General features: G+C 44.6%; 1 protein-coding gene across 6 annotated transcripts; it reads left to right on the forward strand.

The window, feature by feature from the left end:
* The first annotated feature begins 15,160 nt into the window (after positions 1–15,160).
* PDGFA (platelet derived growth factor subunit A) lies at positions 15,161–79,007 on the forward strand. 6 transcript variants are annotated; one of them, XM_083413799.1, is made up of 7 exons: positions 15,295–17,003; positions 19,339–19,435; positions 55,274–55,378; positions 56,846–57,033; positions 74,031–74,157; positions 76,241–76,317; positions 78,130–79,007. In XM_083413799.1, exons 1-6 carry the CDS (start codon positions 16,941–16,943, stop codon positions 76,294–76,296), a joined length of 636 nt encoding a protein of 211 aa, XP_083269925.1. In that variant the 5' UTR covers positions 15,295–16,940; the 3' UTR covers positions 76,297–76,317; positions 78,130–79,007. The 6 variants fall into 6 exon arrangements, 4 of the variants coding, with proteins under 4 accessions (XP_083269926.1, XP_083269925.1, XP_083269923.1 ...); XM_083413797.1 differs by lacking the exon at positions 15,295–17,003 and adding an exon at positions 17,046–18,787; XM_083413800.1 differs by lacking the exon at positions 76,241–76,317 and having other exon boundaries at positions 15,161–17,003.
* Positions 79,008–144,179: the final 65,172 nt, after the last annotated feature.

Below are 144,179 nucleotides of genomic sequence, written 5' to 3' on the forward strand. Positions count from 1 at the left end.
CCACTGTAGTTGTTTTTCTCTTTGACATCTGGTGGGAGGGCGTTCCACAGGGCGGGTGCCACTACTGTGAAGGCCCTCTGCCTGGTTCCCTGTAACTTGGCTTCTCACAGCGAGGGAACCACCAGAAGGCCCTTGGCACTGGACCTCAGTGTCCAGGCAGAATGATGGGGGTGGAGATGCTCCTTCAGGTATACTGGACCGAGGCCGTTTAGGGCTTTTGCATGGGTGGCAGATTGCTGTTCAACCAACCGATAGTAAGGGAGAAAAGGAAGAGGCCAGGAGACAGGCTGGCAACGCTTGCTCGGAAACTTTGTACAATTGCATCAACGCAGAGCATCAGCAGAGAAGCAACAGGCAGCATCCTTTGAGAGAGAGTCAATCTGCTATTCATCAGGAGAATGGTGAATGATCTGATGCAGAAGAATCGTCTACGCCACAGCCGAGGCTGATGAGAAGGGAGGCAAAATCTAGAACAGTAGCTCATGCAGAGGGGCAATGGGTACCCTCCTCCACCATGGATGGTGTTTGTGGCTCACTGGAGCCCTTAAATGAATTTATTTCTCATGGCATAGCTTGGGATCGCCTGCTCTACCAGCTTGCTATTCCTCATAATAGATCCCTTCATGGCCTTTACTCCAACGCTGCCCGGAGCTGGCGTTAAACTACTTTTTCTTCCTTCTTTCTGGCCTTTTCAATTACTTTGTGTTTGCTTGATCTGCTACCAGAATATACCCTGCGGTTCCCCTGTTTTAGCCTCTGCTAAACCCTTCAGTCCGCGTCCTCTCTGATGACAAAAAGTATGTGGAATTGGCTAAAACGGGGAAATTCCTGTTCTCACAATACTTGGAAAGAATGAAAAATCTTTTCTCCTCTTTTTTCTTCTTCAGAAAGTGAAAAGAAATAACAGAAGAGCACATCCAGTACTTTACGAATGTTTGTGGTGGCTTTGCCCAGAGGGTTCCCTAAAGGGACAGGATGAGGAATGGTCGCAGCCTCTCTTTGATCTGACTGCGGCTTTTTGAAACATGTCCACAACACGACCCCAAGGTCCACTGAGAGAAAACACATGCATTGGAAGGAAAACTGAGAACTGAGTACACATCATCCATTTAAAGCGCAGTTAATTCATGTGGTCCCCCCCCCCAAAAAAAGAATCATGGGAACCGTAGTTTGTTAAGGGTGTTGGGAATTGTAGTTCTGTGGGCGGTAAACTACAGTTGCTAGGATTCTTGTGCGGAAGCCATGTGCTTAGAAACAGCTGGTGTCTGGGACAGCTGTTCCCAGTCCAAACAGACAATACAGGGCTAGAGGTGAGTGAAAGGCAGGTTCTTCTCGTCCCAGCTGAAAGGCCGAATTATGCACAGACAAAATATTCCCGGTGGAAGCTGGCCAGGGTGGTGGCAGCTCCACAGCAGAGCAAATTCTCTCACCTTTGGGGTGTGCTCAACCGCAGGCCCTGCTGAACTTCCTCATCCACAGCATCAATCTGGGAAGACCACCTGCTGCTCCTTGTAGACATTTCTGCCGCTCCTCTTTCTTCTCTTCCCTTCGTTTTCGCTGCCAAAGCAAGTGTTGTGGTGGCAGCAGGGTTTTCTCCAAAAGAGAAAAGGAACCAAAAGAGTCTTAAGCAGAGACCAGAGGAAGATCCTGCGCTGCCGAATCCAGGGCGCCCCAAACGCCGCAATTTATGCCATTATAAAGTGGCCCCTTAGGGAAAGTATTACTGTATTGTATTGTAGTCAATGTTATCCCTGCTCAAAGTAAACTTATTGAAATTAATGGCCATCGGCATGTTAGGTCCAGTAATTTCAATGGGTCTACTCTGAGTATAATGGGAGTTAGAGACAACCATAATCAATAACACTATGAACCTCACTTGGTTGAGCTTGGTCCAGTCACTGCCTCTCACAGACTGGTCTACCTCAGAAGGTTGTTGAGAGGATAAAAGGGGGGAGAGAAGAACCACCTAGAGGTCCTTGGAGGAAACTGTATATTGACATGAGTTTGTGGGTACCAGACCCCTATAATCCTTTTAAGTGTTAAAAGCTAAATAAGCAAGGCTAGCTTCCTGGGTGATGGGCCATTAAGATAACAAAGGAAAGGGGATTCTGTGCCAGATAAAAATGGGTGGGGCCCCTCTTAGATACTTGGGAGGACAAAGCCAGAGTTTGAGAGCAGGCGTTTGCTGTGATGTGTCCTGGAGAAAAAACCTCCATGATGGAAAGGCAGAGAGAGAGAGAGAGAGAGAGCGCATCATGGCTGATTTATGCTTGAATCTAAGGCTATGGCTATGGGAGAAACCAGCCTTTTCTGGGATGTTAATGCTGGGAGCTCCTCCATTGTAGGCTCAGGTGGTATATACAGTGGTACCTTGGTTTAAGAACAGTCCGGTTTAAGAAAGATTTGCTTTACAAACTCTGCAAAACCGGAAATAGTGTCTTGGTTTGAGAACTTTACCTTGGTCTAAGAACGGAATCCAAACAGCGGAAGGGCACCGGCGGCGGGAGGCCTCATCAGGGAAAGCGCACCTTGGTTTAAGAATGGTTTTGGTTTAAGAATGGACTTCCGGAAGAGATTAAGTTCATAAACTGAGGTACCACTGTATGTGAAAATAAACCATATATCCTAAAGACACAACATTCTCCACTGTGCCTCATTCCCAAAAGGAAAACCAAACCCTAGCTGAAGACCTGGAACTCCTGGAATCTCGCACCTCTCAGAGTTTAGGGGTGGCATGCAACAATATAAATGCAACAAATAAATAAGCCTATTACTGTTATTATTTTGCATTAACATCTCAAGGTACAAAACTCTCTGCAGACCGTAATTTTGAAGTAAATGTGATTTACAGCCAGTTCTTTCCCCCTTTTTCTTTTGCGTTGTGAAAGAGAAAAGCATTATAAAACATGACACCACAAAGCGAAATGTTATCTGGGTGACACTTCAACAGAACTGCGTGTGCTTTGTGACTGCCGCCCCCATCCATTCTGTACCATGGAAACCCAAAATCTACACTCTGAATTAAGGTATACAAATACGAACCCTTGCCAACTTTGCATAATTTATTCTGCTAGCTACAGGAAGGGACAAGGTGCATGAAAAACCTTGCGTCCTGGAAATTAGGAATTCTTTACTGAGCATCTCTCTGATTCCTCGTTCTACCTGGACACTGAGGTCCAGCACCGAGGGCCTTCTGGTGGTTTCCTCACTGCAAGAAGCCAAGTTACAGGGAACCAGGCAGAGGGCCTTCTCGGTAGTGGCACCCGCCCTGTGGAACGCCCTCCCACCAGATGTCAAAGAGAACAACAACTACCAGACTTTTAGAAGACATCTGAAGGCAGCCCTGTTTAGGGAAGCTTTTAATGTATGATGTATTACAGTATTTTAATTTTTATTTTTTTTGGAAGCCGCCCAGAGTGGCTGGGGAAGCCCAGCCAGATGGGCGGGGTATAAATAATAAATTATTATTATTATTATTATTATTATTATTATTATTATTATTATTATTATTTCATCAGACATTTGAGGTTCTCTCCGCAATCATGAGGGTTAGAAACCTCCCCGCCCCCCAATACTTCTTTAAATTGAAGACTGGGATTAAAAAAGCAAAGTTGGTTTCAGCTGCATGTTATTTTAATAGAAACCACCACTTTCCCCCTGCAACTACCACCTTCTTGTTTGGTTTCCAGCAAACTTCATTTATAGATAAGCCCCTGCCAATGAACTAGTGTGGGGGAAGAATCATTGTTCCATGAGATTCCTATTATGAAAATGGTCAAGGTCTTGTTTGAAGGAGTGCCTGTTGTTGTTATTGCTATGACAACCCTAATCATAATTTTTTTTGGGGGGGGGGACGGGACCGTTTAACCCTGGAGAACTATTGCAGTTGGTCAGACATCTTAAACATTAATCATTTTTTTGCTGGCTGGGTGATGTCATCTGTTTCCTTTTGGTGGGAGAGAAAGGTGATAACTGCCCGTCTGTCTGGCAATGTTCCATCAAAGCGTTCCTCTTCCGCCAGCAAGAGTTATCGAACTTAATTGATACGGACGGCAAAACGGACGGCATATGGGAATGCAGGGAGCAGCCTTGGTACTGGGTCAAATTAAGTTATACTCAGAGCAGACCTGCCGAAATCAACTGGCTGAATTTAGTCATGTTCATCAGTTTCAGTGGTCAGATGCCAGCCACGGATTGAAATTGGGACCCTCTGCATACAAACCAGATACTCCGCCACTGACCCAGGACCCTTCCCCACACACAATACCATATTTACTAAAAATGCTTCTCATTAGGTGCCAGAGGCCAAAGCTTCAGTGCCCTGATGCTCCTCTTTCCACCCCTCTCTCTGCCCCGTAACTAGTTAAAAAGCCCATTTCCTCAATTTATGCAGGGCGCATATTTTTGCTCTTAGAGTCACAGAATTGTAAAGTTGGAAGAGACCCTGAGGGTCATCTAGTCCAACCCCCTGCAATGCAGGAATGTGCAGCTGTCCCGTATGGGGATTGAACCTGTGACCTTGGGGTCGTCAACACCATGCTCTAACCAACTGAGCTAAGCTGCATTCTTATTCTATTTTTCAGCAAGGTACAGCCCTCCCCATATGCTTTCTGCTCATTTACTACTTTTTATATTGTGATTTTATGTTCTGTGATCTACAGGTATAGGGGGGGCATACAAATTTAATTAATAAAGTGATAAATAAATAAATAAATTGATGATGATGATGATGATGATGATGATGATATCACAGTTTTGCCAGGTAGCTCAAGGCCAGCGGCTGTGGTATAGACCAGCCCAGACCTTGGCCACATTCACACCATATATTTACAATTCTACTAAAGTGGTACCTCGGGTTAAGTACTTAATTTGTTTCGGAGGTCCATTCTTAACCTGAAACCGTTCTTAACCTGAAGCACCACTTTAGCTAATGGGGCCTCCCGCTACCACCGTACCGTTGCTGCACAATTTCTGTTCTCAACCTGAAGCAAAGTCCTTAACCCGAGGTACTATTTATGGGTTAGCGGAGTCTATAACCTGAAGCGTACGTAACATGAAGCGTACATAACCCAAGGCACTACTGTATAGGGAAGGATTTTTTTTAAAAAGTTTAATGTTTTATTATGTTTTTATATATGTTGGAAGCTGCCCACAGTGGCTGGGGCAACCCAGTAAGATGTGGGGTATGTGTGTAAGTAGTAATCTTATCATTATGGAATGGGACGTCCCTATTTCCATCGGAGAAATGTTGGAGGGTGTGGAATGCGTTGTGTGAATGCGGCCCTGCTGAGCTTCATCAAGCTTCAGGTCGTGCCCCGGAACCTCAAGGATTTCGCTGTCAAAATTGCAAGAGGCAACAGCTCTCTGCAAAGCCTTCTCCCACCCCAAATGTAAAACCCCGCTTGGAAACACTTGGAGGCTGGCGACTTGTCCTTTTAAGACCCGAGGCTTCAGCATCCTCCTTGCTTCTTCCCCAAGACCACCCTGTAAGGCTGGATGACATCATGGGGCACTTGAAAAGACCACTTGTGTTTTGGTGGGAATTTGCAAAGTGGCCCATTAAAAGCACACTTTTTTTAAAAAAAGGGGGGAGGGAGGGAGAGCAAGGGAGAACATGTCTAAGCATTGCAAGCTTTCAAACTGGCGAGCCCCATTTGAGAACTCCCTCACCCCCCCTTTTCCTAACATACTGGTGCAAAGCTGCTGTAGATGAAAGCTCTGGGTTGTGCATTTTACAGTCAATTGTCTCGCCCAAAGGCTAGTTATCACTCCCCGGTTGTGTTATTGCAGTTAATCCAGTTAAATGCCTTTGGGATTGTCAGACCCGCAGCTGAATTCCTTGCTCCTTCTATTAACATGCTTTGTTTAGAAAGAGAAAAGGCCTGTTGTTTAAAAAACCCACTGGGAGCTCAGCGAGACGGCGGCGTGGGTGGGGAGGGTACATAGCTGCGGTGCTTAATTTCTACAGTAAAAGAGAGGTGCCGGGGCTTATGTCAGCCTGGCCTGAGATACTCTTTGCCCTCCCCAGGATTATGTTCTGTATGTATTCATGCGGTGCTTAAAGGCTCGAAGTCACTTCCACGTAGGTTAAACCACAGAGCCTAGGACTTGCCGATCAGAAGGTCGGTGGTTCAAATCCCCGCGACGGGGTGAGCTCCCGTTGCTCGGTCCCTGCTCCTGCCAACCTAGCAGTTCAAAAGCACGTCAAAGTGCAATCAGATAAATAGGTACTGCTCTGGCGGGAAGGTAAACGGCGTTTCTGTGCACTGCTCTGGTTTGCCAGAAGCGGCTTAGTCATGCTGGCCACATGACCCAGAAGCTGTATGCTGGCTCCCTCGGCCAAGAAAGCAAGAAGAGCACCGCAACCCCAGAGTCAGCCACGACTGGACCTAATGGTCAGGGGTCCCTTAACCTTTATAGTATATTGCAGTTGGGCAGTGAGGACTGAGAAAGGAGCTTGCTAAGGACGCAAACTGAGTTCAGTTCTGAGGTGAGATGTACAATGCCATCTCATGTGCACTTTCCATTGAACTTAATGGGAATAACTTCCAAATGAACATGCGTAATGCACTGTACTATTAACCAGAGATGCTCCCAGCGCAGTTCTTTTAACTATTTTGGTGCAGCTGCTCCTTAGAAACCACCATCCCCTTGCAAACTGGTTTTCATTAAACACTCCCCAACAAGTCTCTAGTCCTCAAGCCTGTGGAGAAACTGTCTGAAACGTGTGTGATAAATGTGGGATGTAATCCACTGGGAGCAGTCAAATACAACATTCCATGTTTTCCTAGAGGGGACATGCAAGGGGATGTTTGGTCCAGCCAGTCAAACACTTCCTGTTTCCTCCTGGGCTGGAGCATCCTTCCTTTTGCATGTGACTACAGTCCAGGACTTCCTCCGTTGTTGGAGCAGCTTTTAGAAACTGGGATTATCCACATATGGGATAGCTCCACATGTATATACTTTGTAACTAAGTCTGCCTTCAGGGATCCAACTGTGAACTGAATGTGAGTAAACTGCTTTTATATACTTTACACAAGATTGTGGAGTGTTGATTCTTTTAAGAGGGATATAAGGGAACCTACCAGGAACCTACTAGTGAGAGGCTTACACAAGCAACCAGCTACCCACCGTGTGTTTAAAAGGGGAATGTGAAACTCTGCTAAGTAAAGGAACTTGCTAGCGCAAGTTAGGAAGGATATTAATAAACAATATATCCTCTCCTGCCTCCCTGAACATTCCCACAATAAATAGCAAAATCTCAGGAGATCAGGAAGGGAGTGGGAAGCAGAGAGCAGGATTATCACTGATTCAGACTATCTTGCTGTCCATGGACTTAGCAGATGCAGCAGGAGAAAGGATGTTCAATCAAGCAAATGTATGAGACGCTGCCTGGCTTGCGTTGCATAATTGATGCCGACTGCAGAATCCAGCTTTTCTCAGCTGCTCTGCAGGGTCATGTTGTGCAGAGATCTTACCCCACCCCGACACCCGAGATTGACACATGCCAAACGTATACGTTACCGTCAAGCTATTTATATCGCCCTATGCAATCTTTGCTCTGGACCTAAAGACTTTGCCTGTGTATTCACATTTGACATTTTGTGATCTGAAATCCAGGCGAATACCACATATTGAAAAATGCACGGACTTTTGGGGAATCCAGAGGCGGGGGGGAATGTGTGTGCTGCCTCGATGGAAAAGCAGAGCAAAATACCAGATGACAACAGCATACCGTTAAAGATCAGGGTTGCAAATCTGCACTGATTAATCTGTTAGGTCAGGGTTGTATTTTAAGGTTTTCAGTGCTGGGCTGGTTGCCATAGGAGACCAAGAATGCTATGCTGGCAACTAAGTGTAATAATAATAATAATAATAATAATAATAATAATAATACACCCAACCACTCTGGGTGTCTTCCAGCAAAATATAAAAAACACAATAAAACCTCAAACATTAAAAACTGGCCTTCAAATGTCTTCTAAAATTCAAATACTTGTTTTCTCCTTGACATCTGATGGGAGGGCATTCCACAGGGTGGGTACCACTACTGAGAAGGCCCTCTGCCTGGTTCCCTGTAGCTTCACGTCCCGCAGTGAGGGAGCCACCAGAAGGCCTTCGGAGCTGGATCTTAGTGCCACTGTATTCTGCTCTGGTCAGACCTCACCTGGAGTACTGTGTCCAGTTCTGGGCACCACAGTTCAAGAAGGACATTGACAAACTGGAACGTGTCCAGAGGAGGGCAACCAAAATGGTCAAAGGCCTGGAAATGATGCCTTATGAGGAATGGCTAAGGGAGCTGGGCATGTTTAGCCTGGAGAAGAGGAGGTTAAGGGGTGATATGATAGCCATGTTCAAATATATAAAAGGATGTCACATAGAGGAGGGAGAAAGGTTGTTTTCTGCTGCTCCAGAGAAGCGGACACGGAGCAATGGATCCAAACTACAAGAAAGAAGATTCCACCTAAACATTAGGAAGAACTTCCTGACAGTAAGAGCTGTTTGACAGTGGAATTTGCTGCCAAGGAGTGTGGTGGAGTCTCCTTCTTTGGAGGTCTTTAAGCAGAGGCTTGACAACCATATGTCAGGAGTGCTCTGATGGTGTTTCCTGCTTGGCAGGGGGTTGGACTCGATGGCCCTTGTGGTCTCTTCCAACTCTATGATTCTAGTGTCCAAGCTGAACGATAGGGGTGGAGACACACAATGAAATGCAGGAGAAGCTTCCCATCCTTCTCACACTGTAGTGCAAAAGTGTGCAATTATATTTTTTGCCCTTCCTCCTTGCCTTGCCCTCACTCTGAAGACTTTGAGTACTTGAGTAAATGTAATAATTTCTAATGTGGCTATTGCGATAAAATTACTCCTTTGCTGACCCCTGGTTTAGACATTGTGAAGCTAGATGGACCAGTGTTTTGACTCAGGCAGGGTAAGGCAGCTTCCCATGTCCCCCACGCAGGAGGTAATATTCTAAGATGGTGCCTTCTGCTCCAACATGTATTTGGAACATATTTTCTTTAAGCAGGCACCCCCTTCCAAAACACTTCATCATATATTATGCAGATTTACAGCCCACTCCTATACATGTTTAATTGGAACACAGGGCGATGCCCAAGCAACTCATTCCATCATTGCAAGGATTTCTGCTTGTGCAATGTAACCTCCCTCTCTTCTCCCCCCGTGTGCCCCCTAAAGATTTCCCCAACCCTCCAGTGAATAGGGGAGGGGGCAATGTGTGTACAAGCGTGAATTCCCCCATGAAAGTGGAAATCTTTGTAGTGATGGACTATGCTAGTTGGATACCAACCCAAGACCCACTACATTCAGCGAATAAATCATTTAGTCAGATTTAAACTGATTAAAACTCATTGGATTTTATTAATCAGCCAATTATTTTTTTAAAAAAAACAGGTAATATAGTGTTACTAACAATAAAACACATGTACCAATTTTCTTTTTTTTATACTCTTTATTGGTTTTTCAGTTACATACTCCACATACACATATTGTATTGCCTTTTACATTTATATTTGCTCCTAAGAGCTGGCTTCCCTCCTTCCTTCTTCTGGCTTTTTTATATTGCATCTAAATTTTTCGCATTGTCTCCATCCATTTTGTATATCGTTCTTCTTCTTCCATATTTGTCCATAGAATATCTATAAACAAATAAATCCTTCTATATATATATACAATTCTTGTTGTCTGTCTATATTCATTTACAGCTACTATCAGTTACATTAGTCACATTATGCTTTTGTTTTTATTATCCAGTAAATTTCTTTATATTTCACATTATGAGGTTTGTTTCAGTTCTACTGGTTTCACTATTTCACCTTATCTTTCCTATGTACGACATAAAATTTTCCCATTCTTTTTGAAATGTTTCATCGCCCTGTTGTCGAATTTCCCCCGTTAATTTAGCTATTTCAGCGTATTCCATTACCTTCTGTCGCCATTCTTCTACTGTTGGCAATTGCTGTTGTTTCCAAACCTGGGCTAATAATAACCTCGCCAACGTTGTTGCATATAAGAACAATTTCTGATCTGTACCAATTTTCATTTCGCAACATGATATACCGTATTTTTCGCTCTATAAGACGCACCAGACCACAAGACACACCTAGTTTTTGGAGGAGGAAAACAAGAAAAAAAATATTCTGAATCTCAGAAGCCAGAACAGCAAGAGGGATCGCTGCGCAGTGAAAGCAGCAATCCCTCTTGCTGTCTGGCTTCTGGGATAGCTGTGCAGCCTGCATTCGCTCCATAAGACGCACACACATTTCCCCTTACTTTTTAGGAGGGAAAAAGTGAGTCTTATAGAGCAAAAAATACGGTACAGTGGTGCCTCGCAAGACGAAAAGAATCCCTTCCGGGAGTCTTTTCGTCTTGCGGTTTTTTCGTCTTGCAAAGCAAGCCCATTGACGGAGTAGCGCTATTAGCGCTATTGGCTAAAAAAGGGCTAAAAACGGCTTTTTTTGGGGGGGGGATTAGCGGTTTTGCTGCTAAAATGCTTTCGTCATTTTTCGTCTTGCGAAGCAAGCCCATAGGGAAATTCGTCTTGCGAAGCACCTCTGCAGACGGAAAACCCTTTCGTCTTGCGGGTTTTCCGTCTTGCGAGGCATTCGTCTTGCGGGGCACCACTGTATTTATTCCTGCGGTTATTCATCAGTAACGCCAATGTGTGAGTTAGCGCTTGTGCATGAGACGAAGGAATCGGAAATGTATATCTCATCCCTGGCAGGAAGCAGAGCATGGAAAGCACCTCTTGCTTCTAGAGAAAGTGAGTAAACGTTAATCTTTAACAGGGTTGCATGGAAGTCAATTGGACAGCTGTACCAGTTCGGTTGCGTAAACCCCGACTGGGTTCTTGGCCAAGGAGGGGCTGAATCAATAGGAGATGGGTTTAATGTGTAACTCAAAGGCTGTGATGTTGACTTTGAACTTCTCCTGGCCCTGCCTCAAATATACCCTGGAAGACGGAAACCCAGGCAGCTCTAGCAGTGGCTAGCAAAGTCTCCCTGTCCGCGAAACTCCACCCTACTTCCATGGCCGCAACTTAAGTCAAGAAATGTCAAACAATTTAATCACCTGGCTTTATCTCAGCTGTGTAAATGTAATGCTTCTGAATTGGGAAGCGACATTTCCTTTGTTTCTAGAAGGTGCACACAGGTCTGGAGACAGGCACTAACTTGAAAGAAGTGTTTGCCCTGTCTATGAGAGGCAGGGTGGAAGCTGAAGGGACCCTGGAGAAAGAGAAAACTCATCCCCAAAAGAGAGGGCAAGAGGGCAGAGATTTGTACAAAATTTGCCAGGTGTGTATGCATAGAGAAGGGCACATGGTAAGGGCAAACACTTCTTTTAGACCAGTGGTGTCCAAACTTTTTTCAAGGAGGGCCAGATTTGATGAAGTGAAGGGCTGTGGGGGCCGACCAAAGTTGTTGACTTTTTTTTAAAAAAAGATTGAAGCATAGCTGTCAACTTTTCCCTTTTGTTAAGGGAAATTCCCTTATTCCGAATAGGATTCCTTGCAAGAACAGGGAAAGGTTGACAGCTGTGGGTTGAAGTTGTTCTTTAATGATTTTAGCCCAAAGTTGTTGAGCTTTTTTTAGGGAAATAAAAAATAAACTGGATTAAACTGACTGGCGGGCCGGATTGCACCCCCAAAACGGACTTTGGATATTCCGGTTTTATTCCATTCTCCCGACATTTCCTGACCTGATAATTTCTGCCTTTTAATGGGATCTTTCACACAACTTTAAGAGGTGTCATTTCCATCTGATTCTTTTTTTAAAATAATAAAAAACAACTATTTGCAATCTTGTTAATTTAGAAAATCGCAGGAATGTTGCACTGTGTTTTCATGGGAGAAATTTGGGGCGGTATCCTGGAACACAGTTCTTTCCCACTGTTTAAAAAGCCACTGTTCCATAATGCAACAGGTGCTGCTGCTGCTGCTGCTGCAGTGCAAAAGGGAATGTTTGAAATTGGGACAGAAGTGCGAGGATTATAACCAGGAAAACTAACGCAATAAACCCCAGGTCTGAATGCAGCCATAAAATGGCACTTGCGATCTCCTGTTTGCATAAACACTTGTGTTAAAAATGCAAAGCAGGAATCTATTTTGGTGCTGAAAATTAATAATAATAATAATAATAATAATAATAATAGGAGAGGGGAATCATCTGCTTGCTTAATCCAAGCATTGACTATAAACTTTCTAACCAATTACTCTGAGGAGTAATTCAATAGTAGTCATTAAGTCTCATCCATAGGATGGAAATGGCTGCTTTCATTTGGCTTTTCACCTGTTGTTGGCCTGTTTGTTGGTTGGGGACCATTTGACTGTTTTATGGAAGTGAGGTTGGACTGGATGGTGTGATCAGGAGGCTATAAGGAGAGTGAGGTGGTTCCTGAATTCCTGATTTGCATTATTACATGTGAGGCTCTACTTTTTCTTCTTTTTAAAGATACAGTGGTACCTCAGGTTAAGTACTTAATTCGTTCCGGAGGTCCGTGCTTAACCTGAAACTGTTCTTAACCTGAAGCACCACTTTAGCTAATGGGGCCTCTGCTGCTGCCGCGCCGCCAGAGCCCGATTTCTGTTCTCATCCTGAAGCAAAGTTCTTAACCTGAAGCACTATTTCTGGGTTAGCGGAGTGTGTAACCTGAAGTGTATGTAACATGAAGTGTATGTAACTGGAGGTACCACTGTACATATTTTCATGGTGTTGTATTCTGATGTTGTATCTTCATGCATTTTTAAAAATACGATTCGCTTAAGTTTTTTCCTTTATTTTATGTACATTGTTTTGAGAGGTGGATTGTTTAATTATGTTACATAAAATGAGGTTTTTTAAAATTATGATTGTGTTATTTATTTGTTGCATTTATATACCACTTTTTCCGCCAGGGAGGCTAGGCCAAGATGATGACTTGCTGAAGGTCGTCAAGCAGGGATGTGAATTCTGGTTTCCCAAGTCCTACCTAATCTGACACTCTGGCTCTCAGCAGTAGCTGCACTGGGTGTGGAATCTGTATTTTTACATCTTTTTTTGTTGTTGAAATATGTAAACCACATACAGAAATACACACACACACATATCTATCTATCTCCAAGTTAGTAATAATAATAATAAATTTTTATTTATACCCTGCCCTTCCTGGTTTAAAAACCCCGGTCTCAGGGCGGCTAACAGCAAATATAAAACATTGATTCGAATGCGACTTAAAAACAGCATAAGCAGCATAAAATACAATACAAAATGCAGCATCAATATCAATAAAATTCAAAAATTCAGGGGGCATTGGGGGGGGGGGGAAGGGTTTCTTCATGGAAGAGGAAAGGGGAAAAGGGAAAAGAGGATCAGGCTAGTTCAGATTGAAGGCCAGGCAGAATAGCTCTCTTACAGGCCCTACAGGAGGAGATCAATAGATACAACTAAGCCAGGTCTATGCATGGCTAGACCCATACTTTTCTCCCCCATTTATTAATTGATATTTATTGGGGGGGGGGAATCAAATGTAAAGCAGTAAAGTGACACAAAAGGAAGAAAAAGGGGGAAAGAACAAAACACAGAACTGTGTAAAGCCGGGGAGGGGGGAAGGAAACATTATATGAATATATACAAAAAATACCCTAACCCATACATTCTTTTGTAAATTTGATATCATTATCCTAATCCTAATAGGAATCCTAATACTAATAGGAATATTAATAGTCTACTACGTTTTGTATAGATTTGTTCCTAATATTGTCATATTTATCCGAGCAGAGTCTACGTTTGTAAGCAGTCTGCTCGTAGGTTGCAAGTGTTATCATATTATCAAAACAATGGGCTTGGCCCATACTTTGCCACTGGAGAGCAGGACATAACAGGCCTTAACCCCAAACCGTGTCCTTAATACCAAGAAGGGTTTATAAAAAAGTGGTTATGTACACAACCATACAATTAAAGCACCCACTCTCAATAACTTGGGGACTGTAGTTTATCCCTCACAGAGCCAAAGTTCCCAGCACCCTTCGCAAACTACAGTTCCCGGGATTCTGACAATGGGGTGGGAAGAATGGGCTTTCAATGGACAGGATGTACATTGCAACCAGGACAATTCTGTGAATTGGATGACTTTTTGGTCCCTGAGGCAAAAACTCCAGCTGCCAGCCCAAGGGGGAGAGCCGCCATCTTTTCCTTCCCCTCAGGCAGCAAAATGGGAGCCATTTGTAAAACTGTCACTGAAATAAGAGGAGCTATCCACACTTCCTGGAGGTCAAGGTGAGATAGAAATGCTTTAAATTTTTTATTTTTTGATTTCGCTAAGAAGACAGGATTGTTTCTGTTAAGTCACTTCGAGTTGTAGTCCAGCAACACCTGGAAGCCACCAAGCTGGCGAACGCTGCAGGTAAGCAAAACAAGTCACCCTATCCGAGGCATAGCTGGATAGCTCTGTCGGTAAAGCATGAGATTCCTAATCTCAGGGCCGTGGGTTCAAGCTGCGTGTTGGGCAAAAGATCCCTGCATTGCAGGAGGGTTGGACTGGATGACCCTCAGGGTCCCTTTATACAGTTCTATGATTTTTAGCTAGGCCTGGGGACACCAGAGCTCAAATCCTCACCCAAGCTCGCTGGGTGAACTTGGGCCAGCCGCAGACTCTCAGCCTGCCCTACCTCACAGGGTTGTTGTGAGGATAAAAACAGCGTGGGGGGGGGGGGAGAGCCATGTTTGCCACATTGAGCACCTTGGGAGAAAGGCAGACTATGAATGTGTCATAATAATAATGATAACGATGCAAACTTCTGACTTGGTGAGACCAACGTGGAAATGCGATCTTTAAAGGCTGAACTCCTCCTCCCTGTTTATCTGGCAGTAAGTCCCGTTGAGCTCAGTGGGATCCCCTTTGGCACAGACACGTGTAAGGTCTGGGCTGTTTTGCAGGCAAAACTAAAATGAGGAGAGCAACCCTTTCCTCTCCTTTGCAGCTCAAAGCAATTCAAGTACGTTTGAGTACATAATTATATGTAATGTAAGAGTGTGTGTGTATGTATATATACGGTATATATAAATCTACATATCTGTATCTATTTCTATGCATGCTCCCATACAATCCTCGCCTCTGAACCCGGCTGCTGGGAGGGAGAGGGCGTGCTTTTGCTTAATCATGGCGATTCCCTTTCGCCTTATAAATAAAGTACAAGGTGGATTCCTTAAGGTTACAACGGGGGATCTGCGCAGAAGCCTCGTCGGCTGTTGATCCCTCCTTCCCCCTCTCTCCTTCCTTCCCTCCCTCCTCCCTCCCCAGTGCCGCAGAGAAACCCGGGGCGAGGTGACAAGGCAGCGCTGGAGGCGGCGGCGGCGGCAGGAGGAGAAACAGGGACCCCCCCCCAGACCATTGATATTATAAAGCAATGCCGGAGAGTTGCGGGGCGCTTGCCAGAAGATCGCCCTCTTCCCGCCCAGCCCTCGGGCTCCGATCTCCAATCCCTTTGCTCCTTCCACCTCCGCCTCTTTTATTTTTATATATATTTGGGGGTGGGGGGCGCGAGGTGGCGCGGACGCCGGTGCGGCGTGGTGCAGCTTGGGGCTGGCAGTGCGGTACGCCGGGCGCCCTAGACTCTCCCTCTCGCCTCGGAAGCGGCAGACCTACACGAGTCTAGGGCCGCCTGCCGGGAGCCGACCACGGTGTAGGGCGGAGGTTTGGGGGGGGGGGGAGAGGAGGAGCTGGTGCCTGGGCAGGGACACAGGGAGGGGACCCCGCACCGCGCCGCCTGGGGAACATTTTGGAGACTCCGAAAAGGGACGCCGGCTGCAAAGAGCCGTCCCTTCCCTCGGAGTCCGTGCGCCCTCATGTCTCCGCCTGATCAACCCTGCTGGATTTTTTGCTTTTTAAATTAAAAACCACAGTGACTATTTTATATATATATATATTTGCAAAGAATCCGTGCCCAAAGTGGCTCCGTTTCCTCTAGCAAATCTTCCGGTCCTTTTAATATTTTGGTCTTTTCCTCTCCCCCCGAAAAAGCAAACGAGCAAGAAGATCCCTGTTTCCCTCGCGGAAGAAGGGTGCACACTTGCAGAAAGGACGTTGATCCTTTATTATTTCTTTCCCCCCACCCCTCCTCCCGCTCCCAACAGAAGTACAGTATATACATGCGAATCTAATATTATCAAAGGGGCGTGGATGCGCCTTGCAGAGAAGGGTGCATTTGCAAAAGATCAGCTAGCGATCTTTCCCCTCTCTCCTTTTCCCATCTCGCTGCGGGGTGGGTGGGTATTTAGAAAGCGGGTTGGGGTGAGCGGGGGGGGGGCGGGTGGAGAGAGAGGAAGAGCGATTGAGAAGGAGGGACTGGTAACACTCCGCATGTCTGGAAGGGGGCGAGCTGTCTCCAGACACAGGTGATGGGCGTTTCGGCGGCCTGCTAGGGTTTCACTTCGCTGCGATCTAAGCAAATATGCAGAAGTACCGGCTGGTTTAGTCCTGCGAAAGCCAAGGGAGGCAACGCGCAGGAGAAGCGAGCGAGCGAGAGGAGCCACAGCGATCAGCTGCAAAGCCCCCTTTTCCCCCACTACCACCACCCGCGTTTTTTATTTTTTATTTTTTGGAGAGCGAAGCGGGGTGGGGTGGTGGTGGGGAAACCAAGAACCGCCACCCCCTTGTAAGCCTCTTCTTCCTTCCTTCTCCCCGTGGCGCCTCTACCCGAGGAGAGAAACCCCGCGCGCAAAAGGAGACCCCGATCGATCCTCTGTGAAATCAATAAATCCAAAGAGAGCCGCCCCCCCCATCCTCCCCGCCGCCACCCCGATCAGCGCCCAAGCCGGAGAGAACTCCACACCGGTGTGGCGATCCCTCTGAGGGATGGTTGTTATTTTCCCAGCCCAGGGAGGCGGGCTGGTGCTCCTCCTTCGCAGCCCCGTTGAATTGTATTCCTGGCTACAGTGCATGAGACCGCGATGAGGACCTGGGCAGGATTTTGGCTCATAGGCTTGTGCTACCTGGCCCTCGTGCTGGCGGAGGTAGGTGCTTCGCCGTTGGAAATCGGGGGTTTGGAGGTGGGGGGGGGGGAGAGATCCGGGCGGCGGCGGCAGTAGCAGCAGGCTCAACATCCCTGTATTTTATTTTTCTTAAGCTTGAACTATTTCTATAGTTTTGCATGACAAGTGTAATTCTTCCTTCTTCCCCTTTGCTTCTTAATGTTTTGCATGAGAGAGGCTGATCTCTCCAAACCGCCCCCCCTCCCCAGCCCAAGTCGGAAGACCTACTATGTTTGCAATACCATGGATGGCTTTAGCTTCGCCCTGGATGAAGGAGGGAGGGGAAAAGGAGAGAGAGAGAGAGAGACTCGCTTCTAAAATCTTGCAAAAGATCAAGTAGTGAGGGAGTGGTGGTGGTGGTGGTGGAGAGCCGCTTGTCACGTTAAGGTGCATGGCTGCGATCCGAATTAAGATCGTGCAGCACGCTGGTTTCCCCGGGGCTGGCATGGAGGCGGGGGGCTGCACTGCTTGCCGTGTGTGCCCTTACACGCGTGTAAAACGTGCGAGCGTTCGAACGCGCGTTGCAAGTCCCCTGGAACGGTTTGCAAACGGCGCCCTGGGTCGGCGCGAGTGCCGCCTGGCGAGCGGGGTGGGGAGGCGAGTTGGGAAGAGGGATTTTAATAGCGCGGTTTCCTGTTAATGAGAAGCTAGCATGAATCTGCTAAAATAGAATAATAATGAAGCAATTAGGCTAGTGGGTTTCTAATTGATGTAGTAGAGCCTTGCTTTGGCATTCCAGAGGGAGCGGCGCGTTACCTCCATCCACCTTAGGAATTCACTTTATAAGGTCAGAAGAGATAAAATCATAGCGTGTTTACTTGGAAGTGTATCCCACTGAGTTCAGTGGGTCCACCTGCCCTGACCAAAGTAGCTGCACTGTTTAGGATTCCGGCTTTATCGGGGGGAAAAGGACGAGTTCCCTGTAAGCCTTCTTATTGCTCTTTATGGGCATATTTTGGATTTCCACGGGCATAGTTTTGGATTTGATAAAATCTCTCCCTCTCCTCTCCTCTTCCAATTTTGAGGATTATTACAGGTGGCCATTTCTGGGGGAAAGAGATGTGGGAATTAAATGACTTATAAGGAAGGACATCTCTTTTAAAAGCTACACTGGCTTGACCTTGCTTGTAAACACTGTGATGTGTAAAATTATAGCTCCCAAAGCAGCTTTTTTTGCAGTCTTCCGACGTGGGAAACCTGTAGGATTGTATTAGTTCTGGATCTATAATCTCCCCCTCCCTCTGTCTCTCTGTCTCCCCCTTCCTTCGCATTCCCAACCAGACAGATTTATTTTTTTTTTAAGTGAGGGGGAGTTAAGTACTAAGCTGACACCAATGCCAACCTAAAACTTTATTACTGTGCTAACTTTCCTGCTGCTGAAAAGATATGCATGGATAAATATCTCTTACGCTGCAAACCGAGTGTGTGTAATTAAGAAAGAGAGGCAATTTTCAAGCACATACGTAGGAGGAGGAGGAGGAGGAAAGTCCTTCCTGGTCTGATCCAACTCATGTTTGCAAAGCCCTGTCTGAGTTCAAGAGGACTTACTCCCCAGGGAGAGCTCATAGGATTGCCTTCTTGGAAAGGCTCCCAGGAGTTGGCTGGGTTACTGAGCTGTGCTGCCTTTAAACTTGATCTATCTCATGCTGTGGTTTTTTTTTAACGATGGTGCCCAGGGACACCCTTCTCCCCGCCCCAACAGCCCAATCCTAAACAGGGTTACTTGGGAATCAGTTCTATTCATTTTGCACAGGACTTACTCCCAAGTAAGTGTGTGTGAAATGGCAGCTGAGCAGCCTGTACCTGTATACGGTTACTAATTCCTGCAAAATTCAATAGGAAATAAGTGTGCTTGGGATGTGATTCAAAAACCAACCAGCCAGTGTTCCCCTTATTTATTTATTTTTTGCCTTTCAAACTTGCTGGGCTTCCTCCGAAATCAAGGAAGCGAAATTCCCTGGGTGAGAAACACAGTCTTTCTGACCCCCTCCTCACAATCAGGTGGGGCCTCAAACAGTTCCCAACCTCCTGGCGAACGCCGGCAAAATGTAGGCACCTGCCAGATAGCAGCAGAGTTTCATGGCAAGGATTTGTGTCGCTTGGTGCAATGCTGGATGCGGCTTCAAAATGATGATGATGATGATTTAAATTGCCCTTTAGCAGTTGGAGGAAGGGGGGGGGGAGTAATTAGAGAGCAGGCGAAGAGGCTTCAGTGGCCACAAGATGTAACCCTACAGGCTGTACTCAGAAAGTGTTTTTGGAGTGAGAGAAGAGAGAGCGATCAGCCTGTGTCTGTCTGTCTGTTTTTTTTTTTAAGGAAGCTGAGATCCCTCAAGAGGTGATCGAAAGGCTGGCTCACAGCGAGATCCACAGCATCCGTGACCTGCAGCGCCTCCTGGAGATTGACTCCGTAGGTAAATTATTTCCATGCTTTTCCCCCTTACTTTCTGCTTTTTTGAGACGATAAACGAATTGCCAGTTAAATCCATGTCATCTTACGAAACGGTCAGAGAGAAAAAGAGAGAGATACTGCTTTGGGGAGTGATGCGTTTTCCTTAAAAACCTCTGTGGGGAGTCATCGGCGGCTCTGCACATGGGACCGATGCTTTCCAAATGTCTTCTGTCCACTCTTAAATTCGCTCCTGCTTTGGGCAGGCAGATGGAACCCAAAGGTCAGCTTTCAGGGATGCAGGCTGAGTCAGGCATTTTTCCCAAGCCGCGGGAACATTTCGGCCTCAGGACAGAGAGTCACTGCTTCCAGCCTGGCCCAGTGTTGTATTTTGAGTTCTTGCACGTCTGTGTGTATAGGGGATGCATCTTAAAAAACACGGCAACCTTGCTGGATTGAAGGAAGGAGTGGTCTGGCTTGGTTTATTGTCTTTTCCTGGGTGCTTCTACAAGCAGGGTTTGAAGCAATCGCCTTCCCCGGAAGGTTAACCCCCAGGCAACCTGAATTCTGCAGAACAGAGCCTTTGGAGCTTGGCCCCCTGTTTTGCCATTATGGCTAGCAGCGCTTGTGTGTCTGATCAGTTGTGCTCATGCTTTTGAACTGTTGGTTGTGTGGCTGTGATTGTGTTCCATCCAGTGATGGAACTCCTGCTTTCAGTGGTCTACATGAGCAGGGAACTTCTTCTGCTGCTGCTGTTTTTATTTTTTATTTTTTGGCATTTGTGCCTTGCCTTTCTTCAAAGCAAGAATTGTGAAATTCTACTATGACTTTTCATTTATGTGGCACAAAATGTGGAAAATGTACTTAAATTCTTCATTGGGTTCACATGTGCAGTAATCTTAGTTTGTGTTGTGCGGGGTTTTTTTGTTTGTTAATATTCCATTTTTGCAGCAGGGAACTGAGGATGACAGCTAAGGCCTAACTAAGTTGGACTTTGAACTCACAGGTTGCACCCAATGTTTGTCCCACTCAGAATAGACCTGTTAAAATTAATCAACACAGTTCTCGTTGGCCCACTGATTTCAGTGGTGCAACTCTGAGTAGGACTTAGTTGGATGCACACATTCTGCCCATCTATAAAATCAAAATGTTCCCCTACTTTTGATTGGACAGATTTAGGATTGGTTCACCCATGCTTTTACCATCACGTGATTTTCCTCCATTCAGCAGGCAATCCTTTCCTGGGAGTAAGCCCCATTGTACTCGAGGAGGCCTACCTGTGAGTAGGCATGCAGAAGATTACCTGAGGGCTGCTGGCTTAATGTGTGAAGTTCCACCCAAAAGTATTGTGTTTGGATTGAGTCAATACGGAAGTTCTGTCTGCAGTGTTAGCTGATGTTGCAGCCATCAAGTGATGAATGTGTCTGGGTGAACCATAGAATTTCAGCTGCCACAGGCAAACTTCAGTGGAGGATCCTGTGCACGTGGTGGTTCTTTCCTAATGTAAAAATGGGATATTTATTTGTGTGTAGAGTTCCTAACTGGCCTGCTCTTGCAAGATATTATACCTGTGTGTCAGAACTCTATGCTTTGCATGATCAGCAATGCAGCTTCAATAGGTAAAGGTAAAGGTACCCCTGCCCGTACGGGCCAGTCTTGGCAGACTCTAGGGTTGTGCGCCCATCTCACTCAAAGAGGCCGGGGGCCAGCGCTGTCCGGAGACACTTCCGGGTCACGTGGCCAGCGTGACATCACTGCTCTGGTGAGCCAGAGCCGCACACGGAACGCCGTTTACCTTCCCGCTAGTAAGCGGTCCCTATTTATCTACTTGCACCCGGGAGTGCTTTCGAACTGCTAGGTTGGTAGGCGCTGGGACCGAACAACGGGAGTGCACCCCGCCGCGGGGATTCGAACCGCCGACCCTTCGATCGGCAAGCCCTAGGCGCTGAGGCTTTTACCCACAGTGCCAAGCTTCAATATAGCCTCATAATTTAAACCTCCCCACAACCCAGAAGTGTTGTAGGTGGCTGTGACTTTTATAGGTTCAGGATAATTTCTCCAGCCAGGAAGAACTCCCATCGCATTGCCTCTAATTCATGCCACTGTGTTGTTATCTTTAAGATCTATTGCCTTGGGTTCATTTGTAAAAAAAAAATTCCAAGTCGTGTTTATGAATGAAGTCATGTCTCTACAAGATGGTGGTGGCTGCTTTCTTCTTCTTCACCAGTGAAAGGAAAAATAAACTCCTTCCTTTTGACTTTAAACAGAAAGCCTGCTCCATTGAGCTTCCAAACAATCAGCATTCACATTTTTTATTTTTTATTAAATAGCCCAAGGTTATTTTCTGCATCATTAGATCTACAAATGCTTCGAAGGGCAAACGTGCAATTTGCTAATATTTCTGTACTGCAACAGACCCATCCTGCTATTAAATCTGATCTCTCACAGTTGTCATCGTCGAGTCCAAGCAGATTTCACGATTATGTACTATGCCGGGAGTGATTGCTTTGTTTATTGTGCAAAAAAATATGAAAGGGGAGGGGGGGGAAATGCTATTTATTTATTTATTCTTTTAAAGGCAAGGGAAGTCTCTACCAATCTTGTATCCTGAGTCAGGAATCTGGCATGTCGCTGCTTGTGTTCTTAATAGTGGAGCTGCTCCATTTAAACAAAGACTGCATAGTTGCTATGCTTTTTTTCCTTCCAAAAAATAAAATAAAATTGCAGGGGCCCTTTGAAAGTTCCTCCTGAGTTACTTCACAGATACATTCCTCCCCCCCACCCTCAGGAGGAGCGCTCTAATTTCAGTGGGCCTACTCTAGGGGACATAGCATCAAGTTTGCATCCAAAAGGCAGGATCCACAGGGAACAGTTTTCCTTGGCAAGTCTTACTTCCATAGAGCTGCAGAAGTTGCAACCAAAATGACCGTGTCTTTCCCTGCAAGGGCAGTTGAGGGCATTTGGTGGAGTTGGGCAGGAGGAAGACCACTAACAGCACAGTTGTAATATCTGCCCTGAGGTCAGCCCTGCTGGGTTCAATGGGAGTTGGTCCCAGCTAGGTGTGAAGCCCAGCGAAGAGTATGATAGAGCAGGAGTGGCCCACCTGTGGTCCTCAGCATGTTGTTGGATTGCAGCGCCCATCAGCCAAAGTCAGCATGGCCAGTTGTCAAGGGTGATGGGAGTTGTAGTCCCGGCAACGCAAAGGCGGCTTCCTTCCTTGCTGTAACACCTGCTTGACTCGATGGTTGTGAAATGGAAAACTTAATGAATCTGAATGTTAGAAAGTTTGGGTAAAACAAAGCAAGTCTTCACCCAACATCTAACGAATGTATCAAAACCACTGTCTTCAGGTCTTTAACAGGAGATCAGACAAATTTTGGGGGAAAGGGGTCTGTGACTGGTTGCTAGCCATGATAACTGCATAGCAGATGTAGGGAACTTTGGGGTCTCTCGATGTTGCTGAACTACAATTCCCATCAACCCCGGCAAGCGTGGTTGTTTTGTTGGCTGAGGATGATGGGAGTTGTAGTTTCACGGCACTTGGAAGGGCTAAAAGTCCCCCAGACTTGCTATATAGGGTTGTATTCCAATGTGAGTCATACTCAAGAGTAGACCCATTGAAATGAATGGGCCCAAGCAAGTTAAGGTCATTAATTTTAGTGGGTCTGCTTGGAGCATGATTAACGTTGGATCTAATCCAAGGAATTCTAATAGCTACATAGAACCTCCATGTTCAAGGGCAGTATACCACTGGGAGGTGAGAGATGGGCAACAGTCTTCATTGCCTTCATAGCCTCCTCTGGATTTCCTAGATGTGTCTGGTTAGGAAACAACATAGGATTCTAAAGGCCCACCTAATCCTAAGACCCTCAGAGATCCATCTAGTCCACCAACCTTCTTCTCAGAATTGTCATAAGAATGCAAGAAGAGTCTTGCTGGCTCAGTCCAGAGGTCATTCTTGTCCAGTGATCTGTTCCCAAGGATTCTATGGTTTTGAGAGACATATTCTACCCAGTAGTGAAGGTAGTGCTATCAGCTTTTAATACCAGGAGCTGAGACCTGGAGTAGGTGAAGCTGCTGCTAAGCCAATATGCAAAGTTCCCTCCCCATGCCCCTAAGTAACGCAGCATTTCCTCGCTTCAGTTAGGATTAAGAAGCAGGTGTAACATAGTGGCTGAAGGAACTGAGCCGAGAGCATCTCTGCTTTAACACTACAGTGTTATGTATGTTGGTGTGGAAGTAAGTCTCATAATGGAAAGTGCGCTTAGATTGCACATCTCACCTTGTCCTTGAACTCACTGAGTGTCCTTAGCAGGGTCTCCTGAAGCGCAAAAGAAGAACCCAGCTGGAACAGGACCAAAGGGCCGTTCAGTCCAGTACCCAGCTCTCCCAGCGATCAGTCAGAGGCATATGGGAAGCCCAAAAGCAGGACATGAGCACAATGTCCTTGGCCTTTCCTGCTCATGTTCCCCAGCATCCGATATTAGGGACTTACTGTCCCTGATACTGAAGGTCTTGGTCTGGTCAGTGTCTGGATGGGTGACCGCCTAGGAACTACATGTACGCTGCTTTGGGTTCCTTGTATGTAGGATGTAAGAACAAAATGCGGGGTGAGCTCCCATCGCTTCATCCCAGCTCCTGCCAACCTAGCAGTTCGAAAGCACACTAGTGCGAGTAGATAAATAGGTACCACTGCGGCGGGAAGGTGAACAGTGTTTCAATGTGCTCTGGTTTCCGTCACGGTGTTCCCTTGTGCCAGAAGCGCTTTAGTCATGCTGGCCACATGACCTGGAAAAGCTGTCTGTGGACGAACGCCGGTTCCCTCTGCCTGAAAGCGCCGAAACCCCATTATCACCTTTGACTGGACACCTTCCAGGGGTCCTTTAACTTTTACCTTTGTGGTTAGAGGCTGGGATTCAAATCTCCACTCAGTCATGAAACAAACTGAGTGATCTCCACTCGCTTCATTCATATTTTTACCTGTCCCCATCATGTCCCAAATAACTCTGTTGCTTAGAGCATGGTGCTGATAAGACCAAGGTTGCAGGCTCACAACAGCTGCATGTTCCTGCATTGCAGGGGGTTGGACTGGATGACCCTCAGGGTCCCTTCCAGCTCTACGATTCCATGTTCTGTGTCCTCTCCTATTTGCCTCTTTTATTTTGTTGTTAACCAAGAAGCCCCAAATGTTGCAAACTTTCCTTATGCGGGGGCTGGCCTCAGCCGCTTCACCACTGCGGCTGACAAAATATTTCCGGAAGTCTACAAGCGGGGTGTGAAGGTAACAGCCCTCAACTTTTGCATGCATAAGAACATAAAGGGAACTTGCTGGATCTGGCCAGTGGCCCCTTGAGTCCAGCATCCTGTTCTAGATGCCTGTGGCAAGCCCACAAGCAGATCCTGAGGGCAAGAGCAGTCTCCCCTCCTGTAGTTTTCGGCAATGGCATTTGGGAGCATTGCTGTCTGAAGCTGGAAGCAGTACATAGCCTTTGTGACTAGTAAAGGTAAAGGTACCCCTGCCCGTACGGGCCAGTCTTGACAGACTCTAGGGTTGTGCGCCCATCTCACTCAAGAGGCCGGGGGCCAGCGCTGTCCGGAGACACTTCCGGGTCACGTGGCCAGCGTGACATCGCTGCTTTGGCAAGCCAGAACTGCACACGGAAATGCCGTTTACCTTCCCGCTAGTAAGCGGTCCCTATTTATCTACTTGCACTTAAGGGTGCTTTTGAACTGCTAGGTTGGCAGGCGCTGCGACCGAACAACGGCAGCGCACCCCGCCGCGGGGATTCGAACCGCCGACCTTTCGATCGGCAAGCCCTAGGCACTGAGGCTTTTACCCACAGCGCCACCCGCGTCCCTTTTGTGACTAGCAGACATTGATATTCTTCTCCATGAATTTGCCCAATCTATTTTAAGCCATCCAAATTGGTGGCCATCACTGTTTCCCATGGGAGCAACTTCCATAGTTAACCTTGCTCTGTGCGAAGGAAGTACAGTGGTACCTCGGGTTACAGACGCTTCAGGTTACAGACTCCGCTAACTCAGAAATAGGACCTCAGGTTAAGAACTTTGCTTCAGGATGAGAACAGAAATCACGTGGCAGCAGCGGGAGGCCCCATTAGCTAAAGTGGTACCTCAGGTTAAGAACAGTTTCAGGTTAAGAATGGACCTCTGGGACGAATTAAGTTCTTAACCCAAGGTACCACTGTATTTTCTTTTACCTGTTTCCAGAAGTACTGAAATTGATGAGTCTTTGTCAAGCCTTCCTGATCTGACAGGGCTGTGATATCATCATGCTTGTGGGGCCTTAGCCTGACAGTGCAATCCTGTGGCACCATCCTACTGTCAGGGTTGGTAGGAATTGGCGCTGGAAATATTGTGTGGGCTGCTTTGAAGGAATTCTTGTGTAGGTTCTGCATGTTTATGGAAGGCATAAGGCATTCCTTGGACTGGGATGGTATTTTGGAACAAAGGATGCTATGCAAGCGGACAGCTTTGATTCATAATTTGTGAGAAGCCAGGAGTATTTTATTGTGCAGCTGTAGATCCGCACAAGAAGGCCCCGGTGTCGTCTTGAGTTGCCAAGATCTGTTTCTGCCCCCTGTGACATTTCTGTAGTTTTTGCTTGCGATCTGAGGAGCAAGCTCAGAAGCTTGGGAATGTCCAGAGAGTTTAGGTTTTTTACATCTCCCTTGTAAAACTGCATATCACAAAGTATCTACGCAGACACAAGTGTGTGTACAATTTTTTTTAAAAAATAAAAAACCCCACCTAAATGGCAAAGAACCTAGTCTGTCAATTACGTTGTGTTCTGTTGGGTTTGGGCTTCTGAACCTAGTCTCAGATTCTATAGACCTTGATGTGCCAGCCAGGTTGAATGCCCATCCCCACCACAAATTTCTTCATTAAATTTTCAGCACGACTGGACTCTTGTCAACTGAATGGTCCCTTTCATTTATTGGAGGTACTCATGTAAGGAAACACTGGTTTCTTAAGGAAGGATTTTAATATTGTGTTTTAATTGTTGTTACCTGCCCCTGGGACCATTGCATGAAGGATGGGTAATAAATGGTGGTGGTGGTGGTGATCCTGAATGGGGTAATTGTGCCCCTGAAAGACCAGGTGCGCAGCCTGGGAGTCATTTTGGACTCACAGCTGTCCAAAATGCAGGTCAGTTCTGTGTCCAGGGCAGCTGTCTACCAGCTCCATCTGGTAGGCAGGCTTAGACCCTACCTGCCCACGGATTGTCTTGCCAGAGTGGTGCATGCTCTAGTTATCGCCTGCTTGGACTACTGCAATGCGCTCTACGTGGGGCTACCTTTGAAGGTGACCTGGATACTGCAACTAATCCAGAATGTGGCAGCTAGATTGGTGACTGGGAGTGGCTGCCGAGACCACATAACACCGGTCCTGAAAGACCTACATTGGCTCCCAGTACATTTCCAAACACAGTTCAAAGTGTTAGTGCTGACCTTTAAATCTCTAAACGGCCTTGGCCCAGTATAGCCAAAGGAGCATCTCCACCCTCATTGTTCAGCCCAGACACCGAGGTCCAGCTCTGAGGGCATTGTGGTGGTTCCCTCACAGCGAAAAGTGAAGCTACAGGGAACCAGGCAAAGGGCGTTCTCGGTAGTGGTGCCCGCCCTGTGGAACGCCCTCCCATCAGATGTCAAGGAAATAAACAACTATCTGACTTTCTGAAGACATCTGAAGGCAGCCCTTTACAGGGAAGTTTTTAATGTTTGAAATTTTATTCTGTTTTTAGTCCTCTGTTGGGAGCCGCCCAGAGTGGCTGGGGAAACCCAGCCAGATAGGCGGGGTATAAATAATAAAATTATTATCATTATTATTATTGATTTGTTGGTGCCCTCTCATTCCCTGACTGTCCCAAGGATTCTCCTGTTCTTCAGAGTGTCTCCCTTTATGAAATTCAGGAAGGAGAATTGTGATTAAAAACAGCCCCTTTCTCTTTTGAGTTTTGTTGGGTGAAAGAGTTTTCTCTTGCTTTGCAACAGATTCTGATGCTGCATTTTAGAGGATGAACGGCTGATAATGCCTTCTCATAAAATTAGAAACCACACCCCCAGATCATCTGCCATCATGTTAAGAATAATCAGCATTCAGCAACACAGCGCTTTAATCAATCTTTCTGACTTTTTTTATTGCAAAAAGGCCAGATTGTTCTTTTACGGTCTGGTCTTGTAAAACAATGGAAATTCTCGTTGGAGTTTTAACAGGAAGATTTGGATTTGGGGAGACCCGGGTGGTGAGTTAGCTACTGTCTGATCCAGTAGAGCATTATGTGGGTAGTGTTCCGTTTGCTTAGAATGATTATTGTTTACCATTTTTTCAGGGTTCTGTTCCTCACTGTAGCTTCTGGTTAACCACTGTGTGAAACAGGATGCTGGATTTCTTGGGCATTTAGTCTGATTCAGCAGAGTTTTTTTCTTACCATCTGAAATCCCATCATGTCTAGGGAATTAAGAGTTCAAATTGAACAAGTGTTCCTCCCAACTTCTGAGCATGCTGCTGCCTAATGCTGGATTGCTCTTTACCGCCTCCTTTCTGTGACATAAGAGCAGCTAAGCCAATGGCAGCTGCCCAGGCTCACTGTGACATAAGAGCTGATTAGCCAATCACATCATCAAGAGAGGCAGGGCGATACGAGAACTAAGAGGTCAAGGAGGAATTTGGCAGAGTGAAGAGGTGAGAAGTGGAGGTGCGGAGGGGGCAGCTGGAGAAAGTAAATATATCTCCTTACAGTAAGCTGTCGCATATGGTGACTGCAACCTGGGCATTCACAATAGCAATGGACAGAGGAAGAGAAGGCAAGAAAGTTGTGCAGAAAGTAGCATTACACTTCTTGATGCGTTATAGCTTTCCAGAGTGCTGATTGATAAGAACAACTTGTTGCGCAGGATTCATCTGCATTTCAGGAGCAGGCAAACTCTTCAGCTCTGATGGCCACTATGAATCCTTGCCAACTCTCATAACTCATTCAAGCTATACTGCCTTTCGTGTGTGACCATTGCAAGGCTGCGTACAGAAATTACATTACAGCTTCCTTGCAGAATAGCAAGTAGAATCAAATAAGTAGCAAGAAATTAATGTAATGGCTCTACCAGTGTGGTGTAGTGGTTAAGAGCGGTGGACTCGTAATCTGGGGAACCGGGTTCGATTCCCCGCTCCTCCACATGCAGCTGCTGGATGACCTTGGGCCAGTCACACTTCTCTGAAGTCTCTCAGCCTCACTCACCTCACAGAGTGTTTGTTGTGGGGGAGGAAGGGAAAGGAAAGGAGATTGTTAGCCGCTTTGAGACTCCTTAGGGTAGTGATAAAGCAGGATATCAAACCCAAAGTTTTCTTCTTCTTGTACACATCTGGGACTCTTGTTGCCAGACAGGAACCAGAGGACCTACTTTATTGATCAATGCGGTGCACAAAGTGATGTACAGATTATGGACTTGTTTACGTCCGTTGTGTGGGCCAATTCTTCAAAGAAATAATTGAGAATGACTTCAAAAGAAGAATATGAAAATGCCATGAATTGGGCCGTCTTTCTTGCCGCCTCCTTGTTTTTCACTAGCTCCTTTTGCATTTCCTGCATTGCAGAGAGTTGGACTAGATGGCTTGTCAGGGTCCCTTCCCTCAGGTATTTCTCTGTTGTCACCTGAAGGCCACCAGCCTTGTGTGAAGGGATATTTGCAAGATAAAGGCAGAGCTATTGCACTGCAAATGTTCCATGGGTACTTGCAGGCATGTGTGGTGGTTCTGTATGGTCTACTTTTCATGTGGGCTGTTAGTAAAAAAACACACCTCTCGCCCACAAAAACAAAGATCGCATGCTATTACTATGACCTCTTTTAATCTTCAAAAAGTGTGCCTACTGTTCAGAGGTTAGCGGACAGTATTCCCAAGCTTCCCTCAGCCGGGCACAATCCTGATCTGACCCTGAAGCTACAGCAGCACCCTCCCCTTTGGTAGAGTAGTTGCTGCTGTTTCTGCTAACGTTGTTTATTTAGTTAGTTAAAAGAAAGGGAAGAAAAAAGATTCTTCAAGGTGACTTATGGAGGCAGTCCAGAATTCCATCCTCCTGGCTGTTTGCCGCCACCGGAGATGTAAAAACACAATTAATCGGTTTGCTTGGCATTCTCAGTAGTTCACTATTTTCTGGAAAAAGAAACAGTTGTTTTAAAAATAATGACAACTTGATTGTGCTCTGATGGTGGAGGCTTAACCCTCTCCAACAAAATCAGAAACCCAACCCAATATTGGCTACTTTCCTAGGGGGCACTCTGTACATGGCTTGTGGAAATAATAATAATAATAGGTTTTTGGAAACAAAGTTTGCAATTCTAATTTGGAACCTGGCTTTCTTGGAGCCCAGCTGCATGATTCTTGCTCTCACAAGAGATTTGCATGTGCAGCATGTGTGTGCGTGTTGATAGAGGGAGCATTTTCTGTTCTGCCCTCTGACTTAAGCTTGTTCATTCTTCATTGCTACTCTTGGGCATCTTGCTCACCCACAAAAATCAAAGAGTGTGCCTAATATTTTGGAAATCTAATCCATTGCAATCCTTTGCTGATTTAAACCTGAGTAGAGGGGTAGCAGAACAGGTAATTCCTCAAAGAGGTAATGTGTAAGAATGGTATGATAGCATCTCCTCATGAGCCACCTGGAAACTGTCAGTTTTTAGAACAAACCTCTGTATTTTTACTCCCTGCCTCCAGGCATAGTTAGGAATGCTTACATGCTATCATGGTATTCTTTCTGGTTAAGTCATTGACTGAATAACGCTAGATAGATGCAGCATACTTTTGCTATTGTGATATTATTATTATTATTATTAGATTATAGGTTCAATGCAATGGATCACTGAGTTAGGGGCGAGTTGGGTGCATTTCTTTAAAAATCTACAATGCCAACTCAGAGCGACATTCGAATAAAACAGACTGCTCTTACCCAAGGCTTTGTTGAGGGTATTTGTGGGAAATCCACTGGGCTCTGTTTGGCTGAATTCTTTGAAGGCAAAAGTCAAGAATTTCATAACATGAGCATGGCATCAAAGGACCCTCGAGGCTTTGCTTTTGCACACAAGTCCTCCACCTTGCAAGCCTTCCAATTGTTTGCTTTGACTAGGTACAGCAGCTATTGTCTCTTGTCTGCTGAATTTCTGCCTAAATAATGAAGCTTTCTTGGCAGCTGGGTTGCTTCCAGATGTTAGCAGTACCCCTTACACTGCAGCGGTTCTCAACCTGTGGATCCCCAGATGTTGTTGGACTCCAGCTCCCATCATCCCTGAGCTCTGGCCTTGCTAGTTAGGGATGATGGGAGTTGCAGTCCAACAACATCTGGGGACCCACAGGTTGAGAAAGTCTCCTTACAGTATTGCGGTTCGGCTTCAAGCAGCATGGCAACTGCTTCCAGAGCTCTGGAATCCAATTGACACTTTATGAGAGCCCCCTTTTCCCGAGCACAATTTTCTTTTTCGGACCAAGGCTCCGCTTCGAGGGGGATTCTGGTATCTGTGAATATTCGTTGAGTCCAAAGCAAGCAGTGAGATATGTCTGCCTAATGGATTTATTAATCGGATACACAGGCTGCATTCATCCCACATCTTTAAAGCATCATGATACTGCTTTGAATACACATGACATGGCTTCCCCCAAAGGATTCTGGGAGCTGTAGTTTGTTAAGTGTTAAGTTTGTTAGGAGACCCCGATTCCACAGAGCTACAGTTCCCAGAGTTCCTGTGAAGAGGGATTGTTTGGAAACTGTAGTTCTGGGCGGGGAAAAGGGATCTGCTAACAACCCTCAGCTCCCTAAAACAACAGCATGCATTTGTTGACCAAGAAAATGACGAGGGACTGAACTAGTTGGGTTGTTTCTGACAATTTGTGTTTGGGGCTATGCCCACTGCCCCTGTTGTAAGCCTAGAGGCCTAGTTATAAAGGCTAGGCCTAAATACAGGCCTCAAGTATTGCTATTACTCTTAGTAATAAATTTATTGCCTGCCTTTCACCAGCAGGTCCCGGGTTGGGTTACAACAAATTAAAGTCCAGTATTCAAAAAGTTAAAACAGATTACAGGCGCAGGAATAGGCTGGGTTCTCCAAACACACATGTCATATGTCAAAGAACCAGGGTAAAGAGGTGTGTTTTCAGTATTCGCCAAAATTTGTATGGTGAAGATGCCAGATGCAGAATCAAGAGTGCATGTGAGGGGCCCAGATCAAGGCTGTGGGTATCACTTGGCAATATTTTGGCACTTGTTAAGACCCTAGCTGCCTGGCAGGCCCACCACTAATGCCTGCCCTGAAGCCCCTCCTCAACTTTTTTTTTTAAAATCAATGACAGGAGACTAGGTCTAGCTGCCATTATAATCCCCCACAGCAGCACTTCATTATGGCATCTTCCTAATGGGAGTTTCTCTGAACCACTTTTGTATCTGCGGAGTGAAGATACAGTTTCGTTGCCCATGAAAATATACACACTCGTGACATCTTGAGTGTAAACGTTTATTTAGTGTCTGTTTTGAACGCTGCACTTAAAACGTTTTTTGGATTAGTCATCAGCCTTTGTGGAAGTGGATGACCTGGTTAGCTTTGGAGAATATGAAGGAAGTGTCTTGTAGTGAGATGTAGGAATCTAGGGTATATCGAAAGCCGTTGATCTGCCCAGCTCAGTAAAACTTGCAGTAGCATACCCTCCAACATTTCTCCAATGAAAATAGGGACGCCCTATTCAATAATAATAATAATAATAATAATACCCCACCCATCTGACTTGATTGCCCAAGTCACTCTGAGCAGTTTCATAATAAAACATTTTTAATTAAAAAACCACTTTATATGTCTTCTAAAGGTTGTATAGTTACTTATCTCCTTGGCTCAGGGGTCGCACAAGCTTGCCAGGATTTTGGGCAGCTGCCTTTCCCAGCCCTACCTAGAGATTCTGGGGCTCAAACCTGAGATTTTCCACCCTCTTTTGCCCTCCCTGAGCCAAACTATTGGTCTGTGTGGTCCAATACAGTTTACTCTGAAGTTGCAAAAGTGCAAGATGATGCGTTTGACTTGTTCTGTTAAAAAAAAAAAAAATCGCAGGCAGAGATTTCCCCCCTTAGCTCTCCTGTTTATAGGAGATCCTGCAGGAGGTTATAATAGAAAACTCATTGAATAGAATCCGTCCATGAAGCTGCTAGTGAAAGGTTTTGGGAATCAATAGAAGAATAACCTGTTCTACAGTTGCTCCCCGTTTGTGGAACTGTGGTTTAGCTGTGTTGTGTCTGGACCTGGCAGATGATGAAAGCAGTAAGTGGGGGAACTGTGGCCCTCCGTAGATTATTTGACTCTCAAACTCCTATTAGCCCTAGCTAGCAAGGCCAGCAGTCAGGGGCGATGGGAATTGTAGTCCAACAGTGTTTGTAGAGCCACAGGTTCCCCATCCTTGCATTAGTTAGATGGCCCCTGTCCACCTTGCTATCTGGCCACCCTAGAGAGAGAAGGAGAAGGTTGGTACAAAACAATGGGCCCTGTTTTCCCTGGTTGGAGTTAACAGTGGGTCTTTTGTCTGCCTTTTGTGGCCCTTAGCCCTGTGCATTGTCATAATGCCTCTTGTTGACTTGTCGTACAGCCAGTCTGTCTCATTTTCCTGTGTCAAATTGCTGCAGAGAGAAATAGAGAGGTAATGATGGCTCACTTCGCAAATTGACCTGTTTATTCAACGGGAGGCCTGCTCCCTGGGCCCTTTCCATTAGACTGAGGAGCAATTTCTCATTGGCACTGTATCCGAGAAAGCCTCTTCATCTATTTATGTATTAGCGAGTCAATGACATGATGGAGGAGCAACAAAAACAACAACAACCCCAGCCTGGCAGAAGAAGAAAGCAAAACGAAAAACAAATTTAGCTACATTAATGGACAAAGTAGGACAAATTGCTTGAGATGTGAGATCTTTCATAACAAAAATGTCAGAGATGAAAAAGAAAACTTGTTTTGTTAGCTAGCTGCTGGGGAAAAGCCATTAAAAAAAGAAAAGAAAGGCAATTGATTATTTATATATCTGTGAGCCACCTCGTAAAATAAATTCTCTAGGCGTTGTACAATATATATATATAGTACACACACGCACATCTATATAAAACATATATATTGTACAATATATATATATATATTTGTGTGTGTGTGTGTGTGTATATATATATATATATATATATATATATATATATAGTATAAAACCACATTATAATGAAGCCAAAATAAGATTAACAGGCTGCTAACATAAAACTCCAAATACAAAACCTTCACATTGAAAATACTATTTGCAGCCCAGAACTAAAACAGTCATAAAATACAAGCTTTAAAACTACACTAACTTAAAACCAGATCTTAAAAGGCCATGGAGAACTTAAAAGTCTCAACCTGGTGCCCAAATGGCAGCAGTTTGGGTACCAGGTGGGCTTCTCTAAGAAAAGCATCCCATAGCTAGGAGGTCCCACTTCTCTGCTTCCTCCCAAGATGTTCCAGGAGGTCCACTCTAGGAAGATTCTGGCACAGTATTGTCTACACTGACTTGGCAGCAGCTCTCCTATATGTGTTCTACTCTCAAGTAAGTTCAATAGGATTTACCTCCCTGATAAGTGTGTTTAGGATTGCAGCCGTTAAAAAATGGTTGATTTACTTTAGAAAAAATACTAAAGAAGGTAAAGTCACGTGCTTCATCAGGTAGCAGCAGATTAGAAAAGACGCATATTTTTTTAAATGCAAATATTTATTTAAAAATGGCAGATGGGAAGTATCATATTGGAAGATGCATTTACTTTTAAGACATAATTTCTCCTTTAAAACGTTTGCTACTCATCGGCAGAGGGCTAGCCTTCAAGTACGTTCTGAGGCACTGCACATTTAAGTGAAATCGCGTATATTGGGAACACCAGTGAAAAAAACCCTCAAACGCCTCAATAACTGCCCCCAAACTTCCTCGCTTAAACTCCAACTCTCTACAAGCCTCAAAGGTTGGTGCAAGGGCTCCCGGGATTGCATTTGCAAAGGCTCGTGAAATTGCTAGATGCTGTTTCTGTGCCATTTTCGCTGTTTTCAAGTTCTTTCAAGCCCCTTCTCATGCCACTTCCGGGTTTGCGGCGACATGTCTGTACGCAGTTGCACATGCCCAGAACGTGTGTAAATGAGGAGTTGTCTGTATTTGATACACGCTTCTAGAATTTGACGTATTTCTCTCATTCTAAACCCAGTTCCTACTATATTAACGTTCCCTGCTTGGAGTCGCCTGGCTGAAAGCTGACTCGCTAGACATCTTTCCTGCTTATTCCTCCCAAAACTGAAATTCTCCACCCCACCCCCTGTCCCTTTCAAAGCTTTGATAAGAACAGTGCATGCATGGGCTATTTGTTGGTTGATGCAGAGATGACTTAGCTTAGATGCTGCAAGGGGTATTCTGCATCAGAAAGGAATGCTGTGTGAGTAACATAAAAAAGGGGGTTTGGAAGCTGACATGACTCTACTGGGGGCAGGGATCTGAAGTTATGAGGAGTGTGAGCCTGAACCCTCCCCACAAGTCTGACCTGTGTGTGAGAGAGATTTTGTTTTAATGTGGGAATGAAGAGGTTCAGCAGCCCAGCAAATAAGTTGACATGTAGCTAATCCACAAACATGTTTATTTAATGCAGGTGGATAGTCAAGTGATCATAGGGACATAGAAAGTTGCTTTATAATGATACAGACCCTTGGTCCCTCTAGCTCTCAGCCAGTGTTCAAAACTCCCCTTTCATTAGGGCAAGCAATTTCTGAGCTTTGGGCGCAATACTGCACTGAAGATTTCAGATTAAAACTGCAGAGTAGAAGGAAGGAGGGCCTTTTTTCTGCTTCCTCACTTCCAGCTACTCTTTGAAGACTGGAGAGGAGACCCCCTTCGGAATATTGGGGGGAGGGGTGGGCAGACCTTGTAGAGTAGACCTTGTGAAAAACGAACATAATATTTTATCTGCAGTTCATTCATTTTCAGCTTTGTATTCTTGTTATTAAAAAAGCGCACCTACACATTCCTTGGTTGCGCCCGTAACCTAGGTTTAAGGTGCCATTTAGCTCCTAGCTTTCATTTCTGTTTCTAAAACTGCTCTCAGCATTATCTTGATGGGCAGTGGCTCTCCAGGAATTTAGGCAGGTCTCTCAGTCATACCTAGAGGAGCCTGGGAATGAAGGCAGGCCTTCTGGGTACAAGATATACTACCCTTCTCCAAATGTGGGGAACACTTAAACCTCACATTAAAGATTTATTGCCCTGGGAAAGTTAGTGCATATGGGGAAGAACGGCAGTAGCCTTGACTTCTCCCTGCTTTGTTGCTAGCATCCTATGTGTGGTTTGTGTGGGGGGGGGGGCGGGCGGGATGTGTAATGTGATTTCCCCCCTTCTGAAGTGTCACAGCAATACCAGAAAGCAGTAAGCAGCACTATGTTGTTTTGAAAGAGAGGAAGAAAGAGGTACAGTGGTACTTTGGTTCTCAAATGCCTTGGTACTCAAACAACTGCAAACCTGGAAGTAAGTGTTCCAGTAAGTGTTCCAGTTTGCGAACATTTTTCGGAAGCCAAACATGCTCTGTTTTGAGTGCAACACTTCTGATTTGAGTGTTACGCTGAGATCTATCTCTTTTTGTTATTTTGCGTTTTTGTTTGTGCGGCTCTTTTGTTTTTGTGACTGTGTGGAACCCAATTCAGCTACTGATTGGTTGATTGCTTTCATTTTATGGATCAATGGTCTCGTTAAATAGTAAAATTCATGTTAACTTGCTGTTTTAGGGGTTGTTTTTAAAAGTCTGGAACAACCATTTTGCATTACTCTCTATGGGCAAGCGTGCCTTGGTTTTGGAACACTTTGGTTTTGGAACAGACTTCCGGAACGGATTAAGTTTGAGAACCAAGGTGCCACTGTTCTTGCTTAGATCTCCCTGTTACAACGGAGATGGAGCGAAGAACCTCTGGTCCAGGGGACAAATGTGCCACTCCCAAGTCTTTCTATCTGGGACTCTCACTAAACCACCCACCCTCAATTGCCCTGCTCCAGGGTCACCCCTGGTTTGTTTGTTTTTTTTGCATTTCCCTGACTGCAATGTGCCACAGAATCATATAATTGTAGAGTTGGAAAGGACCCATTTAGTCCAACCCCCTGCAATGCAGGAATGTGCAACTGTCCCATGCAGCGATCTAACCTGCAACTGTGGCGTTATCAGCACCGCATTCTAACCAACTGAGTTATCCAATTTTTGCATGGCTGGAATGTTACCTACTATAAAGGGGTCATTCCACATCAAATCAACGGGGGAAAAAGGGTCTCGTCACCCACGGTCTCGGATTTTGATGAAACTTTGTGTATACCCTTCCCTTATGGTTGAAAGAACCCCCCCTTATTTTTTCCCCCTCTATCTCAAACGGTTTTAATTTTAAAGCATTTCAAAGTTTCGTGAACTCTGTCCCTCTTGAGATCCTCGGCCTCGTGTACATTTTATTTCCTCCGCTCCATAACCAATGATCAGATCTCTTTGAAATTTTACACAGAGCTCAATAACATGATGAGGATTTCAGGGGAAAAACACATCAGCACTCAAAAAATTGCAAAACTTACAGGTGATACTGAGGCTGTGATAAGAGGCTGGGTCAGTTTTGCCGCTTGTGTGTTTGCTCCCCTTGAGGCAGTTGCTAGTCACCCCAGGGAATCATATGTTGAGGAGGCTAGTTGTTTGTCCAGAGACCGCATTCGATTGGCGCCATGTTTAGAAACCGTGGCTGTGTGCTGAGGACGGACAAAAGTCAGCACTTTTTCAATTGCGCCCGAATTAAGTTGTGGAACCAGCTTGCAAGGGATGGAATGATGGCGTTAAAAAGGGATTATTCGGCTTTTTAATTCATGGAGGATGTTCATGGATCGGTCTGTCAAGGGTTGTTAATCATGACATTTGAATGGAACTTCCCCATACATACAGAGGCAGCGTATATTTCAGTTCCAGGTGCTGGGCATAAACAGCAGAGGTGCCGTATTTTTGTGAGTGTCTGGGGACAATTGGGCAGCTGCTTTGGAGACTAGAATGCAGGTGGGAATGAACCCTTGTCTGATTTAGCAAGGCAGTTCTTACTTTCTTAATACTAGGGATCATGACCTTTGTTTAGACGTAACGGTAAGCCATGGTTCAAGCAGGTAAACTACCGTATTTTTTGCTCTATAAGACTCACTTTTCCCCTCCTAAAATGTAAGGGGAAATGTGTGTGCGTCCTATGGAGCGAATGCAGGCTGCGTAGCTATCACAGAAGCCAGAACAGCAAGAGGGATTGCTGCTTTCACTGCACAGCGATCCCTCTTGCTGTTCTGGCTTCAGAGGTTCAGAATATTTTTTTTCTTGTTTTCCTCCTCCAAAAACTAGGTGCGTCTTGTGGTCTGGTGCGTCTTATAGAGCGAAAAATACAGTAGTTTAATGTGACATCCAAACAGGAATGACGTGAGATTGGTAGTTTGTTCCCCTGACATGCCAGGATAGCTACCCAGACTTAAATCAAGGTTTCTTACTGGATTTTGGATTCTGACTTTCTGGATTTGGATGCCACGCTTGGAGATGTGAAGGTCTAGGGAAAAAACTCCACCCCACCCCACTACAATTTTTCTTGGTTTTTTTACCCCCTATGAGGGATTGACTGTCAAACCACTCTGGGAATTGTAGCTCTGAGAGGGTCTCTTAACAACTCTCAGCACCCTTGACAAACCACCGTTGCCAGGATTCCTTGGGTGAAGCCTTGGCTGTTGAAAGTTGCAGGATACTATTCTCTATTCAAGATTGGATCCAAAAGCTGACAGAATATGCTGAATTAGATGGTTTATCAGAAAAAATAAAGAATAAATCAAAACAGGAATTTGTTTCTAAATGGGAGGTTTTCAAAGAATATCTGAAAAATAAATATAGTAGTTTAAATTCTGTTGCAGCATTCGAGGAACTTCAGTAATAGTTGTAAGGTAGATATAAGAAATTAGATTTAAGGAGAATAAGTTTAATTATAAGAAAAAATGTGTATGGGCAATAAGTAATATGAATTTGAAGTATGGAATGGACGGGAGGTCGGGTCTTTAGTGTTAAGACCAATAGATGTTTTATTGTCTGCTAGGAGTATTGTGTGTCTATGGTTGTTTTTGTGATTAGTGTATGGTTTGGTATTTGTGTTCGGTGTTTGTTTGTTTGTCTTTCTTGTTGTATAAATAAAAAACTAAAAAAAAAAAAAAAAGAAAGTTGCAGGATACTGCTTTAAATGTGTGGTGCCGATGGGGCCAGAGTTGAACTCTTAAAAGCTCATTTTGTCAACCTTCTGACGGTGTAGGAAATCCTGTACTATAGCATCCTGGAGAGGTAGCAACTCAGCCTTAGGTTAAATCCTCTATAGTGGGAGAGTCCACCAGCTTCCAGCGCAGTCTTTCCTACTGTTGAACAGCTGTTGCTGTTGAGAAGGTCTTCCTAATATTAGATCAAAATCCTCCCTATTGTATTTTGAACTCATTTGTTTGGGTCCCACAGAAAGCAAATCTGCTGAATCTGTGAGAGCCCTTCAAATGCCATATTTGTTTGAACTGTAAAAGGGCAAAAATGAAAATCTTTTGGTGTTTATTCCGGAATGTAAAGTTGGTTGCAAACTGGGTGGCACAACACAGCTCTCATGTTTGCAGACCTGACTCCAAAATGATTATTCATGGTTTTATGGTTGTAATCTCAGGAGCACACTATAAACCTTTATTGATTTTAGCCAGGCTCACTCCAGGCTTCAGCTGCTGAAAGGAATAAAACGACTGTCAAAGGCGCTTGCTGTCTGCATCCATGCGTTTCTGCTCATATAAACGACATCTCTGTTTTCATTTTTCTTATGAACAGCATCAACAAAAGATTGCGAGCATATTGGAATTTCGGTGGAACTTCATTTGCTGCGGCAAAGTTGGAGACACCCTGGTCTACTGCTGAGTCAAATGTTTCTTTTGTCAAGGTGGCAGTAGTTGGGATCTTTCTCTAGTGCAATGGGCAGGCGTCTCTGTGACACCCCCCCCCCGGTGTTGTACTTCATTAGCTGCAGACAACATGGCCGGTGGTCAGGGTGATGGGAGTTGTTGTGCAACAACATCCGCAGGGCATAGCTTCTTGCTGTGGAGTAGCAACGGTGCCTTGCCCATGGGCTTCCTTGGAGGCATCTTACTGGCCATTGTGGGGGAACAGGATGCTGAACTAGGTGGACCTCTGGTCTTCGGTCTTAAGTCTATGATGGCCCATTTTGTTCATGTCATCAGTTGATGTTGGAGTGATAAAGTACCATATACACTTCTTAGAGTATAAGCCCATTGAAGACAGCATGACTTACATTGGAGTAACCCAAATGCTGTGGTCTAAACCACTGAGCTTCTTGGGCTTGCCGATCAGAAGGTTGGCAGTTTGAATCCCCACGACCGTGTGAGCTCCCGTCGCTCTGTCCCAGCTCCTGCCAACCTAGCAGTTCGAAAGCACGCCAGTGCAAGTAGATAAATAGGTACTACTGCGGCGGGAAGGTAAACAGCGTTTCCATGTGTTTTTGTTTCCGTCACGGTGTTCCATTGCGCCAGAAGCGGTTTAGTCCTGCTGGCCGCATGACCCGGAAAGCTGTCTGTGGACAAATGCCGGCTCCCTCTGCCTGAAAGCGATATGAGCACCACAACCTCATAGTCGCCTTTGACTGGACTTAACCATCCAGGGGTCCTTTACCTTTTACCTTTATTACACCACAAGTCTATGTTAATATCTCCCGAGTTCTACCTTAAAGAGTACACCCATTGACATAAATGGGACTTTAAGTAAGACCAGATTTGAATCCAATCCTGCCCCGTTCTTTGTTTACTATCCAACCTGAATAAGAGTTTCCCCTCTCTCCAAATACCTTAATTCAGATGTTCAAAAACCGCAAATAATGAATAAAGCAAAATACAGATAACAAACAAAGCAGGTGTTAGCAGTGGTACCTTCCAATTTTAGATACGTGCATCATGGAGTCTACAGTTTTTAACCCAGCAAAGTCTTGTCATAAAGAACTGTGGGTTGATGGTGTTGCTGTTGGAACATCCTGCCTTATTAGCATAAGATGTAAAGCAAAACCAGTCCAGTCCAAAGCCTCCATCTCATAAAATATCTGAGCGATGTACCACAATATGTATGCATTTAAGCATAATCACCGCTAAAAACAGCACAAGATCGTCATTAAGATCGCTGGCTAGTTAGCAGAAACGTTCTTCCAAGAGATTCTTGGAAAGTGAGGATGCCTGCTGCATCTCTGCAGGAAAAGCATCCAACAGCATGGAGTTAGTGATGCTAGATGCCTGACTTGCGGTGGAGGTTGGGTGGACCTCTTGTATCATGGGGGACAATTTGTAGGACTCAATCTGCATAATCTTGGGGATTGAGCTTTTAGGATTGGGATATTGTATGTAGGAAACATTTAGAACCTATGGATGATACGCATTTTGACCTTTATTTGTTCCAGTTTAAAATACGGAGGTTGTTAAAATACAATGAGATTCAAGAATCAGGTTGTTCATGTGGGTTGTTTTTTTTAACAGATTGTTTTAAAGTTTATTTTTAAAACCCTAAGTAAGAAAGGTTCATATGCTGAGCTAGGATCTTATGTGAGAAAAATCAATGCATCTTTCTTTTTAGAATGATGGAGTATGCTGAGGCAAAGAAAGTAGCCACAAGTCCAGAGGAGAGAAAAAACCCCATGTTACAGTGGATCATTAAAGGCTATTTAAGATCAAAACCATTTTCTAGTCCCATTTACTTCAAAGGAGACTCCAGAACTGTAATTTAAAAACCACTGGGCTAGATTCCCAACTGAACATTAGTCGCTGGATCAGGCCCAAAGGCCCATCTTGCTCTGAGTTCTGGGGTTTGGGGAGAAAGTAAGAGTGAAGGCCAAGTGAGGATTGCATCATGTATTACTTTTGAAACTCAAAAATTTAATTCTGCATATGAAACACATGCAGATGATATAATTAACAGTGTGTGGATAACTATTAATTAGGGCTGTGAGTGTTAATCACTAGACAAGTTCATGGACGTTCTAGTTAGTTAACTGATAGGACCCAATTGTAATTGGTGGGGCTGAAGATAAGTGCATTTGATTCTTTTTGAGGCTGGCTTGATACGGATTGTAAGCTCATTGGGGCAGCGCCTGGTTTTTGGGTTTTGTTTTGGCTGTTCTTCTCCATTGTGCCATGCCTATTGAAGTTACTGTGTAGTAATACCACAGCTGGAATACCACAGCTGGAATACTGCGTCCAGTTCTGGGCACCACAATTTAAGAAGGAGATTGGCAAGCAGGAACGTGTGCAGAGGAGGGCGACCAAGATGATCAAGAGTCTGGAAACCAAACGGTTGAGGGAATTGGGGATGTTTAGCCTGAAGAAAAGAGGATGGAGAGGAGATACGATAGCTATCTTCAAATATCTAAAGGGCTGTCACATGGAAGAGGGAACACGCTTGTTTTCACGTGCTCTAGAGAATAGGACCTAAACCAATGGATTCAAGTTAAAAGACAGGAGATTGTGGCTAAACATCAGGAAGAACTTTCTCCCAGTAAGTGCTGTTTGACCATGGAATGGTCTCCCTCGGAAGGTGGTAGACTCTCCTTCCTTGGAGGTTTTTAAAGCAGAGGTTGGATGGACATCTGTCATGTACAATCTAGTTGAGATTCTTGCATTGCAGGGAGTTGGACTAGATGATCTACAATTTTATGTTTCCGTGAAATGTTAAAAATGACCCTCTGAGAAGGTGTTTATTATTAAGCTGTATGTTTAAGTCATGTTTCCTTTAGCATCTCAAAAAAGGCGTTTATTTATGTTGACTTAGTTTAAAACCAGTAACCCTTTTTATAAATCTCTTGTTTTAAGTTGCTCCTGTAAGACACTGTAAATTCAAATCCACACCCTGCTAGCTTTTGAAGTGCTTTAACTTTTATTGTTTTGATATTGCTTGCAACCACCACCACGAATTCAAGGGTTTTTTGCTCCTCTCCTGGTCAAGTACACACCAAACGAACAGGTGTGATGGCACATATTTTTCCCCCTTCCATCTTTCAAATCCTATGTTGGAATCCAGTTCAGAGTCCAGCTCCCTCAGCCCCAGTTAATATAAAAAATGTGTTCATTAAGCTTTGTACAGTCTAAATCTTACAATAGAGTAACAATAACAGCAAAACAAATACAGGTCTCTTGCTACAGAAATGAGGAAAAGAAACAAAGATGGCATCACATTAGTTTATCGAATTGCTCCAGAAATCTACCTGTATGGCTACAGGTGAGGAATTTATAAACGTGAGGAATGAAGACCATGGTAAACACATCAGGTTTATGGGAGCTACATGAGGTCAGTGCTACCACGCTGCTTTTTTTTTTAAAGTTTAAATGCAGATGAGCAATCAACTGAAGCATATATTCAATTAGGTAAAGTCTTAAAATAATAAGACTTGCTCAGAAAAGGCATATAAGTCATGGCTTACTAAGGACTGGAAGGGCAGTTAATTTTGCCTGCATGTTGACAGCAAAACCACAACTTGTTTTGAAACGAGAACAACAACACAATGATCCATTCCACCCCAGGAGAGTCACGTGGTTCATTTTAAAGGTACTGCAGGCACCTGGCTTGTGTCTATTCATCTTACTGTACACCTGAGGCATGAAATGATTTCATGACCGCAGGCTCTGGTTGGGTGTGATTCCTCGAGAAAGTAAAAGGAAAGGGGTTGGTTTGTTTACCGAGCTGTTGGGTGTGAGCTCTGCTGTTAACATAAGTCAGACGCCAAACAGGGCATGACCTAATACAAAGGCCTTGTGAAATCTGCATGCGGATGGGTTAAAAGTAAGAAGGGCTGGAGGTGCAAAGTTTTAGGACAGCAAAAAGGTGGAGAAACAGGTAGATCATTACATGCTCTCTTAACCAGCAGAGTGTAATTGATTTTGTTTTCCTTTTTTCTCTTCATTTTCTTGACGGCCACCCACTTGGCAATTTTTAATGCGTGTTACCCATTCTCCTTTAATGTGTTTGCAGAAGCTCTGAAAGAAAAATAGGCCGTGGGAATGTAGCTGCAGCCAACTCTCCTATCTGTTCATCACGAATAAAAATAAGGCAAGCAAAAGCCCATCCACCTACTCAGAGGGGCAGGACAGGAAGACGTGGGTTTTTGTCTACCGGGAGATGGATGGAGGCTAAACACTGGAAGGAACTTGAGGGTTGTAAGAGCAGTTCAACAATGAAAGATGCTGCATTAGGAGGTGTGGTGCAAGTCTACCTCTCTTTTGAAAGAGCTGCATTGGTTGTTCCAGGCCCATTTCAAGGCCCAGTTCAAATGCTCACATTAGTGTTTAAAGCCCCAAGTGACTTAGGCCCCAAGTCTATTGGAAATACCGTATTTTTCGCTCTATAAGACGCACCAGACCACAAGACGCACCTAGTTTTTAGAGGAGGAAAACAAGGAAAAAAATCTTCTGAATGTCAGAAGCCAGAACAGCTGTGCAGTGAAAGCAGCAATCCCTATTGCTGTTCTGGCTTCTAGGATAGCTGTGCAGCCTGCATTTGCTCCATAAGACGCACACACATTTCCCCTTACTTTTTAGAAGGGAAAAAGTGAGTCTTATAGAGCAAAAAATACGGTAACACCTCCTTCCCTGCAGACCCTCTTGGGTGTTAAGATCAGCAGAGGGGACTCTTGGTATTTCCACTGCCCTCAGAAATTTGTGTGTTGGCGGCCCAGAAGAGGCCAATCTCTGGCATCCTCTCAGTTATGAAATTCCCTCAGTACAGAGGTGGGTCTGGCACCTTCAAAGTACAGTTTTCGGCGAATGTTGTTTATCTTGGCCTCTGATAGCTGAATTGTATATTTTTAGGACCCACCCTACTTTTGTGACCTGTTCCTTTTAATCTGTTTTCAGTGTTGAGTTTTACATTGTTGTCACCTGCCCTGGGGCCTGAGGGTGGGCAATAAATTAAATGACTAATAACGGTAATACCCTTTGGGCATCACAGTTGCCCTGCTTTAACTGAAACCTGAACTTCAAATGTCATGAAATAAGGTGGTAGAATCCTGAGGTATTCACACTGAATACATTTTTAAAAAAATGCTACTTCACATTAAACAAAAAACAAAACCACCCTTCCAAGAAGCCAGCTAAGGAGAGATTTTCAATTTTAGTCTCAAATATCAACTGGTGTTCCAAATAATATGATTCTGAAGTACCACAGCACATTCTGCTACCTGGTTCCCATCAAATTCTGCTGCACATAGAGATCCAGCTTGAACATAACACCCTAGCATTTTGCATGCTGGCCTACAGCTGTGGTTCGCAGGTAAAGATCAGTAGGCATGGGTCTTTCAGGGAAGCTTATCTCCCCTGTTGAGTCAGAGGTCATAGCTCTGTGGTAGATAAATTGTTTTTCATTCCATGAGTCTCAATCCTCAGCTTGTCCAAACTGGGGAAGACCTGCTGGCTGAAATTTTGGAGAGCTCCTGTCTTGTCTGTTTGTGTAGAGTACACAGTAGTGAGATGGGCCTAAGGCTCTTACCCGGTGTAAGGCACCGTCCTAGCCTATGTGTCTTACTAACGGGTGGATTTATATTTCAGAAGTGGGGGATCTGCCCCCTTTATCTGCATTAGTCCCAGCAGTCCTGGGACAGGCTTAGGTGCTGTCTGAAACCTGCTTTGTTGCTGTCGTTTAGTCGTGTTCGACTCTTCATGACCCCATGGACCAGAGCACACCAGGCACTCCTGTCTTCCACTGCCTCCCGCAGTTTGGTCAAGCTCATGCTGGTAGCTTCGAGAACACTGTCCAACCATCTCGTCCTCTGTCGTCCCCTTCTCCTTGTGCCCTCCATCTTTCCCAACATCAGAGTCTTTTCCAGGGAGTCTTCTCTTCTCATGAGATGGCCAAAGTACTGGAGCCTCAGCTTCAGGATCTGTCCTTCCAGTGAGCTCTCAGGGCTGATTTCCTTCAGAATGGATAGGTTTGATCTTCTTGCAGTCCATGGGACTCTCAAGAGTCTCCTCCGTAACCTGCTTAGCAGCACCTAATAGAAAGAAATCTGTCTCCCCACCCTGTTCCTATCTTAATGTAAGACTGTGACTCTGTGGCTGCAGCCCCCATCCTGTCTTTTTGTCCCCTTTCCATTCAGCTTTGTTCAACATCCGGCCTGATGAAGAGTTCCGGAGAAATTTCAAGCCCGCTACCTGTTGTGGCATTTGGGTTGCTCCTAAAAGGTGTTGGCTGCCCGTAGATTTTTGGATGCACCCTTCACACATGTGCCCACCCCCATCCTTGACCCAGCATGGCTTCTTTTGTCTTTTTCCTTGAGTTATTGTGTCTCTTTTTGTAGAGCTGGAAGGGGACCCTTTTAATATTGCTTTTCATGCAGAAAACTCCCAATTCTGCTGTCTCCAGATGGGGAAAAGCTCAGGTAGCAGGTTTGGGAAAAGACCGTGGAGAACTGCTATCAGCCAGAGAATAAACTAAACCTCAACCAACTGTATCAGGAAGCAATTCTGCCCTCTGCAATTCTAATTACGTGCAAGTAATTTGGCACTGTGGGTTAAACCACAGAGCCTAGGACTTGCCGATCAGAAGGTCGGCGGTTCGAATCCCTGCGACGGGGTGAGCTCGGTCCCTGCTCCTGCCAACCTAGCAGTTCGAAAGCACGTCAAAGTGCAAGTAGATAAATAGGTACCGCTCCGGTGGGAAGGTAAACGGCATTTCCGTGCGCTGTTCTTGTGCACCAGAAGTGGCTTAGTCATGCTGGCCACATGACCCGGAAGCTGTACGCCGGCTCCCTTGGCCAATAAAGAAAGATGAGCGCCGCAACCCCTGAGTGGGTCACCACTGGACCTAATGGTCAGGGGTCCCTTTACCTTTATCTTTAATTTGTTGAGCTGGCAGAGTATAGTGGTTATCTTGTTAGATTAGGACCTGGGAGACTAGGGCTCAAGTCCTCACTTGGCCATGAAACTCACTGAGTGACCTTGGGCCCGGTCACTGCCTCTCAGCCTAACCTCCCTCATAGGGTTGTTGTTGAGATTAAATTAGGAAGGAGGGAAAACGATGCATGCCACATTGAGTTACTTGGAGAAAAAGGTGGGGGAATGAATGAACAGAGAGATAATAAGAACAGGCCTCCTGGGTCAGACCAACGGTCCCATCTTGTCTTAGCAGCCTGTTCTTACAGACACCATAGGTAACTTTGCCTTACGCTGAGTCACAACACTGGTCTATCTTCCTCAGTATCGACTACACTGGCCGGCAGAGGCTCTTAAGAACATTAGCAGATCCCACAGGATCAGGTTGATGGGTTTTTTTTTTGTTTGAATGCTGGTTTTAATGTCCGTCTGTGTTTATTTGTTTAAAATAATGGCAGGCTGCGTTGAGGTGCCATGGCAAAAAAAAAAAAAAAAAAAGCAACCATATAAGTAAATTATGCAGCTAGTAGCTTCATGGTTGAGCAGGGATCTGAACACAAGCTTATTCCAGCCCTAATCTTTCTCTCTAACCACATACCAGCTTTCTCAATTGTTCAGTAGTCCATCCAGATTCACACCCTTTGATCCTTTTAAATTATGCTTCAGTGCAACTGTGCTTTAATCCATACTATTTTTAGCTGCATTTTAATGGTTTTTACAAGGCATTTTTTTTTTTTTGCTGTTGATGCTGTTTTATGTGGATATTTGTATCAGCCTTATTCGTATTTCATTATTCTGTTTCATAATAGATTTCTCTTCCCTTTTTTTTTTTTTTGTGAACTTCCCAGAGGATACGTGTGGTTAATGGCCAGCATATAAAATGACAATAGTATTTTTTTTGTTCTCTCCATTGGCTCCTGCTTCACTTCTCAATATATGTATATTTGCTGCATCATGCATGCTTCTTATTCTGGCTGCTTTATTGCTCCAGATATAAATGATCCCGTTATCATGCTATAAACATATCGCATGATGAGTCAGCCTTCCACCCACTTGAGGGTGATCAGGTGTTCAAAATGTTCAACATGATGAATCAGCTCCCCAAAATCACAAGATACGTTTGAGAAATCACAAGGGTTTGGTTTCCCCCACAAGATACGTACATTCAGGCTTCTTGTTAGTTTCTCGTTTTACTTATAAACTGCTACCAAGTTGTCTCAACTTTCCCTATGAAACTTCTTTGCATCAAGATAATCGGATTTTAGCCCACAGCCAGTCTCAGCCAGTTGCATTCCCTGAGCATCGTCATGTTGAAATTCCCCATTTTGCTGCAAATGGCATTTTTGCAAACCACAACATTGATAATAAGAGCTCTTAATGCGCTGGCATCTTGCTAATTTCACTCCCATCTCTTTCCCCGCATTTTAGCTTTCGGTTGCCTGGCCAGTCTCCTCAACTGCTTCATTGTCTTCCGATAAGCAAAATGCCAAGTTTTCTATCTTTGCTTTTTCTCATGGCCCTTGAACCATGTGGTTGGATTATTTAAGGAACAGGACATGTCTGGATGCAGTCCCAGAGTCTGCAGTTGTTTCAGATGCCACTCTGAAAGGTTAAGGCTCCTCTGTAAAAGATTGGTTCTGCAACAGAGAGGCTGAAAAGGAAAACCCAACGAGTTGCTTCTTGTTCTCAAATTATTTGAGGGGTTTTTTATTTAAAAAAAGTCAGAAGAGTTTATAGTATATAGAGGCAGCATTGTTACTGCACAGAGGGGGAGCTGCAATCATCAAATTTATGCTAGGTGCTGCGCAATGATAATTAAACATCACAAGGCACTGCCCTCCAGGCTTTCATTCTGAAAATCTGCCAGAATTAAAGTCCACCTTCTCATATATTTCTCACATTTATATCCTATTTTTTTCTTCTTCCAAGGAGCTGAAGGCCACGTAAATAGTTCTTCATCCTCCCAAGAATTCTCTGAGGTGGATTAGGCTGAGAGATCATAGTGGGACCATGGTACTCCAATGAGCTTTATGAGGATTTGAAACTGGGTCTTACCTGTTCATGCTGTAACTATCATACCATACTGCCTTTCTAGTGTGCTCCCACCTCCTGTTCGACAACTGAGGTCCTGTCTTCTCCACTCCACCCACGATTGTATGCAATTTGCCCCCCCCCCCCCCGGAAAAAGTGCTTTTCAGGGCTGTGATCTTGCACAGCGCCCCAAAATACGTATTTTTTTGCGCTGTGCATGAAAAAGTACTTGTGAGGGGGGAACTGCGGTGTGAAGAGATCACAGCAACTAAAATGGCCTCTGTGGTCTTGTGATAAAAAAAAATGGGAAGATGGAGCCCTGGGTTTGGGCTTCAGGGTGTTCGAGGGCATAGGATGCTTGCGTAAATAGGAGTTTTCTTCACCAGCTGGTGGAATGCCAACGCTGATAGAGATGGTGTTGTTTCAGCGGAGAGGGCATTACACAACACTGGGGCCACTGATGAGAAAGCCCTGCTTCTGTGTTAACCACAAGCAGATAATAATAAGGCTGTGGCAAAACCACCTGGGTTGCATTAGCCAATCATATTGCACCTTAGCAGGCAGTGTAGAGCAGGGGTAGGCAACCTAAGGCCGGGGGCCGGATGCGGCCCAATCGCCTTCTCAATCCAGCCTGCGGACAGTCCGGGAATCAGGGTGTTTTTACATGAGTAGAATGTGTCCTTTTATTTAAAATGCGTCTCTGGGTTATTTGTGGGGCATAGAAATTTGTGCATAACCCCCCCCCCCAATATAGTCTGGCCTACATGGTCTAAGGGGCGGTGGAATGGCTGGAAAAGGTTGCTGACCCCTGGAGTAGAGGAAGACTGTTTTTCAGGTACCCTACTCCAGAGTTACTTAAGGCTTTGTATGCAAGTAGCAGAATCTTAAAACTGGGATTGATGGCTAAGAGGCAGCTAGTGTTGATTCCAAATTGATTGCAAATATCCTCTTCAGTGCTTAACTGAATTGTGCTAAAAGTATCTGCTGTCCTCCAGTCCTTCATTGTATTCTTCTGAGCCTAGAAGGCTTAACAATTTGCTCAATATTGGAGGCTGAAATGTGGAACAACCTGAATGGTTCTACAGAACCATTTTTATTAAGCACAGCCTGTCAAAGACCAGCATTGCAGTATCAAACACTGAGGCGTGCCTGGATTTCAGTTCAGTGATATGGACCAGTAGAAAGATGCATGGCTACTGAGAATTTTATCTGTTTGAACTGGGTTCGATAAGCTTTGGTTGGGATCCAAATTGCCCTCTATGATTGCTGAATAAACTTCTGTGCATCTTGGAATTAATGAAGACCACTCATGAGGGTGGTAGGACAAATGTGGGTGTGATCTCATTCATGGGAGTGGAGAACGTAATCATCTTGTAAGGATCAAATATATAGCCCACTTTCAAGGCTATATTGCAAGGAAACACTCCAGTGGATTTTGGTGATTGTTTTTCATGCATCATAAAAATGTTGTTAGGTTTCAAACCTCAGAGCCCATTTAATTGTATATAAAAAGACCTGGATGTGTAGAGTGAGTGAGTTCGTCACAAATATTGAAGCTCCTGAAACAAGAAGGGCGGCCCCACACATTTCTAAAAGGGTGTTGCTGCCTCTGAAATCTGCCTCAAGTGACCCCGGATGTGTGTTGATAAGAGTTTGTTTGTTCAACACTCTCCTTGATAACTGTACATTGGGAAATGCACACTTCCACACTGCTATTAACTGTTTGTTTTGGAGAGGGCCCATAACTCAGAGGTGGAACCACATGCTGTGCATGTAGAAGGTCCATAGTTTAAAATCTCATTGGCTGGAAAAGCAGGAACTTTCAAATGCATACACACAATGTCCTTAACAAACTACATTGCCCAGAATTCTTGGGGGAGGATGTGCTTTAAAGGTATAGTGTCCCATCTTCATATATTTATGCACTTCCTCAGTTCGAGGAGTAGCATTGTTGGGTTAAGTTGTCTTTCGGATGAGAGGAAACCCTCAGGACTTAAAGTCGCTTTGGGGACAGATGTAGGGCAGATGAACGGAAGCATTTCTTTGCCAAACACGTAGTTAAACTATGGAATTTGCTCTCACCAGTCACTGCCTTGGATGACTTTAAAAGTGGGTAAGTCGGAGACGCGGGTGGCGCTGTGGGTAAAACCTCAGCACCTAGGAATTGCCGATCGCATGGTCGGCGGTTCGAATCCCCGTGGCGGGGTGAGCTCCCGTCGTTCAGTCCCAGCTCCTGCCCACCTAGCAATTCGAAAGCACAATTAAGTGCAAGTAGATAAATAGGTACCGCTTTCTAGCGGGAAGGTAAACGGCGTTCCGTGTGCTGCTCTGGTGCCGGCTCGCCGGAGCAGCTTCGTCACGCTGGCCACGTGACCCGGAAGTGTCTGCGGACAGCGCTGGCTCCCGGCCTCTAGAGTGAGATGAGCGCACAACCCTAGAGTCTGTCAAGACTGGCCCGTATGGGCAGGGGTACCTTTACCTTTACCTTTAAGTCATGAAAGCACGCCAGTGCAAGTAGATAAATAGGTACTTCTGTGGCGGGGAAGGTAAACGGCATTTCTGTGGGCTCTGGTTTCCGTCACGGTGTCCTGTTGTGCCAGAAGCGGTTTAGTCATGCTGGGCACATGACCCGGAAAGCTGTCTGTGGACAAACGCCGGCTCCCTCGGCCTGCAAGCAAGATGAGCGCCACAATCCCATAGTCGCCTTTCACTGGACTTAACCGTCCAGGGATCCTTTACCTTTTATACCTTTACCAATGGCCATTAGTCATTATGGTTACTAAACACGATGGCTTGTGTATTATTTCCCCAGGGTATCAGTCGCTGGGGGTCTACAATAAGAGAGTGCTGTTGCAGTCATGTTCTGCTTCACGGGCTTCCCATGGGCATCTGGTTAGCCTCTGTGAGAACAGAATGTCAGGCTAGATGTAGATGAGCCTTCCCTATAAGAAAGACAGTCTTACCCATCTAATCTACATTAAAGAGACAAGATTCACACTCTTGTGTTTAAGGCAGTATTTCTGACTTGGCCTTCCCAAAGGAAGACCAGAGTGTTTTGTGCTGCTCACAGAACAATAAAAAATATGAATCTCATGTAAAACAGCGTTACATGCTGTAATCGTGCCACTAAGTTCCATAAAACCCAGCTTTTATGGAGAGTTGTATGCAAATACCTGTCTAAACAAGTACATTTTTAAACAGGTAAATTTGCAGGCTGGCATCTCTTGGGAGGGATTGCCACGAACACCCTGTTCTTCTGTGAAGTTTACCTTGTGCTGCTGATGGAAGCAGGAACAAGGCCTAATCCGTAGCTTTTCATGGTCTCTGTGTGCTTTTATATGGAATCTGGCATTTCCTACATTATGGACAGGTTGCATAAGAACCTTGCAAACAAGCCTGCAAAAGTTAGTTGCCCATAAAAATGTTTACTAGCCAGCCTGTCTTAGCATATCTGTGGCACATCAGTGACCTAGTAGTCCAAAACATCTCCTTCATAGGCTTTTAAGCAGAGGTTGAATGGTCATCTTTTACTTTAGCCGATGCTTTAGCGGAGATTCCTGAATTGCAGGGCATTGGTTGTTGCCTTAAACCTAAATTTATTGTGACATAAATAAATGGGGTATCCTCAGGAGTGTAAAGTATTCTGATCAGTTGACTGGTATCAATGATCACGAGTGTGCGTATGGGTGGTAGAGTAAATTGTGCAGGCGAAAGGCCACACAATAACAGATAATAATAATTTTTATTTATACCCCGCCCTCCCCAGCCAAGGCCGGGCTCAGGGCGGCTAACAAGCAATAATAAAAACAAGTTGAATGAATACAACTTAAAAACAAGATTAAAATACAACATTAAAATATTAAAATGCAGCCTCATCACAGGAAAAGAGAGGAAAAAGAAAAAAGAAAGGGGGGAGGGAATCAAACTGGCTCTTGTTCAGAGGGCCTTTTTGGTAGTGGCGCCCACCATGTAGAATGTCAAGGAAATAAACAACTATCTGACTTTTAGAAGACATCTGAAAGCAACCCTGTTTAGGGAAGTTTTAAATGTTTGACTGTGTTTTTAATATTCTGTTGGGAGCTGCCCAGAATGGTTGGGGAATCTCAGCCAGATGGGTGGGGTCTAAATAATAAATTATTCTTGTTCATATGATTGCGACTGTGTGGAGAGGGAGAAGAAGTTGTGCTTCCTGGCCTCACCTTCTTTGTCCGTATATTCGGGGAAGTGTCTATATAAATTAGACCCTGTTGCATGTTCATAGGCTTACTCCATGATTTTCACTTTTCCCCCTGGGGGTGGGGTGGCGGCTGTGAGAGCACATGAGAGCACTGACAGAGCCAGAAGAGGCACCCTATCTACTATGCAATTGCATAGAGGTGCGCAGAATATCCCCAAACAGCTACAATCTCATACCCGCCCCCCAACCTCCATGCAAAAACATGGGCAGGGGATAGAATGTTCTCTCTGTTGTGTATTTCTCTGTTAAACCGGCTCTTGGCGCCCACTTGGTCAGTCCCTGCGTGGAGCTAAACCAACGTGGTGCACCGCTTTAGCTCTACGCAGGGACTGACTTCCGGGACGCAGCCACAGCTTCCTATTGGCTGCAGGAAGCTCCTGCAGCCAATAGGAAGCCACAGACACTGCCTTCTCCCCCGCCATGGCTCCGAAAGCCAGTGCAGAAAGATCGGCGGGCGTGTGCATGCTCACGCGCACAGGCGATTCAGCCCACCAGCGGAAAAGTATGCTGACCCCTGGTTTAGAGCATCTTCTTCACAATTAGCTATTAGGTAGAAGCAAACCTACTCCCACCTTCCAGTGCTTTGTCGCATGAGTGCAAAGCCGCTGGGGTATTTGACAACAATAACAACAACAACAAATTATTTATACCCCACCCTTCAAAAACCGGACTCAGGGCAGCTAACAACAAATTTAAAACACTTTAAAACACTTAATTATAAAAGCAACATAAAATGTGGTACCTCGGGTTACATACGCTTCAGGTTACAGACTCCGCTAACCCCGAAATAGTACCTCAGCTTAAGTACTTTGCTTCAGGATGAGAACAGAAATCGTGCTCCAGTGGCGCGGCAGCAGCAGGAGGCCCCATTAGCTAAAGGGTTGCTTCAGGTTAAGAATAGTTTCAGGTTAAGAACGGACCTCCAGAACGAATTAAGCACTTAACCCAAGGTACCACTGTATAAAAACATGAATAACAATAAAATTCAAAAATCAATTAGATAATCCCCAGGGCTAGCTGGCTGAATTGGTCCTACTTGGGCCAGCGAGGAGGCCAGGGGAGAATTAGCTGTGGGGTCTCAGAGTGGATCTTCATAAAAGGGGAGCAGGAGGGAAGAGAAGGGAAATAAAAGATCAAGCTGAATGAAAGGCCAGGCGGAATAGCTCTGTCTTACAGGCCCGATGGAAGGAGGTTAAATCCTGTAGGGCCCTAGTCTCATGGGACAAGGGAAGCAAAGGAGTGATGCTCTGCTACGGTGAGCCAGTGCATAGGTTCCTGGAGAGCCCTTTGCAAATGCTTTGCTGCTCGCTGGTCTGCTAGGACTAAGGTTTGGCATTGCATGCTGTAGGAATCCAGGCTCGTGGTTTAGGTCTCTCCAGACTAACCGCAAGCTGAAAAACAGGAAATAGATAGGCACGGCAGCAAAGATGACCTGGGGAGGATCAAAGCAGCTGCAAGCACATTTCTGGAAGCTGGCGCATTTGCGCCAAGCCAAGGCTTGTCTTAGTGTGACATATGGCCCAGGCCTTTCCTTCCGTTGCTAGTGGAATGCTCGCCCCCGGGAGACCTGCCTGGTGCCTTCCTTATAAACCTTTAGATGGCAGGTGAAAAGGTTCCTCTTCAACCAGGCCTTGGGCTGATTAATATCTTATTTTATTCAAAATGTGGTTGTGAGAAGGAGGGTTATTGCTTTGTTTTTATTCTGCATTTTGTGTTTTTATATTGTATTTTTATGCCGCGTACCTCCCTGAGATCTGTGGGTGAAGGATGGTATGCAAATTTAATAAATAACAGTAAAAATTATTATTATTAATAATAAGTGCTTCTTTCCAGTGTAGCACCTTTTCAGTGGTAGCCGGTTAAGATATGACTGTTTCGTAGGATACTTGAGCCCGCACAAAATTGCTTGCCCTGTGGTCTTGTTTATGTTTTCATGTTGTCATTTTTGACTTTTATGTTGTAATTTTTATTGTTTTTAATGAAACTTGGCATACTACAGGTGAGTATGAACCCTTCTCGTAGCAAAACAGATGCAGTGCCCAATATTCAGCCATTCTAGAAAGAAAAAAAAGATGATTCTGATTGGAGCTTGAGAGTTTATTCATTATGGAAATAATCTCTGGCCTCCAGGCCTGAATTGCATCCTGAAGTTTTGTGGTTAGAGCAGTTAATTTTGCTTCCCTTAGTTTGGAATTTGACTCCCAAGTACTTTGCAAATAATCTGTTTCTTGCCTGTAGACATAAAATAGGTTTCCTGATATTTCTTGGAAAGGTATGTGTTAGATTTTTTTTTTTTTTAACATAATGGCGTTTATTGCCGCTAAGCCACTTCCTGAATGGTGGAGCTGGAAGGGAGAGGTATAAATGATGTATGTAAAACAAATAATTTCAAGGATGATTTCCTAGGAAAGTGGTTCTTGTTTCTGGCATAGAATGACTCTTTTAAAGTGGATGTGTGTAAGAGACTTAATGAAGGCTAATGTTGGTTAATGTATTGCTCCTTTGTAATTGGAAAAATATATATTCAAATGAAGTAGGTTCTTTGAAATAAATAAATAATAACAAACAGGGCTGACTGTTTTGTTGTCTCGTTTTTAGGATATGATGATCCGTCAGAGACAAACTTGATACCGCACAGCATTCACTCTGTCAAACACGGGCAAGAAAATCGTCCCAGACCTATTCGCAGGAAAAGAAGTGTTGGTAAGGAATGGGAAAACCAAACCTATTTTTTTTAAAAATATGCCACGAGGCTGGGATGGAAGGACTGGTCCTGAAAAATGAGTCTTTTTTTAAGGGCAGAAAGAAAAATGACCTTATAAACCAGGCATAGGCAAACTCGGCCCTCCAGATGTTTTGAGACTACAATTCCCATCATCCCTGACCACTTGTCCTGTTAGCTAGGGATGATGGGAGTTGTAGTCCCAAAACATCTGGAGGGCCGAGTTTGCCCATGCCTATTATAAACCCAAGGAGGACATCCCCCCATACAGTTTTTAATTATTATTTTCTGCTCTTTTGCACAAGTCAGTCAACTTCTAGTGGGGTAGCTCATCCAGAAAATTATTTTTTTTGCTGCAGGATGCTCATGTGGAAATGTGAGTTAGGAAATGCAGTGCAGTGTCTGTTCCTTTCAGTCGTTTTCAGATTAGGCGCCGGCCACAGACTGGTGCAACCCAGAGATCACGTTGGGAAGAGTTAATTAAATAATGGAAAGCCTAAGGGCTAAGCTGATGCCCAAGGCAGCCTTCAACTTAACAAAATGTATCATACACAGCCTTTAACTTAACAAAATGTATCATAACAAACTGCGGAGCTGGGAGGAAGTCGCTGCAATTTATTTTAAAATATTACATCAATCTTCACCCTAATAAAAACAGTACTGTTAATAGTAATGTTCTGGCAGAAGCAAGGGTGTTAGAATTAAATGGGTACTAATTGACCTTAAACAGCGGTGTTTTATGAACGTGCATTCTTACAACTGGTTCAGCAGCCTCCTTGCTCTGAAGATACCCTCTGCCAGATCAAATATAATATCTGAACTATCAGAACAGAAGGCTGCTTTTAAAACAGAGCAGAATTGCTGTCTGGAGCCTGTTTTGCTATCAGGTAGACCTAGATTGCTACCTAGGACTGCCCACTGAAAGCTGCACTGCTTTTGCTTTTTATTTTTGCATTTATTGTTCCTGAGTCATTGTGGACTGTGTGCTGCTTGCTTATTTATTTATTTGAAATACGCCCCCCCCCCCCAAGCCAAAACGCAGAGCTTCATCACAGCTAGGCTGGTGTGTTATTTCAGGTGTGATCAGAAGGCAGAAATACGGTGACAGTCATTTATATCTCACACAGGACAAGAAGAGTAGACTCCCTACAGTCCCATGGTGGACTTTGGAGAGATCTCCTTGGTTAGAGGATATTCTTGCATGCTATCTGTACAGTGTGCCAGTATATCCTTTCGTTCATGATGTCCTGAATGCTCTTATGGGTGAAGAATGCAAGGACATCCCAATATGCTTGCAAGGGTTCTTGTTTATTATATATTGCAAGAGCAGGGAGAGGGGTTCCCCCTAGCATTGCCACACGCAGACCGGGGGTGCGGCACACAGCTGGCAGGCTTGTTTCAGAGCAGAGGCCATTGCTTATCTGCGTACACCATTTCCCCCTCTGCAGAGGAAGCCATTCCTGCCGTCTGCAAAACGCGAACCGTTATATACGAGATACCTCGGAGTCAGATCGACCCGACGTCTGCTAACTTTCTGATATGGCCGCCGTGCGTGGAGGTGAAGCGTTGCACGGGCTGCTGCAACACCAGCAGTGTGAAATGCCAGCCGTCACGGATACACCACAGAAGCGTCAAGGTGAGGAGAAGTGGAACTCAGGTGCAGCGGGGTGGGCGGGTGTTTTGAGGGAAGAGGTGGTTCAGCATTTTGTTCGCATCCCGTCGTTTTCATTTTTCTCGCCTTGGCAGCCATGGGAGGTTATTCGGTGGTTTCTGTTTTGATTTTGGTTATGTATTCTGTGATTTTATCCTGTGAACCCGCCCCCTCCCCGAGACCTGACTGTATAGGGCAGTATACAAATTGAATATTTTTTTTAAAATCATCATCATCAGTGTGAATTCCTATTGGCTCTCACTTGGTTACACCTTTGCTCAGCCTTTCTTATCCTGGGTATAGTTGTACCTTGGTTCTTGAACGTACAGTGGTACCTCGGGTTAAGTACTTAATTCGTTCCGGAGGTCCGTATTAACCTGAAACTGTTCTTAACCTGAAGCACCATTTTAGCTTATGGGGCCTCCTGCTACCGCCGCACCGCTAGAGCACGATTTCTGTTCTCATCCTGAAGCAAAGTTCTTAACCTGAAGCACTGTTTCTGGGTTAGCGGAGTCTGTAACCTGAAGCGTATGTAACCCGAGGTACCAATGTAATCCGTTCCGGAAGTCCGTTCAACTTCCGAAAATGTTGGAAAACCAAGGCATGGCTTCCAATTGGCTGCAGGAGCTTTTTGCACGCAATGGGAAGCCGTGTTGGACGTTCAGCTTCCAAAAAACATTCGCAAACTGAAACACTCACTTCCAGGTTTGCGGTGTTCGAAAGCCAAGACGTTTGAGTACCAAGGCGTTCGAGAACCAAGGTGCGACTGTACTTGCAGCTGATTTCAGACTGCAAGTCTTATCACCCTTTGTTGGTATGGCCAGTAGTGGTACTAAATGACTGGATGACGCCTAAATTGGGGAAAGCTGCCTTTTAGTTAAACTTTTTTTTTCTGGAAGTGGTCTGCAAGCAGTGCTGATAGTAAACACTTTAGAGAATAGCTAAGTTAGCTGTTGTGGTGACGAATGAGGGCGCTTGCACACTTCCACTAGAGATTTGCTCCAATTCAGTGCTAAAAGAGTGGGATTTCCAGGGTAAAGTGGTGGAGCAAATGGAAAACCACTTAGAAACATGCCTAGAAAGTACGGAACGAGCAGAAAACCACTCAAACCCATGCCCACAACAAAGTATGGACAAGCTCTGAGTGTAGTGACTTTTGGTGTGCAGTGCTTTTGTTTCTCTCCCATTATAAGCAAGAGCAAACTGGCCCATTTAGCTGTTTACAACCTATAATGCTGCTTTATGCTGAGGGCTCATCCACATTTGAGTTAGGATAGCTCAGTCAGTAGAGCATCAGGATCTTAATCTGGATGGCCCTCGTGGTCCCTTCCAACAATTTGGTTTGTCCTGCCATTTCCCCCCAGGAAAATACAGTGCTTACCGCTGAATCAGAGCAAACATCAATTGGTTTTTCTGTCTGATGGACATTGGTTCCAATTCAGTGGCCTACAGTGAGTTTTCCTAGAGAAAGCAGTGGGAGAAACAAAAAAACCTTTCGGACCCAGTTTTCTAGACACAGGACAAGTGTCAGTGTAAACAAGCCCTTAGACATCAGGCCATTTGTCTTTCTGGCTTAGTGGTTCTCCAGGTTTTCAGACAAGGCTCTCCCAGCTCTTCCTGAAGGCATTTTGCATTCAAACATTGTGTTCTACCCGAAGTTACTATCTTTTAGAGAGACCCTGAAAATTAAAACATCCATGCTCACACTGCGAGTGTGGCCTGGAACACACTAAACAACCCTTCGCCTTTTTGCAGGGAAGTATGTAAAGAATGAAGTGGCACAGATTCGGGGTGGTGTTTTGCTTAAAAAATAAAATAAATTTTTGTTTTGTTTTATTCCCCTCTGGGGTCAGTTATGACCCCAAATGTGTAGGAATGCTAAACAGCATTAACAAGCAAACAGGCCTGATTATGCCTTTCCCACAAACTCCCACAGCCTTGTTCTTGATTTTAAATGATAAAATGACTCAGGGGACATTTTGAATGTAAAAATCCTTGTACAGTCATGTTTCCTTAATTAAATATTATGTAGGCTAAATTGGGCTTTTATTTGTGGAAATACAGTGCTTTTGATCTGCTGGTGGGAGGGAAATGTGTTTCATATATTCTCATCTCCTGGGATTTGAGATTCCTTATGGCTTGATTCCACATTTACTCATTAGGCGAAATCCACTTTTTCTGCTTGCCACAATCTATCAAACAGACATTTTGGAAAAGGAGTGGTATTTGTTTGTTAGGTTGGGCTTGGTCCCCCTGTGAACTGTATGCGGGTTCAAATCAGCAGCACCCATTTGCCAATGCAACTGCGACACACACACACACACCCCTTCCAACTTCACAATTCTATGATTCCATGAAAAGTAAAACACATAAACAACAAATTCAGGAGACTCCTCCCAAGACCTGGGCAAATAGATAAAAGCTATGAAAAGAAAGTATTCTTTCAAATATATTTTGAATACCCGTGTTGTTTTGTATGAAAGAGAATAGGAAGAGATTTGTATCAACTTTATTAATTTAATCTGCACATTTTACCAGTATCAGCACATGTATAGTTAGTGCACCTCATTGGGTCAGCAACAAGGCAAGAGTCTTTGGGTTTATGAATGAGGAAAACTGGTCATTGATGGGAGCTATTATGTATATGTTTTGTGCAGACGTATAGCTGAAGAAGTGAATAATGCGAAATAGATAAGTACCGGTAATCTGTATTATATATCAGAGAAGCAAATTTCGTACAATAGTAAGTTCCTGTGAAAGAGTTTTATCAGTGGGGAAGGAAGTTTTTTAACACGCTCTACTAAAAATATCAAGATAAAATTTCGTTGGAGCAAATGTTATTGTAATAATTGATAAGATATTGCCTGCCTGGGTTGTTTTCTTTTTTTTTTTTCTTTTTGCTGTGCAAATAGGTAGGCTTTTCAGCTGGCAGTGATAACTCCTTTATTTAAAATGGGTGCCAAGATTTCAATATGATAGAGCGCACCTCCGCACAATAATGTTCCCTGTACATAGAAAGCCATTATGTCAGGAAGGAGACCAGGTTGATGTGTTTTCTCATTAGAAGTGTGGACTGCCTTATACGGAGTCACACCACTCGCCCATCTACAGGAGCATCTAAACCTCTGGCTAGCAGCAGCAGCTGTCCATGGTGCTGGGCACTTGCTCCCCAAGATCGTTTTTTTTTTAGCTGGAGACATCTGTAATTGAACTTCCCTGGTTAATAGCTCATAAAATATAGCTATCTCACCTGCCCACACATACTTGGGTTTCCTTTCCTAATAGCCTGGAGATTGCTATCATCTGATTACTTTCTTTTATCTTCTGCTTGCTTCATTACATTTGTATAAGTTCTTTGGGCGATTTCCATTAAAGGAAACCCCCACCCAAATACAATTTGTGATAAAAACACCAAAACAAAGCAAATCAATCTATTAAAACCATAACATTCAAATGAATATGTATTTTAATTAATTGATTGTGATTATATGTAAACTGTGTTACTTTTACTGTTGTTAGCCGCTCTGAGCCCGGCTTCGGCTGGGGAGGGCGGGATATAAATAAAACATTATTATAATTAAAATTCCAGATGAAGCAAGCAATCAGTTAAACATTAAAAAGTAACAATCCAAATTTGTTGTTGTTCATTCGTCATGTAAATATTTCAGTGGTCCTCTTAATAACCCTGTCCTAAATCTTCATTTCTCTCTGAAAGTCTAGGTAAAAAGATATGTATTTACTCGCCTCTGCTGAAGAGGCCATATGCATCTCCTGCAGGACAAAATTCCATAGGCTGGGGGGGGGGGTTGTACTCAGGAGACCCTATCCTGTCCTGTCCTATAACTTGTGTTGATAAGCAGCATTGGCAGTTAAGTAAGTGGAAGAACCTATAGAAGGGCTTCTGGAGAAGATTCGAAATACCTGGGCAAGTGTGTCTGGGAGAAAGCAATGCTACTTTGCAACTAAGGTAGCACAGCACCACATCGATCCAAATGCATCTTCCAACTCAGCAATTCTGCGATTCTCTCTCACCCACTTGTGTTAATCTTAAATTGAAAACAATTCACTTTGGGAAAGGGCGCAGTGCAGTTTTGATATTCAGATGTTGTTGCCGCACTCAACCTTCATCAGGCTTCCCGGAACCAATTCTATTTTCAAGTGAGTCCTTAAATACATATATATAGTTCCACAATACGCTTGGCAAACATTAATTTTAAAAGCAAAGGAGGATCGGAGACAAATCTAATTAACCTGCAACCTCAAGAACAAACACAGCTGTTTAGCAAACATGAGCTGCCTGCTGCTGCAGTATTTATGGTGGATGGAGATTGCGTTGCTCCTTTTGATGCGGAGAGATGATTGGGGTCCTCAAAGGCAACTCTGCACTGCAGATAAGCCTGTAAGCGGTTTTGACTTGCCAGAGTTGACTGGTTAGCTCTGAGCATCATTTAACTTGGGCCTCCTTGAGGCATTTGGGGGCAGCTGCTCGGGGTGGGGGAGGCCAGAGGTTCTTGCTGAAGTTGCAGTGTGCCATGGAAATGTTTAGAGCAGGGGGCGCCAGCTAGGAGTCAGCGGGTGCCATGATGCTTGGGAAAGCTTCTTTCTTTTCTTAAAAAGTAAGTCTCTAGCTGTCCTAGAAAGAAAGATATGGGGTGAATTGTGCCGGTGCCTTCAAAGCAATTTCTGTGAAAGGAGAGTGTATTGCAGCCACCTTGTATATTTTTCCAGGTACAGTGGTGCCTCTCAAGACGAAATTAATTCGTTCCGCGAGTCTCTTCGTCTAGCGGTTTTTTCGTCTTGCGAAGCCAACCCCATTAGCGGATTAGCACTATTAGTGGTTTAGCGGCTATTAAAGGCTATTAAAGGCTTAAAGGATTAGCGGATTAGCTGCTAAAAGGCTATTAGCGGTTTAGAGGCTTAGAAAAAGGGGGTGGGGAGCGAAAAAAATGCAAAACATTTTTGTCTTGCGAAGCAAGCCCATAGGGAAATTCGTCCTGCGAAGCGCATTGAAAAATGGAAAACCCTTTCGTCTAGCGGGTTTTCCGTCTTGCGAGGCATTCGTCTTGCGGGGCACCACTGTACTGAGGAATGCTCCCTGTTGCTATAGACAGCATCCATCTCTCTCTCTCTCTCTCTCTCTCTCTCTCTCTCTCTCTCTCTCTGTGTGTGTGTGTGTGTGTGTGTGTAAGCTAAACAAGCTGTAGCTTAGGGCCCCACCCTCTTGGGGGCTGCAAAAACATTTAAAGGAAAAAACCTGGATGTACATTTCCAAAATATAAGATAAAACCTACATACAGCAACAGTATTTTGTGTTGCGTTGGCTCCTATAATGTAATTAGATCCATAAATTACCACATAGCATATATTCAACACAAAAAACAGTGGCAATTTGTTGTTGACAAAGGACAGCTGGACATATAAAGGGCCCCATTACCTTCAGTAGCTTAGGGCCTCATCAAACCTAAATCCGGCCCTGGTGGGTGTGTGTGTGGGTGTGTGTGTGTGTGTGTGTGTAGTCAATAAAGTGTGGTCTCCACGATCAGGAACAGCAGGGCTAAGCTCACTTCCCATGGTAAGGTTTGTGTTCTGCCACACCCATCAATTATTTTGCAGCTAATTTTTGACCAGCACCCGCAGCACGCTTTCAAAAATTGAAATGGGCCCATTGGGCCAAAAAGGTTGGTGACCCCTGGGCTTGAGAACGGAAACGCAGGCATTTAGAACCAGATCACTCGAGTGTTATAGCCAAGAATTTCCTGGGTCCTGGGAAATCATGTGGTTCTGGGAAGCAATAGCAGCTTCGCTTCGAAGCATCTTCCCGGTTAGTCATAGGTGAGCATTTGTTACCTGATGCATGGGTCAGCATTAATACACAACTTGCTCTGGCTCCTGATGGCAGAGCATGAATTTCCCCAACAGTAGAAAAAGGGAAACATGCAAAAAGCTGGTCCTAAAAGGTCTACATTGGCTCTTTGTATGTTTCCGAGCACAATTCAAAGTGCTGGTGCTGTCCTTTAAAACCCTAAATGGCTTCAGCCCTTTATACCTGAAGGAGTGTCTGGAACCCACATCATTCAGTCCGGACACTGATGTCCAGCTCTGGAAACACACCTTGGAAAAGCCCTTTCAAAAACCATCAGCACTTACTAGACTTCCTCCAAACTCCAACCCTCCACAGACCTCAAAGGTTGGCGCAGAGGCTCATGGGATTGCAATGGAAAAGGCTCATGGGATTGCTTGAAGCTGTTTTCACACTGTTTGAGGGCCACTTTGGGGTTTGATTTATTTTGTGGCAGTGCGCATGTGCGTGGTCGCCCATGACTCGAACTCACCGCACGGGGAGTTGCCTGTAAAATCTTTTAAAGCCCCCTTTTGTTTGTACAGTTCTTTGGATTTGAATCATCGCTGCTCTTGAGAAACCGGATAATTCTTATCTGCTGGTGTTGGCCGCTTAGATTAACATCACGTTGTGACCCATGCCCACTGTTTTTTAAACGTTGTGCTCCAGAGGTCTTGAGAAAATCCTCCCCCTTCAAAACGTTAATTAAAAACGAGGAGTCACTTTGGAGCAGTGTGTTCTTTGTAGAGGAGGGCTGCCTGACCCCCACCACACCACACCAGTAGTCTCCAAACAAGAAAATCCATATTTATTTCCTCCTGCGTCAGATGTACTCTCTTTCTCTCTTTGATATAATTAATTGTTTCTCAAGCTCTTGGGAATTCCCATGTTGTGGAGATGAATGGCTTGAGTGTATCATAATCCAGAAGATCCTCTTTGGGGGTCACACGGAAGGTGGCGAGGGCTGGAGGACGGGATCTGTTTTGCTTATTCCCAGAACGGAGTTGAGAGGCTCCCTTGTTCTGCTTCCATGATGTCAGGCTTATGTAAAAGGTCCCCTTTTGGGGTTGACACTGAAAAAGACCTCCACTCCTCACCCGTGCTTTATTGACAAGATGGTGAGATCATCGCGCCTTCCCTAATAAGCCCCCTCTGACTGCAAGTTTATCCAGTTAGTGGAGAGGTCACTGTGTAGGATGCAAGGACGGCAGAGGCCAAGAGACTGACGAGAGCATCGGGAAGTCAAATGCACTGCCTGTCTTGAGCCAGGGACATGATGCCATGGTGCTAGCCTCCCCTCCCTAGGCTGGTTGCTGGAGAATGCTGCCAAATGAGCAGGATCAACTGCCCTAGAAAGCTGGATTGTTTTGCTCCAGTATCATAATATTCATCTCAGATGGTGCATGCATGGTGAATGGGCCAGGTCATGCAGCTGGAACTAGTGGAGGGGGGAGAATAGTTCTTTGCATTCCTTATTTAATGCCCCATTTGTGAATGCTTTAAAATGATGATGATGATGATGATGATTATTGCTGTCATGGTGGCTCCATGTTGATGTGACGCCGTTCCGCTGGTGGTGGTGATCTGATTGGCCTTTTCTGTGTAGCAGTCAAAACCGCAGCTGTCCATTCCATACCTTGCTCTGTTCCAGTCCTTTCCCAATGTTAGCATCCAACAAAATTATTTTTTTAAGAGCAACTGTACCCTGCTTTTCACAAGACACCCACTGCCTACAAGCTTACAGTCTTCAGAAGAAGAAAAAGGAAAGCATGGCACGCAAGGGAAGAGGGACAGGGAGGGAAGAGGAAGATGAAAATCAAGCTCAGGCGCTGCTTTCTAAACAGTTGCTTCTATAAAGACCAGTTGGCACACATTCAGGGGGCAGATGGGGCCTGATGGAGCTGGGCTCCCAGCAAAGCTGGTAAAATGAGCCCTGCTTCCTGTCTCTCCCACTGAGGCAGTCTGATGCTCTCACAGCACAGCCGATAGAGTGAGTGGTAATAATTAAACATTTCTTTTTTAATCAACTATTCTTAAGGTTCATCACACCACATCAGGAAGCGCAATTAGCTTTAGCCAAATCGTATCTTGATTTCCTGGTTCCTTATATAGTCTGCCTGGTTGACTGCCTGTTCTGGAGTGTTACCTTTTCTGGAGTATTAATCTGGTTTCATGCTGTGGCATTTTTAAAAAAGAAATATTTTAAAGGATTTTAGCCAAATCCTAAAAAGTCAGTCATGTTGATTCCCACCTTGACTTCCCATATTTCAGAATAATTCCAATGTCATGGAATTCTATTCAGCATTGATCCAGAGGAGAACTCCAGTGTATAGTTTGCAGAATAAAAACCTAAACACGTTGCAGGATTCCCCCAAAATGGACCAGAGGCAATTGTGTTTCATCCAGCAGAGCCTTACTGCTACTGAAAGCAAATGGTCACAAATCCCATACAGTCAGGTTTGGCACTGTCCATAAGAAATCCAGTTGCAGCAGACTTAACTTAAACTTACAATAAGTAAGTTTGAGCATGTCTCTGAGCAAAAAAAGAGATTTGGTTACACACCAGCAACATTCAGTTTGCTTCCTGGACTTCTGCCACACCAAAGAATCGCCAAACTGAAACATCTAAATCATGTACTATCAATCTGCACCTTTACTCACACATTCCAGCAATCTTCCCCTTCCCTCCCGTATTCGTACGGAGTCCTGTAGCCTTTAAATGTTAACTTCTACTGAATTAAGTGCATGGTGTAGCCTTGTGTGAAGTGCAGTAGTATTGAACCCATCTTGGCATTAGGCTGCTGGTGACTAAACAAATGAATGCCTTCCATTTACCAAATTGCCCTTTTGTAATTTGATCTCCACATATCTTCTCTGTCCACCCGGACAGCCTTTCTCCCTTGTCATGTAGTTAAGAAGATGCTGTCTTCTGTTCGGCGTTTCCAGTAGGATGGATGAATGTTGTAAATCCACTTTGCCTTCCAAAAAGCCCCATCCATTAATTCCTTTCCCCCTGAAGCACAATCCAGCTATCGCTTCTTGAGCCACTTTGTGCAAACATTCTTGGTCTCTCAGCTGTCACTTTTCTGTCCTGCTGGCTTTTGTGTTGTCTATTTAAACCCCAACAGAATGCCAGACCTGTATCCCAGCGCTCTAGCCTGACCCTTGCGGCCCTTTGGGGATATGGACCACTTCCATCGGCCGTCATTCCATCGCACTGTTGCTAATCCACTTGAGAGCTGCGGCAAATAAATGTCCTTTGAGAAACGTGACTCCCGTTCCAAAAGGCATTCCATCATGTGGGAGCTCTTCAATCATTTTTTTCTTTTTTCTTTTTAATGACTAGTGAAAAGTTTACGCAGACAGTTCTCCCCGCAATTAATTTTTACATTATTAAACAAGATCTGCCAATATATAACTTGGATTCTTTTTGACGGATTTGAAATATTTTAAAAAATCTATCTAGAGATAAAGAGAAAGGTTTTTGTGCAGAAAATAACAATAGGGGATCAGCAGCATTTGAAATTTGCCAGGTGCATTTTGAACCTGGCTATTGGTCGCGGGTGGCGCTGTGGGTTAAACCACAGAGCCTAGGGCTTGCTGATCAGAAGGTTGGTGGTTCGAATCCCCACAACGGGGTGAGCTCCCATTGCTCGGTCCCTGCTCCTGCCAACCTAGCAGTTCGAAAGCACGTCAGAGTGCAAGTAGATAAATAGGTACCGCTCTGGCGGGAAGGTAAACGGCGTTTTTGTGTGCTGCTCTGGTTTGCCAGAAGTGGCTTAGTCATGCTGGCCACATGACCCGGAAGCTGTATGCCGGCTCCTTCGGCCAATAAAGCGAGATGATCGCTGCAACCCCAGAGGTGGTCACGACTGGGCCTAATGGTCAGAGGTCCCTTTACCTTTTATTGGTTGCTTGTGACCAAAGGAATATGCCCAGGTGCCAGGATGGCGTCTGATGTCTCCACCATCTGGAGGTGTGTGCCTGGGGATCCATGGATCTTGACTGTTTTTATGCATTAGCAACGAACCCTGTAGAAATGTATCCATGATTTTTTTTTATCTCCGCAACCAGAACGAATTTCAGGAACCAAAAAGTCATATTGAAAAACACAACTTTCAAGCTGCTTGGCCCCCAAATGGCTACTGGGTGTTTTGTTTTGGCGACTGTAACGCCAGTTGAAGGAGCCATTTGGCCACCTAGCTTATATATCTGACATATATACTTATATATACACCTACATATAGCCTCATAAACATCTCAGCAAACCCAGTTTTGGATTTCCTACAAATCAGCATGCTCTCCAGACCTTATTTAGCCAAGCCCAATGCTACAAACAGCACACAGAGAAATCAAAGAGGCTGGTTTGCTGGGCAATGCAAGGATGCAGAGAGAGATCTGCTAAGGGCTATTAGAATCTATCGGGGGAAACCTGAAATCAACAAGGAAAACATGGGAAGGAGCAGAGCAGCATACAAGAAAATTCTTGAGAACAAAAAGGCAAGCTTTGTGAGAAGCCAATGGCAAGAACTAGGATGGGCAGTGGCTGAGCAAAGAGAGGACAAGTTTTGGCTTTTGGTGTCTTGGAGCATGAAAGAATCGAGATCAACACTAGATGCCACCATATTGGCACAATGTTGGGTGGTTTACTATGCTGATTTTTTTGGAGGACAGGGCAATCATTCGATGCCGAGGTGACCATCGATCAGCCACCTGAAGTGGAATACCTGAAAGCCGAGCATGTCTGTGTAGCTCAATGTCAGAGTATTTGCTTTGCATGCAGAAATTCCCCGGGTTCAACCCCTGTCATCTCCAGGTGGGGCTGGGAGAGATACTGTGCATGAAATCCTGAAAAGCTGCTGCCAGCCAGTGTAGACAGTACTGAGCTAGGTGGAACAATGGACTGACTACATGTAAGACAGCTGTGTTCCTGTGCCCCTTGTTTGTTTGCTTTTAAAATAATTTTTATTAAAGGTTTTCTTAGTTTACAAAAGCACGTTCATTGTCTCTTTTTTCAGGTTGTGTTTTCTACAGATCAGTTACATTTGTTGCGAGACATTACTTGGGTCAAACATTTATAGAGTTGACTGTACCTGCTAATTGACTCAGTGCTATCATTACGGAATCCCCAAACACTTTGTTATCATACGTGTATAGTATGCTTAGCTTGAGGAGTATGTGTGCTCTTGGTTTATAGTTTATCTGCGCTGGGGAATTTTTTTTTTTTTTTTTGATTACAGTTTATTTCTGACACATGTAATTTTCCCCATTGCTGATTCATTCCAATGTCTGAAATAAGTGCAGCCAATATGAAAGTTGTTCCATTATTGCTGGCGTTCTTGTCTGTATCTTTGATTACAAAGGTCTTAATCTGTGTTTTGTTGTTGTGAATGCGACCGGCTTAGTCATCCTTTGATGCCGGGTGACTCAGATTTGCCATACGTTTTCCTTCAAACTTTGCACTTGGTTAGAATTTAGACCATGCCAGAGGAGGCTGGGAGCATATTGCTTCAACCCATGGGTGACCTTTCGAGCAAAGCATTCTTACGAGTCGTAGCCTGCTGTAAATCTATCTTGGTGGAAAACTGTCAGCCTTGGGAAATGTTGCAAATGCGAACGTTTCAGACATGACGTCTGTGGACAAAAAAGCGGTGGCCAGTGCTAACCCTAGAAAGATCTTCACCTCCCAAAGCATCTGCGATAACTTCTAATTATTTATCTTATTTATCTGTGATAAATTGTGTCATCTCACTGTATACAAGTTGTACAAGTGACAATAAAGTATTTCAACTTGCTTGAACCTCTAAGAAATAAATTTAGGGAGCTTTCCCCCCTGTCCTTCAGATGCCTTGACATGGTAACTCTTACGTGCTAATGAAAAAAAATATTTTGGGTACTATGAATTAATTCCATAGAGATTTTGGATTAGTGGAAATATCATGCTTTGGTACAGGAAGTAGAAGGGCTCAGCAGGGCTCATGCCTTGCATGTAGAACAGGGATATGGGATTTATGGCTTTCCAGATGCTGTTGGGCTTCAACACCAATTAGACTCAGCCACCATTACCAATAGTTGGAGAGCACCAAATGATTTCTGGTAGCCAGGCTGGAAAAGACTTCACCTGAGATCTTGGACATCTGGTGCGAGGCAATGCAGACAATACCGAGGGGTGGTGGCTAGATGGAAAACTGGGCTATAGGAAGCTGGACTCATCATGTGCTCTCAAAGCAATAATGCAATGTGCTTCTCAACTCGGATGAATAGCATGTTCTAGCTGTTGAGCATGTGTGCAGCTATATACTTCGTCAGACCCTGCTCCCCTGGGTGCTCTGACAACTCTCTTCTTACAGGACAGTCCTGTTTTTTGTTCCTTGGAAGAGTTTTTTGCCGTGTCAGTGCAAAAAGTATAAACAGAAAATCTAGAATATGCAGGACATAAATCACTTCCACAACCTGCTTATTTACCTGTTGTTCGCTTTAAAATATGGAACAAATGAACTTCAAAAAACTGCTGATTGTAAGGTTGCACAGTCAATCCATGTTGACAGCCAAAGGACTAGATTTGGGTTGACATTGTCCTCAGTCCCCTCAGTCCCTGGGGCAAAATGAGAGTGCCTGAAAGACCTACGAATTGTCTTGTGACTTTGTCTGATTGCAAATCTTGATGGCTACGATGGACGGCAGCGTGCCTCTGAGTAGCAGTCTCTGGGGAACAACAACAAAGGCGTCCTGCCCTTGGGCTTCCCAGAGGTATCTGATTATCCACTGTGGGAAACAGGATGTTGGACTAGATAAACCTTTGGTCTGATCTAGCAGGACTCTTGTTCTTATTTTTAGTGCCTTGTAGTCCACAGATGCCAGGAATTAGCTTGATAGGCTCATAACTCACCCTGGGACTTTGTTGTCTTCCATTCTCCACATACACACCTTCTCCAAGTTCAGTTGGAAATGGACTTCCTGGATATGCCAGATTGGTTGATCTGTGAGTCTTGTCTTTTGGGTAGGAGGTTTGGGCGAGATGGCCTTTAAGATCCTTCCAGCTCTTGTGGGCAAGCCCTGTTAACATGACGGGCTGTATTTTTGTCCTTTCATAAAATGTTCTTTGCTGGTTTCTCTTCGCCCCACTTCTTTGGGTGCTGCTGGATACTCAGTGAGGCTTTGCAGGCAAAAATAATGCCTCTCTGTGCCATTGGCTTGCCTGCTCTGATGTCACAGCAAGCCTGGGATTAGATAGTTCAATGCTGGTGCCAGTGTGGTGTAGTGGTTAGGAGCGGTAGATTAGTAATCTGGTGAACCGGGTTCATGTCTCCGCTCCTTCATATGCAGCTGCTGGGTGACCTTGGGCCAGTCACACTTCTCTGAAGTCTCTCAGCCCCACTCACCTCACAGAGTGTTTGTTGTGGGGGAGGAAGGGAAAAGGAGAATGTTAGCTGCTTTGAGACTCCTTCGGGTAGTGATAAAGCGGCATATCAAATCCAAACTATTCTTCTTCTTCTTCTGCTAAGTGGAGAGAATTTGAATCCAGAGGTGTAGAGGCAACATTTTTTTAAATTAACCCCCTCTCTGCCAGTTATCAGAGGGTGGCAGGACTACAGGGAGACACACACTGGCCTTTGCCATCAGCCAGGGTGCCAAGACTGCACCCGAGAGCAAAATATCATGGGAAAGGGGAGACCAACTTGGCCATGAAGGAGCAGCTGTGCTAATGTTGGCGCTCCTATCCCTCCACCCCCATTCCTTTTTCATTGCCTCTGTTTAGTGATCCTGTGGGCTGTCTTGTCTTTTAATACCACAATGCTTAAAAAATAAAAATAAACCAGGTGCTTTATCAGTGTTAAATATTAATAGTTGTGGTAGTAGCTGCAGTGGATGATGACAACGTAATAATAATAGCTGCCCAAGACAAAGATCCTTCAAACCGAAACGGGTTTGGGAGACTTTTGTTGACGTTTTGCTGCTTTGTAATACGGGCTGGCAGAAATGATCAAAGGGGGTTTGCATACCAGCAGGGCTTTTGTTGGCAAAGGAAGAGGAACAAGCCAGAGGGGAAGGGCTCCTGAGCTCTAATAGCAAGAGGAGGAGCCCTTGCCTGCGTGAGAGCAATAGACTCCGGCTTCCCTCCTGCCAAGGGAGTAGGTGAAATTCTTCTCGAAAAGAAAGGCAGCATCTTTCATCAGCCGGAAGTTATCCAAGATAGTCGGACAAGCATTTATAATATGAGTGGCTCCCGGCCAAATACTACTCAGACCTGGGTTCCCAGCATAGCATGACTTCCCTTGTGGGCTTGCTTGTTTTAAAATGTCCTGCTTTTGCATCTGGGGTATTTTGGCAGGCGTGCCTGCTTGAGTGTGTTTTATACTTTTTTTTTGGAAACAAACGAAGAAGGCACCACCGGTCCTTATAACGGAAGGTCCCGAAATGTAGACTCGCTTGAAACTTGGTAGATGGGAAGCCAACAATATTTTATTCTTACCTCTTGGAAAGACAGCAGAAATGTAAACCACTGAGGCCCAGAGAATAAGACCTTTAGCAATTCTTCCTTTCTTTCTTTTTACCTTAAGCAATAAAATAGGAATGTAAATACCGTTGGGTGTTTACGATCTGATTACTGTGAATGAGACTATTGCCATGGTTTCATCTGAACTGTTCAATGCTCTGAGACCCTTCAGGATGAAAGATGGCCTAAACGTGCAAAATAAATCAATGAATGAATAAACTAAAGTGACTCTGGATTGGAGACTGGGATGGTGGGGGCGGAAACACCCACTCCTTAAATATTATTCAATATCTGTGGACGTTTCCTGACTGCGGAGCCATCTCGAGGCCTTTTGCTGCCTGAGAGAAAGGCCTCATCTGCACTATGCATTAAAAGCACTGTGGTACCACTTTAAAGAGCAATGGCTTCCCCAAAGAATCCTGGGAAATGGAGTTTGTTAAGGATGCTGAGGGTTGCTAGGATACCCCTATTCCCCTCAAAAATTTCAGAGCTGTGTAACAATCAACTCCTCTTCCCATGGAATTCTGGGAACTGTACCTCTGTGAGGGAAACAGGGGGTCTCTTAGCAACTCTCAGCACCCTTAACAAACTCCATTTCCCAAGATTCTTCGTGGGAAGCCATGTCTGCTAAAAGTGGTATCATAGTGTTTTGATAGTGTAGATGGGGCCAGAGATGGGCACCCCCAATTCCATGTACAGTGGTACCTTGGTTCTCAAACTTAATCTGTTCCGGAAGTCCGTTCCAAAACCAAGGCGCACTTTACCATAGAAAGTAATGCAAAATGGATTAATCTGGTGCAGACTTTTAAAAACAAACCCTAAAACAGCAATTTAACATGAATTTTACTACCTAACGAGACTATTGATCCATAAAATGAAAGCAATAAACAATGTACTGCAGTTACACAATCATTCAATCAATCAGTAGCTGAACTGGGTTCCACACAGTCACAAAAACAAAAAGAGTCGCAAAAACATAAACACAAAATAAATAGCAAAAACAGACCTCAGCATAACACTCAAAACGGAAGTGTGGCACTCAAATCAGAAGCGTAACACTCAAAACGGAGCACGTTCGGCTTCCGAAAAGGGTTTGCAAACTGGAACACTTACTTCTGGGTTTGCAGTGTTTGGGTTCCAAGTTGTTTGAGTACCAAGGCGTTGGAGAACCAAGGTATCACTGTACAGAAGTTAATTGGCCTGGAAGTCAAACCTTACTTTATGCCTGGCTACAAGGCAGGAGCCTCCACTGTACCTGAGGACACTAAACTAGGGCACAGGGTGCAGGATAGGTCCCACATGGCACAAAACGCAGCATCCCAACCCATCACCTCTCTTTGCTGCCGCAAACGCTGTAGCCACCCCCCAATCTTCCTGAAGATGATGCCGGGCCTGTTTGAATGGACAGTTCACCTGTAGGAATGGCACAGGTTTGGATTTGAGGAACAATAGCTTTTATGAGACAAAAGTAAGAAGATTTCCAGCTGGAGTTGTTAGCAAAAGGTGCCCAGTAACCTCTTAGGGCCCTTACGCTCCTTGCAGTAGGAAAGTCTGTCTGTCTGTACTCATGCTTGGCTTGTATATATTTGTAAAGAAAGCAGCTATTACAAAGACCCCTTTTGACCCCTTTTCAAAGGAAGCGAAACCCATTCGGCAGCACTACACCTCGAACTTCTCCCCGCTTGGAAGTAACAATGCTTTTCTGCTGCAGAACGGGACACACAAAAACACCCACAAGCCTCAGTCCAGCTGCGTACACACCCTGTCAGAAAATCGGCCGCAGTGCCAATTTGGCAAGGAGAGCCGAGCGACGACGAGGCCCAAATCCGGTTCCTGAACAGCTCCCCTGTACCGTTGCCAATTTTATTTATTAAATTTACATCCGGCCTGCCTTCTATAATTTGAGCCCAAGGCAGTATTTGTAGGGTTCCCAGGTGGTCGCTTTAGCAGGCAACGACAGCATCCGGATTTCCTTCGCTTCAGGAAGGTTGCTGAGCCATGTGCCTTGAAGCCAGGTGTGGGCAGATGTCAGACTTGCAAGATCTTCATGGGTTTGCGCTAGAACACCCAAGGCTCACCAGCAGGAGCCAGCGGCAAAACAGTGGTTCAAGGAGCCAGACCCAACATGCTGTCTTATGGGACAGAGCCAGTTGCATCTCCCAACCCCGGGTGTCAGGCACAGAACTTGCTTGGCAGTGCAAATCTACATCTGAGATGCTGCAGAACAGAGATTCTAACAGCCCAATATTTTTCTTTGTGTGTGTGTGTGGAGAGGTCTTTTCATTGCCGATAATTGTTTAAAAATTAGCAGCCGGAAATCCTTAGTGGTCTTCTACAAACCCTCTAGCAAACCAATATACCCTGATTCGCATTTTGCTCGTCTCTGCTTTTTAAAACTATAGCCTGGAAGCTCTGCAATAGCTCTCAACTTGAGCAGAGGAGTCACTGCTGGTGAAGTTTGTGCTGTTCCTCATCCAGCTAAAAGGATGCCTATCTAGGACACTTGCTTCTGTGTGTGTGTGCATGCAAATGACCTCCTCTCCTAGCAGCATTGGGATGGTCTTGCGTAACTGGACACTTGAAACTTTGTTCTTTGCTGACCTAATGCATTAACAAGCCTTTAACTCCCGTATGTTTTTAATGCAGGTGGCAAAAGTGGAATATGTTAGAAAAAAGCCAAAATTAAAAGAAGTCCTGGTGAAGCTAGAAGAGCATATGGAATGCACCTGTACGTCGTCAAATTCTAATTCAGATTTTCGAGAAGAAGAAACGGGTATGTTGACATTTGGGTGGGGATGGGCTTTAATTTAAGCTGGAACGTCTGGGTACAATGTGGCTGTTGAAGTTCTCTGGGGACCGGAGAGGGGTCTCAAGCACTTAAAACCAGGAGAGGAGAACAGGTGGTGGTCAGAGGTTCCAACCACAGCATTTGGAACTGTGCTTTACTCGTTTACTTAAATATTCTTATATCACTCCTTTCTGATAAAACGTTCAAGGCGGCTTGCAGCGCAGTATTGGAAAACAATACAATAAAACACAAATTCGGCGATGAAAAGCAGCAATAGGTGGCAGATTGTGGGTTGTGGCCAATTAAATCTTACTTAGAGTAGACCCACTGAAATCAATGGATTTAAATTCATCTTGATCGGCCGCTGTGTGTGTGTTACTTAGCTGGCTACAACGCCGTAACTTAAAACCGAGGATTCACATGCTAGGAGAGCTAAAATTATCATCTGGGCAGACCAAATGCCTAAGCTCTTCGTAAAGTGACGAAAGGCCTTCAGAGAGGGGGAGTGGTGAGTCTCCTTAGTTAACTTTGAAGTCCTCCCCTTCCTCTAGGCAACTCAGGCAGGTGTAGTGGCCAGGAATCCATGCCTTGTGCTAGCTTTATATCAGGAGGGTGCAGTCAGTCAGATTTGCATTGTTTATAGCTAATGGCTACTACAATATAATTCACAAAACACCCAGAGGAAGGTAACACACAAATGTTCAGAAATGTGGGTTGTTGGTTTTTTTTGTTTTTTTACCTTGTCGAGTTCCTCTTATCAAATTAAAAATTCCCTTGGCAGCCAGTGCTGTTTCAAATCAAAAGGGCAATCTGTAGATTTCTCACTGCCAGCACATGCAAAGCTACCCTATTACAGGTAACAAACTTGTTGACATCGGCCAACGGCCATCTAATTTTTAAATAGCTCCCTTGTAGAATTTTTAATATATATTTTTTAAGGGAAGGGATCGATCACTAGGTGAGTTGTATAAAGGGCAAAACAGAGTACTGTCGTACCTCGGAAGTCGAACACCTTGAGAGACAAACGCTTTGGCTACCGAATGCCACAAACCTGGAAGTGGTTGTTCCGGTTTGTGAACGTTCTTTGGAACCCGAACTTCCAACAGGGCTTCCGATTGGCCGCAGGAGCTTCTTGCAGCCAATCGGAAGCCGTGCCTTGGTTTCTGACCATTTTGGAAGTTGAACGGATTTCCGGAACGGATTCCATTCGACTTCCGAGGTATGACTGTATAGCATAAGCAGAGGTGAAAGGGCAACAGGCAGAAAGGGCAATAGGCAGAAAGAAATCTCTAAAAATCAAGCACTGTTTTAGATTTGGCTCGTGCTTGTTGCTGTTGTTTTGCTGGCAAATTTGAGTAATGATAAGGATTAATAGGAAAGGGCCATTTGTTCAGTCATGGAGTCTTTTCATTCCATTCCTGGCATCTCCAGGCAGTTTTGAGAATCGCCCCCTGCCAGATAACATGAAGAGCTAACATGTAGACAACTATTGAACTAAACAGACCCAGTGGCCTGATTCGTACAGTTTAAGACATCTTCCAGTGTTCCTTTGGCTGTTCAGTTATCTTTCTGAACACACTTAGAGAGGAGGGAGTGGGGCTGTGGTACTTGCCTCACTCTCATGTGCAATATAAGCATAGAGCTTGAAAGATACCCAGTTGCGGTTACAGAGCCTGTACCCCAGGGTTAACCAATGTTGTGTCCAGTTATGGTGCCTTCTCCCCCAACCAGACACTCTGGCTGGGATTGATGGAGTTGGGAGTGCACAGGTTCATACATAAATGGTATGGGGGCAAGAGATACGAGTGGTCTTGATCCCACTCTTCTTTTTACATCAGTTTCATGTGATCTCGGAATGGGCCTGTCCCAAATGCTATGCATTTTCTGCACCCGGCAGGTAATACCTTGGAGAGGTAACACTAAACACCTTAACCAGGTGGAACAAATTACTGTTCTTTTTGAAGAAGGAATAATGGAAACGATTGAATTTTTTAAAATCAATAAATGCATTGCCTTTGGGTGTTTGCTTCTTCTTCTTTTTACGCCATCCCTGCCCTTGTGTCAACAGGAAGGCCTGGGGGGAAAGGTAAAAAACGGAAAAGAAAAAAGTTAAAACCCTCATAAAAAAATACTGCCGCTGACCAGGTAGGACCTGTCTGCTGAAACTACCCTTAATACCACAAGCAACTGAAAATACAATCAGCTATTCTCACTCTCCCACCTAATCACTGTTCAAAAATCTTTACACGTGGCTGTTTTGGAGCAGCCAAGAAATCAGAAATGATTGGCTCAGATAATTCTTTTCACAAGTTTCTTTCCCCTTGACAGCTATGCTTGTTGCTGCAAGCACCTCACACCCTTTCTTTCCTTTCCTTTCCATAATTTAATTTTGGAGGGATTAATATTAAACGCTTGCAATCTGCAGCTCCCTGCTATTTTTGAATTGCCATTGATTTCCAAAGGTGGTTCAGGTGTTCTGTGATGATACTGAAACGCTATTGAACAAGGGTTATTATTTGCTTGATATCTGTTGCATTTATATACCACCCTTCTCTCCAAGGAGCTCGAGGGGGTGGGGACACAGTTCTCCCCCTCTTCACTTAATCCCCACAACAACCCTGTGAGGTAGGTTAGGCAGAGAGGCAACGAATGGCCCAAGGTCACCCTTCGTGGCCAAGAGGGGATTTGAACCCTGGTCTCCCAGGTTTAAGTCTAATCACTACACCACACTGGCCCTCAAACATTATGGCCCTCAAACACGCACCATCAATAAAATACGGCCTGCCACTTCTATTCCTATTCCAGCAGGCTTGTACCAGATTTGAACATGGCCCTAGTCTTCAGGGATATATTAGGAACCAAGGGTGTAGAGTTTTGCTGTAAGAAGATCTACATCACCAGGCATGCCCCGTACAATAAATCTCCCTTAGCGTAGTAGAGATGAAGGCAAAAGTTCCTGGGTGTTGCACTGAAAAAGCTGAATTATTTAACGCACTGTGCAAATGATATGTGTAAAGGAACCAAATGTATTCTATGTCAACTGGATAGTCTTTATGAACTGCTGGGGGGGGGGGGGAGAACTGTTAAGGGTAGTACTCTGGTCTGTTGCAAGTCCTGTCTTCCAGGTGAGCCCAGAACTTGTGGGAACTGTATTATATAAGCAAAGGTTTGGGCAGGTTAAATCTAAGCATGCAACACAGTCAAAAGAGAACAACAACGAGTAGTTTCTTGGCTGGATTTAGGACCCCTGCACATTTTGTGTTTTTATCCTGTATTTTTATGTTGTGAACAGCCCTGAGATCCTCGGATGAAGGGCAGTATATAAACTTGATGATGATGACGATGATCATCATCATCATCATCCAGAAGGGGCATGGGCACCACTTTTCTGTGACCACTGGACAGCTCAGTTGGTTAGAGTGTGGTGCTGATACAAGGTTACGGGACTCTATGAATATGAGATGAATCATATTTATTTATTCTAAATAAATATGATTCATCTCATGGCACTGCCAAGATGTTGAAAGGTTCAGCTCCATTTCTGATGGAGCCAATCTCATGGATCCTTCCCATATCCATTCAGGGAATGGAGTGTGGAAAACTCCTGTGGTGCTAGCACTTTAATGCCTAATATTTTTAAAGCAAGGGTGGTTAGCTGCCTCCTCCTGCCCCTTGCTCCCCCCATTTTGTCTCCATCTCGCACCATCCCTGACTGTTGGCCATTCTGGCTTGCGGTTGGAGGCTGACCACCTCCGCAAGGCCACAAGTTAGCAACCCCTGAATTAAAGTGTGAGAAAGCCACTCCCAATACCCCTGTTATGTCATATAAAGGCCACGTAAGTAACTTTTCAGTCAGGAATGAGGAGGGGGTCCCCCCCCAAAATGATCTTAAGAAGGAAGTTCAGTCTTCTAATCGTACAATTGCCTTGTGCTCCCCATCCCTTTTCTCTTTTGCAGATGTAAGGTGAAAATAAGCTAGAAAAGATTTCTCTCTGGGACATGGATGTACATTGTTTGTTACATTCCTGAACCTACTGTGTATGGTGCTTTAATGACTGTATACTTCATTCATTCTCCTACGTTGGGGGGGAAATTGTCTTAAAGAAAGAGAGAGAAAGAGAGAGAGAGAGACTTCACAAGAACAAAGAGACAATGTACATTTGTTTAATACGACATCAAAGCAAGTATTGTAGCACTCTATGAAACAATACGAAGTTTCCCTGTCCAAAACAACAACAACAACCCAAGAAGACAACTCGAGAAAAACAAAATGGCATTGGTAGAGGAATACGAAAAGTACCCTGGCAACACAACAAAAGACAATGCTAAATTAAGTGAAGAACAGATTTCCTCTGAGAAGAGCAGTCAATGGTGCTTTCTTTTCTGTTTGTTTCTGTCAAGAAATGTGCCTGCATTCTTGATGAAGATGGATGGACACTGATGGAGTTTAGGCACACATACAAAAAAAAAAGAAAAAGAAAAAAAAAGAGCAGGAATGTATCAAATGCCACAGCAGACACTTAATAGAAGCAGTGCGATTTTGCTTGACGGTATTTTAACGTCTATACAAAAAAAAAAAAAAATCCTTCTGGGGCGCCTTAAGTGGATGTTTTGGTTTTTTTTGTTTTTTACACCATAAAGTTATTATTAAGCTTTCTTTTTACTCTTTGCCTAGCTTTTTATTATCCTTTTTTTGGACTACATTTACCAATAACCCATATAGAAGACTGCTGTAGCGATGGCGAAATGGGACACACAGACAAGTATGGAATTTCTCCTAGTGGGATGCAAACTAATGAGATGTATTAAAATAAAAATGATATACCTATGCATAATTTTCTAAATGTTTCTTGGTTTATGTCCCGTTTCCTCTTTCCTCCCCGTCCCCGCCCCCCACCCGCCAACCTCCTCCATTCCCGCACACGCTATTTAAAACTGGCTTTTCAAAAGTGTTGCCAAGGTTTGTTTGCTTTTTGTCGGCAAAAAGGATTGTAATGATGGAAGGTTTGGTGTTGCTGATCTTCCTCTGCCATGTGCAGAGATCAGGTGGAGGTGGGGTGGATTCTTGGATGCATTTTTGTTAACATGAGGCAACGGCAAGGCCCAATAGTATTGGCCCTTGTGTGTGTCAAAGGATGCCCGAGAAAATACAGTCATACCTCGGGTTACAGACGCTTTGGGTTACACAATTTCGGGTTGCGCGCTGCGCCGAACCTGGAAGTACCGGAACGGGTTACTTCCGGGTTTCAGTGCTTGCACATGTGCAGAAGCACTAAATCACGCTTTGCGCATGCGCAGAGGCAGCGCTGCAGGTTGCGGACATGCTTCCCACACGGATCACGTTTGCAACCCAAGCGTCTTCTGTACCCAGAATCCTCAGCAACATGCAAGAATTTTGTGGCTGATGCCCAGAGTTTCCTCAACAAGACAGGTCAACAGACCTTCCTGAGGGGAAGAAGTTTGAAAGTCACTGTTTTGTTTTTTAGAGACAAAAAACCCAGCGCCACAACTCCCTGATGTGCATAAGAAACCTTTGGCTATATGCGAGCAGTTTGTTTGTGTGTGTGTGTGTGTGTGTTTTGGGAGGGGGAAGACACCAGTTGCTGACCAGTGATGTTGTAGCAATTGCCATGCCTCTCCGTAGACAAATCCCTTTTACTATTTCACATGTTTAATCTATGTGAGATGTACAAACTCTTCTTGTTATCCGTATTGTATGATGTCACTGTGGCACGGGGGTGACCCTGCCGAAAAGCCTAAATTTCTTTATTTTTGGTATTAAAAAAAAGTTATGCTTTAAGTGTATTCAACAAAATAAGTGGTTTATTTTGTAAAGGTGAAGTTTGTATTTTTTAAAATCTAAAATTAATGGTTTTATATACCCGAGAAAGCCTGCTATGTTTTCTTGAAGAAGGAAAAAAGTGCACAGGGTTGGGGGGGTCAGGGAATGCATATTATGGGTGTATTTTTCTAGCCGCCATTAATAGTCCGTATAATTTTAAATACGTTTTTCATTTTAGCCGGGTAAATGAAAAGACTTAGGCCTCGCCCCTTGCAGCATCCACCCGCAACCTGGGATCTCCTCTGGACCTTGTGGGACTTCAACTCCCATCAGCCACAACCAGCATGGCCTATAGTCAAGGATGATGGGAGTTGTAGTCCAACAACATCTGGAGGGCACCAGACTCTGGGTGGTGGTGCTGTCCTGTATGCTCAAAGGACAACATTTTATGTTCCAACCTTCTCTCAATAATTCCATAAGCACAGTGCAATTCCTGACGGCACTTTGAGCTTGTAAAATCTAATTTATCTCCCCGCTCTGAACCCCAAAGTCCACCAAGTGAAAAACAGTGTTTCTGGAGGAGTGAGCATCATACACTTACAATCAAGGCGTGGTTAAGTGTACACCCAGGAATTTGCTTTTGGTACGAGATCTGAGCTTTTAGTCTAATAATAAAAAAATTGATTCCTGCTCTCCCCCCTCTTACCCCACGAGCTTTCTTCTTTCCATCATCCTGCTTCTGGGAAAAATGACAACAACTCAGGGTCAGAAATCTACTCCAAATCCCCCAGAGATCCACCAGTAATCTGATCTACTCTCTACCCATCCTTGCCGTAGGACACGGATAGAAACTGCTGCCATTCTATGGCTTATGCCCATGCCCTGTGAAATGCACAGAGTTCCTTCCCGCCTTTGATGGGAACAGGATTGGCCCATGTCTAGGTACTTCCAGAACTGGACGACCTTCAATGTTGCCTCAGACCACCTGATTTGACCCTTTGAGAATATAGGACTATGCAAGCTGTTTTATGGTAGCCCAGTTGGCCAACTTGCCTTACTAAGCTCCCTTTCATGCCTTAGCTCAGTGTTCCCAAACCTTGGGCCTCCAGCTGTTTTTGGACTACAACTCCCATCATCCCTCGCTAGCAAGACCAGTGGTCAAGGATGATGGGAATTGTAGTCCAAAAACAGCTGGAGGCCCAAGGTTGGGGAACACTGCCTTAGCTTACAGTACAGCACCTTCTCTTCCCCAGGCTGTTCAAATTCAAGTGTTTGTTGTCAGGTCAGACTAAGTCTTAAGTGCTGCTTACACTGACTCGGTGAGGACCCAGAGGTCCCTTTCACACATTTTGAATTTTGATCAAAGGAGTAATCCTACACACTGGTCCTCACCTTGTCTTCCTAGGCTGTGAACCATCAGTTTGGATCAGACTGTTGGCTGTGGAAGAGCAAACTGCTCAATGTCCACGTAGATCATTCTTTCCAAGCACTGGTCATGGATACCCTCGATACATAAGGACTCTTGGTTATGGATTTGGGCACTACGATGTGTGTCAGAATTTAAACTGAAAGCACATTGTATTCATACTTCCCCTGTTATGCTTCCAGGCAACTAGGGTTTCGTGCACATTCAACCCAAAATGCAAATTCTGGACTAGGATTACCCAAGCCCTACATCAGGACAGACCACATTCTGAAATGGCAATAAAACCTTGCTTCTTTTAGAAAACATAGACATCATTTTTAGTCTGTTCCTGATGAATGTGGAGGAACAGCATTTGCTATGCCAAGCACTTAGAGCTATAACCTGAACACGAGAAGCCCTTGGTTAACTTGTCTGCTTTTCTGGTTGTCTCCCTTCCCGTAAGAATTGCAAACTTGCTTCGAAGAAGAAGAGTTGAGGTTGTTTCATTTTGGCAGCATGTGTGCCAAGACCCCAAGTACCTTAGCTTCACACTTGCAGAATACTCATAGCCTTATGTAGGAGCACTTGGGAGTACATAAATTGTGACAAGTGGACTACATAAATTGACGATGTGGTAAGTGGTCCACAATGAATCTGGATAACAAGGAGCTTGGAAGAAGTACAGTTCTCCCCGAAATGATTATTTCCCTTCCTCCTGCGCCCCACTTTGTTTTTTATTATACCGATCGTGTAAAATAAAACGAATTATTTACAAAACAAGTTTCCAAAAAGCCTTTTCCTCACATCTCATAGGTACGGACCACGAGGTACGGTGAAGATAATGTTACTGTCTTTAATCTGTGCATTCAAATGTGGATATGCTTTTGTGTGTGCAGTGTTGACTGATCTGTCTCATTTTCAGAAGTAAAAACTACATCTAAGAAAAGGGAAAGGAAGGACTTTTCTCATTGATATCAAGAAGGGTGATTTGCTCTTGATTTCATTGTAGCCAGAATCTACTTACGGTTCCTGCTTATGCTTTCCGGCACTTATTTGTTTTTCCTCCTTTTGCTCCATCCCTCTTGTGAAACATGACCTAAGCCAAAGCATTTGAATGAAAAAAATGGGAGAGGTATTCCTGGCTTTGGGGTGTTCAGACTTTAAAGCCACAGTCCTGTTGGCTGAAAAGCATCTACCCCAGTGGTGTGGATAAGAAGAATTGTACTTTAAAGTGTCTGTGCTTGTCTACTACTGAGTGTAACAGTCTCACAGTGTTATGCACATGAATGTATGTGTCTATATGGGGAAAAATGTATAAAGTATAATTTATATATTTATGTCTGAGTGAGATGTGGCAGTAATGTTGCTTCAATCTTGATTCCCTTCACCCCTCCCATATAAAAAAGAAAATACAGTGGTACCTCGGTTTTCAAACGAAGTAAAACATTTCAGTTTTTGAATGCCGAAAACCCAGAAGTAAATGCTTCTATTTTTCGAACGCACCTCAGAAGTCAAACAGCTTCCGCTGAGTGTTTCTCTATTAAATTTGCAGGCCACCCTTTGCACCTCGGTTTTCAAATGTTTCAGAAGTCAAACAGTCTTCCGGAACGGATTACATTTGAAAACTGAGGTGCCACTATATTTTAATAGATTTCATATACTGGTGACAAATTGTAGATTTCACTGGTTTGGAAAGATCCCGTTGCCGCTTGTGGACTTGCAGATTTCTGAGATTGTCCATGATTCCGTTGCATTATGTGGGCAAGATAGAAACCGAATCAGAAAGGAAGACACCTTCCTTTTAACCAGGCAGAGTGAATAATGCTGGTGTTTGTCAGCACTGTTGATCACTAGGAAAACCAGTGTTAACTGGACCAACCCACACACCTTGATTTGGGGGAGATAAACTGTGTGGTAACAGTACTCAACATCAGATATCAGAAGCATCTGGAATTCCTGTCAGAGTTCAGTAGGCTATATTCCAGTGGAAGAAGTTCCCAAAATGTGTCCCTAGCCACTGAGAGCTGTGGATGCTAGCAGATTTGCAGCACAATCCCATACGTGTCTACTCAAAAGTAAATCCCATTGAGTTCAGTAGAACTTACCCCCAGGAAAGTGGATGTAGGACTGCAGCCTTATGCAGAAGAAGGTCGCCCTTCCTTCCCGGCACACACAAGCAAGTGGAGACATGCATATTATCAGCACTAGTCCAAATTTTTTGCCTTCAAAGGATGGGAAATTGAAGACTGGATGAAGAGCTTTTCAGTAATTATGCGTCTGAGACTTGCAGCCTGAAGGCAATTTCAGTACCACCATATCTTAAAGAGAAGCCTAAAGCCCTCTGGAGCGCTTGGAAGTCCACAGCAAAGCTTCCAGCAGGTTCCTTTCAAGTCAATCGCTGGTTTGCCGATAAGCAAAGCAACTGTCTCAACCCAGAAATATTGCAGGCTGGTCATCCATGGAGCTTACTCAAACCATCGCTGTGTGGCGGCCCCTAATGTGGCCCCTTGACATTGAGGGCAATTGTTGTGCCTGGGCAACATCCCAGAATGGCCTAATTTGTTCTTTTGAGGCCACCATCCAAAGAAAAGGAGAAGCTGAAGCCTTCTGGCATTCCTGTCTAGTTGCATACTATGGTTTGTATACAGAGTTGCATTAAATCTGTTGTTCTGTTAGGTTTTGTTTTGTGTTTTAGATATTTGGGACCATTCAGCAGCAGCACCCTCCGCTGCAGTTTGAAGTGACCCACTCCATTCTGCCGCGACATCCCACTGCCTGTGTGGAGCCAACCAAAGTCCAGGGGCTTGGGGTGTGCATCAATGGTTGTACTCCAGAGTGCTTTATATTGGAAGGAAACTTAGCAACAGCTGTGGCTTCTAGCCCTGCAGCACCAGCTGGAAAAAGCACAACTTTGATGCACCTCTTAAAAACTGTGAAAACCTTTGGACGCCTCTGTGGAGAGAGGCTGGCTTGGAGATGGGGACTGCTCAGATTTGGAGGCAGAATGTCAGTGAATCCCAGCTATTTGGGGGAAGTCAACAGAGAAGGGATATTGCCTTCATGCCTCAAACTTGCGAGCTTCCTGGAGGCAACTGGTTGGGCCATTGCAGGGCATAGCATGCTAGACTTCATCTCTTCCTCCTCCCCTGATCCTGCAAGCTTTCCTCTTTTCCTCTGATTCTGCAAATCATCTGCCACTCATTATTATTATTTTCTTTATGAATCACTTCCTGTAGGGCTTGTAGAAGTGATGTATTTACAGCGGTACCTTGGTTCTCAAACTTAATCCGTTCCGGAAGTCGGTTCCAAAAGCAAGGTGCGCTTTCCCATAGAAAGTAAGGCAAAATGGATCGATCCGTTCCAGACTTTAAAAAACAACCCCTAAAACAGCAATTTAACATGAATTTTACTATCTAGCGAGACCATTGATCCATAAAATGAAAGTAATAAACAATGTACTGCAGTCACACAGTCAATCAGTAGCTGAACTGGGTTTCACACAGTCACAAAAACAAAAAAGAGCCGCAGAAACGCAAAGTAAATAGCAAAAACAGACCTCAGTGAAACACTCCAATTGGAAGTGTGGCACTCAAAATGGAAGCGTAACACTCAAAACGGAGCATGTTTGGCTTATGAAAAAAGTTCACAAACCACAACCAGAACACTTCTGGGTTTGCAGTGTTTGGGTTCCAAGTTGTTTGAGTTCCAAGGTGTTTGAGAACCGAGGTACCACTGTGTTGGATTTATTAGTTGCTCCCCCCCCCTTTTTACCAAATGTATCTCAAATAGACTTACAAAGCAGTACAAAATTTAAAAGCAGTTTAAAGCTAAAAGAGAAAAGCAACCCCTCCAAGCCTATGAAAGGCAGATCTAACACATCCCTCTTCTGCAATGAGGCCACAAATATGGAAACACTCCAAAACCTGTTAAAAAGAAACATTTTTGCCTGGTGCCTAAATGTAGAAATATGTGCAATGGACTTAGCACATATAAAAGCAGGTATCTTAACAGATATTAAAAACAATTTTGCATAGATTGAAACAATAAACTGTTCTAAGCAGCCACAAGAACATGCATCAAACCAGCACACATCCACCACGGAAACCAACTGGTATCTCAGCCTTCCTATGAATCATCCTGATGGTCTTGGTGAAAATCCAGAGTTTGGCCCATTTCTCATAACAAATAAATAGTGCTGGGGAGAAACAAGTCTGTTATGCTATCATCAGATAGTCATTTCCTGCACATCAAAATATCCAGTCTCCCGTGACTCCCATGGCAATGGAGTATGCAAAGGCAGCACCGATTCAGCAGATTCAGACTCACGCTTCTCACGGGAATTGCCAGCAATTCATCAGAGACAGTATTGAACACACACACACACACACACACACACACACGCCCCCTGAGCAATTCTTCATTGCCTCCTGTCAACTTCACGCTTGAGAAACAGAACGCTAAGAAAGCGGTGATATTTGGATTGGCAAGAAATTAAACTTTGCATGGTTCATCCAAGCGGGTGTCCCTTGCAAAGAGCCCATCACTGGGCGTTTTATGCCAACCTTCCTCAAACTGATGCATACCTTGGTCTTTTGAACTATAACTTCCATGAGCCCCAGTCAGCATAGCCACAAGGAGCAGTGTGGCATAGTGGTACTATGAATGTTTTCTACATAACTCTTTTGATTCTTTGTATTGTAGGGAGATGTGATATATTGACATGCACTGTTTATTATGTTCCGTGTTGTCCATCCATCATGGGCCCAATTAAGACATATGAAGCAGCAATGTCAAATTATACATAGTACACCTCCAGCAATAAATCACTGAACGCCTCTAAAACAGAGTCTCATAGGCCACAGTCACAACACACATTGAAAATACTATGATACCATTGTATATAGACTGCCTTCTCTTTGAAGGTATTGTCTGTTAGAAGGGATGTAAAGACATAAGAAAAAGCCTTCTGGGTCAGGCCCATGGCCCATCTTGTCCAGCATCCCATTCTCACAGTGGCCACCCAGATGATTGTGCAACCCCCCCCCCCCAAAAAAAAAAATTTCTGGGAGCTGTAGTTTGTTAAGGGCACTGAGAAGTTGTTAGGAGACCCCCATTCCCTTCCCAGAGCTACAGTTTTCAGAATTCCCCTTGAAGAGAAATTGATTCTTGAACAGTTCTGTAAATTGTAGGTCTGTGAGGGGATTAAGGGGGTCTCCTAACAACTCTCTTCTCACAACTAATTTAATTATTTTTTTACATTCCAAAGCTAACCTGATCTGTACCATTGGAAGTCAGTGTGAGAAACGGCTTAAAAACAACAACTTTGCTTTTTTTAATGTAGTGCAGGAACGGGGAACCTGTGGCTCTCTGGACATTTGCTGAACTGCATCTCCCATGCTGACCAGGGCTGATGGAGTTCAACGACATCTGGAAAACTCCAGGTTGACTACCCCAGATGTGGAGAACATTGTTCAGGTCCCTGCTTTCCCACGTAGTCTACTTGCTGGCCTTGGGCCATTTATTATCATTCACCCTAACCAACCTCACAGGGTTGTTGTGAGAAGAAAATGGGATATCTCCCTATATATACCTCCCTAATCTTTTTACAGGAAGGATAGAACGCAAATATCACATTTCTTTAGGAATGCAGTCTGCACCATAAAACCCTCAAGCCTTTAATTCTTTTTCGGCATCTGCTTAAAAACAATCCCCTCTTTTTATTATTGTGATATTATTAGTGCTATAAAAATAGATTTATTTCCTGGACCCGTTCAAACAGCAATGCGTAATTCTTCCAGAAAGACAGCTTCCCACAAAGGCTTTCTTGAAGCTGAATTGCCCTGGTAAATATAATGGCATGAGACCAACATGGAGGGGGAAATTGTGGCTTTTTTACTCAACAAATTAAACAAAACATGAAAAGCTCATCTACTTTGGGTCAGGACGTATTTTGCTTTGTAAAATATGTTAAGTATTTCTTATCAGACGTTTGTCCCAATTAGCGAGTAGAATAACTCTTGAAAATGGGTTTGTTTTGCTTCCAAGGGCGGAATGAATATAAATACATTCCGCGTATCCCGTGTGAAATAAGCATTTATTTCCACAGAGACAGGCCGGGCCTGTGGAGCTGAAGTTACAGGGCTCCCTGTTACATCCCCTCAATATTCAGGCTGGCCAGCTGAATTCTCCTTCACAGCCGCAATCATCCACCGAGGAGCTACATATTCATGCACAACCTCCCACATTTCACAGATGAAATCAGGAATGTGCTTTTAACACTCACAATTCTCACACCAAGGATCTCTCCCCAGGATCTATGTTGCCTGCTATATGGTGCATTGATCTGCACTCTCCTCTGTGGATTTAAATGCCAACTTAACAGGGACACGGGTGGTGCTGTGGGTTAAACCACGGAGCCTAGGACTTGCCAATCAGAAGGTTGGCGGTTCGAATCCCCACAACAGGGTGAGCTCCCGTTGCTCGGTCCTGCTCCTGCCAACCTAGCCGTTCGATAGCACGTCAAAGTGCAAGTAGATAAATAGGTGCCACTCTGGCGGGAAGGTAAACGGCGTTTCCGTGCGCTGCTCTGGTTCACCAGTCATGCTTGCCACATGACCCGGAAGCTGTACGCTGGCTCCCTCGGCCAATAAAGTGAGATGAGTGCCGCAACCCCAGAGTTGGCCACGACTGGACCTAATGGCCAGGGGTCCCTTTACCTTTACTAATTTGGTTAAAGATACCGTTTGGAAAAACAACAACCGCGTAACACTGCTGCAGTCTGCTGTCAATAGAACAAAATACGCACTGCCTCGCATGCAGAAGGCTCCAGGTTCAAGCCCAGGAATCTCCCAGCAGGGCTGGGAGACCATCCCTGACCGAGACCCTGGAGAGCCAAACGGTTTAGTATAAGGCAGCTTCTAGTGTCCCTCCGTTTGCTGCCTTCAGTGGCGTGGTGCCTTGGCACCCGTGTGGAACTGTCACCCACAGGAGGCAGTGATTTCCACCAACCTATTTGGCTTTAAAGGATGATGGGACAAATTCATGGAGGAGAGGGTTGTTGATGGCTGCTGGCCATGTCGCCTCTGCTCTGCTTCAAAGTTGGAGGCAGCAACGCTTCTGAAAACCAGTTGCTTGGAATGAAGAAACTGTCCTGGCTGATGGACAACTTCAAAGTGCCTGCTTTCTTCTCCTGAGGCTTCTTTACCTTTAAACTGTACATGGGTTGGACAGCCCTTTGGACAGAGGACTCCTTCAAACAGAGGACATGAGAAGGGCCTGTTGGATCAGGCCAATGGCCCATCAAGGCCATCATCCTGTCCTCACATTGGCCAACCAGGAGAAGAAAGCAGGCACTTTGAAGTTGTCCATCAGCCAGGACAGTAGAGCGGACCTGGACAGTAGACCGATGAAGACACACAGCACAGCAGGTCACCCTACTATGGTGAGATGCATTACCTTAATTCTTTCTAAATTTGCACAGGTGGTTTTTCTGTCCTCTTTTGGGGCGATGAGTAGGGATGGGGGAAGAGTTCTGATTCAGTTCACATTTAAGGCCGAAACTATCAGACACACACTTTCCACAACAATATGAAAACCGAAACCTAGTCACCCTTCAAAATCTGCATTTACTTCAAATCTGGCAGTTCTCCAGCCCAGGTTTGCCTAAATGCATATATCAGGGGAAATTGTGCATAAAAATGAATATATTAGTGAAAATAATATAAAAGAGTATTACTTTACAAGAAGTTGCTTGCAAAAATGTATGTTAGCCAAAACTGCACATAAATGTGTTTATTAGAAGAAATTCACACTAAAATGCTGAAGAATTTTTATGATGGATTTATTTTATTTTTAAATCATAAGTTGGTGCAGAAATGTGGAGAATTTAAGATCGGAACATTGAGAAACTGAGAGTTGCAAAATTGACAGATCCGTCCATCACTACTGATGAGGAAGAGGCTGTCCCCTTCAGTGCTCGTCCGTGACTGGACCTAACGGTCAGGGGTCCCTTTACCTTTATCAACTGAATATCCATGCAGCTCACAGCTCAGATGGATGTATAGCTGTCTAAAAGGCAGATGGTTGCAAGCAGCAGTTTAAGGGAAGTTTGTTCAGATCCTGGCCAGTTGCCTTCAGCAGGGCTCATTAACACCAGCCACCAGCAAGCGGTTTCTCTGTGTGACATTGGCTCCCCTGAAGTCTCAGCAGATGTTAATGAGGTAGCAAGGAGCTCGCCTGCAGCTCAGAAAGCTTCGCCTTGTGCACCTTCTGTGTGCAAAGAGGCATGCCTTTTGAGCAATGCTAGTTAACCACCATCGCCAGGCTAAAAAACCAAGCAAACCAGAAAACTCACAAGAGTGCAATAGATATAGGACATAATATAGATTTGAATCTCTGGGAAAAACTCTAGAAGAGTGATTTGAAGTTCACAGCATGCTATTCTTTGAAGGAGAACTACCTGAAAATTATTTGTAGATGGTATTTAACTCTGAGTAGACTTGCTAAAATATATAAGTCTGAATCAGATATGTGTTGGAGATGTAAAGAGGTTGAGGGTACATTTTATCATACGTGGTGGACTTGTAAAAGGGTAAAAGAGTATTGGGATGTGATATATAATGAATTGGGGGGAAAATGTTTAAAAGTACATTTCCAAAAAACCAGAGTCCTTTTCGTTGGGGATAATTCAGAGGGAAATTCTCAGGTGTCAAAAAAGGCTACTTATGTATGCTACTACCACAGCCCATGTATTGTCAGCCCAAAAATGGAAAACGAGTGAGGAATGGCAACTGATGGAATACACACAGCTTGCAGACTTATAGAATAAAAGAACAAGAAGAATGCACATTTAAAGAAGACTGGAAAATGTTTACTGAATATATCAGTGAAAATTGTGTAAGTTTGAAAAACGCTGGTAGCATTAAGATAAATTCAATAGTGTAAATACTGTATTTTTCTGTCTATAAGACGCCCCCTTGTATAAGACACACCCTATTTTTGGGAACTCCGATTTAATAAAATCGGGGAGATGGCCCAGAGCTTTTGGGGGGGGGGGCTGCGAAAAATCACTCAACCACCTCCAAAATAATTATGGGAACTGTAGCTTGTTAAGGGTGCTCAGAGTCCTCTGAAAGACCTTACTGCCTTCGCAGAGCTACTGTTCTCAGAGTTCCCTGTGAAGAGGGATTGATTGTTAAACCACTCTGAAAATTGTAGCTAATGTATACGTTTTAGTTGACACAGTGGGGAGGGAGAACAACATTGCAAAATTCGTAAAAGTGCAATTTTCAAAGGATGACTGTTTTTTCGGCTCTCATATTGGAAAGTGAGAATTTGAAAGATTCGGCTTCAAATATGAATTGAATTGAACTTCTCTGCTTTCCCTAAACACAGGGAAGCTGTAGCCAATTGGGGTAGCACAAGGGAAGCACAGAGGTGGTCAAGACATAGCTCCTTGCCAGTGTTGTTGGACTCGGGCTGCATAGTTACTGGCCAGGGATAATGGGAGTTGTAGTCCAGCAATCTCTGGGAAGCCAGAGAAATCCACCAGGGATTGTCAGATGCATCGGTCTACTAATTAGTTACACATTACTTCCAACTTCTTCCAGTGTAGGAAAAGAATAGTGTGTGAAGCCGCCCGCAGAGGATTGCAATGATCATCGTCTTCTTGTACAGCAAAAAATCTGAAGGTCCCAGAGAGGGAGAGGCATGCTGTAACTTGTTGCCATGTCACCACCGCTGCAATCGCCATCTGCTTTGAGGGCTACAACGTGAAGACTACCCACTTGGTGTAATTTCATATCTCATAGAAGCATTTTACACTTGTGAACTTTTCCTGACCTTTGCCTAATAACTTGGGGGGGGGGGATACCTCTGATTCCTGTTTCCTCCGGTATTTGTTTGCCTTTCATGGAACGATCTATTTAAATGTGGCGTTAAGCATTTGCTGGTGCTACGGGCAAAAGTCACAGGGTCATAGCAGACACTTGCAAACTTTGCAAGGTGGAGCTCGCCTAATTGAGCAGCAGCATTGCACAGTATTGCCACCACCAGTGAGCTCGTATCTTGGTTTTTATGCCGTGTTAAAGGGACCCTGGTGGACGCGGGTGGCGCTGTGGTCTAAACCACTGAGCCTCTTGGGTTTGCCGATCGGAAGGTCTTCAGTTCAAATCCCCGTGACGGGGTGAGCTCCCGTTGCTCTGTTCCTGCTCCTGCCAACCTAGCAGTTTGAAAGCACACCAGTGCAAGTAGATAAATAGGTACCACTCCGACGGGAAGGTAAACGACGTTTCCGTGCGCTGATCTGGTTTGGCCACATGACACAGAAAAACTGTCTATGGACAAACGCCGTCTCCCTCGGCCAGTAAAGCGAGATAAGTGCCGCAACCCCAGAGTCGTCCGCAGCTGGACTTAACTGTCAGGGGTCCTTTTCCTTTACTTTAAAGGACCCTGAGATGCTAACTAATCCAGAGCAATTTCCACTTTACCATAGGATTCTTTGTAAAAAGGTAAAGGTAAAGGTACCCCTGCCCGTATGGGCCAGTCTTGACAGACTCTAGGGTTGTGCGCCCATCTCACTCGAGAGGCCGGGGGCCAGCGCTGTCCGGAGACACTTCCGGGTCACGTGGCCAGCGTGACATCACTGCTCTGGTGAGCCAGAGCCGCACACGGAAACGCCGTTTACCTTCCCGCTAGTAAGCGGTCCCTATTTATCTACTTGCACCCGAGGGTGCTTTCGAACTGCTAGGTTGGCAGGCGCTGGGACCGAACAACGGGAGCGCACCCCGCCGCGGGGATTCGAACCGCCGACCTTTCGATTGGCAAGCCCTAGGCGCTGAGGCTTTTACCCACAGCGCCACCCGCGTCCCTAGGATTCTTTGTAGTATGCTTTAAATATAAGGTGTATACTTTGTGATAATGAATACGATCCGTTAAATCAGCCTTTCTCAACCTGTGGGTCCCCAGATGTTGTTGAACTACAACTACCATCACCCCTAGCTAGCAAGGCCAGAGCTCAGGGATGATGGGAGTTGTAGTCCAACATCTGGGGACCCACAGGTTGAGAACCGCTGCCTTAGATGATGTGGGTGGGGGAGGGGAGGGATCAAGAATTGTGGAACTGATGTGACATTTGCGGAGCAAGGAGGGATCGCTGGGTTGCCCCTTCCACCGAGAAGAGCATTTCCAATTTCCAAGCTGTCAGGCTTCTCTCTGCCCTCGTTACTCATGTCTTTATTTGTCCACATGACAAATGAGAAACTCTCCTCAAGCTGATTGCCAAAACTCCCTTGTGGAAAACAGAGAGAAACGGCTGAGTGAATTGGCCGCCTGAGACCTTTGACAGCCACAGACAGAATGGCCTTTTCATCCTTTCCTCAAATTAATAGTTTTGGGATTATAGCACACTTAAAGCACATTCACAGCTTACCCCCCCCCTCCTCAGAGAATTCTGGGCATTGTAGTTTAAGAGTTTTGGGGGGCCTTAAGGGTAAACTACAGGGTCAATATTCTTTGAGGGAAAGAATGTGCGTTGAAGGTGTTTTGTGAAAGGGGTTGTGTTCACCCTTATTTTAGGCAACAATTGTATTTCCTTTCTCTCCCCCCCCCCTTCTGAATAGATAAGTACATTGTAGTTTCTGCACACATTCACACAGCCTTCTCTAGCCTTCATCCAGGCAAGCAAGATGCATTATCAGAGTTCAAGGACAAATTCCAGCTAGGCAAAAAACATTCTGGAGAAGTGTGACTTGAGGAGAAGCTATGTGACTGGATAGATAAGTAAATGAATAAATACCATTAGGCAAAGAGAGGCAGCTGCCACAGGAACATTCCCTCCCCTCCCCAGATTTTATGAATGGACAGCACATGATTTGCTCTTTCTTCCTATATACATAAAAATGTAATGCTGTCATCTTGCAGTTCCCACAACCACCTATAGGTGGCCACACCAACTCCAGCATAACAAGAGACTATCAGGCAAGTGAGCAAGCTAAAGCTCCCAGTTTCAATCTCCAGCATTCCTGGGTAGGACCAGAAATGTTCCTTGCCTGAAATCCTAGACAGCAGCTGCCAATCAGTGCAGACAACACTGAGCCAGAGGAATCAAAGGTCTGACTTAGTATAAGGCAGGTTTCTGTGTTCCAAAGCTAGCCTATGGCACGGAATCCAGCACTTATGAAAACTGAGTTAATTTACTCCCAAGTTATTCTTCTGTGACAGTTTTTCTTTTGTCTAATGTGACTTGCCAAATTATTGTTGTGCTTGCTGCCAATAAAAGAAATTATATTCTTTTGCGCACAGAGACAACATGAAAGCAAATAGGGAGGAGGAAATCCCCATAAAGGCCTGTTTTATCAGAACATGCAGCTGTCTGCTCTTTATGTAATCAGAATTTCATGCCTTTGGTGTTGACTATGTTCCATTAGTATGCTATGGTTTTGTCTCTGGAAACAAAACAAAAAAATCGCTTGGGAAATAAAAGTGTGCATTGCCTCCTTTTTCCCTCAGCCACCATTCTGAACGCACACAGAAGCTAGAGGTCTCAACAAAAGAGCCAAATGATTTGCTATATCGGACCTCCGTGTTCAGAGCAGCCCAGAGTAATCTTTTATTTCTGTAAAAGCAGCTTTGGACAGTCCTGATGGGGGCAGATCTGGGCCACAGCATAGGTAAGGGACCTATTTATCTACTTGCACTGGTGTGCTTTTGAACTGCTAGGTTGGCAGGAGCTGGGACAGAGCAATGGGAGCTCACCATGTCGTGGGGATTCGAACCGCTGACCTTCTGATCGGCAAGCCCAAGGGGCTCAGTGGTTTAGACCACAGCGCCACCTGCGTCACCCACAATATGGGGGCAGGTGGAATGGAGTTTTCTTTGCCTTGCACCACCACCCAATCTAGATCACACAGTAGAATGGCAATTATTTTGTTTGTTCATTAATGACATTTGGGACGCAGGTGGCGCTGTGGGTTAAACCACAGAGCCTAGGACTTGCCAATCAGAAGGTCGGCGGTTCGAATCCCCACGACAGGGTGAGCTCCTGTTGTTCGGTCCCTGCTCCTGCCGACCTAGCAGTTCGAAAGCACGTCAAAGTGCAAGTAGATAAATAGGTACCTCTCTGGTGGGAAGTTAACGCTGTTTCCGTGTGCTGCTCTGGTTCGCCAGTAGCAACTTAGTCATGCTGGCCACATGACCCGGAAGCTGTACGCCGGCTCCCTCGTCCAGTAAAGCGAGATGAGTGCCGCAACCCCAGAGTCGGCCATGACTGGACCTAATGGTCAGGGTTCCCCTTACCTTTACCTTTACTAATAACATTTATATACCACCCTTTTTGCCAAAGGAGCTCAAGTTGGTGTGTGTGCTTTTCCTTATTTTATCTTCCCAACAACCCTGTGAGGTAGGTTCAGCTGAGATACATTGACTGGCTCAAGGTCACCCAGTAAGCTTTGTGACCGCGTGGTGATTCAAACCCCAGTCTCCCAGGTCATAGTCCAGCACTTTGACCCTTATACCACATGGGTGTCATAAACTAGTAGGATGACAGGGAGTAAGAAGAGGATCCTGGTGAGGGGTGTGGCTGGGACTGGGACACACCAAGGCAAGCAGGGGATGGGGAAGGAAATACAGATGTGGTGGTGGTGGTGAATTCAATTCAGTTTGCATTTAAAGGTGAACCTACTCAGTTCTCACTTTCTTAAACAATGCATGAACCAAAGCACACCTATCCTTTAAAATTCACAGTCATATGAATTTTGCAATGCCGTTCTCCAGCCAAGCTACATGTACGACGAGGTAAAGTGTGCATAAGAATGCATATATTGGTGAAAATAGCCTCCCAAAATGCATTATATAAGGGGAAATTGCTTTGCACGATGTTTAGGCAAAATTGCATGCCGAAATATGCATGTTAGGATAAATTCGAACTAAAATGTTGGTGAAATCTCATGAGATTTTTCTCCTTTTAATTGCAAACTTAACGTGGAGAACTGAAGTCTGGGAAAATGAAAAAGTGAAAGAAAGTTTCACCCATCTGTAGCAATGACAGGAATTCACCCTTCTGCACTTGTTTTGCTCTTGTTTTGATTTTCAAAAAGTTTAATAAAGTGTTGGGGTTTATTATTGAAAAAAGAAATTATTATGGGATCTATTTCTAAGTGTTTTAAGATGGGAAACATTAGAATCAGATGTTAAGACATAAATCAATTCTAGTGTATACATGATTTCTCCTACTCCATGACCAGGAAGAACTGCATACCACACATCAGTTATAACCAAACCACTGGGGCATAATTTTTAGTCTCTTCCCTTGTCATTGCATACATTTTGGTACAGGCTCTGTCCTGTCAAGTTTGGAATCTATTATTAGGTTTAGGATGGCATCCAAAATTATTTCACCAATGTGAAAGTCTTCCAAAAACAATTAACGTCTTTTCTACAAATGGCAATAGATCTACATGTGGACAAAATGTATTTCCCAACACAATTACTTTCTCTCCAACCACCCCTTTTAAAAATGTCTATTTCAATCGGGGTCTTTCTTAACCTCTTTCTCCACAGATTTCAAACTATTTCTTAGCCACACCACAACCCCATGTGATTTGGAAGTCCCAATGGCAGTGTAACATTTCATGGGCATGTTGTCACCAGAGAGCAGATCTAGCTGTCATGGCTCCATTTCCCCCCTATTATAAAAGGTCTGGTTAAACGAAAATATATTCAACGGAAGCCAGAATGACACAAGATTCAGCACTTGGTGAGTCTCCCAAAGGAGAACATTCCACAAATGAGGCATCAGTGAAAAATCTATCTTCACAGTCACCAGTCATTCAACCCATTCTTCCCCAAGCTATATTTATTTGGACCACAACTCTCCCATCAGTCCCAGCCAGAAACATAGGAAACTGCCATGTATCAAGTCAGACCATTGGTCCATCTCCTCCTCCTCCTCCTCCTCCTCCTCCTCCTCTTCTTCTTCTTCTTCTTCTTCTTCTTCTTCTTCTTCTTCTTCTTCTTCTATCACTCGTAGCCAAGTAAGATTGTCTTCCATAAACACAGTTGTAACAATGAGTCCGTAAGTGGCTGTGGAGGCCAGTTCTGGATCCACATGTCCTTTCACAGTGGAGACATTGGTTTCTGGGCAGGAGTTGATCACAGTGATGATTTGCCAAGCGTGCCTTCCTCTTAGCATGTTTCTCCCTTTTGTCCTGAGTTCGAGCGTCTTCAAAGCCCATGACACCTTTGGTAAAGGCTGTTCTCCAACTGGAGCGCTCGCAGGCCAGTGTTTGCCAATTGCCAGTGTTTATACTACATTTTTTAAGATTTGCTTTGAGAGAGTATTTAAACGCTTTCCATTGTTAAGTTCAGAATAGAGTAGTTGCTTTGGAAGACGATAATCAGGCATCCGCACAACAGGACCAGTCCAACTGACTTGGTATTGTCTACACAGACTGGCAGCAGCTCTGGAGGGTTTTGGACTGTGGATATTCTTAGCCCTATCTGGAGATGCTGGGGGTTTAACCTAGGATCTTCTGGATGCAAAGCAAGTACTCCAATGGCCCTTCCTATAACTTGGCTGGCTGTTGAAACGCACCGGGCTGGGGAGAACTGGTCTAGTCTCAGAGGGTGAGGGGTCGGGACAAGGACTTCAAAGGACACACTTAACATTTGGGCAAGTTCAAGTGAGAGTCGACTGTTCTGTGAGTGTGTGATACTGGTAGACATATCTTTACTAGTGGATTGATAGGAACTGCAATTAGCATGGTGGGCGAAGAGAGAGCTAATAGCGTGCTTTAAACACATCTCATTATCTTTATTATATCCTTTTATGGCAAAAATGTTTATGTATGGATGGAAAAATCAAACCGTTTGCTGCCAATTGGCAGAACTCCTAGGAATCGAGCTGGAGAAACTTAGTTCATATTCTTCTTGATCACAGTCAGCAGTAATAATTTAAGCAGCTCATTTTAAGAAGCTTTCAGCTTTTCTTCTCAGTACTAGGGCTGATATGAACCATCTTGCAAGACTGGTGGACATTCTCAAGATATTGATTGATTATTAAATTTCTATACTGCTTAATATATTTAAAATGTGGTGTACAAAAAAAGGAAGCAACAACAGACAACTTAAACAAAATATTACAAAAGTACAGTTACATATAAAAATGTTACCTGGATACAAAGTTACTAAAGCCAATTCGTTTTCCTTCTCTGTATAACAATTTTTATTAAATTTTCCAAACATTTTCACAATAATCTTCCTATCAAATAGTTACATTGTTTCATAAATTGACCTCCAACCTCCGCAGGGTTTTCTCCTGCATTATATCTTTATCTATTACAAAAGGTTTCTCAATTATTCAATTCATTTTACTTCCGACACGCCTTCCCTCTCAGTCTCTAGGTTCTCACCCAGAGTTCAAACAAATCCCCCCCCCTGGTTTTTTGGGAAGATAAATTTAAATATTTTCCCCCAACTCATTATGAATCATTTCCCAATATTCTTTTACCTTTCTACATGCCCAGGGTAAACCTACAAATATCTCACAATGAGAAGCGTTCCTGGAGACAGTGGACATCACTCTAGTCTTTCACTCTAGACTTGCTTTTTATGGGCAGGCGCAAGATGAAAGGTACTTCCTCAGGTAAAGGTAAAGGTACCCCTGACAGTCGTGAACGACTCGGGGGTTGTGGTGCTCATTTCGCTTTACAGGCCAAGGGAGCCAGCGTTTGTCCTCAGACAGCTTCTGGGTCATGTGGCCAGCATGACTAAGCCGCTTCTGGCAAACCAGAGCAGCGCACGGAAACGATGTTTACCTTCCCGCCGGAGTGGTACCTATTTATCTACTTGCACTTTGACGTGCTTTTGAACTGCTAGGTTGGCAGGAGCAGGGACTGAGCAACGGGAGCTCACCCCATCGCAACCCGCCGACCTTCTGATCGGCAAGCCCTAGGCTCTGTGGTTTAGACCACAGCGCCACCCGCATCCCCACTGCCACAGGTAGCCCACAGCAATGTCTCATTCAGGTATACTTTCCAGGCCTAGTTCCAGAGGCAGCATATTTGTTGAATTTCCTGGAGGGTCCAGAGGGTGGGAAAAGGGCTCCCCTCCTCTCATAGCTATTTCTTCCTCCTCCGTCCTCTCCTCCTCCTCCTCCAGCTGCTCCTCAAGCTGAAGAAAACTGGGCAGTTCTTAGGAGGTCAATAATCTGGATTCTCAGTTTGCTCTGTAATGTTTATTAAATGTTTTGAAGGGCAAAAGCAGTTCTGCTGGAAACCAACGTTCTATTATTGTAATCCATGAAATGTTTTTAATCTTTCATGTTTGCTCGCTGTCGGGGGGGAGAAAGAACTATGAGCTAAGCAAAGATTGCTTTCACAAAGCTGCCACCTCATCCTGTCAGAATAATGAACTCATCTCCAGACTTTTTTCTTTTTAATGCAAAAAAGCCTCCCTTTCAAGTAGCAAACGATATTAATTGCTTCATTTGAGTGAAAGGGATTCATTTACATGATTGTCAAACAAATATGAATCTTATGGCAGCAGAGTTGGCAGGAGAGGATGTTGAAGCAGAGAACAGTTATTAATACATACAAGGAGAGCATTTCAAATGCACCATGGCAGGAAATGCTTAGTGCTGGATAATTGTAGCATAGGTATAATAGTCTGCGGAGGGGGGGGGGGGGCGATACAGTGCCTTGATGCTTTGAGAAATTAATCCATAATTTTTATCTTGGGATAGCCCACCTTTTTCTGTGAGTGGGGAGAAGCCGGAAGTGGGTGTGGCAATTTGATGTCATAGGTCATGTGATATCAAAGGGTGGGAAATAAGCCAGTGATTGCTGAGGCCAGAGCCAAAAGAATTTCCTCCTTCTCCCCCTCTTCTCTCTCACACCCTCCCTCCCTTTTTACCTGAAGGAGGACAGACAAGTCCCTTTTATCAAAGGTCCAAACTGGCTCCAGTCCCCTGTGCGAATAAGCGACAAGCAAGTCTGTCAGTTTCAGGTTTTTCTCACTTTCTCATTTATCCAGTCGAAAGGTCAGTTTTTACACTTTGACGTCGGTTTCCCATTTCTTTTCCTTAAATAAAAGTCCTCTTAAGACTTTATCAGCATTCCAGTACACACAATTTTACATACAGCTCTTCCTAATATACACATATAATTGACTTCCTGACAGTAAGAGCTGTTCGACAGTGGAATTTGCTGCCAAGGAGTGTGGTGGAGTCTCCTTCTTTGGAGGTCTTTAAGCAGAGGCTTGACAACCATATGTCAGGAGTGCTCTGATGGTGTTTCCTGCTTGGCAGGGGGTTGGACTCGATGGCCCTTGTGGTCTCTTCCAACTCTATGATTCTATGATTCTATGATTCTATGACTTCCGATCTGCTTCTCAGCCCAGTTCAAAACCCTAAAAGGCTTAGGAACGTAAGAATGTCAGAGAATCCTGCTGGATCTGGCCAATGGTCAGCAGTCTGTTCTCACAGTGGCCAACCAGATCTCTATGGGATGCCCACATGCAGGACCTACTCCTATAGTTTCCTTCAAGTGGGTTTCAGAAGCACAATGCCTCTGACTGCCACGTAGCTAGAAGCCATTAGCAGCTTTCTTCATGGGCTGATGGGAGTTGGAGTCCAGCAATATCCAGATGCCACAGATTCCCCACTCCCCAGAACAGGGGAACTTCAAAGCATGCACTCTACCAATTGTTGTTGTTTAGTCGCTTAGTCGTGTCCAACTCTTCATGACCCCATGGACCAGAGCACGCCAGGCACTCCTGTCTTCCACTGCCTCCTGCAGTTTGGTCAAACTCATGCTGGTAGCTTCGAGAACACTGTCCAACCATCTCGTCCTCTGTCATCCCCTTCTCCTTGTGCCCTCCATCTTTCCCAACATCAGGGTCTTTTCCAGGGAGTCTTCTCTTCTCATGAGGTGGCCAAAGTATTGGAGCCTCAGCTTCAGGATCTGTCCTTCCTGTGAGCACTCAGGGCTGATTTCCCAATTACACTCTTTGCAGAAAGTGGTATTCAGTAGCATATTGCCTTTGGCAGTGGAGCGAGATCACAGTCATTCATGTTAGCAGCCACTGATTGTCCATGAATTTGCCTAGTCCTCTTTTAAAGCCAGCCAGGTTGGCAGCCATTTCTTCCCAGATGAACCTTTCCAGACAAAGTTGAAGGACCACTTTTTCCCAGATGAACCAGCTTCACCATACCCTGCCACCATGACCTGCCACTGTTGGGTGATCATTGAGCCGAAATACAGGACAGGGCCTTATGTGTGGCTGCACCCAGGTTTGGGATCTCCATCTTGAAAGAGGACCACCTTGCTCCTTCACTGATGGCTTCTTGCTTTTCTACACTCTTCCCCCCACAAACAATGCTTTTAAATTGATTTTAAACCATTATTCGTAATTGCTGTCATGCCATTATAGTATCAGCACTGCTTTGGGGGCCACCTATAAATGCCTCCCATTTAAAAAATGCAAACATAAATCAATGCAGGGGCTCCTCTGTTCACAGCGATGCTGTCTTCTCTTTCTGCCTCTTTCGTATTGGTCAGCTTTGGTAAAGGCAGAGGAGTGTTCACCTAAATGTAAGATGCCTTACAGTTCCTTAGCAACAGGCTAAAATCCTGGCATAGGTTGTTTAAACCCACAGAGGTCTGTTTGCCCTTCCAAGCGCCAAATCACAGCAATTCCTTCTTCTCAATAGTTGCACAACACCCTTTCCCCCTCCCCTCCCCTCCCCTTTCTCCCCCCTATCATGCATGAGGGTGCTTTTGTAAACACATCTGAGCATCTGATTCATTTCTCATTCACGGCTTCTCAAATGGCATTTTGTAGTCACACACACCTTTCTCGTGAATGAGAATCGAAAACCTTGCTCTTGAGAACTTTGACCTGCTGCAATGACAGACCAGGAGTGAGAAGCTTCCTAATGTTAAGGGTCCATTTATAGCACCAGCTAGAGAAGGTCTGAAGGAGAGCAGAATCAGGGTGGTCACTTTAAATGCTCCTTTGAGATGTGAGATCCCCGTCTGTCAGGGCAGTTGCTTCAGCATCCAACCAGCTAATGGGTTGCAGGAGAGGCAGCTTCCTAAACAACATTTGTTTGGTATTGATTGGGATGATTTATATACTAAGTATTTTTGGCAACGGGCTGCAAGCTTCCCTTGTCCATCTCCGCCTAACTCTGCCACTGGCCCAGGAAGGAAGTCAGGAAATGTCCCACAACATCTATCATTTTGGTTAGGATAACCTTTGAAGCTTTGTTTTTCCATCCTTTCGCGCACAATCAAGGCACCGAGGTGATGGCACCAACTGACCCAACCGCACTTCAGCACTATAAACTATCTTTACGTGCTCTCTGTTCAAAAACATTGCAGAGACTTTACTCTGGCACATTTAAATATTATCCCATGAGGAGTTCTGGACGAGATGTTTCAAAAAATCCTCCACATTCAACAGAAATGCCCATGTGAATCTGGAACGGTAAAACTGATAACTTGTGTTCTTTTGTATTGCTCTTTTTATTGGGAAATATAGAAGTTCCCAAGATGATTAGGTGCATTTTATAACTTTTTACTCCTTTCAGATCAGAAAACACCCATATCTTCCAAGGAAGCAAAATACTGTGCAGCTGCATGTAAAATTAGAATCATAGAGTTGGAAGGGACCACGAGGGTCAATTCTCCACAGTCTAATTTTAGTAAAGTTATCATTTTATTTTTTGTGCCTGGCGTTATACGGTACAATACAGTTATCTGCAATTTTTACTGGTATGGTTCTCTCTTTTGATCCATTGCGTATTATTTTATGTATTTGTACAAAGTTTCTTTGAACTACTGATCACTAAAGAGATTGATTGATTGACACCAACTGACACTCCAGACAGTAGGGTGGGAAACATGAATGTACCTGCCCTTACCTCAAAGGCGGGCAGGCACTGAAAGTGCGTCAGGGATGCTAAAGTCCAAACCAGCGACTAGTGCCAGTTCCAGGTCTGGGAGGCTGTCTGGGCAAATTGTGCTGGCCTCCTTCATTTTCATGAAGACTTTTTATTTTATTTTAAAGCTGATTGGAAATGTGGAACACTGATTGGAACAATCAGAAACTGAGAGAAACTGAAATCGACAGATTTGCCTGTCCGCAGGCTGCAGTGGCTTATATTCAGCTACTCTGCCTTAAGTATCTGAAACAGTGATATTGCTGTTAGCGCAGACAGGGCATCATTTCTTGTCAACCATCTCATCGTTGCTAAGAGGAAATACTTTCTAAAAATGTATTCACATTTTTTTAAAAAGAGGGTTTTTTGCTCTGCACCCAGCACCAATGCTCCCTTTATTTCCAGTGGGCCTTGATGATAACTTATAAAAACACACACACAAACACACATTGGGTTTATCTTTCAGCATATCCTGGCTGTTCCAAGATTTCCATGTATCATACCCACATCCTGCTGCCAGCACCGAATCTCTCTCCTTGTTTACTCTTCAGGCCCAATGATCCTGCAATACTTTTTTTTTTTAAAGTTACACCAGCACAATCATCATTCCCATGGCAACATGTTTTGAAGCCTGCAGATTGGGGATTGCAGTTCCCCAAACAAAAGGGAGCATAGACAGCAAGGTGGAGCATTTGCCGTTTATTAGCTGTGTTTATTTATTTGCTTATCGGCGAGCAGCAAATCTGAAATGAAAGGAAGATAGATCAGCTCAGAGAAATCATGTGCTCGTGATGGTAGAACCAAGGCAATTAAAACACACAAGCACAACCTGACCGAGCATGCCGGTGGTTCTAAAAATATGAGTGGTTAAATAAGTCCGCCCTATGCGGCGGAAAGATGTGCTCATTTCATGGTGCTCCCAACGCCACTTCACAAAATTGCTTTTTTGCTGTGCACTAAATTAGCAGCAAAGCAGGCAACTTCGATGGAGCAGAATGTTGTTTATGGAAAGGCAATTGTTGATACCTGCACAGATCAACCGTTCTGTGCACCTTAAGGCAAAGGTGTCCTTTGCAGTAGGAAGGAGATTGAGATCTATGGATAGATCTTTGAGTGACCTGAAGTTGCTCAGGAAAGATTTCTGATTTGGAATAGTTTAAGAAGACCAGTGAAAACAATCCCCCCTCCCCGATGGAAGGGGTGGTGGTGTTTACTAGGAGTTTTGTATGTGCTTACGTTTGTGTTGTGGAAAGACTGTGAGCTCCAATCAGTTCTGGTGCTCAGAACAAATTCCTGGACACTTTAATCTTGCATGTGTATATTTTGCCCCAGGCTATGGTCGTTGGATCTTAAGGCTGTGTTAAAATCATTGGAGGTCTCCCAGCTTGAGACCCCCTGCTTTATAGCACTGGATCGGAAATCACTTTGCTATTGGTTCAATCAAATGTATTGGTATAACTCTTGAAGTTCCACAACCATGTGGGCTGGAGAGATGTATGTTTGTGTGAGTGTGTGTGTTAGACATGTATTTTTCTGTGTATAAAACGCTCCCATGTATGACCCCTATTTTTTTGAACCCAAAATTAAGAGGGGGGAGATTGCCCTGAGTTGTTGAGCATTTTTTGTGGAGGTTGCCCTTCACCAAAATCTGGGATTTTTTTTTGGGGGGGGGGGAGTAACATCATTTAAATGTACAGTGGTACCTCTGGTTACGAATGCTTCTGGTTACAAACATTTTGGTTTACGAACTCTGCTAACCCGGAAGTATTTGCTCCTGGTTGTGAACTTTGCCCCAGGATGCAAACGGAAATCGCACGCTGTGGTTAGCAAAAGTGTGCCTCAGGATAAGAATGGTTTCAGCTTAAGAACGGACCTCCGGAACACATTAAGTTCGTAACCAGAGGTACCACTGCATGGGGTGTACACAGCTCAAGCTACAGACTGAGGCCAGAGTTCAATTCTTCCGAATTGATTGGTCCATGCAGATGAAGAGGTGCACTTGGATTTGTCCCAATGCCACGAGACAGCCAAAACAAAACAATCCAAATCTCCAGACCCAAACTAAAAATAAAATAAAATAATGGTTACCATGGTGAAATTGCAGACTTCTCAGGCTGCCAAGGCAAACAGTGTGTATCCCAACATGGCAAAGGTTATGTTCATGGAAAAACGGAGACATCCCTGAGGACTAGCTGGCAACATACTTTATTTATTACTGTTGTTTGAAGGGAGCTCAGAGGGGCAGGGAAGGCCCATGAATTTCTCAGTTTGATTTGAATCAGATATAGAAGTTTTGCAAGTTATCTCAGGGCCTTCTGAACATGGAACTACGTCAATATGCCTATTGCACTAACAGTGTGTGCCGTTTTATGAAAAGATCCCACCATCTCAGAGCTAGATCAGCGGATGGCAAGGTTCTGTGAGTGTAGAAATGTGTGAGGAACTCAGCCTTTGCCGAGTCCTGTATGAAACGATGATTTACCTGTCCTTCAACTCTGAGGTCCCAGGGTAGGTCCAAACAATTTAAATTAAACCTTAAAATTCATTTAAAGTAAATCACCTTCAGAAGAACCAGATGGGTTCAAAAATATTAAAGTTGTTTAAAAAAATGTCAAAAGTCAGAGTAAAGAGCTACATCTTCAGCATATGACAGAAACACCATAATTAACGTGTCAGATCAGGGGTATAGTGTGTGTGTGTGTGGGGGGGGCAGGGGGCCGTGTCCCCAGGTGCAAAATCGGGGGGAGGCATGAACCAGGTGCTCCCCACAGAGATCCTCATTGTGCCTTGCTTGGCTCTGGCAGTGAGGGTTGGATGTGTGTGTGTAGCACTCTCTGTGCCCACAAGTGCCTGCCCATTGGTGGCAAGGGCTGGGAGAGTGCAGAGGGTGCCCTTTACCTTTTGCACTCCTCCAGCCCTTGCCACCAATGGGCAGGCACTTGCACCAGAAGGATGAGGGGCGTGGAGGGCGAAAGGCAAAGCATGTGTCAAGAGAGGGAGATGGCTGCGTGACTGGCCCATTTTGTGGGGTCTGCAAGGGTCACGCCCACCTACCTGGTCACATGTAAAGGAAGGATGCACCAACATCCCCCTGCATGTCCACTCTAGGCAAACAGGAAATGTTGTATTTGACTGCTTATGTTATTATCCCACATTATTCCCCCATATGTCACCTTGGCTAATTTCTCACCAAAAATGAGAATAAAAGTGCCTGCACATTTTACCTTACTTCTCAGGTTTTACAAATGCTGGAAATGTGCTTAAACCAAAAGCAAGCTGGAAATCTGAGGGTTATGCTTAATTTGGGAGTGGAGGAGCCCCTGTCCCCTTGCCCCCTGGATTCCCATGCGCTGGGTTCCACTATTTCAGATCTAGCAGGACTGTTTACCCAAACATCCATTGGGGGACCCATTGCCCCCCATCCATTTGTATGATGCTGCTATTATGACCCAACTTAGATCAGACCATGAACCAGTTGTGTTCCCAACCACCAGTTAAAAGGCCAATGCCCTAGCCTGTTTTGAAGAGGTCCAGCGAATTTGATGTGTACCGGGTCATTGGTGAGGCTATGTTCACTTTCCTGTCTGTTAATCCAGCTGGAAATATGTGCTTTATATATATATATATAGAGAGAGAGAGAGAGAGAGAGAGAGAGAGAAGGAGGGAGGGAGGGAGAGACAGCTACACACTGACACCAAAAATGCCTCTATGAGTTATTCTTGGGTTGAAAAATAATCACTGGGCTCTCACCTTAACACACAGCTGCGGTTGGGAAAGGAAAACAGGATGCAGGAATCGTAATGCCAAGAGGAACTGAGTGTAAATCAGGAATGACAAGGATGTTGCCATATATTGCAGTGCCCAGGGCTCACTTTGGGACTGAGGAGACTCTGCACCTTGGCTTCTCGTTTCTTCACAGCCCTTCTAATAAAAGCTGTTTGGTGTGTGTGTGTGTGTGTGGGGGGTATATTCTGACTCATTCCACATTTAAAAGTGAACCTCCAGAATCCACCTTTCCCAAGACAATGCATGAACCAAAACATGGCCATCATTCAAAACCATCAACTCTCTGAACTTTGCAGTACAATTCCCCAGTACAAAAATGTATATATTGGGGGTAGTGCCCATAAAAGGGCAAACACTGGTGAAAATAACATACAGAAATGCATTGTTTTCAGGGGAACTGCTTTCCCAGCTCTATTGAGAGATGTCAGGGACTGAACCTGGAATCTTCTCTGTGCAAAGATACAGCTGGCACCCAGGTGGTTGGTTGCTGCTATAAACATCTCAGAGTTTCCTACTTACTGGGATAATGAATTCAAAGCACTCTGGACTCTCAAAACAAGCTATATATCAATTAGGGTTGATGGGAGTCAACTACATCTGGAGGGGAGCATGCTGGCAATCCTTGTGGCCCTCCAGATGTCAGCGAACTCCAACTCCCATCATGCCTGATCATTGCCTGTGGGAGTTGGGGCTGGTGGGAATTGGAAGCCCGAGAACATCTGGAAGCCCAAAACACCTTGAATTGTGCCAGGAAGGGAACAGACAATGGGCGCAACTTAACACAGCATAGATGTAGTTCCACCTTGCCCTTTCTGACAATGAAAAATCTAGGCTGAGTAGAAACTCTACGGAGAATACATTTCCCTTGCCCTACAGAGCTATTTTCTCATGAAGCAGAAAGTCGCTGACATTTGCAAAGGGTAACTGGGCAGCGGTTTCTGGAACCTTCTGAGACCATGCCCTCAAAGTCGGCTTCGATAAATCTCTTGCTATTAAAGAAAAGGTCACTGGTTTCTATTCAAGTAAATATGATGAGGTTTTTTTTTTAAAAAAATCTAAAATATAAACCCCACGAGATTCCCCCACCCCCTGAAAATAAAGTTTGTTTCTCAAACTGATTTCACAAAAAGGCTGTAATAAACAGGAGTGGGGGACAGCTCAGGTCCAGCACTAGCAGACAGCTGAATTATTTTACGCTCCTTTGAAACTGATGGTGGGGACTCTGAAAACTCATTAAAAACCCCTTTTACCAAATTCAGTGTAGGCAGGAAACCCTGGTTGGCATTTGGAACATAAGAAGATAGGGAGCTGCCTTATACTGAATGAGACCAATGGTTCATTTCATTCAATAGTGTCTACTCTGACTGCTAGTGGCTCTCCAGGAGTTTGGACTGGGACTTTGTGGATGCAAAGCAGATGTTCTAATGCTGAGCTATGGTCCTTCCCCTAACCATGGTTTGCATCAGAGCAGATGTGTTGCTAAAGCATGTTTGAGAGTCCCCTCCTGATTTGCAAACCATGGTTTACAGGGAGCCAGTATTACGTCCATATGGAACCAAGAACCCTTTGCAAAACATGTCCCTTCTAGGCTCTCTTACGAGAAAAGAAGAAAGCATAAAATTCGAAAAGCATGCAAATAAATCTTATTCCCTGCCTATCTATACAGCCTATGATTTGTACTTTTCAAGTATTCAGAGCCATGACCACAAACATTTTAATTACCACGGAGATGGCAATTCACCACGTTATGGGACTAAAGCGACTGCTGTTTGAAGATTTCCATGTCATTCGTGATACTTCGGTTGAACTGCAAACATTCCAGCCTCCCCTCCAAAACCCAAAAAAGTGTGATATAAATAACTCCCCATTTTCTAACATTTTCCCATATAAGGAATCGGGAGAATTGGAAATAGCTCAGTTTGCCTCCGGAGTTCAAATTAGATGAGCACCGAGCTTCATTCTACCCATTGATAAAATATTCTCGGTACAATGGCATCGGCAGCCAATGGTTTCAAGTGCAATTTCCCCTTGAGGGCAAATGTATCCATGGACTGGAAGACTGGTGCTGTATGTGAAATATAATGGGCACTACAGGACAGCAACAGCAGTATGCTAGCTAGGTGGAAAGTGGAGCAATAAACGAAACCCATGCAAACAGCTACAAACTGGGAAACTTCACTGTTGGCAACAGACACAAGTCCCTTGGGAACTCGCATGTCTTCAGTGTGGTGTAGTGGTTAAGAGCAGTGGACTCGTAATCTGGGGAACCGGGTTCGTGTCTCCGCTCCTCCACATGCAGCTGCTGGGTGACCTTGGGCTAGTCACACTTCTCTGAAGTCTCTCAGCCCCACTCACCTCACAGAGTGTTTGTTGTGGGGGTGGACTACTCCTTCGGGTAGTGATAAAGCAGGGTATCAAATCCAAACTCTTCTCCTTCTTCTTCTTCCAAACACACAAGCGTATTGCAAATGTGTACACCTGTCTCACCTTTAAAAGCTGGCAGGTGTGGTTGTGACTAGTTGTTGTGACATCTTGGAAGCTTTTGGCCTGTCTCAGGCCCCTGATGTCATTCTTGAACTCTACAGTTATGCCTTATTAATCTATATGTGTAGTCTGACCTGGATACAGCTTACTTACACACAGCCTCTGTGGAAGCGTTGGGATGGGAGCCAGGCCGGTTTTGTCCTCCTTCTCCTCCTCCCTGTTCAGTTCTACAAAGGACTCCGTTAGCTCAGTTGGTTAATAATAATAATAATAATAATAATAATAAAAATAAAAAAATTATTTATACCCCGCCCTTCCCGGTTCAGAAAACCGGGCTCAGGGCGGCTAACAACAAATTTAAAACACTTAATTGATGCAACAAAAACCAGCATAAAATACAGTACGAAACGTGAATAACAATAAATTCAGTATTCAAAAATCAGTTTAGGGAGGAAATCCATCCAATAAACATTAGATGATCACCAGGGCTAGCTGGCTAAATTAGTCCTATTTGGGCGAGCAAGGAGGCCAGGGGAGAATTATCTGTGGGATCCCAGAGTGGGTAATCTTCATAAAAAGGAGAGGGGGAGGGAAGGAAGGGGAATAAAGGATCAGGCTAAGTTCAAATTGAAAGCCCTGCGGAATAGCTCTGTCTTACAGGCCCTGCAGAAGGAAGTTAAATCCTGCAGGGCCCTGGTCTCATGGGACAGAGCATTCCACCAGGTCGGAGCCATCACTGAGAAGGCCCTGGCCCTGGTGGAGGATAATCTGACTTCCTTAGGGCTCATGACCTCTAAACTATGATTATTCATGGATCTTAGAGCATGGTGTTGATAGCATCAAGGTCATGGGTTCAATCCCCACATGAACCACCTGCATATTCCTGCGTTGCAGGGGGTTGGAATAGATGGCCCTCAATGTCCCTTCCAACTCTACAACTCTATGATTTTAAGGCAACACTTAGAGGAGGAAGCTTCCCTTTGACTGGTTGGAAGGAAGAAGGAAGACAGGCTGTGGTTGGCTGGGCAGTGCCCCCCTCCCTGGCTCCACTCTTTCTAATGGACTGTCATTACAGGAGTCCTATCTGAGCCCACTTCCATATACAATCAGAAATATACACTGGAGCTACTACAGAGCAAAGATTCTGACAAACTAGGACGGCTGGAGGTGAAAGCGACTTTGCTCTTGTTGCGGCTCTTGCTAAACAATTGGGAGTCAGAGGAGGCCCTTGTTGATCTATTGCAAACCGTATGAACTGCCAGTAGATCCCGATCTCCCGCTTGCCCAACTCTATTGTACGGATATTGTTTATTCCCAGCTCATTTTAGCTTCTGATTTAAATAATAATAATTCCCAGGCCAAATCTGAATGCGAAGTCTTCTAGGAAGTGTTATGCAACCGCTCCCATTTGCCAAATGAGCAGAGCCACCTGGCACTGGAGCCAAAGGCACCATTTATTTCCAAATCTGACCTGCCTTCTGGAGGCCTGTGTAATTTACTCAGCATCCTGCATTCAAAACTCTGGTTTAAACACAATGGGCCAGTGTGTGTATGTGTGTGTGTGTGTGTGTGTGTGTGAAATCTGACCAACATTCACTGGCCTTTAAAGCTCTCACTATTGTTCTCCTCTGCGTTTTCCTTTTCTGCCAAAGATGGTAAACGTAGCTCCTGAGCTGCACTTTTGAGTTTCATGTTTTCAAATGCTTGGTAACCTTTATTCCTTATATTTGTATCCCACTCTTCCTCCCCACCCCGCAGGAGCGCAGGGTGACAAACAGCAAACTATTAAAACAGTGCGATTTAAAATCATATAAACGATACATTTAAAAACATTTTTAAACGGTCTAAAAACATTTTTAGAACATCTAAAAACAGGTGTTCATTTCATGGTTGCCATGGGCAGTATCTTTCAGGCATTAAATGCCCGAATAAACAGGAATATTTTTTTTTAAAAAAAATTCTTTGAAAGTCATTAATGAGGGAGGCAGGTGAAAAGATGGGAAACAGAATTTTAATGTTTTTGTTTTTTTTCCTGAACATGCACATTTTTGTAGGCAATTTCCCCCAGTACGCACATTTTTGCAAAGCAAATACCCCAAAGACAATGCATCTATGTATTTTATTTTCACTAATATGTTTCACTAATGTGTTTTCATACACGTTGCTTAGATGAAGAACTTCACTGCAAAATCCAGAAAAGTGAGGATTTGAATGGATGGCTCTGCTCTAGCTGCCATTTAGGTAGATTTTCCCTTAAATGGGAAGAGAATAGAATGCCTCCTCCATTCCTAGCCACTACTGGGTGATATGTAGGGATTGTAAGCAACATTTTAGTGCAAATTCCTTCTAATATATGCATTTTTATTGTGATTTTGCTTAATATGGAGATTTTTTTGCAAGGAAGTGCTCTGTAATGTAATGCATTTTTTCTGCATTATTTTCATTAATATATGCATGCATTCCCCCTAATACTTGCATTTTTGTATACATTACTGGGCTGGAGAACTGAATTGTAACATTTGTAGAAATATGATTTTAAAATATTGCTTTAAGGAAAAAATAGGTATGAAAAGGAGAAGTCCCTGGATGCCAAGATCTAGGCTGGGACAAGTGGTCTTTGGTGAGAAAACCCCAGCAGAGATCTAAAATCACAAAACATGTAACAAAGTAAAGCATGGAAACATAGGCTATTAGACCTTTAAAATGTGCCCTTCAGAGTTCCCAAACCCTCCTCTTCCCCCAGCATAGGAAAAGTTTTAAACTTTGGTAAGTTTAAAAATGGTTTACTTACACACCCTTCAAAGGTCAGCTTCATGTGCTCTTCCATACATCAGTCAGAAAAGTTTCACAGGCAGTAAAACTTGGCTTCATTCCAAAGTGGTGAAAGCTCCTAAATTATTGGTCTAGGAGCTCAAGAGTGGCTTGTGAGAGCCAAGTGGCTAAGCTGGACCAACAAGTTTAGTTTCTTCACACACTGAGCTTCTCAGGTAGACTGGTGTGGGGGACAAAGGCTTGATTACTTAGTTCCTCCCAAGGTGAGCTAAGCCTGGCTGGACAGCTTACTCTATGGTCTTAACCCCTTCATGCATTAATTAGACTTAAGCATGTCGGCTATACGAGGCTGGTTACCCCACACAAAGCAGGGCTGCATTTCAGTTCTTGTACTGTTTCACATGGTGCAAATTAGGAAGACTCATGTTAAAACCTGAACTGAATCAAATTTCTCCTCCATCCATAGCTGGATATATAATGCAGTGGAAAATGCCTATAAGAAGAAACAAATCTTAGTGGTCTGGAAAAAAAGCAGCTGTTCCACGAACTTTTTCAGTGGCCTGAAGAATTAAAGGACTTAAGTTTTTAAATGACACAATCACCATTTTCACTTCATTGTTAGATCCAAGCCTTTAACTTCCCTGGCACAGGGGGCTGTTGCCAGGCAGTTGTGAAAAGAAGGCTGGAGAAATTTGCAGACTGCAGAAATACGTACGCTGCTGCAGAACCAGAGTCCCTTGACAATTAAACTTGACGGTAATATTAAAATCAGTGGGCAGAACTTAATTTCAGAGGACGCTGCTTTAATCTAGCTGCTCTGGACAGGTAAGTTCCATTCAGGACCAAAAAATGGGTGTGTTTGATCAAGGCAACACGTGCTAATTACCACACACAGATGCTGAGCTACTATATAATGGAAAATGTGGCAGACCAATTAGCTATAATATTGACAGCTAATTAGCCTGTCAAGAAGCGCAGGTAGGTAGCATCGCAATCTAGGAAGCTGTAAGACATGGGTAGGCAAACTAAGGCCTGGGGGGGGGCGTATCCAGCCCAATCGCCTTCTCAATCCGGCCCACGGACGGTCCAGGAATCAGCGTGTTTTTACATGAGTAGAATGTGTCCTTTTATTTAAAATGCATCTCTGGGTTATTTGTGGGGCATAGGAATTCGTTCATTCCCCCCCCCCCCCAATATAGTCTGGCCCACCCGCAAGGTCTGAGGGACAGTTGACCGGCCCCCTGCTGAAAAAGTTTGCTGACCCCTGTTGTAAGACATTTTGTTTTTACATTGCGATTTTTGGTAGCTACCTTGTATTGGATGAGATCATTGGTGCAACTAGCTTAGTATTGGATGAGATCATTGGTGCAACTAGCTCAGTATTGGATGAGATCATTGGTGCAACTAGCTCAGTATTGGATGAGATCATTGGTGCAACTAGCTCAGTATTGGATGAGATCATTGGTGCAACTAGCTCAGTATTGGATGAGAACATTGGTGCAACTAGCTCATCCACATGAGGGGCAGCAGCTTTTCAGGATTTCAGACGGGGGTCTCTCTCAGCTAAACCTGGACATTCCAGCGATTGAACCTGAGGACCTTCTACATGTAAAACATGGCTGAACTTAACCACTGAATTTCCATCTCGCTCTCTTAGCTGCTATGCTACACCAGCTCTCATATGTACCACGGAGCCTGCAGGGATTACGGCCATTAATGCCATTCAAGATGAGGGTTCATTCTTCCCGTAAACACAAGAAATGCTGTTCTGAGCCACATGGCAAGCTCTTTACCTTCTCTGATGCTTGGCTATGGAGCCATGGAAACCCCACTGATTTCACGGCCTTTTCTATGGCTATTGATACCAACCAAATGCTTAACGAATCACTCCACACTTTCTACAGCTGCTGTGTGCCTGGCCTCGCTCCGCCTCAGTTGAGAAACAATGAAACCTGATTTTTCTTAAGTTGCCGCTGTTGTGTAATTGATGGAGTGTGCGAGAAGACGGATTTGATCTATTTGAAAACCAAGATCGTAGAATTGTAGGATTGGGATAGACCAGCCACATTCAAACTCGGCCCTCCAGATGTTTTGGGGCTACAACCCCCATCATCCCTAGCTAACAGGATCAGTGGTCAGGGATGATAGGAGTTGTAGTTGAGTTTGCCTATGCCTGGAATAGACCTTCATGAGTTACCTAGTCCACATCTACTGAAATGCAAGATTCGCAGGTAAAGAATCCCTGACAGATAGCCATTGAACCTCCATTAAAAAACCTCCAGTTAAGGAGAGTCTACCACCTTCTGAGGGAGTCCACCCCTCTATCAAACAGCTCTTACCATCAGAAAGATCTTCCTAATCGTTATTCAGAATCTTGTTTCTTGTAATTTGAACCTGTTGGTATGGATTCTACCCTCTGGAGCAGCAGAAAACAGGCTTGCTCCATTTTCCATGCAACAGCGCTTCAGATATTTGAAGATGGCTATCGTATCACCACTCAAGTCTTCTCTTCTCCAAGCTAAATATACCCAGCTCCCTTAACTGCCCCTCATCAGGCTTGGTTTCCAGACCGTTGGTTGCCCTCCTCTGCACACGTTCCAACTTGACAATATCCTTTTAAAACAATGATCACATTAAGTGTGGAACTAACTGCTTTGGAACATGGTGGACTCGTTGACATGACCCTGGAGTTGAATTCTTTATCTTCAGGTGGTGAGGGTGAGGATTCTGAAGTAGAAGGGGGAGGGCATGCGCTCTGAGATATACCTGTGAGACCTGTGCCAAACCCACCTGAGGATGTTGTCACATTCCCAGAATGCACTGGGCACTAGAATCAAGATGGAAGACCAAGATGTGACTTTGGTGGGATGACACCCATTTGGGGGGCATCAGTTCAGCCACCATTGAGATACCATAGCCAAACTCCGGTTGAGGTTTGGACACCAGGTACCATTTTGAATCAAGATGGTGGTTCAAAACATGACATTGGTGTGACCGTCCAATTTTTGGCATGACGAACCCAAACTCACAAATCTCACTTGTTGTTTTCATCTGTCTCTCTTAAGAGGCTCCTCTGGGTGTGAAGTTAAACTACTGTGTTAGTAGCACCAGAGTCACCTCTCTGGGATGTGGGCTTGAGCAGTGTGTATGAAGGTCCTGGGCTGCCCAGAGAACAAGACCCCCCTCTTGGCTTCGCTGATGTGGTCCAAAGGAAAGCAGAGCAATATGTTTGGCACCAGCTTGGCTGTAAAAGTTGCTGGAAGGAGCCGTATAAGGTGCCATCCAACCGTCTTAGGAACAACACTCTGGATTTGTCTGGGGGTTACTTCTTAGCCTTTTCCAGCAGAGGTTTAGGATCAGAATTTTCCCTCTCCTAGATGGGCTACCTTCCCAGGTGGATGAGCCATATCTGCCCCTTCACAGTAAAGGTAAAGGGACCCCTGACCATTAGGTTCAGTCATGGCCGACTCTCGGGTTGCGGCACTCATCTTGCTCTATAGGCTGAGGGAACCAGCGTTCGTTCACAGACAGCTTCCGGGTCATGTGGCCAGCATGACTAAGCAGCTTCTGGCGAACCAGAGCAGCGCACGGAAATGCCGTTTACCTTCCCGCGGGAGTGGTACCTATTTATCTACTTGCACTTTGATGTGATTTCAAACTGCTAGGTGGGCAGGAGCAGGGACTAAGCAACAGGAGCTCACCCCGTCATGGGGATTCGAACCGCTGAACTTTTGGTCAGCAAGTCCTAGGCTCTGTGGTTTAACCCACAGCGCCACCCGCGTCCCTCTCCCTTACAATAGGTACCCCTTTAAATACAGGCACATTATGGCTCTTATTATTACTTTGTGCCCCCTCAGCTGGGTGCTCTGTGCGGGGCAAATCACAATATCCATTTAAAAATGACAATATTTTAGGGTTTCTAAAAATACCCAGGCAGAGCTGGGCACTCCCTACTTGTCCAGTTTGTTCTTACTGGAGCAACATCCCAGGAACCAGTTCCACCTTGCCTTTGAGCCTCACCTTTCTGTACCATTGAGCAAAACATTTATCTTTGTTAGAGGTGTATCAGCAGAAGCTGGATGGCCACTTATCAAGGAAGTTGTAGCAGCGGAATTTCTGCATTAGCAGGGGGTAGCATCTGATGATCCCTGAAGTCCTTTTCCAGCCCTGTAATTCTAATATTCTAATCAGGGGGCACTCGCCCCCCCTCAGCCGAAAGGTTTTTAATTTTAATCTAACTATTAACTAACCATGGTTGCAGGTCTGTGCTCACATACCTGGGAGCAAGTCCAATTGAACACAGCAAGACTCATTTCCAAATAAATATGCATCGGCTAGCACTTTAAAGCCTGCAGCCCTGGTAAATAATATTCATGGGAGAATTTCACACACACACCCTTCTGCTATCTTAACCACAGCAGGTGCCAGCTAGTTTTTGATGTTCTTTCCCCCACTTTCCTTGAGCACAAAAATAAGATGTCCATTGCCATTAAATTGCTACCTGCAGATATAATATTTACCGCAGTGGAAAATGAGGTACAGATGTGATCCATTTTCATACTATTAAATTTTATCACACATCTCTCACGGCTCAGCAACCTAGACGACTTCTAATACATTTCGAAAAAGGTAGCTTGAACAATTCATCTCCCGTTTGCTCGGTTTCTTCGGGATGTGGGGTAAATCGAGATGGCTTTGTGGAAATTATCTCCTATAGGCAAGAAAGACCAGTTCTGGGAAAAGCTATTAAATGAAATATCAGTGTTGGAGATGGCTGAATTTATTCTCCCTGCTCTTTTCATAACAGCACATCTTCTTCTGTCTAAGAATCCATTCCGGCGTGTTTGAAACATTTGCCAATTATAGAATAGTTAAATCCACCTGATTGACTTTCCTGCCATAGCGTTTAACTTTTGGAGACGGTGAAAAGGGAGGCTTAGATCTTGTGCATATTAGACCCCATTCTCTTGGGCTTGAGAGCAACCCTTGACAGCTCAGTTGGTAGAGCATGAAACTCTTAATCTCAGGGTCCAGTTGGGCAAAAGTTTCCTGCATTGCAGGGGGTTGGGTTAGATGACCCCTATGGTCCCTTCCAACTCTATGAAGAAACCATCAGTTACTCATAAAGTAAGTGTGCTTTGCAAACAGAAGGTCCCAGGTTCAATCCCAGGTAGGACTGGAGGAGAACCTTGTCTGAAATCCTGGAGAGCCTCTGCCATTCATTGTAGACAATTCTGAGCTAGATGGTCCAGTGGTCTGATTGAGTATAAGGAACTCCCTGTGTTCTTCAGATAGGTGGGTCACCATCAGTCCCAGGGTAACTGGCATGGCGTTATTGGCCTCCTGGTATGGGGCTGAACTTGATATTGAACCAACAAGTTAGGCTCAGCAGGAGCCATAGCTCAGTGATTAGAGTACTGTATGCTTTGCATACAAGGTCTCAGGTTCAATCCCTGATACCTCCAGTTAAAACAAGAAAGTTATATAATAATAATAATAATAATAATAATAATAATAATAATAATAATAATACTTTATACCCTGCCCATCTGACTGGGTTTCCCCAGCCACTCTGGGCGGCTTCCAACAAAATATTAAAATACAATAGTTAATGATAATTGCCAGCTAACAGTAATGATCAGGGGACAGATTATATCAGGGATGGAGAAACTGTATCCTTCCAGATATCGTTGAACTACAACTCCCATCATCCCTGATAAATGGCCATGTTGATTGGGGCTGGTGGGAACTGGAGTCCAGCAATGTCTGGAGGGTCCTACGTTTCCCGTTCCTGGTTTACATGAAAGACCTCTTTACCTGCTACCTTGGAGAGCCACTGCTGGTCAGAATAGACAATACTGGGCCAGGTGGACAAGTAGTCTCTTCTGATACAAGGCAGTTTCCTAGGCAGTAGATTCAGGTTGAACCAAAAGATAGCACTTATTGATGATGACAACAAAGCAATCAATTGATGGAATTGGCTGCCACAAGATGTTTTTGAGCTTAGGTGCCTTCAGATGGGATTGGAGAAATCTAACCGTGGGTGTTGCCCATGATAACTATGCCAGGGCCAGATTGAGCAGAGTAGCCAAAATGATCGAGAGGCAGAAGCAACTCCTGTATGAAGAAAAGTTGCAGTGTTGGGGACTTTTCAGTTTAGAGAAAAAGTGAGGAAGGGGTGACATCATAGAAGTTTGTAAAATTATGCACGTTGGCAAAACAGTGGATAGTGACAAGTTCTCCCTCTAGAATTTGTGGGCCTCCAAGGAAGCTGAATGTTGGAAGATAAAAGAAAACACTTCCGCATGCCACGCATGGTCAAACTATGGAACATGAGCAGAAGTTCCATAGTTTCTCACAGGAGGCAGTGATGGTCACCAACTTGGATGGCTTTGGAAGGGGATTGGACAAATTCACAGAGGACAGGTCTCTCTGTGGCTACTAGCCACCATGGTTATGTTCTGTCTCCACTGTCAGAGACTGCTGCAATCCCATCTGTCTTGTGGGTTTTCCACAGGCATCTGGTTGGCCCCTGTGAAAACAGGATGCGGGCCAATGACCCAACCCAACAGGCTGGCCAAGGGCTCTTATGTAAGAAGAATAACAGTGGCAGCAGGAAAGGGTGGTCCAGCCCTGCCTGTGGGCTCTCCAAAGGCATCTGATTGGATGCTGTGGGAAACAGGATGGAGAGCAGGGCTCTTCTTACATTTTCATCTAGTCTTCTCCCACATTAGTGAGCAAAAAGAGAGAGCGATGGAGTGAGGTGTGGTGCTGCTGATCACTCCCGGTTTAGGGTCTGCTCACAAACCCGTATTCCTTCCTATGGCATCCTGATGTGTGAGGAGAAAAGAGGGAGACAGAGTAGAATCATAGAATCATAGAGTTGGAAGAGACCACAAGGGCCATCGAGTCCAACCCCCTGCCAAGCAGGAAACACCATCAGAGCACTCCTGACATATGGTTGTCAAGCCTCTGCTTAAAGACCTCCAAAGAAGGAGACTCCACCACACTCCTTGGCAGCAAATTCCACTGTCGAACAGCTCTTACTGTCAGGAAGTTCTTCCTAATGTTTAGGTGGAATCTTCTTTCTTGTAGTTTGGATCCATTGCTCTGTGTCCGCTTCTCTGGAGCAGCAGAAAACAACCTTTCTCCCTCCTCTATGTGACATCCTTTTATATATTTGAACATGGCTATCATATCACCCCTTAACCTCCTCTTCTCCAGGCTAAACATGCCCAGCTCCCTTAGAGTAGGTGATAAAGGATGTGGGTGTCAGAGAGGAGATGGAAATGTTATGTTGGAGAGAGAGAGAGAGAGAGAGAGAGAGAGAGAGAGAGAGAGAGAGAAGAGGAGGCAGAAAAAGGAAAGGGAGAGAAAATGAGTAGCCCCGCCTCCTTTTGGCTCTGGCCCTGCCTCACCCACAGCCATCAAGCACTCCGAAACAGATTATGTGAAATATACTTGGAGTCCTGTAGTGATTTCATGCTCTTTATTGCAGCTTGTATTGCAGTGATTGAATTGTCCCCCAAACCTCAGGCTTTTTGTTATGTATTGAGTTGAATAGGATCCAAAAGGCAGCAGTCTGATTGGTCCTAGAACAATAGGATTCAGAATGCAGCAGTCTGATTGGTCCTAGAACAATGCAGCAGTATGAATGGTCCGCAGGAGCCACCCAATCCAGCTCCAGGTGCAAGTGAATCCGCAACCTGATTGGCCTACAGGAGAATCCCAGAATTAGCCAATCACGTGCGACCCATTGTGTAAATAACGTATATAAAGCAGATATTTTGGGGAAACTTTCATTCCTCACTACTATGAGCTAAATAAAGAGCTCGACTCCGAGTATATTTCACTTTTATATACATTATTTACACAATGAGTCCCGCCTGATTGGCTGATTCTGCTTCCCTCCTGGAGCCTGATTGGTCTTTTCTTGCAGGCCAATCGGTTGTTGCATTCTAGGATCCTACTTGCCTATTGTTCTAGGATCCAAGCTTAGCACATAACACCATGCCTAAAGGAATGCACCCTCAAGATGGGGGGCGGGGGAAATCTTCCCACCCTATAAAACAGCAATTCTGTCAAGGGAACCTCCCTGGAAGAATTTAAGCAATCCTTCCCTCTCCCTTCTCCCTCAGTAAGCAGATATGCTGCCGTTGGGCCTGCTGACTGATGAGCAGGCTAATTTAGTCGCTGTGTAGCTATTTGTGAGCATGTTTATAGAAACTGGTATCCCCCTGACCGAACGGCGACCTCAGTGGGAAATGTGCCTCCTCACTCGTTGTCTGAGATGTGAAAGGAAGGCTCTCTGCCAGCACATATTCTTCTTTGCCAGCCGTATCTCTCTGCCCACCGCTCACATGAGCTGGATGCCAGTTGGCAAACCCCTACACTCATCTTCCCACCCCGCCCCTTTTGTGGGTCTGGACTTGGTCCAGAGGAAGATGTGGTTGTCTGTCAAGCTACAATATAGATTGACTATGGACCTTCTGGTGGGGTTACTTCAGCTGGCTGGAAGATAACCCCAACACTCTGGATAATGCAGTTCGGGTTTCAAATTGGTTCTTCTGCCTTCATCTTAGATTTTGGCTGTATAAAACTGGAAAGGATTCGATCACGAAACAAAGTGTCTTGAACCTTAAAGCACCACCAACCGCCAGCATATATCTGTCCAAAATTTTGTGTGTGTATGTCTGAAAAGCTCCCAGGAAGGAGATTCCACAACTTCCCTAGATAATAATTTTTTCAGTTGCCTTACAGCTGTTAGGAAGGGACGTGGGTGGCGCTGTGGGTTAAACCACAGAGCCTAGGGCTTGCTGATCAGAAGGTCAGCGGTTCGAATCCCCATGATGGGGTGAGCTCCCGTTGCTCAATCCCTGCTCCTGCCCACCTAGCAGTTTGAAAGCACGTCAAAGTGCAAGTAGATAAATAGGTACCGCTCCGGCGGGAAGGTAAACGGTGTTTCTGTACGCTGCTCTGGTTTGCCAGAAGTGGCTTAGTCATGCTGGCCACATGACCCAGAAGCTGTATGCCAGCTCCCTTGGCCAATAAAGCGAGATGAGTGCCGCAACCCCAAAGTCGGTCACAACTGGCCCTAATGGTCAGAGGTCCCTTTACCTTTACCTTTACAGCTGTTAGGCAGGGCCATTGTAAGGATGACTGAAATTCTGTTGTTGGCATCTGTCTGTCTTAGAATCATAGAATCATAGAGTTGGAAGAGACCACAAGGGCCATCGAGTCCAACCCCCTGCCAAGCAGGAAACACCATCAGAGCACTCCTGACATATGGTTGTCAAGCCTCTGCTTAAAGACCTCCAAAGAAGGAGACTCCACCACACTCTTTGGCAGCAAATTCCACTGTCGAACAGCTCTTACTGTCAGGAAGTTCTTCCTAATGTTTAGGTGGAATCTTCTTTCTTGTAGTTTGGATCCATTGCTCCGTGTCTGCTTCTCTGGAGCAGCAGAAAACAACCTTTCTCCCTCCTCTATGTGACATCCTTTTATATATTTGAACATGGCTATCATATCACCCCTTAACCTTCTCTTCTCCAGGCTAAACATGCCCAGCTCCCTTAGCCGTTCCTCATAAGGCATCGTTTCCAGGCCTTTGACCATTTTGGTTGCCCTCCTCTGGGCACGTTCCAGTTTGTCAGTGTCCTTCTTGAACTGTGGTGCCCAGAACTGGCCACAGTACTCCAGGTGAGGTCTAACCAGAGCAGAATACAGTGGCACTATTACTTCCCTTGATCTAGATGCTATACTCCTATTGATGCAGCCCAGAATTGAGACACACTGGAGTGTGTCTCATGGTGTGAAGTCAAACCACTGGAGAATCACAGCGCCTGCTGTGGCTGCAGAGACCAGTAACTCGTAACTGCTGCCTCCCATGTTTTTGCTGTGTTAGCACACCAAAGAAACCTCTCTGGGACGCAAGGCAAGGCAGTGTGTATGGAGGTCCTGGGCTGTTCACATTATGACCTCACTGATGTGGTCCAAAGGAAAGGAGAGCAATACAGGCAACCCTCGATTTGTGCGGAGGTTGCATTTTGGGTCATTATATGCGACAGCAGAGTGCACATAACCATGGCCTGTCGCTTTACACCCCATTACATCCCTGTCCTGCCCTCTTTCCCGGCCACTTCTGGGTCGCCACAATGCGTGTTTGCATGGTCGCATGTCAGATGGACGTGCATAAAAATCGGTTGTTGCCTGTACATTTGGCACCAGCTTTTAAAAAAATAACCCCCCTCCACTCCAGCCCTCCCCCCCCCCCGTCAGGCCTTCCTTCTTCATATCTTTATTCATGTACACAGTCTTTTCATTCGAGCTTGTATGTTAGGGTTGGCTTCCCCTCTTTCTATCCAGTTCCTGTAAAATGCCCATTTATTTGTGATTCTTTGACATTTATTTTCCCATCTATCCTCTGCCACTATCTGTGCGAATATTTCTGATTGTACGTATTCAAAAACATAAGCATTCCATTTTTCCATATTCCATTTGGCCTTTTCTTTCCATCCCAAAGCAATAACTGCCATTCCAGCTAGAATCATAATCTTGTACAACTCTTGCTTATTACTTTTTACTTTATTTCCCAGTATTCCCGAAAATAACAAATCCCTATTAACTTCTATGTTTATTGAAATAATCCAGAAATTACTTTTATAATCTTTTGCCAATCTTCCTTAACCAGATTTACATTCCCATCACACGTGTGAATATAGTCCTTTTTCCTGACCACAATGCCAGCATTTGGGGCTAAACCCTTTCACTATATACGCCATTTGTGCCGGAGTTCTATACCATTTTAATAAACATTTGGCACCAGCTTGACTGCAGCAATTGCTGGAAGGAGTTATACAAGACGCTATCCAACCGCCTTAGCGACTCCAGTCTAGATTTCTGTAGCGTTTACTCCTTAGCCTTTTCTTCTCCCAAAGGTGTCCCGCAAGGCAGCAGGTACAGGTTTTTCATCAGGGTTTACTCCTAAAACCTTTCTCGCAAATGAGTATAGCCTCAAGGCAGCAGAGGTTTAGAATCAGAGTTTTACTTCTCCAGCACGACTGAAATAATACCTATAATATAGAAATGCTATCAAATGCTTAAGGGAAAGCTAGGGATTAGTCATAGAGCACATACTTTGCATTCAGAAGGTCATAAGTTCAGTTACTGGCATCCCCATGTAGGGATGGGGAAAACCCTTCACTGAAGCCCCATAGAGCTACCACAATTCAATGTAGACTAAGGGGCATGTGTTGTTGAACTACAGCTCCCATAATCCCTTACCATTGGTCATGCTGACTAGGATCAATGGGTGTTGTAGTCTAGCAACAATGGAAGGGCCACAATTTCCCCATCTCTGTTGCAGACAGAGCTACAGTAGATGGACCAATATAATGTTGAGTATTGTTGCATCCAGCAAAGCTAAACCTTGGAAGATTCAGGACAGACAACGTTTTATAGTTAAACTATGGGATTTGCTTTCACGGGAGGCCATGATGGCCACCAATTTGGGTGGCCTTTAAAAGAGGGGTAAGCAAATCCATGGAGGCCAAGGCTACTAGCTATGTTGGCTGTGTTCTGCCTTTGCTGCCAGAGGTGGTGGTGTTCCAGAAATGTCACTGGAAAATAGGGACACTTGGAGGGTCTGCCCCGATGGCTAAACTCGGCCACCACAGTTGGTGCCAGTAATACTTCTGGGTACCAGTTGCTGGAAACCACTGGGAGAGAGCATGCTCTTTTGCCTGAATCCTGCTTCCTCCACCCCCATTATTCTGCTCAGACGCTGAGGCCCAGTGCTGAAGGCTTTCTGGCGGTTCCCTCACTGCGAGAAGCAAAGCTACAGGGAACCAGGCAGAGGGCCTTCTCTGTAGTGGCGCCCGCCCTGTGGAACACCCTCCCATCAGATGTCAAAGAGATAAACAACTACAGTGGTACCTCAGGTTAAAGCCGCTTCAGGTTACATACGCTTCAGGTTACAGACTCTGCTAACCCAGAAATAGTACCTTGGATTAAGAACTTTGCTTCAGGATGAGAACAGAAATTGCGCAGCGGTGGCGCGGTGGCAGCGGGAGGACCTATAAGCTAAAGTGGTGCTTCAGGTTAAGAACAGTTTCAGGTTAAGAATGGACCTCCAGAACGAATTAAATTCTTAACCCGAAGTACCACTGTGCCTGACATTTAGAAAACAACTGAAGGCAGCCCTGTTCAGGGAAGTTGTTAATGTGTGACATTTTGATGTATTTTTAATCTTTGTTGGAAACCGCCCAGAGTGGCTGGGGAAACCCAGCCAGATGGGCGGGGTACAAATAATAATAATAATAATAATAATAATAATAATAATAATAATAATAATAATAATAATAATTATTATTATATGGAACCGTCCATGGGGACGCGAAGTCCATGATCCATGGTCCATGGGGTCACGAAGAGTCGGACACGACTGAACGACTAAACAACAACAACATTATTATTATTATTATTATTATTATTATTATTATTATCATCATCATCATCATCATCTAGTTTTAATGAGAGTGAAAGAGGAGAGCGCAAAATATGGTCTGAAGCTCAACATCAAAAAAACGAAGATCATGGCCACTGGTCCCATCATCTTCTGGCAAATAGAAGGGGAAGAAATGGAGGCAGCGAGAGATTTTACTTTCTTGGGCTCCATGATCACTGCAGATGGTGACAGCCACGAAATTAAAAGACGCCTGCTTCTTGGGAGAAAAGCAATGACAAACCTAGACAGCATCTTAAAAAGTAGAGACATCACCTTGCCAACAAAGGTCCGTATAGTAAAAGCTATGGTTTTCCCAGTAGTGATGTATGGAAGTGAAAGCTGGACCATAAAGAAGGCTGATTGCCGAAGAATTGATGCTTTTGAATTATGGTGCTGGAGGAGACTCTTGAGAGTCCCATGGACTGCAAGAAGATCAAACCTATCCATTCTTAAGGAAATCAGCCCTGAATGCTCACTGGAAGGACAGATCTTGAAGCTGAGGCTCCAATACTTTGGCCACCTCATGAGAAGAGAAGACTCCCTGGAAAAGACCCTGATGTTGGGAAAGATGGAGGGCACAAGGAGAAGGAGACGACAGAGGACAAGGTGGTTGGATAGTGTTCTCGAAGCTACCAGCATGAGTTTGACCAAACTGCGGGAGGCAGTGGAAGACAGGAGTACCTGGCGTGCTCTGGTCCATGGGGTCACGAAGAGTCAGACACGACTAAACGACTAAACAACAACAATTGGCCGCTGTGAGAACAGGATGCTGGACAAGGCTAGCTGACCCAGCAGGGCTTTTCCCAGGACTATATGCATGTTCCCCACTTCCAAGTGGTGAGAAATTCTAGGGACAGTGTCATGGGGCGGTTAGCTTGCTTTGGATGAGAGTACACTGGAGTCTACTGGTGTATTTGGCACATTTGCTTTGTTTACAGTTTTTCAGGAGGCTGTGGTAGAAGAACCAGCCTGAGGTGATCCTCCAGGGGGATCCTGTGCTAGACCACACTTGAAGGTTTCCATTGACAAAGTCTCCCTCACATGGGCACAAGAGTTGCCAGGTCTAGAATGAACTTTCCCTCTTCACTTGTATCTGAATAGGCTTTAGGTGCTAAAAACGGAAAAGGAAAACACGGCACACAAGTCAGGTGGAAAACTGCTCAAACAGGTTGTGGTTAGAAGCCTCCTCCTTGCCTGGAGAGGCTTCTCCTCCAAAAAAGGAGAGGTGAGGAATGAAAGCCAGGGACAGTTGGTGGGGTAAGAGAGCCTCTCTCAGAAGTGGAGGAAGGAAGAGAGCCTGTTGGCTGGCTTATGACTCCTAAATTCTCTTCTTCACCTCAAGTTTCATCACCAGCAAAGGCAGAAATGAGCCCATGGAGATCAGCTGGAGATATAGTTGCTGGACCTAGGCCTGGTTAGGACAATCTGGTAAGCCAAACTTTGACATATCAGTACTGTGGTCACATTTGCACTTTGCAGCATTTCTCAAACTTGGGTCCCCCAGCTGTTGTTGGACTACAACTCCCATCATCCCTACCTAGCAAGACCAGTGGTCAGGGATGATGAGCATTGTAGTCCTACAACAGCTAGGGACCCAAGTTTGAGAAAAACGGCTGTGGTACCACTTTAAACAGTCGTGGCTTCCCCCAAAGAAATCTGGGGGCTATAGCTTGTTAAAGATGCTAAGAGTTCTTAGGAGATCCGTATTCCCCTCACACAGCTTCAATCCTCAGAGTACTTTAACCATAAATCATTCTTTATAGGGAACTCTGGGAATTGTAGCCTTGGGAGGGGAACAGGGGCCTCCTATCAATTCTCTGAGACCTTTAACTACACCTCCCAGGGGATAACATTAGTTATCTGGGTGGAAGCCAGGACCGCAGTACCTCAAGGACTACCTCTCCGCATATAAACTGACCTGGACTCTACGTCCATCCTCTGAGGCCCTTCTTCATGTGCCCCCTTCACGTGAGGTCTGAAGGATGGCCACAAAAAACCAGGTCTTTTCTGTAGTGGCTCCCCGTTTGTGGAATGCTCTCCCCAGGGAGATTTGCCTGGCACCTTCATTATATATCTTTAGGCACCAGGCAAAATGTTCCTCTTTAACCATGCCTTTCGCTGATTAATATTCTACAGCCTTTTAAATATGTTTGAAGGAGGGGAGATTATTGTGTTATTGTTTTTCTTTTAACTATTTACGTGTGTTTTTACATTGTATTTTTACCCTGTGAACCTCCCCAATATCTTGTGATGAAAGGAAGTATAAAATTAATAATAATGATGATGATGGTGATGATGATGACGGTGACTACTTTGTTCCTCAGTAATGTGCTGAGCTAGGCCAAAGGTTAAGCTGTCGTTAAGCTCTCCAGTTCTAGTTAAGAACAAAGCAAGCTGGTGAGCAGAGAAGCTAACTAGAGTTCTGGTTCAGATGACACGCTAAGGCAAACTCTGGCTCAGCTCAGAATGGCAGGATCTTACAAAGGTCTGAGGAGGACCCAAATGAGTGCCAGCTCCTCTGTGGGAGCTCTCACAGTTGTGTGGTCTCAGTGAGCCGTCGCTTGGCTTGCTGTCTCATGTGAAGCAGATCTGAAAACTGTCTCACTTAATCATTGTAAGGCTGCAATCCTAGACTCTCCTGGGAGTCAGCCCCATAAAACTTAGTGGACCTTAGTTCTGAGTAAACATGCATAGGAACTGTGCTTCGAACATATCATACCCTCCAACATTTCTTCGATGAAAATAGGGGCAGCCTATTCCACACCTTCCAACATTTCTCCGATGAAAATACGGGCATCCTAAGGAAAAGTGGGACATTCCGGAATCAAATCAGAAACCAGGACATCTTCTGTAAATCTGAGACTGTCCCTGGAAAATAGGGACACTTGGAGGGTCTAACATATTACTAGGGTCTCATTTATCTGCATGCAACAATGGTTCTTTCTCCCATGCCCCCCTCAAAAAAGATCTCCAGATATATTGTTGGCTTGGTTGGTGGCCCTTGAGAGCAAAGAGGTTTTTTTATAAAATCGAAATATGCTGCAAGGGATTCAATGAGAGTTTTTGGAAGTGCCACATTCTCCGTTTTGGGGAGATTATGACCTTTCCCGACAACTTAAGTGCCTGGATCTGTCACATTGGATTTCTTGAAATACTCTGATGGTGGCAGAAGAGGAACCCCACAAGAATAGGAAAGGTTAGCGAACTCTCCATCTTTTTTTTTTTTTTTTTTTTGCAACCTTCAAAAGGCTTTGACGAGAGGCTTGTTTCTATTTTGAAGAGCAAAGCTTAAAGATAGGGCTGACCTATTAAGTCATCTTGGACACTCCCTGCTCACGGCATGCCGTTTCAGCGTTCCACAGACTGTAACACGGACAGATGTAAGGGGAGCTAAAGGAAATGGAGGAAAGGGGTCTGGTTCAGCTCCAGGAATCAAATTAAGTGCGTACCTCAAGAGGAACAACCTGTGCTAATTTGCAGGCTACTAAAGGTGCTTCCGGACTGTCCATATTCTACAGGAGGGAGACAAGCGCATAGCGTAACTTTAAGTTTGCGCATTGAGACCCCAATCCTGGGCAGTGTAGTTTCTTAAGGGTGCTGAGGGTTGTTGGGAGATTCCCTATTCCCGCCCACAGAGCTACAATTCCCACAGTGGTTTAGCAATCAATCCTTCTTCCCAGGGTTCTTTGCAGGAAGCCATGGCTGTTTGAAGTGGTATGATACTGCTTCAATGTGCACAGTGCAGATGGGGCCTGTATCTCCACAAGCTCCCTATCTAAGCATGGCTCTGGTCAGTGTGACTTCCACGTTACAGCCGCTCTGACAGGCAAAAGGGGTATTAGGGCATGAGGAGGAGGAGGAGGAGGAGGAGGAGGGATCTTGTCCAACCTTCTGAAGCCACAAAGAACAAGGCTCCATCTATAGGGTTTCCAGGAATTCCTGCTCGGCCACCAATATCATCTTACCTGGCACAAGTTTAGCTCTTTTACTTTCCTAGAAGCACCTATCAAATGCAGCTGGAAGAGTCCAGTCCTGTGTCGAAGGGCCATTTAGGTATTGCCAAAAGAGAGGAAATCATACCTTGCAACACCTTGCTGATTAAAATGCTCATTTTTTTAAATTTTTTTTTGGTCCTGAGCTCTTGTGGGAGGTAGAAAGACGGAAAAACAAGTGTCTTTTGGCTAGGCGCTTTGGCGAAAGCCAGCTAACTTGCATCAAAGCACTGGACCAAAAACTGGGACATTTCTGGATTCAATCCGGAACGGCTTCTGTAATTTCAGGATGTCCCACTCAAATAGGGACGGTTGGGCAGTATGCAAAATGCACCCTTCATGCACACACAGTAAAGGCAGAAGAGGACACAGATTTGCATGCAATCTGCATATGCTACTTTATATAGAGAGATGTAGATTTAGATGTAATTATGATCATTTACTTGATTATAGATAATAACACTGAGCACTCTTAGAATCGTAGAATTGGAAGGGGCCCTGAGGGCCATCTTGTCCAATTCTCTGCAATGCAGGAATATTTGCAATGGAAGAATCTTTTGCACAACTTGAGGCTGAACCCACGAATCCTAGAATTGTAGAATTGGAAGGTACACCAAGGGTCATCTAGTCCAACCCCCTGCAAGACAGGAATCTCAACTTGATCATACATGACAGATAGCCATTCAACCTTTGCTTAGAAACCTCCAAGGAAGGAGAGTCCCCAACCTTCCAAGGGAGACTGTACCACTGTTAAACAGCTCTTATTGTCAGAAAGCCTTTTCTGTATGTTTAGTCGGAATCTCTTTTCTTGTAACTTGAATCCATTGGTTCGAGTCCTGCCCTCTGGAGCAGGAGAAAACAAGCTTGCTCTGTTTTCCATTTGACAGCCCTTTAGATATTTGAAGATGGCTATCGTATCTACTGTCAGCCTCCTCTTTTCCAGGCTAAGCATACCCAGATCCTTCAACCGTTCCTCATCCAGAACCAGTGTGGTGTAGTGGTTAAGAGCGGTAGACTCGTAATCTGGTGAACCGGGTTCCCGTCTCCACTGCTCCACATGCAGCTGCTTGGGCTAGACACACTTCTCTGAAGTCTCTCAGCCTCACTCACCTCACAGAGTGTTTGTTGTGGGGAGGAAGGAAAGGAGATTGTTAGCCGCTTTGAGACTCCTTAGGGTAGTGATAAAGCTGGATATCAAATCCAAACTCTTCTTCTCTTCTTCTTCTTCATCAGGCTTGGTTTCCAGACCCTTGATCATCTTGGTCACCCTCCTCTGCACACGTTTCAGCTTGTCAACATCCTTTTAAAATTGTGCTGCCCAGAATTGGACATAGTATTCCAGACAAACAAGAAGCACAATCAGAGATCAAGGACACATTCCAGCCTGGGGGAAAAGCACTCAAGAAGGATCCAAATCAGGACCAGGGAGGGCTGTGGCCTGGGGTTGCCCCTGTGGACCAGACAGAGAGCCTGAGGGGAGGCTGCATGTGGCTCTCAGGCTTGATGTTCCTCATCCCTGATCTACATGGAGGATTGGATTACAGCCATGGCCTCACCAAGTTCCAAGCCTTCCCTCTTTCTCTCTATGTTTATAGAGACTTTGGGAAAGCTATTGCTTCAAGAACGCTGCCTTTTAAGCAAAGCTCCCCATAAAAGAAATCACATAGACGTTACTTATCATTCATCTTCATGCCTTTGTTGTCAGTAGTCCAAACAGTGGTTGCTTTGTTACACCCCCCCCTCCCCACACCAAAAGAAGACATCTAAGCAGTCTTTCTGATTTCCCAATTAAACAATTTACAGTAGCAGGCATCTCAGCCCCTGTGTTCTGCGGCGTATGATCCTGTTAAGGGCTGATGGGCTTTCTGGAAAAGTTTTGTATCAGCCTGCCTGAGTGTTTAAATCCTTTAACGGTGCTATTAATTCTAATCTGTCGTGATTTTTGCTGCTTAATTTATATGTCTGCTCAATGACTCATCCCTTCAGGAATTCCTCAGAAGCCCCATGTACCCTGCTGCAAACGACAAAAAAAGAGAGAGAAGGAAAAACTCTATTTAGGATGGTTTTTTGCTTGATCGTTGCTATAATGCAGGGATGTCCAACAGGTAGATCACGATATACTGGTCGATTGTGTTGGGTCCGTGGTAGATCACTCCACCTCCAACTGGCAGTTTTTTTTAATAGTGGGAGTAGATCACAGTCTTTTGTAAGTCGGACATCCCTGCTATAATGCAAACAGATCTGAATGCCTAAGTCTATTAAGTCTACCAGGGTGTATGGGTTGTTAGGGGAGGGGTAGTATCTCTGCTGGGGGACATATCATGCCCCTTCTGGGGTAGTCTGTCCACCTTTGGTCCCTATCCTGCACTCAGCTCTCATTTGTGGCTCCTAAAAGCTGACAATATGTGAAACAGCCACATCCCAGGGAACGGCTTCGACTGGCCGGCTAAACCAGGTGCGGTCAGCTGATGGGTCTCAAACGCTTAGTGAGTTAGGGTCTTCCCCTACATGCAGAAACAAGCCCTGGTGGATTGAGTGAACGAGGCCAAAAGTGGGTCCAATGATCAAGAAGGCAGTTTCTGCACATGCTATAGATGGAGGTGAGGGGCAGATGGGGCTCGTCCACCTGGGAAGGTAGCCCATCAAGGAGAAGGCAATATCTGATCCTAAACCTCCACTGCCTTTTGGGATATCTTCAGGAGAAGAAAAGGCTCAGGAGTGAACCCTACACAAACCCAGAGTGGTGTCCCTAAGACGGTTGGATGACGCCTTGTATGCCTCCTTCCGGCAATTCCTGTGGCCCAGCTGGCACCAAACGCCTTGCTCTGCTTTCCCTTAGACCACATGAAGGTTCAGTGGGTGACTTTGGGCCTGACCTGCCTCACAGGGTTGTTGTGAGGATAAAATAGGGAGAAGGAGATGTGGGCCTGGGAAGAAAGGTGGGATATAAATGTAATAAATAATAATCATAATAATAGGCTACAACCCAATGTATACAACTATTGTATACATTGGCTCCCAGTACATTTCCAAGCACAATTCAAAGTGTTGGTGTTGACCTTTAAAGCCCTAAAAGGCCTCAGTCCTGTATACCTGAAGGAGCATCTCCACCCCTGTCGTTCAGACACTGAGATCCAGCTCCTTCTGGCGGATCCCTCATTGGGAGAAGCAAAGCTACAGGGAACCAGGCAGAGGGACTTCTCGGTAGTGGCACCCACCCTGTGGAACGCCCTCCCATCAGATGTCAAAGAGATAAACAACTACCTGACATTCAGAAGACATCTGAAGGTAGCCCTGTTCAGGGAAGTTTTTAATGTGTGATATTTTAGTGTATTTTTGGTTTTTGTTGGAAGCTGCCCAGGGTGGCTGGGGAAACCCAGCCAGATGGGCGGGGTATTATTATTATTATTATTATTATTATTATTATTATTATTATTAATGATAGAATAGCTGGTGCTTTGCAGAGCAGCGTTTTCAATGAGAAAAGTTTCTGCCCAAGGAGGTAACAGTAGATAGAGGAGTCGTCATAATGGAACAGCAGGCTTGCTTTACTTGTGTATGGAATATTCCTACAGGGTTGTCTGTGTTCACTAGGAGCGTCGCCCCTGCTTACTGTAGTAAACAGGGGTATTTGGGCATTTGTGACCCTCTAGATCAGGCATAGGCAACCTCGGCCCTCCAGCTGTTTTGGGACTACAATTCCCATCATCCCTGACCACTGGTCCTGTTAGCTAGAGATCAGGGGAGTTTTAGTCCCAAAACATCTGGAGAGCCGAGGTTGCCTATGCCTGCTCTAGATCTTGCTGGGCTTCCAAACCCACATCAGCCCAGCCAGACTGGCCAGTGACCAGGGATGTCAGAGGTTTGAGTCCCCACAGCCCTGACTTGCAGCCTTACAATTCTCCGATTTTTCTAGAGGTGAGAGAGGACTGCTGCGATGTTTATAGCTGCTCACTCAAACTCAAGTTAAAGAAATATTTGTTCTGAATGTAAATTGATCACTCTGGCTTGATGTTTCTATTTTGAGATGCAGATGGTTGTATATATAGATATAGATATATGTGATGTAAAAATAGACTACACTTGTCATTTCATTTCAATAAGGAGAAAAGGGATGTGGGAAGCCCTTTGCTGACAGCAGCCATATGGTGAAAGCTGACCACTTGTTAAGCATTCATTTTAACACTGTGCAAGTATTTGAATTATTAGATATTCAAGCATGCATGGTTTTTGTGTGGATGTTGTAGTTTGTTTTTTGTTTGTTTTTAAAGCGTGACATATAACAGAGATGAATCAAGCCCATGGAAATGTTTTCTGGCATAGTTGCGAATAAGTCTGGATTTTAGCCAGGGGACCAAATGTATGAAACCCTCCTCCTGCAGCAGCTACTTATTTAAGGCAACCGCACACAACAAGGATGTGATTATTTAATAGCTGAAGACACATCTACGGGGCAAATGTTCTACTTAGCTTTGTCCTGGGGGAAGCAACTAGAGGACAATCCCGTGACCATCCAATGTGTTCTCTTGTTGCCATTGGAAATGCAACAGCAGGGAGCATTCAGTTTGCACTCCAAGGGTTAATTCTGTTATCAGTAACTCAGCCAGCCGAAAGGGTGGGTGGGTAGAAGTGTTGCTTAGCAACCAGGTAGAGTGGCATGATCATCTACTGAGGCAGCACATGCTCTGATTGGCTGTGGAGTTCTGGTCCTCAGGACTCTCTCCCCAGCCAAACACCCCTCACCGACTTTGCCTTATGTCCTCCTTGCATGTTTTTGTCTGGCTGGTGTATGTCCCTGAACTCTGGCAAAGCTGCTTTCTTGCTTGGATGGAGGATAGAGAGGGATGTGTGCATAGATGAACATGTCGCCCTGGGCTTGGGTCACACCCAAACCATACATTTAGAGCACATTGCTTCCCTCTGAGAATCCTGGGATCTGTAGTTTGTTAAGAGTACTGGAAATCATAGCTCTGTTAGGGGAATAGGAGTCTCTTAACCATTCTCAGCACCTTACAGGTTCCCATGATGCTTTGGGGGAAGCCATGAATGTTTAAGTGGTACAATGAGTTCTTTAAATGTATCATGGGGATGTGGCCTCAGAGAGCCCGGCCTGAAACTATTTGAACTTTGGATAACTACCCTGGCCTCTGTGGCTTCTACTCCTCCGCTGATCGCTTCATCTCTTCCTCCGTGACCCTCAAGCCGTGCGCTGCTGAAGTCCTTTCATATGTCACTTTTGGACATCAGTAGCGAAAACATGAAGAAGTGTTATTTGCTCGGGGTTTTCGTGGAACTGCCAGCTTGGTGGTTTCATATGAGCAGATAGAAGCTTCACTGGGCCAATAGCCACATGAAAGGCATTTTGTGCCCTTAGGATAAGGAATAAAGGATTGGCTCAGATATCTCCCTACTTAACCTCCCCCCCCCGCCCCCAGTTTCCAGCAACTTCAGTGGAAATGGCAAAGGAACCCCCCTCCCAACTGGGAACTCTGCAGCCCACATTAAAAACGTTCTTTAAATCACATTGACATATTCCTTAAGTCATTTTTCATGTATTTATTTTTTAAGTCTGAATTTATCTCCTTTTAAACCTCCTTTCCAATAAGCCTTTGAAAAACACGCTAGTGTGTAATTACAGGGGTTAGATGGATTCCCCTCCCCTCTTTTTCTTTGGCCCTTGAAAGTTTTCCCCATAGAAAGTTTCTTAATCTTTGGAGACTAATGTTCAGTTTCCAAAAGTTCCACACTTTCATGACAAATTAAATTAAGATTAGGGATAACTTGGAAGGAGTGGGGGAAAGAAACGAACCATGCAAATCACACGCCAGCCATTAACCCAGGGGAAATATAGGGTGCCCAATTCATGTGAGTAGAAGCCATGCATGGCAACAAAGCCACATTTCTTTGCCTCTTTTTCTCTCATCCCTTTGCAGAAATGGGATTTGTCTATTGGCTTTCTTTTTCAACAAACCCCGCAAACAACAGCCCAACCCAAGCATCTGTTCAGCAGCCTCAGCTTTTGTAGTTGGAGTCAGTCCATTCTGCACCATCCTAGGCCAGGTGGGAAAAGGCCTGTGAGGCAGGGAACTGTTCTTCCAAGACTCACAGCCAAGTCACACATTGCCACCTAGGTGTGATCCGGAAGTGTAAAGAGCAGCAAGGATATGTGAGTCACTGATTCTTCAAGTTGACATTGGCCCAAAGAAGCATTCAAACAGGAAGTGTGAGTCATTTGAACTTCCTTCCTCTCCTGCTCCCATTAAGTACTGTTCAGTAGCACTCTGAGTCATCCTGGCAAAAGAAATCCCAGCCTTCTTTCACTGAGCAAGGACCCAGTTGGAATGGCTTGGCTAGGGACCAGCTCCAAGTAGGTTGTAGACATATCTGTACCTACTTCTGGTCACCTACGGCAAGAGAAGAAGTCATAGGAGAAGGCTGGGTGACTAGGAGATAGCAGGGAGACAAGACACAAAGGGATAAGTGACTTGAAATGTGTCTATTGTGTGTATATGTGTTTGTATAGGGGACAGGCATTTGAGGGAAGAAGTTTTGGACCAAGAAGAGGACTTTCCAGAGGGATGGATGTACTGTGGTGTCTTCTTTCTGGGTTAGAAATTTCTGGTTAGAAATTATTGTCCATGTTAACATTGTTAACGTTGTTCTGGGGGAAACTGTTGATAGTTGTGGATGTTCATGCACACTTAAATTATATTCTTGTCATATGGAGACTAACACATGGGCCACAGAAGTGGACCTTGTGAGCACTCATGGTGGCTGAGAGACTTGTCTGGAAGGACAAACGCCCACCATCTATGACTCTGTAGTCAGAAGATCTCACTGCTCTTTCTACAGTCCCAACACATGGCTTATAATCGCCAGCCGTCGTTTCCCAGAGGGATAGAGTGTTAAACCGCTCTGGAATTGTAACTCTGTGAGCAGAATAGGGGTATCCTAACATAAGGTTGCCATATTTCAAAAAGTAAAAACCAGGACACCCCGAAAGTTGTTCAGCTGTTTTTAGGAGGACCCCAACATTGTTGAGCTTTTTAAAGGAAAACCTCAACGTTGTTGAGCTTTTCTTTACAAAAATGCCTCAAACTCACGATTTTAAAAAATCAGACTTGCCTAAGATCCAGGACAAAGCGACGCCTTTCAGAACCTGCCCCCCCCCACATCAATTCCATCTTTGAAAGCCAAGCAACTCTCAGCAAACTACAGTTCCCAAGATTCTTTGGGGGAACCATGACTGTCTAAAGCAGCATGATACTTCTTCAAATGTCTAGTTCAGGTGGGGCCTAGGTGTTCCCTCCAACTTGTCATGAGGAAGATGAAGATCTTTCTGTTAGAATTCCTGCTCCGTGATTGCAGTCATGGGATTTTTATCTATCACATGACGATATATGTTTTGACTCCACAGAGTGGGAAGTGACAGAGACAGGATGTTTGTGTTACTGTGTTCCGTGAAGTGGGACTATTGTCCTTCGTTCTTTTTCTCTTTGCTGTCTGATGCTAGAGAGAGAGGGGGCCATGTTGCAATGCTCCATGTGTGTTTATATGTATATGAAGTAGATTAGCCAAAATGCTGAGTTGCTGAGGTCTGTCACACATGATGCGCAAACTCTGCAGATCCCTAAGTGTGCCGGTGTCTGTTGGCATTGGTCGCTGTGATGTTTGGGCTGAAGGAAGTTTATGAAGCTCCTGAATGATCGACCAGGAGGGAAAGAACGTGCCAGTCGGGCATGTGTCTCTGCCAGGGTCCTACTCAAGTGTAGGACGAGCTCCTTACACTTTCTGCCATGCAAATGATTCTGGACACCATAAAAAGAAAGCAAATGACTATGGTTTTGTTTGCTATTCTTTTGTCTAGAGTAGGGACACATTTTCTGCATCTGGAGGCTCTTGGGATGGTCCTGTTTTTAAACTTACTAATGTTTGGACACCCACCCCCACTCAACTGACATGGAAGGTTGTGGGGTGTTTGTACAGGTGAAAGAGTGTAACTCTTTGGAGCTTGAAAAGCTTCAACAGACAGTTCCTGTTAGCCAAAGTGAGATGTGTACTTAGGTTTACTCTTTGAGAAGGAACTTACCATCAATCACAGCGGTTATCCGGATGCCAGGAGGTGTTTCCCCTCATATTTTGAGTTTCTATCATAAAGTCAAAGGGATGGAAATCACTTTTTAGGTTCACTCTGTGGGTAGGCCCACTGGCTTTCCACCTCTGAAAGAGGTCCCTCCCATCTGGGCTTTTTAAAAAAGTGTCCCAGAACTGTTTTCCCACCAATGAATCTATATAATGATCTTCTACACCAGCCTGGGGGAGAAAAAGGGAAATTCATGGGGGGATGTATGTAGCACCTCCGGCCAGTAGGTGGTGCTAGACTATTCCAACGCAAATGCTTCTTGAATGCTTTTGCCCCTGCCCCTGCTGTGATAAGAGCAACATCGAGACTAAGGAGGAAGAGGAAGCAGACAGGCAGTGCCATGCGCTGGATAGGCTGCAAGTGAGAAGGAGGCCATGTGGAGGTTGGTTTAAGGCGGACGAGCTTGGCGAGGCTGTGGCCTGATGGACCACAAAGTAGTTGGCTGGGCCATGGCTTCTGAGTAGGACTGAGAGGCAAAGTTGGGCAGAACTTGGCACATGTGGATTGAAGCTTATTTTTCCAGTAATGCTACTACCCCATAGGAAAACCATCAATTTCTATGTATTGCAGTGTTGACCACTGGGTTCTCTTACTGGAGAACACCAGTTCCCACCATATGGCTTGCTTCATAATAGCTACTTAAATTTGGAATGCGCCAACCGCCAACCAATGGGTGGAGGTATAATAAAGTTATATATTTTTAATAATGTGGCTGAGCCAATTGAAATATAAATGTATCAAGTTTTTCTGCCACTTGTTCAGGATCCACCCTCCATGCTTTTGGCTTTCCTCCCTTGCTGCTCAAAGTTCTCCATCGCCACATCCCCATCAGCTTCATAAATCTCTCTGTTAGGAAACGATGTTTGATACTCTGCTGAATTGTTTTGCTTTTACACCATCTCTTCCTGCTTTGCTGCCTGTAGTCACCCCCTGGAGCCATTCAGAGAGGCTCCTGTCCCTACAGACGCATGTCAAATCATGTTGCCTGATGTTCTTGCTGCATTTGGAAGAACCAAAAGATGGTGTGGGGAGGGAGAGGGAAGAGAAGAGAAAAACCCTAACCCCTTAATTTAATTTTTTTAAAAAAAATCATATCAGGTTGTTTCATAATTATGGTAATATATAATCTTGAGCACTTAACAAGGCTCTCCCTGGAGTCATGGAGGACCTGAACAAGGCATTGTTTCGGAATGATAAATTAATGAATGTTTATACATTGCTTTGAACATGCAAAGGGGGAAAGGGTGCCAAATAAAAAGATTGACACCGGCTCTGTAAAAAAAAAGATTCAGCTCTTAAATGAATCAAAGTATTAGCTTGCCTTTTGGGCCCTCTGCTGCCCTAGAAGGGACCAGCCGGGCACTGAATGATTCAAAGTGTTGGTGCTGACCTTTAAAGTCCTAAACCCTTTCTGGGACCCCACTAGTGTGGTGTAGGGGTTAAGAGTGGTGGACTCGTAATCTGGAGAAGGAGTGAAGGACATATCAACGTTCTAGGTGTCTGCATAGGCTGTCCTAAACAAAAAAAGCTTTTACTAGGCACAGACAAGAGTATAGTGACGGCACCTACCTGATGTCAGTAAGCAGGGATTCCAAAGTGTGGGAGCTGCCACACTAAAAAGTAAATATATGGGGTAAGGCGATCTCACAGGTAAACTGATCCCAAGCTCTTAGGGGCTTTATCTACTAATAGTGACAGTAATAACAGCTTAATTCTCCAACCAGATGATGTGTGCACTAATTTGTATACCGGGGGGAAGTCTGTACAACCCAAATACACTATATTAGGCAAAAACTGCCTTGCAAAAATATGCTTGTTAGGCAAAATCGCATACAAAAATGTGTATACTGGGAGACGTTGGCACCAAAATGTTGATGAATTTTCATGTTGCAATCAGATGTTGAAATGTGGAGAATGGAATTCAAGACTGGGAAATGGAGAAAAACTAAAACTGATAGATTTGTGCATCCTTACTGCTGCTATAGTCCAAGATCTCCAGGGAGCAACTAGAATAGTCCAACATCACCAATTCAGGCAGGGGTTGGTAACAGATTTGTTTAAGAGGGTTTGTGTGTGTATATGTGTGTGTTTATACTATATATACAAACATCTATCTATCTATCTATCTATCTATCTATCTATATCTATCTATCTATCTATCTATCTATCTATCTATCTATCTATCATCTATCTATCTATCTATCTATCTATCTATCTATCTATCATCATCTATCTATCATCTATCATCTATCTATCATCTATCTATCATCTATATCTATCATCTATCTATCTATCTATCTATCTATCTATCATCTATCTATCTATCATCTATCTGTCATCTATCATCTATCTATCTATCTATCATCTATCTATCTATCTATCTATCTATCTATCTATCTATCTATCATCTATCATCTATCTATCATCTATCTATCATCTATATCTATCATCTATCTATCTATCTATCTATCTATCTATCTATCATCTATCTATCATCTATCTATCTATCATCTATCTGTCATCTATCATCTATCTATCTATCTATCTATCTATCATCTATCTATCTATCATCTATCTATCTATGTATCTATCTATCATCTATCATCTATCTATATCTATCTATCATCTATCTATCATCTATCTATCTATCTATCTATCTATCTATCTATCTATCATCTATCTATCTATATCTATCATCTATCATCTATCATCTATCTATCTATCTATCATCTATCTATCTATCTATCTATCTATCTATCTATATCTATCTATCTATCTAATCTATCTATCTATCTATCATCTATCAACTATCTATATCTATCATCTATCTATCTATCTATCTATCATCTATCATCTATCATCTATCTATCTATCTATCATCATCATCATCATTATCTATCTATCTATCATCTATCTATATCTATCATCTATCTATCTATCTATCTATCTATCTATCTATCATCTATCATCTATCTATCATCTATCATCTATCATCTATCTATGTCTATCTATATCTATCTATATCTATCTATCTATCATCTATCATCTATCTATCTCTATCTATCTATCTATCTATCTATCTATCTATCTATCTATCATCTATCTATCTATCTATCATCTATCTATCTATCTATCTATCTATCTATCTATCTATCTCTATCATCTATCATCTATCATCTATGCCACTCCTGTCAGGCCTGAAACATGTCTTCTCTTAGTCCAAGGGAGGTGAGGGATTCTGGAGGTTGAATTGCACTTACTGGAAATGTGGGCAGTTAATTCACCGCACCTAAACCTAATACGTGAACTGAAATGTGGGGATCAAGAGGTGCATCATATTCTTCCTCACCCTCCTTAAATAGTACACCAGGAGAGAGAGAGGGCCCTTCTAAAATCTGGCAATTTGGGGCACCAGGAAACATTGCAAAATTGCACTTTGAAGAACCAATCACACATTCCTTTTGATGGAGCCTGTTAGAGAATTTGTTATAAACTTTCGTGGGATGGAACATGCATTGCATAAATAGTGTTCTGTTCTGCGGCTGTTTATTACTTCTGCATAAATATATATACGTGTGTGTTTTCCAAACACTCTTCCTGATCCTCTCAGTTAATCTTCAGATCGAAGAAAGCTTTTGCCTAAAACAAATAAATCACTCTTCCTGATCAAAATCTTGCCCTTTCAGACCCCATGGTTCCCTTCTTTTCAACGATGAAATTTCTCAAAGTTCAAGCCAGATTCCTGACGCCAACTGGAGTGTGGTTCTTTTGTTCTGTATTCCTGGACTGCTGAAAAGTGCATTCGGCGGGTTTTGTAGTCATCCCCTTTAAAGCTGTTAAGACCTGCGGTAGCGCAGGATGAATGCCCCGGCGCTGGGCGCTGCTTTACAAGAGGGGGCTGGTTTAACTGATCTTCTCAGTTGGATGTTAGGTGGACCTCTGAGCCATCTCTGATTTCAAGGAGGAATTCCAGAAGAATGGGCCTTCTATTAGGACGGTCCAAAGCAAGGCGAAAATGTCACACCCGCTCCCAGCCCCCCTGACTCCTTGGAATAAAGTCTTCAAAGACAAAGCAAGAGATGCATCAGTGAACAAGTTGACATCTAAATGGGAAGGGGGAAAAGCAGGCAAACTTCTAAGTGTCTCATTCATTCGCTTCCACCTCTTGCATCATCTTTGCATTGCTTATATAAGGTCGTTGAAGCTTCTCTTTTAAATTAACATGCTGGAGGGATAACTCAGGTTTTACAATCTGCAGCAACACAGGTTTCCTTTTTTTTTTTTGGTTATTAATCAGCAGAATTAAATTATTGCTCTACTCGTGGAAAAGCTCCAGTCTGGTTTGTTAATTGGATCATATATTTAACCTGTTCCAGACTGCTAAGACTTGTTCTCGATGAGATTGAAGGCAGAGACGAATGCTTTTCATCTCGGCGGCTCTCTGCTGATAAAACGTGTCCTATTATCGCACCTGGAATTATCGAGCTCAAGTTTATGGAGAGCAGGCTTTACATCTGAAGTGAATCTAAATTGTTATGTCTTTCTTGCCTGCAATGCTTCCTTTGAACCCTGCCTGAGAGAGAGAGAGAGAGAGAGATTGTGGAGGTTTGGACTTGGACTGTAACAAGAGCACTGCTGGATCGAGCCCAAAGGTCCACTTCCTGTTTCCCAGAGCGGCCAACCAGAAACCTCTGGGAAGCCCACAAGCCGAACCAGAATGAAGCAGCCCTCTCCTTGCTGCCCAGCAGCTGATATTCAGGGGCATCCTGCTCTCAAACATGGAAGCTCTATATAGCTGTCACTGACAGGGTTTTCATATTCCATGAAATTGCTTTTACAGCCATGTAAACTAGTGGCCACTGGAATGCGGGTGGCACTGCGGTCTAAACCACAGAGCCTAGGGCTTGCCGATCAAAAGGTCGGCGGTTCGAATCCCTGCGACGGGGTGAGCTCCCGTTGCTCGGTCCCTGCTCCTGCCGACCTAGCAGTTCAAAAGCACGTCAAAGTGCAAGTAGATAAATAGGTACGGCTCCGGCGGGAAGGTAAACGGCGTTTCCGTGCGCTGCTCTGGTTTGCCAGAAGCGGCTTAGTCATGCTGGTCACATGACCCGGAAGCTGTACGCCGGCTCCCTTGGCCAATAAAGTGAGATGAGCTCTGCAACCCCAGAGTCGGCCACGACTGGACCTAATGGTCTGGGGTTTCTTTACCTTTACCTTTAAACTAGTGGCCTTTTGTGGTGGCAGTGGATTCATGATCTACTACAGCCAGGGATGGAGAGCATGTGGCTCTCCAGATGTTTTTTGGGCTAGGCCTATCACCCCTGACTATTGGGCCTTGCTGGCTTGGGCTAATGGATGCTGGAGCTAAAGAACATCTGGAGTATCACAAGCCCTCCATCTTTGCACCGTGTGACGCGGAGATGGAAAAGTGGGTGCAATTCTGAGATTAGGGCTATGCCTCACCATTCACAGGCAGTAGCTTGTTGAGCGGTTTAAAACATTTGCGTACACTTTGTGTTGTTGTGAAAAAGGTTGACACCTCCAGGCAGGGCAGGGAAAGACCACTGCCCCCTCCAAATGAAATCTTGTGAAGGGAGCATAGAACCCACCAGCACTTTGCCTGGAGAAGGTCCCAGGCTTGTTGTTTGGCCTCTCCAGTTGGAAGGAGTCAATGCCGTGCGAGGAGAAAGAAGGAAGAGAGATAGCTCAATGGTAAACCATCTGCTTTGCATGCAGAAGGTGCTGATAATGCCAAGGTCGCAGGTTCGATCCCTGCATATTCCTGCATTGCAGTGGGTTGGAATGGATGATCCAACTACAGTTTGATGATTTCCATGAATCCCTGGCATTTCCAGGTAGGGCTGGGAAACAGACTCATGTCTGAAAGCTGCTGCCGGTCCGTGTAGACAATACTAAGTTCGATAGACACATGGTTTCACTCAATATAAGGCAGCTCCAAACTCCCATTTCTTCTCCAAGCTACACAAATGCAACCCTTTCCCCAAAGCTCAAACTCTCCAGGCCTTTTGTTTTCGGGGCTCTGCTTTAAATTTGCAACTGCCCCCCCCCCCCGTGGTTCTGTATCTTTCTTGAAGTGCTGCAAAAGAGAAATGGAAATTCTATTGACTCTTCAACAGCTGACATTTAGGTTGCTCTAACTACTTTGTGTACCCGTGGCATAATTTGGGTGCCCTTAAAAGAGTGCCTGTGTGTGTGTGTGTGTGTGTGTGTGTGTGTGTGTGAAACGCAGCCGTTTGGAATTTTAAAGCCACTAATTAGAGGGAATCGACTCTTGCTGCTTTCATCCCGGGAGCTGCAAAGCTGCTGGAAGGAATGAAAGGAAAAGACAGTGTGCACTGAAGTGCTTCAACAGCTGGGCAACGCGGGCTGGCATCTAGGAGAGAAGGGCACTTTCTTCATGCAAATTTCTGTGGGAGCCAAGCACCCATAGAAAAGCTAGTCCCCGCATTTTACCTCTTAGCCACAAAGCCCTGCAGGTACACAGCACCTTTGGTGTGAAGATCTCTGCTCCTCACCAAGGCTCTTTGAATCCCAAGGCTCACAGACCTTTTGGGAGGACTATCTCTTCTTTTCCTCTGCAGGTAATTGCGAAGGGTAATTACTGCAGTAATTGCCAGTGCGGCATGGCAATCTTTGAGCCGCGAACCAGCTTTTCAGCTGGTGGACCAATCTTCTCAAGGAAAGTGATTCACACTGAAAGAGGCAGCTGTCAGGTTGGGTTGGAGGAGTCGTGCGACACGACATTCTCTGCCCAAAGTGTTTGCTTTGTACTCGGTCCACGCAACCTGGCAGAACGTGCCGGATCGCAACCCCGACTGAAGACAATGGGGAGACTGAAGTCAAGAGAAAGAGGCATTTTTGCCTTCAGTGGACTTTTCAGATCACAAAGCCAGTGGTTTCATGGGCTGGGTTTCATCTGGTTGGGTTTCTCCAACCACTCTGGGCGGCTTCCAACAGAATATTAAAATGCAATAATCTATTAAACATTAAAAGCTTCCCTAAACAGGGCTGCCTTCAAATGTCTTCTAAAAGTCTGGTAGTTGTTTTTCTCTTTGACATCTGGTGGAAGGGTGTTCCACAGGGCGGGTGCCACTACCAAGAAGGCCCTCTGGAATTATGGGGGTGGAGACACTCCTTCAGGTATACTGGACTGAGGCCATTTAGGGCTTTAAAGGTCAGCACCAACACTTTGAATTGTGCTCAGAAACGTACTGGGAGCCAATGTAGGTCTTTCAAGACCGGTGTTATATGGTCTTGGTGGCCGCTCCCAGTCACCAGTCTAGCTGCCGCATTCTGGATTAGTTGTAGTTTCCAGGTCACCTTCAAAGGTAGCCCCACTTAGAGTGCATTGCAGTAGTCCAAGCGAGAGATAACTAGAGCATGCACCACTCTGGCGAGACAGTCTGGGGGCAGGTAGGGTCTCAGCCTGCGTACCAGATGGAGCTGATAAACAGCTGCCCTGGACACAGAATTGAAACTTGTACTAGAGCCTTCTGGGTAGTGCCATCATTCTTTGGAAGTCCCTGCCCAGAGGAGCTCATCTGGTCAACTCTAGGGTTGCTCTATCTCCAAAAGTGGAAACCAGGACAGAGTTGTTGCTTTTTTTTAGGGGGACCAAAGTTGTTGAGCTTTTTTGGCAGTCCTAGTCAACTCAGTGCCCACCTTTTAGGACATGCTGGATCTTCTTTGTGGAAGATCTCATAAGCTACACCCCCCAGTCCTGACTCATACTGGCTCTAATTTTTGAAAGTAGTTATATTACACAGGGGTAGGCAGTGGAGGTTGGTTTATTGGGGCAAATGGGGCACTTGCTCCACCAGCCTTAGCATGCCTTCCTACTTATAAGCAGCACAGAGGCGGGGGCTCAATAAAGTTGCGGCCACTTCTGATTCAGATCATTGTCTGCTTGTTTATTAATCACATCTTAACATTTATTCACTGCCTGGTGGGCTGGGGTGAGGGTGGCACTGTGACTGGGCCCACAACAAACAAACAAACAAACAAACAGACTTTGTGGTGAGTTCCCACCTTTTTTTCTAGAAAGAAAAAGCACTGGCAAAAGGTGCTGGTTACTTCACACCCTGCATTGTACAACTTTGGGATTTCTTATTTACAGAAATAGCTCTCTTAAATTGTAGTTGCCTATAAGAGCTTTCTGAAGGATTTTAAGAAACACAGA

This window comes from Podarcis tiliguerta, assembly GCF_965153285.1.
Source record: "Podarcis tiliguerta genome assembly, chromosome: 14".
NCBI lineage: Eukaryota > Metazoa > Chordata > Lepidosauria > Squamata > Lacertidae > Podarcis > Podarcis tiliguerta.

Bases quoted from the DNA above. Each gene is read 5' to 3' on its own strand.
- PDGFA (XM_083413797.1), top strand. From the start codon at position 18,665: ATGCTGTGGTTTTTTTTTAACGATGGTGCCCAGGGACACCCTTCTCCC. The intron at 19,436-55,273 runs GTAAATTATTTC...TCTCGTTTTTAG, and splicing joins CCTGGAGATTGACTCCGTAG to GATATGATGATCCGTCAGAG. The intron at 55,379-56,845 runs GTAAGGAATGGG...CCCCCTCTGCAG, and splicing joins TCGCAGGAAAAGAAGTGTTG to AGGAAGCCATTCCTGCCGTC.